Raw genomic sequence first — 138,684 nt, forward strand, 5'->3', positions numbered from 1 at the left:
TTTGTTTGCAGTGCGAGGGATAGAAGCGGGCCCTTGTGCACGTTCGGCAGGTGTCCTAACACTGAGGTATGCCACTATGCCCGATCCTTCAGTTTTTAAAATTAAAGTCTAGGCGGACGTTTCGGGCGATTCCTGTCAAGTATAGGAAGCTCCAGCACTACTGCTTCCCTTTGGCAACGCCATACACATCTAACCCCCCAAAAAAGGAAGCGTCCACTGAGGTTGCCCAACGCGGGAGCTGGTGGCATAGCCTGACACACGCAAGTCCCCAAGTCTGGCGAGCGCGGCTCGGGAACAAGCGCGTGGGGGCCGGAGACCCGGAGTCGAGTGCTCCCCTCCCCAGCATGAGGCAAGCCTCCTCCCACGGCCTCGGGAAGCCCCGATGCCGCAGGCTTCCTCGCTGAGGAGGAGCGGCCGAGGCGCAGTTCCTACACAGCTTCCTCCTGCAGCAGCAGCCAACCGCGCCGCCGCGCTCCACGGGTTCGCCGCGGGCGCCGCGCGGGCCCGGAGGCTGTGGGGGGAAGGCGGGAGGCGCGGTCGCACGCACGCGCGCAGCGGAGGCCCCGCCCCTCGGCCCGCCGGGCGAGTGCCCGGGAGAACCTGTCTCGCGGGGCGGGGAGCAGAGCTTCCTCCTGCGAGGGCTGCGCTGCGCTGCCCGAATTCTCCTTCCGCCGCTGTCTCGGGACTCCGAGGCGAGCCGAGGGGCTAGCGGAAGGGCGCCGGAGCCGCGGCCCGCGCGGGCCATGTCGCTGAGGGGGGAGCCTCTGCAGGCCTCGCCGTCCCCGGCCCTGCAGCCGCCTCCGGGCGCGCCCTCGGGGCAGTCGCTAGCCTCCCTGGCCAGCGCGACCCTCCTCCGCCTTGGGGAGCCGCTGCTGCGGAGGCTCGGCGAGACCTTGGACCGCGCGCCCGAGGGCCGGGGCTGGAGGCGGCTGGCCGAGCTGGCCGGCAGTCGGGGGCGCCTCCGGCTCAGGTGAGCCCGGGCGGGCGTGTGGGCTGGGGCGGAGGGCTGGAGCGCGTCGCCGGGGTGAGGAGAGAGCGCAGGTGGGGACGGCTACCGAGAGCCTCCCCAGAGTCTCCGAGAGCCCGAAACGCCAAGTCCTGGGAATGCGAGGAGTACGGGGTGGGATCCCGGCGCGGAGGCGGAGAGGCCGAAGTGGCCCGGCGGCTGCTGCACCCTCTTCCTGCCCTCCGACCCTGAGCTGAAAGCCACAAGTCGAGGATGACCCGGGAAGATATTGAGAGAATGAAATTCTCTCCGAGTGTAATTCCAGAGAACTTAAAATGCAGAAGAAAGTTATGTGGACCCTGCCCTTGAGGGGCCAAGGAATGTCAGGAGGCAGGTGTGCAGGTGAAGAGGGAGTGAAGCCAAGGACTGGGGTGCAGGGATTCCTGAAGATTTTTGTGCAGAGAAAAGGAAAGAGGGAAAAATTGAATCTAAACTCACCATCTTCCTCCATCAAATCAAGTTACCAGGTTTTCTTCTTGTCTTCGTCATGAGCATAAACTTGATAAGTGAAACTTCCTGATAAGGAAAGGGTCCATGCTATTAATGATATTTGAAGTTTTTGGTCTCAGGACTCCTTTACACTCTTAAGAATTATCCTAGAATGAATGAAGCCCTCTGTTGGGATCCCAGCACCTCCCACCTCCCCCCCCCCCACCGTGTGTGTGTGTGTGTGTGTGTGTGTGTGTGTGTGTGTAAAATATTTTATATATATGACCCAGAGAGCCTTTATGCAGGTTATTGTGTTACATATATATTATATATATTGACATTTACCACATTTGAAATTAAAAGCAAGAAATTTCCAAGACGTTAATTTATTTTAAAAGAACCCATTACATGGTTAACAACATTTTTGCAGAAAAGCAAACTTGTCCAAAATTTTTAAAACATAACTAGCAAAAGTAGCATTGATTTACATTTTGAAAATCTCTAACGTCTTGATTCAATCACAAAAACTGGATTCTTTATGTTTCTTTGTATTCAGTCTGTTGAAATCGGCAGATAACAACAGTGGAAACTTTGGTGTACACTCCTGGAAGAATGAATGAAAAAGTTTAATAAAATCTTAATATTATTATGAAAAAACATTTTCACCTGTGAACCTCCTGAAAGGGTCCAGAAACTGCAACAGGGCTTCTGATACCATACTTATAACCACCACTCTATGCCATTGTTATGACTTTGGCCTGCCTTTGAACTCCTTAGCAGTTTTTTAAACTTCTCAAGTGACCAAACTTCATATTGTTCTATCATTATTTGTACATATCTTTATACAAAGTCACCTCCTGATACTGTTATGCATAGAACTTGTCTTAGACAATAAGTGCTTGTTGAATTGAGAGTCATTCATTTAAACTATTGAGGCCTGCTATTAGCTAAAAGTTCCAGAAGATTAAAAGTTAAATATTTTATTCCTCTTCATGAGGGTTTATCTAGCAATAGACTAGAATTTTGAGACATTCACAGTAACATTAATTGCCATGTTGAATGTAATACTAAAAATGGGGTTTTATTTTTTATTGAGTACAGAGTACCAAACAATGTACTAAGTGTTTACATATATTATCTACTTTAACCCTCCCAACAACCCTGAGTTGCAAAGTTAAGATCGAAGCAAAACTTAATAATGATTTGGGATTATTTCCCATGCAGAAATGAGGTAAGAAATGTAAGCTAAGAAAGTCAAGCAGACATAGGGTGCAAGTTTTTTCTATTCTAGGAAAAACACATTAGGCTTTTAGCTGTACAAAGGAAATGCAAAATACTATTGTCTAAGTCCACAGATTTCTGAATTTCTAGATTCATCATAATGTAAAAAATTGCATCTTGGGAGTGATGTTACATGCCTATAATCCCAGTGACTTGGGAGGCTAAGACAGGAGGATCACAAGTCTAGGCCAGCCTCAGAACTTGGTGAGACCTGTCTCAAAGTTAACAAAATCAAAAAAAAGGGGGGGATGGGTGCTGAGGGCCATTACCAAGTAGGAATGACGCAGCATTTTCCTTGCCAGCGTACCCCATGTTAAATTTGCTGTGACCTTGCATGTGTGTTTGAGTAGATGACCTTGCTCTAAGACCAAGGCGGTTCCAGGATTAGGGTGTATCCTGCAGTTTGAGGAAGTATCCTGCTCCTTGTGTTTAGGGCGTTCCCAGTTTAAGACCTTGGGTTTTAGGGAAGTTGGATGTTGAGGATTATTGCTGCTGGAAATAGGGCGTTCCTGCTACCTGAGCGACCTTTGAGCTCTCGTGAGATTCAGAGAGTATTGATGGGAAGAAAAGCCTCGTGGAGTAGGTGATTGGGGCGGCAGCAGAACGGGGATTGCCCCAGAGCGTGTTTGGAGACCGGTGTGAGTTCGGGAATAAAGAATTGCTGTTTGAATCCACAAAGCTGTGTGGTGGCTCGTGATTCTGTGCCCAGCCAAGACTGCGGCATTTGGTGGCCCGTACGCGGGATGTCTGAATCTTGGGGGTAAGTGAATTTGCTCGCTCCTGAAGGAGAGCAAAAAAAAATGGGTGACGATTTCAAAAAACAATGTGTTCTTGTTTTGATTTATTTTGTTCTTGTTTCAAGTTGCCTGTTCATAGAACTTTCTCAGGCAAACTGGGGAAAATGGTTGACTCAAGGTTTGAAGTTGTTCACCTCCGAGGAAGAGAAATTGTTAGAGAAAGGAGGCACCCCAGTGAGATCAAGAACAGCTAGGACATATGTTGATACAATACAAAAATGTAGCCCATGGCTTTTTAAAGACGAGTTATTAAGTCTATCAATGGGACCATCATGGTATCCTGTAGAAGGATTTTTCTTCAACAAGAAAGAGATGCCTAGTTCTGTTTACTACATTTGTCTAAGATCTTGGTTACAGACATCTAATTAATTTACAAAGCTAAAGTGTTAAAATATCAACCACTAAATATGAAATCAAGTACTCTTTACTTATTAAGTTCTATAAGGTAATATATTTAAACATTATGTGTGTTTTCATAAATTGGTAAATAGAAAAAAGGTTTAATATTGCTTTGGTCTGTGTCTTTGCTAAAACAAGATTACTAAGTCTTAAGATTCTATCAGGCGTAATTTATATACAAAAAGTATAAGAAGTTTCAGTTGGGTTTCAATTACAATACCTTAAAAAACATGAAATTATTTCATCTTATTAAAGTGGAGTAATTTGTCTAAATCAGAAATTTTATAAGGGTTGTTTCAGAATGTGAATTTATAAAAAGGGTTAATGGTTAAAAAAGATATAAAAGGATTCAAGATGTGGAAATATATTTTAATATAAAAGGTTAAAGGAAAAAGAAATGTTTCTAGATGAGATAATCTCTGTGTGGTAAAGTAGAAAGTTGTAAAATGCCATTTAAAAAGATTTTGAGGAAACTAGACTTATTTAAAAGCTTGAGAAAGGAAGAAAGAAGAAAAAAGATATTTGTACATGGCAGATTGAGACAAAGCTTCTTAAAGGAGTAAAAAGCCTTTGGTTGAAGGGCAGCCATGTAAACTAACATTAAGCGATTTAAACAGAATCTAAGCCTCGTTTAAAAGAGTAAAGCTGTAGGTGGTGAAAAAGTACATTTAAAAGTACAGTATAGATGATAATTGGTAGGCTTTAAAAGGTTAAATTGAAGGTGGTCGAGATACCTTCATGGCGGAAAAAAAGTTTGCTTTACTCATCAAACTTATTAAAGCAAAAAGAGGGAGATGAGATAATCTTTGTGTGGTAAAGTAAAAAGTTGTAAAATGTCTAAATAAGTTGCAAAAGGCTTTAAAAGGTTAAATTGAAGGTGGTTAAGATGCATTCATGATGGAGGGAAAAAAACCATGAAAATGGGAAGATAATAAGATAAAAGATATTTAGATAAGAAGATTAAAAATTTGAAGTGGAAAACTTCAAAAATAGAAGTACAGAAAGGTAAAAAAAGAGAGAAGATGTAGAGAGATAAAAGATATAGGAAGATAAAAAAGATGTAGAAAGACAAGAATTTTAAACCCACAAAATAGGAAACTAAAGAAAACTAGGAGAGAAAAAAGCAACTAAGGGTAAATATAAAAACCTTAGAAGAAAACTAGAAGATAGAAATAAGATAGAAAATGGTTGAAAATGTCAAATAAGGAATTTCAGATAGAAAATGCAAGAGGCTAAGACAACTATGGTTTAAAACCACATCAAAAAATTAAAAGGACTAAAGTAATTCTAAAAACTAAGGCAGAATGCTTTTGTATGACTTAAATTTAAAAGGATCTTAGGGGTATATATCCCCCAAAGATAAACTTAAAATAACCCTTTTTACTCTAAACTTTTAAATTTGGATTCATCAGGACTTAGTGCTGCGGAAAGACATATGTACCCGAAAAATGTACATAAGCCTAAGGTACTTTGGAAAGATGTTCTAACCGGACAATGGAAAGGTCCCGATCCAGTTATTGTCTGGAATCGGGGTTCCGTCTGTGTTTTTCCGCAGGGAGAACAGCAGCCGATTTGGATTCCAGAGAGATTAACTAAAGCAATTTCTACAGACCAAAAAGAAGATGATTTGACTCAAATCCATAACAGCTGATATCCAGAGCTCCAGCTTGGCTATTCTTACATCTGTGACAGTGATTAACCAAGGTGTTTTTTTCAATATCTATTTTATTATTGCATTTTTCCCACATCGTAAAGTTCTGTTTTATTTTTTGAGCTCATACAAACCTAGGTTAATGTTTTTCTGATCAGTTTTATTTTTTGACTGTATTTTATTTTTTGATTAGAGTTTTTAAACATTGCAATGGAGATTTCACCTAGGTATAGCTACAAGGCCTTTATTCACTATTGTCTTATGTGTTATATGTTATGTGTGCACTGTTTTGTGTTGTATGTCTGTATGTGTGTATGTCCATATTTCATTTATGAGGAGCGCTCATAAAAAAATGGATCCGAATTTTTTTTTTTATTCACGTGATTTATATGGTTTAATTTAAATTAGGTGAACAGCTGTTAATGATTGTTTTTAAAGGTGGTTAACAGATCTGTTTGTTTACTAATTTAAATTAGGTAAACAGCTGTTAAGGATTGTTTTTTAAGGAGGTTAACAGATCTGTTTGTTTACTTTCACCTTTCCTTTTCATTATATTTAATAATTCTGTTCAGGATAATGTCTCTTTAGCATCATTGCCAGAATTCCCATCTCCATCCCAGTGCCGGTGAAGACTAAGATAAAACCAAACTACAGCTTCTACTCAGCTTCTACAATAGCTATCACAGTAAACTGTTTAAACTGATGCATCAATGAATATAACTCAACAAGTAATGCTCAATCAAGGACTCGATTTACTTTGGGAAGAAATGGACATATTGATAGACTCCTCCGATTTGAACTGCTTGCAGAACTTGCCTGGACTATATATCAGTTGCATGCATTGTGAACTATCGTCTGGTGCAGCGAATTGTGGTACTGCTGGCATATGTTTGCTGATGGTGTCACCAGTGATGCAATTTCCTTGCCAAGCGCACCCCATGTTAATTGTGGTAATGCTGGCATATCTTTGCTGATGGTGTCACCAGTGACGCAATTTTTCCAAAGGAGCCTTCAATTGGCTTGGTGTCATGGCATTTCTGTATCCTCCTCCCTTCTACTAGTGATGGTCTAAAATTTGGGGGCCAACAGAGGTGAGGCAAAGAACCTCACCCCCCCACTGGCACCAAGGCTATTTGGGGGCCAACAGAGGTGAGGCAAGAACCTCACCCCCCCACTGGTGCATAGGCCTTTCCACAAGCATGGCTGAATGCTGGACCGGTAGTCAGTGACAGGTTGGTCTGATTACAGTGGATTCAACCTAAGACAGGAGGCTGACGCCTAAAGGTCAGTTTTCCCATGACGGGTAAGAACCATAAGTTGAATTGGACAACCTACCAGGCACGGTCCTTAAGCCACATTGCTTGTTGTTTAATTAATCAGAAGGGGGGAGATGCTGAGGGCCATTACCAAGTAGGAATGACGCAGCATTTTCCTTGCCAGCGTACCCCATGTTAAATTTGCTGTGACCTTGCATGTGTGTTTGAGTAGATGACCTTGCTCTAAGACCAAGGCGGTTCCAGGATTAGGGTGTATCCTGCAGTTTGAGGAAGTATCCTGCTCCTTGTGTTTAGGGCGTTCCCAGTTTAAGACCTTGGGTTTTAGGGAAGTTGGATGTTGAGGATTATTGCTGCTGGAAATAGGGCGTTCCTGCTACCTGAGCGACCTTTGAGCTCTCGTGAGATTCAGAGAGTATTGATGGGAAGAAAAGCCTCGTGGAGTAGGTGATTGGGGCGGCAGCAGAACGGGGATTGCCCCAGAGCGTGTTTGGAGACCGGTGTGAGTTCGGGAATAAAGAATTGCTGTTTGAATCCACAAAGCTGTGTGGTGGCTCGTGATTCTGTGCCCAGCCAAGACTGCGGCAGATGGGCTGGGGATGTAGCTGAGTGGTAGAGCTGAGAGTACAATCCCCAGTACCCTCCCCCCCCCCCAACACACACACAGCCAAACTGTCTTTGGAGGCAGATCTTCGTGTTGTTCTGACATTAATCAGGAACCTAGTTAGGAAAGAATCTGGGCTTCTTGGAGAGTACTACCACTTGGTGATAAAGGAAGAAAGTCAGTAAGACTTTGCCAGCAAAACGTTTGGCTGCTGGGATCTCAAAGAGTGGATACCTGATCCTGGGTGTTGCATTTTCCTCCCAAGCCTTCAGTCACTAGAGGCTACAAAATGCTGTTAGCTTTGGGAGTTTGGTGAAAGCTTTGAGGCCACTTTTCTGTGGAGTAATATAGAGAGGAGGACCATCGCCTAGCAAGAGGTGACAAGCACGGAAGGGCATGCATTTGTGAAATCTGGGAATTCTGGGTGGGAAGCCTGACAGGACAGGTGAGTTACACCAGTCTTCCAGGATGATGAAGATTAGTTCCATGTAGGTTAATGGAGGTGGGGAGAGTTGGAGAATTTGGGATGTTTAAGGTTGTGTCTATTGAGATCAGAAGAGTTAAGCTGCCATTATAAAAGTTAGCAGGGGAAACTTGGGGCTGGAGAGTGATAGGCAAGGGTCTGGGATAGCTGGTGATTCTCAGTCCATTTAAGACCAAAAAAGCTTATGTTAAAGTGGTTTCATACCATGATGGGAGAAGAGCATCTGTGATGGTAGAAGGTCCTAAAAGTGTCTTTCTCTAGTGTTAGACAAGACTTGTAGTGAGAGAGTCTGATCCGAGTGAACAATGAGTCACAAAAGAATGTGAAGAGTTTTCCTCAGAGTTAACTAGATTCACGGCCCAAATATCTTGAAAGTTGTTTCTTCTCTCTTTACTTTTTTCCTGACTCTGTATCTTTCCTCAAATTAGATAAGAATTTACTTAAGAATATAAATCAATAAACCACAAGAAAAGTCCATTCAGAGCTGTCCAGCAGGAATTAGGAATACTTGTAAATATTTTCACACGGTTGTTGATGACTCAGCATGATTGCTTACTTATGGTTTAGTTTGCCACGACCATGAATGCCCTACATGAAAACCAGCCGTGGTTCCATTCCAAACTGATCTAATATTGGACACTGCTGTATATAGGCACAGAGTCTGAGCGTCTTGCCCATAGTGTAAATTATAAGCTTCAGGGATGGGCAAAAATTTGCGGGGAGGGAGCTCTAAACTGCCTAAATTCTGCTCAGTCAGAAGCTAAGAAATGAGGCTAAAAAATGGGACTGTGGAACACACACCAAGGAAAAACCATCAGTCATTGCATACATGCATGTAAAAGGTGCTCCTTTAGCTACAGAAACCCTGCCTTCGCTCAGCTTATAACAGGAATGAGAATATGTGTAAAAGTTCTAGCCAAAGATTCCCTCCTCTCCATCTCCTGCTCTGAATTTATCGTACATTAGAGCTCAGGCTTTGTATCTCTCTGTTTTGTTTGTTAACCTAGTCTCCTGGTGTTATTCTTCAGTCATATGACTTTATATATCATTAAGTTGATTACTCCCAATATATCTGCTTTGAATCCCCGGGTGTGTGTAGACGTCTATTTGTCATCTCCTCTTGTCTTTTAAACATCTTAAATGTAACATGTCTGAATCTTAACATGTCCCCTCCCACAAACCTTTTTCTCAGTTTTCTGCATCTCTATAAATGACAACTTTATCCTTCCAGTTGCTGGACCAAAAAAAAAAAAAAAAAAAAATCAAGTCATTCCTGATTCTGCTTCTAGATATGTTATTTTTATCTTCAAATCCTCAGTATATATCTGGAATCCAATTTCCACATCTACCATACTGGGCCAAGCTACCATTATTTCTCACCTGGATTATTCCAGTAGCCACTCAACTTCTTCCTCCTTTTGCTTTGCCCCTATTTCTGGTCTGTTCTCAGCATAGAAGATTCTTTAAAAACATTAAATCGTATTTTGTCTATCCTCTCTTCAAAACCCTCTAGTTGCTTTTCTATCTCAGTGTAAAAATGCTATTTAGATACTAGTTAACGCTTGAACCTTACATCCTACAGTTAATCAATCTCTCTCCACCACCACCGCTTTAGTCATACCCCCTGAAAATAGTAGTGTCTTTGTACCTGCTGCTTATTCAGAATGAGGTGGTCTCCACAAATAACTACATGATTTGCTTGTCCACTTTTCAAGTGTTTGCTTAAAAGCCATCCTCTGGATAAGTACTTTACGGATTATAAGATTTGAAATTACCCCATACATCTGTTCCAGTATTTCTTGTCCCCTTGCTTTGTTTTAGTTTTCTCCAAAACATTAGATATATATATCAGGAGATGTGCCGGGCATGGCAGTGCACACCTGTAATCCCAGCAACTCAAGAGGTTGAGGCCAGAGGATCGTGAGTTCTAAACCAGCCTCAGCAAGTTTACAAGGCCCTAAGCAACTTAGCAAGACTCTAACTCAAAAAAAAAGGCAGGGGGAATAGGAGATGTGACAGTGGTTCAGTGCCCCTAGGTTCAATCTCCGGTACCAAAAAGAGAGAGAGGTTTGTGTGTTATCTATCCTCCTCTAAAGTGAAAAAATTCAGGAGGGTAGCAAATATTATTTGTTGCTCTATCCTCAATACCTAGAAAAAATTTACCTAGTTTGGGTGATTAATAAATAAGTTGTCCGGTATAATTTTGATGCTGAGAAATTAAAACTAATTACATAAATAGATAGATAGATAAATTGAATTAATAAATGAAGATTCCAGAGAGTAAATGTACCAAGAGAAGAAGCAGAAGGACCTAAAAGCAATTCTGTGGTTTATACCCCCAAAAATGCCATTATAATATGTTCCATTTGATTTTATAAAAAGCAAAGCCCATTTGTTTCAGTAATAAAGCAGTTTTTAAATGTAATTCAAAAATTCTGAATTAGGGCTCAGGAAGCACACTTACAGGAATATAACTAAGGAAGGAAAGATAAAATTTGAGTATGTTTCATGCATCACCTTAGCTGAAAGCCAGTACCCATGCAGAAAATTAGTACAATGAAGGGAGACTCAGAATCTTGCTTTTCTCTTTGCCTCTGTATAAGAAGAGAAATTGATTACTTCAATTTGGTCTTTTTGGGAAGAAAAGTCAAAGTGTTTCTGTATCAATGTCAACAGTTAAAGCATCAGATTTAATGAGATGACGTCTTAATTTCATGTATTTAGATCCTGGCAAACTTCTCATAAAACAAGTTTATTTAGCATATAGTATTCTTATTTTTAAAAATCTCATTCTACTTATTTAAAAACTTAGTAATCCTGATTCTAAGGATTCCCAGAAGCAGTGTCACATGTACTCTCTTAGCCTCAGCATCCAGAGCTCCAAAAAGGGAATATTTCAAGCCAGATAAATTTTTATATGTACCATTTCTCAGCCTTCAAGATCCCAGGATCGTGACCTCAGTTTCAACACAATTGTTCTTAGTCCTCATTTCATTGCTTTTGGTTCTGCTAGTTGTTGAAACACTAGAAACCGGGGACACAATCGCTACCTTGTTAGATGTGGTTCTCAACATTGCAGGCATTTGTGCTTGCCTTGGTGTGTATGCATGAAAGCAGAATGGACAGATGTAACTTTTAAAGGCCTCCTGAATCAAACTTTGCCCTGAAAACTTTTGTGTTATTGAGGATAAACCTGAGCTTTAGTCTGTAAACTTCCCAGTGAACGGTAATGGTTTCTTATTCTTAGTTGTTTCCCATGAAATGAGAACAAATGGATGTTTGTTACATGGAAAAAAATGTTTTCTTTATAACAAATAATGTACTGAAAACTGCAGCCTATAAATTGTATTTGCTGCTTAGAAAAAGTGTCAAAGACATGGGATGGTATAAAGTAAGTAGTAGTTGAAAGTTTCAGAATTCTCAAAGCACAGGAAATAGGAAGGAAGAATCTCTTGTCCAGAATCTGGCAGATCTCCACTGTCAAGTTATCACTGCCTCCTGAATCCTTATGGAGTCTTTTTCTCCATGTTTTTATTATATATTTGCTTTATATACCAAGTTAATATTATACTTACATATCAAATAGCCAAAATTAAAACATCTATAGGGGGAAAAAGGTTTGGAAAAATGTATTTAATATATATTATATTGAAATGGAAAAAGATTTAAAGTTAAAAAGAACCCTTTATGTTGACATTGGAAGAGATTCAGTGTAAGCAAAACAACCTTTGTATTTTTTTTTAAAGCTAGAAACGCTTTTTTTTTTTTAAAGAGAGTGAGAGAGGAGAGAGAGTGAGAGAGAGAGAGAATTTTTAATATTTATTTTTTAGTTCTCGGCGGACACAACATCTTTGTTGGTATGTGGTGCTGAGGATCGAACCCGGGCCGCACGCATGCCAGGCGAGCGCGCTGCTGCTTGAGCCACATCCCCAGCCCACAACCTTTGTATTAATTGAGTAACATCCCATGTTGAGAAGTATTATATTAAATATAAGCTCATTCATTATGTTGTAAGTTAAAAAAAAAAAAAAAGCCTAGTAGTCCTTATGCTATTTCCATGTTTGTTCCTTGGCTTGACTTGGGTGTTTTAAGTCTTTTCGGATTGCTAACTTTGTAACATTGATTGTTTTATCTAGTGACATTTTTGAGTCATTGGCTTCTCTTTATCTCTAGAGCCCTACTAGCACTATTTGTATTTGCTCATGTGCCATGATTTCAGATATTGTAGTTCCCCAATGGAGAAGGCATATTCCTTACATAAAACAGCAGAATTTAACCTTTTAACACCTTTATTTTGGATCATCTTGTGCTTCATTATCTTCAAAGAAGAAGTTAAAAAGAATTTTTTCTGTTCTTCCTAGTTCTTGTTTTCAAATGAAAGACAAAAATTTCGATCACCATCAAGGCTGAATTTCTCTCACATCCTGCTTCAAGATTTCTCTTGAGCTCTCCTGCCTTAATAACTCTGGGAACTGAGTGAGAGAAGGGAATAAAGAGGAGGAGGAAATTCTAAAGAAGGAGGAGGAAAGAACACTAGCACTGATAATGTAAATAGTTTCCAGCACACACCAACTTGTGATTAATTCCTTATAGTACCTGGAATGGTTCAGCTATTTAGTAGATGTATCATTCTGAAAAGAGGTTGTTGACTTGAATAAATTTGTCATTTTCAGTTGTCTGGACCTGGAGCAGTGTTCTCTTAAGGTGTTGGAGCCTGAAGGAAGCCCAAGCCTGTGTTTACTAAAACTAATGGGTGAAAAAGGTTGCACGGTAGCGGAATTGAGCGACTTCCTACAGGCTATGGAACACACTGAAGTTCTTCAGCTTCTCAGCCCCCCAGGTGGGTTTTCTGGTAGGAATATTATGTAGAAGTTTGTGGAGTAAAATTTAGAGAAAAACATCTCATTTACCAGGTAAATTTCATTAAATTTTTTCTTGTCCCATATCAAAACCAAAAAAGACATAAAAAGCAAATAAGAATGCATGAACATTGATTATAGTTCAAAGAACTGGCTATAGGAGATGTTTCTGAAACAATTGGGAAATTTTTAATGTAGCCTACATATTTGACATTATGGAGTTCATACAATAATATTGTAGTTCTATAGAGGAATATATTCCAAGGAGATGCATGCTAAAATATTTATAGGTAAGATTATAATAATCTTATTATAGATAAGACTGTATTGTCTGTTATAGGTAACAGACACTGAAACAGTTAGCCAAAAAAGTGAACTCACACAATTATTTTTGTATACGTATGTATTTGGATGATAAAGGCAGTAGGACAGATGTTTATTTTGTTTTGATTTTGGTATGGACCGCTTAACTACTGAGTCACATCCCCAACCCTTTTTTAATATTTTATTTAGAGACAGGGTCTTGCTAAGTTGCTGAGGCTGGCTTTGAACTTGCAATCCTCCTGACTCGGCTTCCAGAGCCACTGGGATTACAGACATGTGCCCCTACACCTGCCAGATGTTTAATGTTTTAAGTTTTTTGCCAGCATGATATTTTGAAGTGTAATTAAATAAACCACAATAGTTTTTCCTCAATATGTCAAAATTGAGTGAGGCATCTTACTTCCAAAGTCAAATGAGGAATAGGAAACAGTTCCTCTTCTCTGTAGCTATAGTTAGAGTTAGTCAATTGCAATGGTGTCAGGAAAGACATGTATCAGAGTTGCCTGATGCAACAGTACTGCAGGCTCCCAAGTATCCACTGAAAGCAAAGAGGCCAGCCAGGCTTGGAAGGGCCATAGACTAAGGAATTGATGCTCTCTGTTTTATGTAAATTTCAGGTATGCCACTTCATTATATAACCAACCTGGTTATGATATATTGTTATGTTAAATAAGGACTTAGGGACAGAAGGTATAGCAGTGAACTATGGATTTACATGTACCAGAAACCCCAACTCAAACTGATAGAATAAAGGGAATACATTGCTTGTCCTGACTGAAAAGCCTATTTCTAAGGGACTGGTTGGTTTTTGTCTTTGCTGTTCTTCTCTTGACATAAGCTTCCTTTTAAGACTGTTGCTCCATTAGCCCAAGATGTCTGCTATCCATTCCTAGTCTCATGCATCTTTGTCCCCACATTCCCAGAAAAATCAAAAGATTCACTCTCATTAATTAGTTTTGTATACTTCCCTGTCCCTAAACCTGTCATTGTAGCCAGGGACATGGAATGTGCTGATTTGCCTGGATTAAAGCCAGTAGTGAATTGGGTTGAGTCAGCTTTCCAGGAACCACATGTATCACCAAACAAAATTAGACCTGTTGTATGGAAAACAGAAACAACAGATGCTGGGGATATAACCAAAAAGTCATGAACAAATGAGAAGAAACATGGACTCCCAAGTCATCCCAATTTATTAATGTAGATGGTAAAATAAGCCACCAGTAAATGCTTCCTTTGAGATATGCACAGTTTTAAATGTTTGGCTTTTGTTTCCCACTGCCTCTTCATATCAAGTGTTGCAGGCTAGGAATAACTAGCTGCTAATAGTATGTAACTCTGTCCATCACCAATCAGTAAACTTCTTAAGATACTATTTATTAATTTTTATATGCCCAATGCCTCAAATAGTGAGTACACAGTAGTTGTGAGGATCAAAATCCACCAGATTAGGGCACTAAGTTCTCATACTTTATAGAACAATAAGGCCTCTGAAAACTTAAGAAACTTCTCTTGGAATTTAATAACACTTTTGAATCTCATTTCTATTTTTCAATCATTCTGACCATTGGTTATCAATTCTATAAAATGAGTGGAGTGTTCTGTCTGTCAGAAGAGCAGGAGTGACATGGAGTAATGATGTGTTGAATTGTTTCTAGACAGTGACAGGGACCAAACACATCTCTTAAATTTGTGGTGCAGTCACTGACATTGAAATCTATGGTTCCCAATTAAAGTTTTCGGTATGTGAAACCAGGCTTCACTGAAATTGAGTCATAAGTTTATTGATATGTAATGATCTGCCTGAATTTTTTAAATAATATTTTATATTTTGACCTTTGACAAGCCAGCAACTGGTAAAGTGCCTCCCTAGTAAACATCAGTAATCTTCCTTTTAAAAATCCAGTTTTGCTCTTTGCGCTTTTCTCCAAATAATAAGAGCACTCTCCTGTCAGTGTGCCCTGTTCAGGTTGTTCTGATATGTGGCAAACAGGTTTTTACAAGATCATTCCATAGGGCTATTTTGTAGGAAATAGGAAAACAGTTTTTATATTACCACTTGTATGCTGTTTCTGTGAAGGTTTTTGTTGTATTAACCACATGGTATCAATAAAATTGGTTGTTACTTGAATATTATTTATTTATTTAAAAGGAAATATTTTGGGGATTTAATAAAGCTCAGTAATTTTGGGAAGCAGTAAACTATTGTTAGTTTAATATCTATAGCTCCCCAGTAATCTAAAATTTACACTATAGGTATTATAATAAAGAAATGTAAGATTTATAAAGAAGAATTTTAATATCAATGCTATCAAAAATAAAAACTCTTATAATTATATTAAGAATGCAAGCTCTGAGGTTGGGTTTGTGGCTCAGTGGTAGAGTGCCGCTGCGGCAGTAGAGTGCTTGCCTGGCATGTGTCAGGCACTGGGTTTGATTCTCAGCACCTCATTTAAATGAATGAATAAAATAAAGGTCCATCAACATCAAAAATATTTTTAAAAAGAGAAGATTGCAAGCTCTGATAGAATCACCTCAATTTGTGACTTTGCTCATTCATTAAGTAAACCTTTACTGTATTCCAATACTTTGCTATCTCAGACATCAAGTATTGTGAATTCAGAGCTGAATTAAATAATAGTTTCTACCTATTGAAGGTCATAGTCTAGTAGGGGAGGCAAACATCATAGCCAGGACAACTGTAAAAATAAGTATATGTAAAGTAAGTTTATCTAATCTCTAGTTTTCCTTTTCAGTGTACTATATTCTTGAATCTTAGTAAAAACTAACAAATATTCTAATGTTTTCTCTGTATTTTGTAGTTAATATCATTTCACAGGATGATATTAGTCCTTATTCCACAGAAAGTCTAATGATTTTTCTCTGATAGGGGTCAGATGATTTTTCTCTGATGTTAGGGGCTCTGATAGGGATCTGGTTAGGGTTAATAATATGAATTCTGTCAAAGACGCTGTGAGCCTTAGAACAGGTCTTTGCAAGTCTAAATGCAAGGAGGAGGGGAAATTCTAGGTATATTCTGACAGAAAGAACTTTAGTTTGCTGTATTCCATTCCAATTGTTATGAAACAATAATGTGAAATAACCTTGAGAGATAACTGTAGTATTTGATATGTCTTTTAAGACACTGGCCAAATTTCCTTTATATATTTGATAGCCCAGAAGTAGCTAAAGTTGTGAGTGTTCCTCCATCTCTAGCTGAATAATACCTGTGGTTTGGAGCCAACTTCAGTGGCCGTTTAATGTAAAGTCTTAGGTGAGTGTGAACTCATCCTGAAATTCTTGCTGTCTTTAGGCGTGAACTCATCCTGAAATTCTTGCTGTCTTTAGGCTCTGGCACCTAATACATTTTCTGAAGTCCAGACTAAAGTTCCTCCCTTCTGCTTTCTCTCTCACTGCACTTTTCCACAGCAGGTAGTTGGCCAGCTTCCTCTCAGTCTTGCTTGAACTATATGTTGGAGAAATTGTTCTGTGTTTTTGTGTGGCTGGTATCCATTCCTGGTTTCCAGCACTCATAGTGTTTCTCTATTTTTATTCCTTTGGGAATTGGACAAGGAGGTAATCAAATGTGCTAAAATTGTTTTTAACCAGAGATCTTATTTCAGATCTTTATTGTATTTAAGGGTCAAAGACTCTGATCCCAAAGCAACAATAGTGGCATATATAGTCTTGGAAGATGTAGATAAATTTAGATATGCAATTCAAGATATTTTTGCTTCTTTTATTCTAAGTGAAAACATTTTGAGCACAGACTTATAAGCTCGATCAATTATATTTATGTAGATCATGAAATGATTACCTAAGGAAGTAAGATACTTACCTGCAATTGGTAGAACAGGGGCTGGAAATGTGAGGACATTTAAAGATAATTAACATTGTATATGTGGGTTTCATTAGGATGAATTTCATTAGGATGAATTCATTAGGATGAAACCAGGTAAGTTTCTTACCCTGGTTTTGTGATATTGCTGTTTTTATTTCATTCTTCATATAAAAGATGCTTCATTGAGGATACCTATGACACAGCACATGATTTCAGGAGCATCTTTTCCATTTGCCCCCACCCCTTTCTTTGATTTCATATCACTTTTATTCTTGAATTCTTTGTAGCATACTCATTATGTTTTATATCTATTTTTATTGTCAAATGATATCTCTAAGATAAGTGCAGAGACTACTGAACAGTATTCTTTAGTGTCCAAAATACCTGAACTTCAATTTTATCTTCATACCTCAGTGAAGTGTGAACATTTAATCTTAACCAGCAAATACTTATGTGGAAAATGAGACTTCTGGAAGTTATCGTTTGGCCAAAGTCACAGTTAGTTATTGACAAAGGTAAGATTAAAAACTAGGTCTGCTGAATCAAGTACCATTTTCAAAATGCTAGAAAATTCTAGGTCATTTGAGAAACTTAGTTATGGATTATTACCTCAGGTGCCTCTTTGACCCATGGATTTCAATTTTTTTTTCTTATTACCAAGTTTAAAAGTGTTTAAATGCTATTTCTTATTTATAAGGGTCTTTGCTTGTTTCATGGATCCAGAAAATTGGCAATTATTCCTGAAAAAGAAAATAACAACAAGTGAAAAAAGATAGAGATAGTATGGATGGGAATAAGATTAAAAAATAGAGATGGAAAGGGAGTATTAAGTGAGGTCTGAAAAAATGTGTTTCTGGGTGTGGAGTGTTCAGTCTTGGGCCCTTGCAGCACAACAAGGGATGGATGTGGGAGACTAGATTTAGCCTCATAGATGCAAATTGACATGTAAGAAGGACATTCGTGGGCATGCACTGGTTGTATAAAAGGGGAGATGTTACCTTACAGGAAGAGGAGGGGTGTTTATTCTGGAATGCTGTAGGGTACATTGATAGTTTGCTGTGATAGCTTAGAAATTTTTAGAGTAACTTTGAGAAAACGTTTTAGTTGGAAGCTGATGGTTTTTGTTTTTCTTTTTTTTTTTTTTTTTTTTTTTTTTTTTTGTTCATGGCCTCTGAAAGTAGATGTATTTAAACACATTCAATAGATCTGTTTCTGGAAAGGGTGTTTGTAAATTACATCAATATTTACATGAATTGTGAAAATAACTTAAAGTGAACCTATGATGAATCCTTTTTTCAAACCAAGAATCGTCCTAATTTACCTTTTTTGTAATTCTAGCAATATTTTAAACTTTGTTTTATTGCTTAATATAATATGTGTGTGTGTGTATGTGTGTGTGTATGTTTGTAAAGCACAATCCTTAGTTCCATCATATCTAGTCACATTCTCCCAGGCTTACAGGAAATCAAGTAACTTCTCTTGACTTCTTTGCAGATGTTATCTGAAAATATGCTTGTTTGCCAGGAAACTGTGCATTCACCATTTAAAATAGAACTTTCAGTTGTGTACCTTGCTACATCCTACATAGCATGGTGCCAGATTCTTTCCTTACCTTTGTTCAGCACCTTCTGACTAGTTGGCGCTGCACAGGGGTGGTTAAGGGTTGACCATGGTTCCCTGTCATACAAGGCATCGTGGGAGGAAGGAAATGTGTGTGGTTTAAATGGGAGGTGTTGCAACTTCTTTGCTTTACTACTCACTGGGGCCAGTTTCCAAATCTCATTTTGCGTATAAATTCTCAGTCTTTGAAGCAATAAGTGATAGGGTTTATTTATTTATATATATACACACACATACATATATGTATACATATATCTGTATGTGTATATACATAACAACAAAATATATTTATTTGTTGTTAAAGACTAGACTGTACTAAAATTTTTGGTATAGGGCCAGTTTACAAACTGAATTGGAATCTTCTTTAGAAATCATTTAATTTTGTGTCCCACACAAAGGAAAGATGCCTTTAGAACATCTATGCCATGTGATTCTCTTCCAGTAAAGTCATTTATTCCATTGTAAGACTCTCTAGGAAGAAAGCCTTTTAATTTCTGTAGTTATTGTCTCTTGTCTTTTTATATAATTACAGAGAATACATGCCATGGTAAATTTGTAAGCAGTATTATGGTACAGAGTTGCTTTGCCTAACACTGCCTTCAGTAAGAAAGACTTACTGGGGCAAAAATGAGATTACTGTGGAGAATACATTGACAATCACTGGAGAAAGTACAGATTCACATCCTGGTTCTGCCTTTTTTTACAAGGAAAAAAGAGATAATTTGTGTGATCTTCTGCAAATTACTTCTTTTTATTGCAACATAGATATAATTCATATCTACATTTTATAGTTATTTGGGAGGGTAATGATAAAAATGCTGGTGCATATTAAACAGCCAGTAAATTACTGCTACAATAATTTTTAGTATTCTGCACATTCACTTAACAACTGCATGTTGAACCCCACTGTAGCACTATGTTTGACAGGTGCTGCACTACTCTAGGTGTGGAGTAAACTGGTGATTAAGACAAACATGGTCCTTGCTCTCACAGAGTTTTTATTTTAATAGGTTAGACAGGCAGCAAGAATGGGTATTTCAGGTAATAGGGAACTTGGGGTGGAAAGGTAGCTAATTTAGAGATGTTTCCCAGAGAAGCTGCTAACATTTTAGTAAGAGACCTGAATGATTGAGAAAAGCTCATGTGGGGCTTTGTGAACTGTGGTAAGGAGTTGGAATTTTATTCCAAGTATAGTGGGAGGGCACTCGAGGGTTTTAATTACAGGAGTGATTTTGAATTAATTTATGTTTTAATAGATATTTGGACTGTTGGTTGGAAGTAAGGAAATAAGTGAACAGGCTTATTATCACTCCATAGCTAACAGCAGCTTGGATTAAGATTGAGGCACTTGAGCCAGGTGTGGTGGACACGCCTTTAATCCTAGTGGTTTTCGAGGCTAAGGTAGGAGGAGGTACTTTTTTTTGCCAGCTTTAGCAATTTATCAACGTCCTAAGCAACTCAGCAAGACCCTGTCTCTAAATAAAATAGAAAAAAGGGCTGGGGATGTGGCTCAGAGGTTAAGAGCCCCTAGGTTCAACCCCTGGTACAAAAAAAAAAAAAAAAAAAAAAAGATTGGGGTACTGAAAGATGGTGAGACATGGAAAAGCTTAATGGACAGGGCTTGCATACAGATTGCAAGTGCAGAATGACGAATGAGGAGGAGGCATTCAAGGATGACTGCTCCAAGTTTTAATCCTGAGTAACTGGTCAGATGATGGTAGGCTGCAACCTTTCCCGTTGGAAACCTGCAGGAACTGGTGGGGCAGTCTGATTGTGTCTGGAGGTACTGAGGCCATCCATATTTAAAGCCAGTTTAATCAAAGCTATTTTTTTCAGATTTATTTTTTTCCTTTTCATCATTGTTGTAACTGTCTCCCCTTCTTATCATACCTAAACCTGGAAAATCAGAATATCTACATTTTAAAGTTGTGCTGTAAGACTTCCCAAGTAGATAATGATAAATGTGGAGACATTAAAATGTAGTTTTGTTGGGGCTGGGGACATGGCTCAAGCGGTAGCTCGCTCGCCTGGCATGCGTGCGGCCCAGGTTCGATCCTCAGCACCACATACAAACAAAGATGTTGTGTCCACCGAAAGCTGAAAAATAAATATTTAAAAATAAATAAATAAAATATAGTTTTGTGACTTTCCCACCAATATGTGTCACAGATTTCAGAAAAATTCTGAACTTCATTCATCCTCAATATAAATGATTAATGAAACTGAAGTCTCTCCCCTGTCAAGAGCTTTAATTTTTTTTTCTTTTGAGAAATTGTACTAATTTGCTAAAGACTGTCTAGGATTTCTCCAGATCATCAATTGTACTAGGTATGCAATAAATATTTACTCAAGTTTTGTTTATATTTGGTATCTTTCTGGTATGGTTTCACATTTTACTTTTAAGCAGTTTTTTTAATAAAAGCTTAGTACCTCTGATATATTAAGGTTGCTATTATTTCTAATCTCTCCTCATTACTTGTAATCTTATTTTGTTACTTTGGATTAGTGGGTTGTAGAGGGAAAAAAAAACAGTTTTGAGATCACATTCAGGATAAGTGAGAAAACAAGTAGGATCAGGAAGTTTTAATGATCTTTTCTTCTTCCTGAAAATAAGTTAACCAAGTTTTATGAATTATAATCTTGGCAAATATAAAACTTCCTAACTTTGGAGGTTTTTGTAATGTCAGTTATCTATTGCTGAAAATAGATTACCCCAAAGCTTAGGTTTCATATCAGTGCTAAGTCATAATATGATCATTTCATGACATTTTTATGCTATCATCTTACTTAATCTGTTTTGTTCTACTAAATAGAATGCCACAGACTAGGAAATTACTTTTCCCTTTTTTTTTAACCCAGGATTGAATCCAGGGATGCTTAATCACTGAGCCACATCCCCAGCATTTTTTATTTTTTATTTTGAGACAAATTCTCACTAAGTTGCTTAGGGCCTTGTTGAGTTGCTGAGACTGACCTCAAACTAGTGATCCTCCTGCCTCAGCCTCCTGAGCACTGGGATTACAGGCATGTGCCACCACACCCAGCCAGACTGGGTAATTTCTAAAGAACAAAGTTTACTTTTCCATTTCTAGAGGCTGAAAGTTTAAGATCAAGGCATGGATATGTGATGAGGGCCTTCTTGCTTTAGCTTCACATGACACAAGGTAGAATGGCAAGCATGGCTATTGTGTCTTTACATAGCAGAAAAGCAAGAGAGTGAACTCACTCCTGAGAGCTCTTTTTATAGTGTAGTAATCCATTCGTGAGGATGGAGCCCACATGATCTAAACCCCTCCCACTGGCCCTCCTCCCAACACTGTTGTCTGGAGGACTATTTCCACCACACGAATTTTAGGTGACACATTGAGACCCCACAGCAGACATTTAAATTTAATTCTTATTTTACTAAAAGTGCACCTAACTCAGTTGAAATCCCAGCCATGTGAGCATTTTGGACCAGGTATTTGCATGAACAGGCCCTGAGAACTACAGTATACTGTTGCTTGGCAAGCGTCTGCTATGAAGCGCATCCTGATTTCAGAAGTATTAGAATGTAGGGAAAACATGTCTAAGAATTGAAGAAATGTAATTCTCTTCAAGTCATGTGGAAATAGATTAAATCAATGTCTTTTGCAGGTAAGTTTCTTTCCTCAAGATTCTATAAAATCTACAGCTCACAACCTCATAAACTAATGTAGAAGCAAGTTACTTTTATTTGAATAAACACATTTATGACAAAGATTAATATACAGGTTATTTTCAAAATATTTCCTTTTTGGGTTTCAGACATATACAAGGAGAACCCATCTTTTGTGACTTTATTTACACAACTTTTTTTTTTTCTTAAGGATTAAAGATCACTGTAAACCCAGAATCAAAGGCAGTCTTGGCTGGACAGTTTGTGAAACTGTGTTGCCGGGCAACTGGACATCCTTTTGTACAATACCAATGGTTCAAAATGAATAAAGAGGTAATTTTTTAAGTGTTTTAATTTCTTCAAGAAGAGAAAAAGATTGAAAATTAATTAATATTTTTGTCCTAACTGCAATTTTAGGAATTTGGCTAAGAGTCTGATAGATATTGTTAATATTATTAATGAAGTATTCAAAAATCTTTATTATGGTAACATAATTCCAAAATTGCCAAAACAATGTAAGCAATAATGAAATCAGTTTTCCACTATAAAAATTGTGGGAAATAGGGATTACTCAGGGCAACAGTGTTAGCAAATAGGAACCATCACTGGTACATTTTAACATATCTTCCAATTTCTTTACAACAGATTATATTTCAACCACAATTCTTAGCTAAAAGTCTTTGAAGGCTAGATGAAAAGCTAATACAATGTTAGTATTTGAAAAATTCTACAGAACTATGTTATTTTAGAAGATATAGACCTTCTTCTTTTGCTGGGAATTGAACCCAGGTCTTTGCACATGCTGGGCAAGCACTCTGTCACTGAGCCATACCCCTGGTCCTGTCCATTCTTAAGTAAAATTAAGGTTCACATAGTGGGGCATTTATTCCACTTGTAGAAGGATTAGATGCCTGCACCTCTCAATAAGTAATTTAAAATCACATATTAGAATTATCTTTTCTTGAAATTTTTTGAGCCACCCTGCCATTAGGGATTTCTGTCTAGTTGTCCCATGTATATCCACTTTTGTGGGCTTTTCTGTTTCACTGCCTCTCCTTCACCCACTTTTCTCCAACATTATACCTTGAAACTCCATGCATTTTCTTTTCAACCTGTTCGTCACAGTATCAACATCCTCAAAACTTGATGCCAAGGCTCCATTTGCAAATCTTAACCAAGTAAAAGAGCCATGAGATTATGATTTTTGCTTACATGGGATCACCTTAAACCATAGAAAAAGTTTGTGGTTTTATATCATTTTTTTTATTTCCATCCCTTCATAGGTAAAGTAGAGCAACTATGGAATGTAGTAAAAAGATTACATGTAGGTTTTGGAGCTAGACAGGTCTGTGTTGGAACCCTGACTACTGTTATTCACCACATGAACTCCTACCATCAGGAGTTATAAGAATTAAATATGTGCCTTGGCTGTTGGAACATAGTAGTGAAAAGTATTTTTACCATTTTTTTTCTATTGCAAAGTTGCTTTTATTTGAATAGACACCTTTTGCAAGATAAGTAATAGAAAAACCCTACTGCATTAAGCCTACATTTTTAAGGTTTTTCCTGATTGGAGAAAGGTGTAAGTGTAGTGGTTGTGGAGTACATCTTAGATATGAAGAGCTAAAGTGGATTTTAGAAAAGACTTTTTTGTGTATCCTGTTGGGATGAAACCGAGGACCTCATATGTGCTAAGCAAATGCTCTACCGCTAAGCTACATCCTCAGCCCTGTAGTGGATTTGAAAATTCTAACAAGTCAAGTTTTACCAGACCACTCTTATGTTCCTCGGTCTATTTTAGGAGATATCCACTTAAGTATTTGTGGAGCACCTGTTTTGTGCCAGGTCACATTTGAAGGCATGACAATGGAGCAGTGAAATGCAAGGTCCCTGCCCATTTCGGGGGGAGGGGATGGTAAGCAAATGTGATCATTTCTTTGAGTTCAGAGCTAGGAGAAAATAAGCATGTGGTAAGAAAATAAGCATAAAGTGAGAAGCCACAAAAGGTTTTAAGCAAGATAAGTAGTATGGGAGGATTTATGTTTTTAACACAAAAACATTTGAAGGAAACAAAGAACATCAAGAAGACCAGGTATCTACTGACTGTGCTGGAAAAGAAATAACCCTAGTATGGAGTTGGGTAAAGCAGTAGAGATGGATCCCAGGGTATTTCAGCTTGTATTTTGGATAGAGTTGGTCAGCTGATAGCTAGGATGTGGAACATGAGGAAGAAGGAAGAAAGGTAGAGGATGGTGACTAGGTTTTCCACTTGAGCATCTGGGACATATTTATGCTGAGGTGTTGAGAAGACTGCAATAGATTTAGGGAGAAACATCAAGGATTTGACTTTAGACATGTTAAATTTGAAATGTCTATTATACATCCAAGTGAATCAGCTAGGCAGTTTGGATATCTGGTGATAGATAACATTGAGAGTTCAGTATTAAAGGATGAACCAGTAAAGAAACCAGGAAAAATAAAAAATAAAGTATTTCAAGAAGAAAGGGTGGCCAGCTTCTTCAGTACTTCCTGGAGGAGGCATGTGGAGTCAAGGCAGGTTTGTTTTTTGACTTAAGGTAGAAGGTACTAGAGTGTGTTTGGGAGAGTGATAGAGTAAATGGGAGAAATAGATGCATTGCAGGAGCAAAATCAGAGGGGATGGGATTTTTGGAAAAGAAAAGTGTTTGCTCTGCCTCCAGTGATGGGAACCTGCAAATAGCAAGAGAAGGAGGTTATTCATATGTATACAGGAATCTACAAAGAAGTTACTTGCTAACTGGTTAAATACCTAAATTGCATAGAAACTTCTGTGGAAAATAACAAAGAATTTCTAGAAGAATAAGGGGAGTAGGAAAGTTTTTGATAATCTTTGAGTGGTGCTGAGTCTTTTCCTGTTCTTCATAGCCATAAAACTGGAGAGGGGATTTATAGTAGGTTTACTCTGGTCACCTTCCAAGGAGCAGAAGTTACCCTAGGAGGGAATTTATGGCAGCCTCATTTCCCAGAATTTTCTTCTTTTAGTCAGAAAAGGGACATATGAGAAGACTTTTTTCTGCTTCTGTTTAATCCCAGATGTCTTTCATTTAATACAATCTTCACACTAACTCTTGAGGTGCCAAGTGGGTCTTCACAGGTCTTTAGCCCAAGCAGTCTTTGTTAGAAAGATGCATCTTCCATCTGAACAGGAAGGAAGAGGGCAGTTATAAATAGGCATGGGCACTGATAGGTGGGTTTGTGATTCAGTGGCAGCAAGAGGAAAGAATTTCTCTCTGTATTCAATGCCTGAGAGAAGTAGGATTGCAAGAGATTTGAAAGTTTACTGAATCATCTAATAGGAAAGCAGGCTTAGCAGGGTAACATAAAAGGATTGTCAGGCCATGCTAAGTACAGCCTCTCATCCCAGTAGTTCCATTTTCAGTGAAATGCTCTTGCTCTTGTACTGAGAGTTGAGTTGGTTGGGGTATGGAAAGGAAGAGTTGCAGTCTCCTTGAAATAACCTTGCAAGGGGCTGCTGTAACACAATGAGGCAGCACTTGAGGAAGCCCCTTGGCAGTGTGCCCAAGTTGGGTGGAGTTGATGAATTGCTGGGAGCAGCAAAGGTGAAAGAAACCTTAATACACTGACAGAGCCCAGGCAGAAGAACTCAGGAGACCCTGGATGGCCATCCCTTCCATCACTTACATGCTTTCCATAACCCTTTTCTGCCCAGCTGGATATGGTTTGTTAAAGAAGATTATCCTCTTACAGAATTTTGTAGATGAGGTGAAATAATGTGTCCATGTATTCACAGCTCATTTGGTCTGAACTGAAAGTTATAGCCAGGTCTAATTGTGTTTTCTCCACACCACAGTGATGTTTATCATGTTATATGCTACTTAACTTATAAAGGTTGCAGTTGCAAATCCTTTCAGTACTGAACATTTGAACTGTTTTTATAGAAGAGCAGCTTTTCTATTAGTTTCAGGAAGATATTTGGAGGACATCTCACTCCTTTTAATGATTTTTTTTAAAAAAGGCTCTTGATTTCTATTAACTCAAGTCCCAAATAACTCCAAATGCTATTATTTGGTTTTTTTTTTAATATTTCAGAACTTGGAGGGGGAAAATTACCAAATTTGTATCATGAATTATGTCATATATTTTAAGATGCCTTTTGATGAATATACACTTATATTCCCTTATTCCTTCACAGATTCCATATGGAAATGCATCAGAACTTATTTTTAACACTGTGCATGTAAAAGATGCAGGCTTTTATGTCTGTCGTGTTAATAATAATCTTACCTTTGAATTCAGCCAGTGGTCACAGCTGGATGTTTGTGATGTGACAGAAGTAACAGAAAGCTTCCGGAGTAAGTGACAAAAGAAGTTTAATATTGATTGATGAATTGCCTTAACTCTTTTTACTTTAAAAGAACTTCAAAGTGTCAAAATAGTAACAAAAGCTCACATACATACTTTGTCTAATACATTGTAACTAGTCACTAAGATTTGACCCCATGTGGTTTAATCATCTTTCGTGTGTGTGTGTGTGTGTGTGTGTGTGTGTGTGTGTGTGTGTTCGTGCATATGCACATTTGCATGCTCATGCCATCTTCTAAGATAACACAGAATCTTCTCAGTCTGGTCCCTGTTGCTGAGCTCCTCTACCCTGCAGTTTCCATTACCTATTACTCTGCCTTCATGCACAGCATCTCCATCTCAAGCTTATTTTCTCCCCATTACCTGCCTGTTAACTTTGCTTAATTCAGAGTATTCTAAACTTACTTGTCATAGCACTTGCTTATCCTCAGAACATCCCTTAATGTTTCTGATAATACTACAGTTTTGTGAAACTTAATTTGGCAAATGTTTTTAAAGATTGTAAAAACTGAATAGTGAGCTTGGACTTATGTATTTTTTTAATTATAGGAAAAATGTGTTTTTTATTTTTAACCTAGAGATTTTTTTCTTTTAATTTAAGGAAGTCCGGATAGCTTGTCTGAATCCAGGTTGCAAATTTGTGTTGAACCAAAGTCCCAAAAGCTAATGCTAGGCAGCACATTGGTTTTACAGTGTGTTGCTATTGGAAGCCCTATTCCTCACTACCAGTGGTTCAAAAATGAATCACCATTACCACATGAGACAAAAAAGCTATACATGGTAGGTAGTTGATTTGGGGGGTTTGGGGAAATAAATGGTAGAGTTAAAATGAAAAGTGAACACTAAAACTCATATTCTTCAAGGTGCTTGAATGTTTTCAATATTTTTATTTCAAGTCCCTTTTGATTTAAAATTAATTGGTTCTGCTGACTTTATTTCATTTCATAATAAGGGCTGTATCTATGTTAACCAAAAAATTATATAATCATTACCAACAATGTTTATAATGCTCAAATACAACATCTTGGTTTTGACATTATTTCAACATATTCTAAGGAGACTTGATAAAGTAAATATATTTTAGAACTGAGTAAGAAAGTAAATTGTGGTTGACAGTTTTGCAACATAGAAATTCATATTTTACAAGGCTGTTTTGAAATCATTTTAAGAGGTACATTTTTATAAATGTACAAATTTATATAATTTACTCTTTACTATTATATTTTAGAACTGGAAGAGATCTTAGGGGTAATATATTATTTCATTGCCCTTATTTTATAGATAAATAAAAGGATATCATGAAAGTTAAGTTTAATTAATTGATAAAAGTTACATAATTATAACCCACTGTACTGTATAACCCAGAGCAAGATTCTCCCTGTAATAGGAAATAGAAGCTATTACCAAAAATGTATGTAGAATAAATTAAAAGAAGGGATGATAAGAATAAATTTTCCTTACCAAATATTAAAACTTTACATACAGTGCTAAAATGTATTTAACGTAAATAAGATAACTTTCTCAAATAAAGCTTTATTTTGCTAATGAATAATTTTTAGCTAATTGATATCATAAGCCAAATTAAGACTTACATAGGACATTTATGTATATAATAATATTGCAGTTACAAAACTATGTAAAATTATGTACCTTGGTTATTATGACATATAATGATTTGAGGTTCAGTTTTACTCTAATGAACTTTTAATACTTGCACATTCTAACATTACATTGTAAAATCAAGGATTTCCTCCTAATGTTAGTATAAGAAAGTAAAATATAAAGTGTTGACAAATGTGGTTATAAATTTAGTATCTGATATTTAATCCTGCACTTGGGGAAAACCAATATGTAAGTAAATTATTATTTTAATAATTATTCCTAAATTGTTAACCTCTGAGAGGTAAATAACTACATGTAAATAGAAAGAATAGCCAATTAAAAATGGTATCGGTGTAAGTTCCATAAATATATTCTAATGGAAATGAATGTAACAGTACATTAAAATGTGTTCTAATATTGATATTGATACAGGTGCCCTATGTGGATTTAGAACATCAAGGAACCTACTGGTGTCATGTTTATAATGATCGAGACAGTCAGGATAGCAAGAAGGTAGATGTCATCATAGGTAAGCTGTATTACTCATATAATATAAGCTATATAAACTGAAACATTTATGCAAAAGAAATTCTACATTTTAACCCCATACTATTTAACAGTGTGTTTGATGTCAGGAGTTATATTATTTATATAGAATTTGAGAGAATGCACACTAAATTCATATCTAGAGTCACATGCAAAAAGCAAAATGAATCCAAACAAAAGCCATTTAGGTAATTTTAATTTTCTTGAAAAATTTTAGTTTAAACATTCATGGCAAAAAAACATATTCTTTAAAGCTTTACATACAAAAAAAACTTGATTTGATAGAAAAAGATTTTTTTAAATACTTACTTTTTAGTTCTAGTTGTAAGGTCTTTATTTTACTTTATGTGTTACTGAGGATCAAATCCAATGGCTCATGCATGCTAGGCAAGTACTCTACCTCTTAGCCACAACCCCAGCCCAGAAAAAGATTTTTAATAAAACATTTTAAAAAGTAATCATCACAGACTCATAAAGGAAAACATAATTATTACTTAACAATCCCCACTATGAACAGCTTAATTGGGGAGTTTATGCTATTGAAGCTTACTATGTGTGTGATCCTGTTCTTAGTAGTAGATGATGGTGATGCATGGGTTGGTGTGCCCACATGTTTTTGTGCTATTTATCTCTTTGCTTGATGGCTGCCCTTCATAAGATCATGAAATATAATATATTCAAATTTGTTTTCTCTGAAACAAGGAAGAACAGATGAGGCAGTGGAGTGCACTGAAGGTAGTGTAATTCTTTGGTTCAAGACCAAGGCTCTTGCATGCTGGTTGCTCTGGGGACTGGTGAAGTGCTCTAGCTTACTGAGTGCAGTGATGGAAAAAATACTAGCTCTAAGAAATTATTTTGATTGAAGAATAATGTATGTTAGTCATTGAAGTTTTATGAATTGCCACAGATGCTATTAAACCGAAATTCTGAAATTATTAGTCTTAAGTTGATTTTCTGTTGAATATAACAAAGCTCCTGCAAAACTTGTTTAAATAATGAACATTTGTGATTAATCCTTAATGTTGATTTTTATTATACAAAAATTTATATAATATGTAGCTATATTGTCATGAATATTTGTTTAGATTATTTTGTTAGCCTTTATAAGATGCCCCCCAAATGCAAATGTAGTTACTATAAAAGTTTCAGAACAGGAGATTTGTTGTTTATTACATGTTTTAATCAAATAGTAAATATTCTGAAAATAATACAAGAATTTTTTAAGCTATAAATCTATAGATTATAGTCACCTGTTCCATAATATGTAAAAAATGGAAAATCTATTTCAACACAAACTTCTAATATATTTTAATTAGCCAAACATTGTACTTAAATTGTAATGAGTAAAGAGTAAATATTAAAACTTAGATACCTTCCCTTAGTGTGCTGTCACATTGATTTGTAAAATTATGTCTGTGGATAGCAAAGTATTTTTTCACTTGCTGCCTCTTCAGACTACTACATAATCTTGGGTTCTACTTGGATAAAGTAAGAAAATAATGTTAAATCATGTTTTCTGGTTTTCTTGTCTTTCATATCTCCTGTCTTTCATATCATATCACTTTAAAATACTGTAACTATTGTTTTTATCCTGGTACATGGTAATAAATAAGAATTTTCTCACATAAGGGAGTTCTAATCCATGATCTGTTAACCCTAGGTGAGAGAGCCATGTGAAGATTTACTCATCAAACATCTCTCTAACTCCTTTTTGCCTAATTGCATATTTTCTTTTAAACATCCTAATATTAGATACCTGACCACTGTGAAAATAAATAAAAAGAGAGCACTGTCATTTGGCTTCATGGTGATGCATGTGATTATCACCCTGCCATCCTGCTTCTATACCTGCACAATTTCTCAAGTAATTTTTTTCAGTGGCAAAAAAATACAAAAATTTGTTTTTTTCAGACAGCTCTATTCAGAACACGTAGAGATGAAAGTCTAGTGGTGAAGTTGCTCCAAAAATTTCAGAATGAAAAGTTAGATCCAATTTTTTCTAAAGAGCCTATAAAGATGAGATATTTTATAGTTGGTTAATTGATACATATTGTGAACAGTATCCCATGTTATATCTTTTTTTAACCTACAAAATATAATGTCCTCTATTTCATTTTGTGTATTTTGTTAAAATGTTTGATTAGGACAAGGGGCAGAGGTTGAATAGGTGAAGTCTAGGGGTTTGGGTAGCATGGAATCTGTCCTGTGTTAAAACTGCAGCAGTAATGCACATGTACAGATTTTAAACAATCACTTAGGAGGCCAGAGGAAGGGTCCCCCACAATGGAATGCAGAATATGCCCAAAGCACCTAACTGTATGACAAACAGCCTTGCTAAGAATGTGCTGACATAACTACTGGAAATGAGTGTAGTCTAAGACTGAAGGCAGAAGAAATTTTCCACACCCCACGCACTGCTTCATACCACTCTCAGATTGATTTATGCCACACATAATAATAAAATTTCTGCATAACACTTTATGAATAGTATAACATTTGCAATGTATTGTTAATGTTAGTTTTTTACCTTCATAAAATTTTTTGAAGAATTTTAGAAATAGTGGCTATATTGACATGGACATTTGCTTGGAATATTTTAACTGTTCTTGAGCCGTGGTAAGATGACCCAGAGTGGGTACCACTCTACTTCCCTGAAGCATAATCACTTTTTGAGAAACCATGAGTAACCAGGAGGAAAACGTCAGGTAAAGCCCAGTAAAGGGACATTCTACAAAATACCTGACCAATTTCTCCTCAAGACTGTCACATTCATTGGAAATAAGGAATGTCTGAGCAATTGTTTCCTAAATGGAGTCCTAGAACAAAAAAAAAAGAATATAAAATGGCTCATTAGTCATGACAGATACATCATACTAACCTAAGATGATTAAAAGGTTAAAAGGGGGGGGGGGACTAAGTCAGTGAGTACAGGAACCCTCTTCACTATCTTTCAGTAGTTTTGTAAATTTTATAATGTTCTAAAATTAAAGTTTTGTTAGTTTCAAGAAGTTTACAGTTGCCACAAATAGACCTCTTGTGAGTCCCCCCCCCCATAATTGGCCAGAATATCTAAAACTTTGAACAAATTGAGAATGAATTTATTTAAATTTTCAGTATTTAATGAAAGCAACAGTAGCTTAATAGTCCTAAATGATGTCCACAACAGCATTCTTTCCTATGCAGTATTTGCATGGCTTCTTCATTTAGTTTGAAAAGTTCTAAACTAATAAAACATTATGACATAATTTAAGAACTCAAAAACTACTTCTCTAGTCTGTTTGTGTGAAATTGGCAGATTATTTAAAATAATATATTTTCCCTTATTCTGTTTCAGATGAACTAAATGATTTTGGGCATCCTGGTGAGTAGTACAAACATAAAATGTTTTAGTTTAAATTTTTTTAAATATTTTTTTAATTGTACACAATACCTTTATTTTGTTTATTTATTTTTATGTTGTGCTGAGGATCAAACCCAGGGCCTTGCACATGCTAGGCGAGCACTCTACCGCTGACCCACAACCCCAGCCCCTAGTTTTAAATTTTTAAGTGATTGAATACAGTAAAAACACCATAGATAATTCTTGGTACAGTAATAATAGTAATTTTTTTGTTGAAAGAATATAATTTAGAGTTGAAATTACTTACATGAAGTTGAATTTCATGCAAGTGAAACAAAAATAATGGTAGAAAACTAAGTATTTGAGGCAGCATAAAATACTATTGTATTTTTTATAATTGTGCATTATTCCTTATATCATAAACAAGAGTTAATGGGTAATATGATGATCTTTAATTTGGTAAAAGGGAAGTAGGTTTGAAAGAGTGATAGTGGCTGGAGTGCAACTCAGTGCAACTCATGGCTAGCATGCTTGAAGCCCTACGTTTGATTCACAGCACTACAAAAAAAGTGACAGGCTACATTTCCGAACAGGTCATACTTTAGCCCATGTTATCCATTCTGGAGACAAAGAATGCATCTGAAGTAGCTGGGTAGGTCACCTTCACCTGAGGTGAGATGTGTGTGAATGGGGAAAGCTGGCACTATGCAGGTAGGCTTCTCAGTGACCATTAAGAGACTGACAGATGGCAGGAATATGCAGGCTGTATTAAGAATCTAGGCTGCACACAGGCCTGAGACAGTATGGTCCATTTGAGAAATTACATTTGGGAGGAGCCAAATGGCAGAGGAAGTATGCAGAACTTTTCCAGGGAGCTGCCTAGAGACCAGGAAGCCGGACACTGTACGCTGGCTACAGCATTTCTGTTTTGTTCTATGAGCAAATTTACCAACAGATTTTAAACAAAGAAGTTCTGTGGTCAGATTTACAGTTTTAAAACAATTCTGAAGGCACTGTCACAAATGACACAGGAAAACAAGAGCAAAAACTGAAAAAAATGCAGAATTCCAAGACCCATGGTAAAGCCAAGCAGCACTGAGCCTCCTATCACAGCTACAAGTACTCCACAAGCTGATTTTGTATATAAGAAATTGTACTTAGTACACTAAATGCAGCAACAAAAACATTATCTTTGGTATTAAAAAAAATTCATCCCTTACCATCAAAAAGAAAAAAAAGGAAAGAAGGGAAGAGAGATACTGAGATTGACAAAATGCAAATATCTAATAAACAAATTATGTGTCTTCTTTTCTGTCAAAAAAAAAAAAAAAAAGAATCTAGGCTGCATGAGTATGTCAATATGTAAATCAGTGGAAGTGTAACTGATGTGACTGCAATCTGTATACGGGGTAAAAATGAGAGTTCATAACCCACTTGAATCAAAGTGTGAAATATGATATATCAAGAACTATGTAATGTTTTGAACAACCAATAAAAAAAAAGAATCTAGGCTGATTTTAATTAGAACAGATTTCTGAACAAGATAAAGGAAGACTTTAACTAGGATAAAAGGTCTATCAAAATGTAAAGCAGAGGATGTCAGTATAGCTTATGAGCATTCTAAAAGGTGCAGATAGATTTGTGAGACTGAATAGATTTGAAAGTAAAAGCATGCAGCAATTCATTAAGAAGGGAATTATATAATCTAATGTCTATAGAAAGTCATTATTTCTCATTATTTTAACACACATAATTAGTTTGTGTGTTTTTTGTTTGGAGTTTTTGTTTGTTTGGTTTTTGGTTTTGGCAATGTGAGGAATCAAACCCAGGGCCATGTGCATGCCATGAAAGCACTCTACTACTGAGCTATACCCAAGCTCCTATTTGCTATTTGCTATTAATTAAATGAGGTATTTAATTAATAGTTTAAACTATTTAATTAATAGTTTTCTATTTCATTAATAAAGATCTATCATTCTAAATGCTGTTTGAGCTGTGCTAATTGCCTATTGGCAACCTAGATAAAGCAAAAAAAAAAAAAAAAACACAATTACCAAAATGTATCAGTTTCCTTGCTGTGATATCCTTGAATTCATGTGAAGCCTGAGACTTGCTTCAAACATTCAGAACTGAATACAGTTGAGAACCATCAGATGTTGTTTCACTTGGTCTACATTGAATCCTTCTTCCTAAATTTATTATTTTTTGCCCTTTCATGAACATTGTGAAGTTATTTCATAAAACCTTCTGCTTACATCCATTACTAAACTTCTAAAATTTTCCTGCCCCTCTTCTTCCTTAACTCCCCAAGATTCATAGAGACAAAAAATTTGAGTTTAAAAAGAGGGACACATGGCTGGCCCGTAGCACATGCCTGTAATCCCCATGGCTCAGGAAGCTGAGGCAGAAGGATTGCGAGTTCAAAGCCAGCCTCAACAACTTAGTGAGGCCCTAAGCAACTCAGCAAGACCCTATTTCTAAATAAAATATTATAAGGATTGGGAATGAGGCTTAGTGGTTAAGCACTCCTGGTTTTAATCCCTGGTACAAAAAAAAAAAAAAGTGACGTGGGCAAAATTTGTGTTTGTAATAGGCTCCTGTAGCATTTATATTACTAAATGTGTGAATAGTTACCCTCCCTACAGAAGTGAGCATACAATGGATTGAACTGCATCTTTCCCTCCCTCTCTTCCTGGTGGCTTTCAAGGGTGAGAGGGATTTCATTCTATGTAGAATAACGGTAAGAGTGTAGGATCAAGAATGAGACTCCTTCAGTCAAAATCTAGATTTGCTACTACCAGCTTGACAGCTTTGGGCAAGTGACTGAGTTGAACCTTTTTCTTTATCTGTATGATGGAGTTGATGATAACACATACTTCATGGGGTAAAGTGAGGTCTAATTAAATCTGTTGTGTAGAGAGCAATTATAACAGTGCCAACCAAAGCATCAGTGTTACTGCTGGTACTTATTCTTAACACCACTCCCATTTTCAGATTGTTATTGCTAGTAAAGTATTAAGGATTATTACCCCAGTTTTGTCATTCAATTATCAAATGAACTCCCCTACCTTGATTCCAGTTCCATTCATCCTTATATAGTTTTATTAAAAATTTGAAAGTCTTAAAGGGAAGATCAGTAGTAGAAGATTTTATAGGCAGAATGGAGGGATGGGAAATGGAAGGGTAATACAGAATGAATTCTTTAAAAATCGTGTGTGTGTGTGTGTGTGTGTGTGAATTTCACCTTTATGTATAAGTAAAATAATCAAATATAAATAGATGAATGAAAGGAATAGAGGAAGGACAACAGGGGAGGGATGGGAGGATGGAAAGGAAAAGTGGGGAATCGTGATCTGAAATTGAATTCCATGCATATAAGAATTTGTTGGGATGAACCCAGCTATAACACATAACTCTAAAGCACTAATTTAAAAATCTGAAAATTTTAAAACAGTAAATCAGTTATTAGGAACTAGATGTACTTTTTTTTTCTTTTAAAGTCTTTCTTTGTTTTTGTTATTTTGTTTTGCTTGCAGTTGAACCCAGAGTTAAATTCTTTATATTTTAATTGACATATAATATTTGTACTTATTTATGGAGCACAATGTAATCTGATACATGTATACAGTGTGTAATGATCATATCACGCTATAATTAGCATCTTTATCTCAAATGTTATCAGTCCTGTGTGTAAGGAACCTTCAAATGCTTCTCTAATTATTTCAAAATGTATATGTGTTGTAGACTGCAGTTGCGGGTTTTTTTTTTTTAATTTGTTATATATGACAGCAGAATGCATTACAATTTATATTACACATATAGAGCACAGTTTTTCATATCTCTGGTTGTACACAAAGTAGAGTCACATCATTTGTCTTCAAATATGTACTTAGGGTAATGATGTCCATCTCATTCCACCTTTTCTACCCAAATACCCCCTCTCTCTCCCCTTGCCCATCCAGAGTTCATCCAATTCTCCCACACCCCCACCCAACCACAATATGAATCAGCATCCTTAAATCAGAGAAAACATTCGGCATTTGGGTTTTTGGGGGATTGGCTAACTTTACTTAGCAGTATATTCTCCACCTCCATCCATTTACCTGCAAATGCCATGATTTAATTCTCTTTTAATGCTGAATAATATTCCATTGTGTATATGTACCACATTTTCTTTATCCATTCATCTACTGAAAGGCATCTAGGTTGGTTCTACAGTTTAGCTATTGTGAATTGTGCTGCTATAAATATTGATGTGGCTGTGTCCCTGTAGTATTCTGTTTTTAAGACCTTTGGGTATAGTATGACAGAACTCCTTCACCTCCTCTGTGTTTTGGTGCCCATTGTCTATCTCCCCTCCCCTTTCCAGCCTTTAGTGAATTCTGTTCTACCATATTCTTCATTTTAATGACTTTGCTGATGTTTTCATTCATTACTTTTCTCACATCTTTAGCTCTGAAAATATTTGTATCATAAATAATAACATCTGTTTTGCTTTCTTTATCTTTATATAGATAATAAAGAGCAAACAACTGACCAGCCTTTGGGTGAGTAGAGTTTAAAGTGCATAATCAAATATAATTAACATAATTTAATTCTATTTTATGATGATCATGAAGGGATTTAAGATATTTTAACTTGGTTTTATAAACATTTGAATGTTGAGACCTTTTTTTTTTTTTTCCTGGTACTGGGATTGAACCCAGGGTGCTCTACCACTGAGCCACTTCCCAGCCTTTTTTATTTTTATTTTTACTTTTATTTTGAGACAGGGTCTTGCTAACTTGCCAGAGCTGGCCTTGAACTTGTAATCCACCTGCCTTAGTCTCCCAAGTTGTTGCTAAGATTACAGGTGTAATCCATTTAGGACCAAGCATTTATTTTTAATATTTTTAGAAGAAATTAGAAAAGAAAGAGACTTTAAAAAGATGACAAATTCCATTTCAGGGGTCGGTTTTTGTGGCGTGATTTCTGTGTTTTTCACTATAAGTAATCAAAGAGAAACGTGTGCCTGTTAAATAGATCATAAAAAGGAAGTGCTTAACATGACTTCTTGGTGGGGTAGAAATTAGAAAATCCATAGGGATTGCAGTAAATTTTGGCATTTGATTTCCCATCCTCTCCAGTGGGAACAGAAGAGAATGAAGGGCAAGATATAACTGAACAGTTGCATTTAAAGAATGCTTAGAGAAGAAAATATAAGGGAGAAAACCAAGAAAATTGGAGAATATCCAGGAGATTCATACCATGTAAAAGTTAGCAGATTAACATTTAAAAAGGGTAAAGACAGTCAATATTTTGATTTCAATGGAAGTCAGATAAGGAAATATCTAAAATTCACCACTGGATTTGGTTACTGAAGAAGCCATTTTTACTTTTAGTGAAATGTCAACAGCGCCCACCTAACATGAGTCAGTTACTGAGCTTTTGCTGGCGGTTCAGATGTAGGTAAAATATGTAAATAAAGAATGATTCAGAAGTGAACATATGGGCCGGAGTTGGGGCTCAGTGGTGAGTGCTTGCCTAGCATGTATGAGGCACTGAGTTTGATCCCTGGCACCACATAAAAATAAACAAATAAAATAAAGGTATTGTGTCAGTCTACAACTAAAAACTTTAAAAAGAAAAAAAAAGAAGTGAACATGTGAAAACAAAAACAAATTAGTTTGTTGAGGAAAAATGGCAGTGCAAGATTCATTGGATAGATGTATAATCAATGTTCTTGAAAAGGTGGGAGAAATACAAGGCTTTACATTTGAGAGGTGGGCTCTCCTGAAACTGCAGGTGAGAGGTTACAGGATTCCATCAAAGAGAAGACAATTTATGGAGTAAGTTCATAGAGATATTAGGGATTTGGGCCAAGATGGAAAAAGGAGAAATTGGCTCTAAGTGGAATATTGAAACCTTATTTTGTGGGAGAGAGAGAGGTGATTTAGCAGGAAGGAGAGATTGGTAAAGATGTAGAAGGATTTGTCAGGAAGTTGACATTTTTCAATTGATGATTTTCCTTTCTGAGTAATTCTGCTTAAAGAATTGAGAAAAAGAGTAGAGTAAGATTAAATATAGAACTTGGGCAATAGCAGAGATTTAGGGGCTAAAGAAAATTAAAGCTACCATCTCCAAGAATATGGAAGGAGTCAAACTAAGACTTTAAAAAATTAGGATTTATGGGCTGGGGTTGTGACTCAGTGGTAGAGTGCTCACCTAGCATGCTTGAGGCACTGAGTTCAATCCTCAGCACTGCATAAATATAAAATAAAGATATTATGTCCACTTAAAACTAAAAAATAAATATTTTTTTAAAAAAATTAGGATTTATAATGGTACAAATCAGTTTTGTGACTTCTCTGTAACAATTCAGCTTTTTAGAGAAGGAAGACTGATGGACTAGTTTTCCTGCTCCTTTCTGCAAGCCAGGCACTGAGGTAGAGTTTACTGGGCACATCCAGAAGGAGCAAGTATTTAGAGAAATTAAACAAGGGATAAAGACTACACAAGGAAAGACAGCCTTAAAAAGTTTATAGATGGGCTGGGGATGTAGTTCAGTGAAAGAGTACTTGCCTAGCATGTTCACCCCCAGTAGGGTCCAACCACCAGTACTACCAAGAAAAAGCAGGAGAATATGAGGATCAGGAGACAAAGAGTTTACTGAGTTGAAAGAAAAACTATAGGGGCAAAAATGTTAGCAAATAAGAGGCCACCATGGTTACAGAGAGGAAATACATTGTTTGGGGTTACAGAGGTGCAGCAGCTTAGGTGACAGCAAGGTTCAGGATTTGCTCGTGGAACTGGCAACAGTGAAGGTAAAGCCTTTGGTGCTAAAGAAAACAAGGGACTAGGAATTACTGCATTTTTTAAAAAGCTGCTCTGTTTCATTCATAGTGGTAAGTTGTTGTGCATTGCAGGTCTGTTATCTTTCCTCTAGAACCCTAAGCCTCAGTTCTTAAGAAAATCCTATTTAAATAGTATCCTGAACAAAGCCATGGCTATTCTATCCTTATATATGTATGTAAGTACACAGTATGATAAGGTCCAAATGTAACCGGCTGATAGTTGAAGATGGTTTAGTAGAATATCAAATACACTAATATTAGTGTAATACCAGTAAACTAAGTGTTTTCACTTGGTGAAATGTATAATTATGCCTTGAGACGTAGACACTTTCCTCATGTTTTGTAGATCATAATTTAAAGCTATAAGTGGTTTGTGGGGGTTGGTACTATAGACTGAACCCAAGGTACTTTATATTTTTTTATTTAGAGATAAGTTCTTGCTAAGTTGCTTGTGACCTTGCTATATTGCTAAGGCAAGCCTTGAACTTTTGATCCTCTTGCCTCAGCCTCCTGTCACTGGGATTACAGGCATGAGCCATTGTGCCAGCTAAAACTCTTTAAGTGTTTAATGAAACTTGTTTAGGATTACATAATTTCATAGCTGAGGATCAATACCCAGGAGTATTGATATACCCTGATATACCCAGGAGTTCCACAGCTTCTTTTATGTTGGGTGTCCTTTCTCAAGCTGTACTAATTGAAAGAATAGCAAGATAAACTAAAGATCAGCTTAGCTTTTATCATGAAATTCACCAAATGTTAAATGTCTCATCTATGCTACCCTTTGTGAAGTAAGAGAATAAGCCTTGGCTCCTGAACTCAGGGCATTGCAATCCTAATAAGGGACGCAGATGTTAAGTGAATAATGCAGTACATGATGCATGCTATAACACAAATAGATATGTAATACATGCCATACAAGAAATAGGTAAAGAATTTAGAAATAGTTCAGAAATTGTTCATGGAAGATGGTAATCAAATTTGTCCAAGAAGAACCCAGGGAAGGCTTTACCTAAGAGGCAAAGCCCAGGTGAGAATTTTCAGATAAATAGGAGGATCCCAAGTAGACAAAGTGAGAATAGTATTTGAGGAAGAAGGAATGAAGCATGGTGAGCATGGAGATATGAGACCTGGGTAGGGAATAAGCAGGTCAGTACTGTGGGAAGGCAGAGTCCTAGGAAAGGAATTTACAGATTAGAGTGGTAGTGTAGTCTATTGCTGAATAACAGTATTCGAAAATTTACTATCTTAAAAACAGGAGTTTTATTCTCTCTCATGATTCTGCAGTCCATCTGGGTTCAGCAGATGATTCTTGACTGTTTTCCTTTAGGAACACTCATTGGTGTGCAGTTACTTAGTGATCAGGACCGCAGCATCCAAGATAGCTTTGCTCACGTATTTTAGTGAGGAATGATAGAAGATCCCCTCCTACTGTACCTTCTCCCTCACTGATCTACTGCTTTCTTTACATGGTGGCTGGATCCCAAAAGTAGACACTGTCAGGAACTCTTAAGGCTTGGACTCAGAACTGGTAGCGTGTCACACCACATTCTGTTGCTCAGCAAAAGTCACAGAGCTGCCCAAATTCAGGAGTGAGTCTGTACCACACAAGGGCAAGAATACATGATTCCTTTGAGGATCATCTGTAACTGGAGCTGGAAAGATAATGGGCATGATCTAGAATGAGAATGGCCTTGTTTGTTGGACTGAGGAACTTGGACCTTAGTTTGTAGAACATGGGGGGAGAGTCATTAAAAAGTTTAATGCATCAGAATAATAAGGACTATATATTTAGCCAGTCAGATTGTATGCTGTTACTCAATTTTTGATGCATATGCAAAGATTTTTTTATTGAACAAATATTTAATAGCACTTAATTTGTACCAGTCCCTTTTCTAGGGACTAAGGGATATTAACTCATTTTGAATAAGTAACATAATAATTAGACTTATTAGGTACAAAATTAATCATATAAAACTTTACCAATTTTTGAAGAACACTGCATTAAACTTCAGAAGAGGTCTAGATCATGTAGTTAAAATATCTTTCTGAAATGGTTTCATTTTTCTTTTGTGTAATGAATTAGCATTTTTGTTTATTTTTTTAATCCTATTTTTGGGGGTAGCAGTTCTGGGGATGGAATGCAGGGCCTCATGCATGCTAACATGAGCTCTACCCCTGAGCTACACCCCCAACCCCATGTTTCTTTTTCCACTAAATGGGTTTTGTTCAAAAAGTTGTGGATGGTTCTTACAGTTAATGTTTTCATAAAAAAATTTCTTGCATTTATTTTTTATATGAAAACCCAAACATAAATTGTATAGTTACTGTTTTGAAGGTTTTTCTTTATTCTTCTCCCTTAACTCCTCAAATTCAAATTTTACCATTTTTTTCTCTATCCTTTCTCTGAAGTTTTACTCTTTCTTTCTCTTTCCACAACCAGTTTTCTGGAATAAGTCTTTGTCAACTCTCATTTCAACCATAGCATCTGCTTCTCTGTTCTAAATCCACCCCAGTTCTCCTGCCATCAAGGAACTGCTTCACAAGTAGATGGGGCAAGGTAGGATTTACTTGTATAAATTTTCTTAACATTAATTTGAAGAAAATGCTCTATGGGATTTTAGGAACTGCCTATTAAAAACTATCATTGGGGAAAATTTTGGAAGAGTTATGGACCATTATTGTTGATACATACATTGTAAGGCATATTGTTCTCAAATTGTTGAACCTTGGCATTCTCTAAACTGTACTCTTCTTTCCCAAATATAGTCTGTGTCATTTAATGACAGCAATATGTTCTGAGAAATGCTCTGTTAGGCCATGTAGGTCAATTACTGAATGTGGCCCCAGTACAGTTGAGATATAGTAAACATAAGATGTATGAGACTGCTGTCAGCATAACAAGGCAATTGTACAATGAACTTCTTTTAATGTAAGTAGAAGGTGTACACTCTACAATAACACTGATTAATTTAAAATTTATAAACTAATAGCACAGTCACTTATCATCCTTTTCAAATATGTCCTATAGGTCATTGAATGTCCTATATTTTCATATGACAGGCTGCATAATATATTGTTTACACCTTTTGTCCCCACCCTAGACCCTCAAAGAAAGGTAGTGGTAAAGTCTCTTAAGCCCTAAGCTGGTTGTTTAGAGCAAGTCACACACCTGATTAAGCTAGCTGGTACTTTTAAGGCATTAGGTATAGGTATCTTACACACACACACACACACACACAGAAAAGCCTATTTTTATCAGAACCCACTCTTTAGCAAAGTCTCACAGTACACTGAGCTCACATATCCCTCAAATAGCCTCATGACAGACAGGAAGTATTTTTAAAAGACGTTAGGAGAAGACAATAGTAGCTTTACAGAGCTACTGCAGAAACAAATAATACAGTCCTGCTGGAGTTTCTTCTTTTCTCTGATCTTTTCCCTTACTTGCTCTGATAAGACTTCTTTATGTCTCTTTTTTTTAAGTATTTCTTTTGTTTTTACCTCTTCTGTTCTCAGCAAAACAGGACCTAATTTGATGGGGACTCAATTCTAAATATTCTTTGTTTAATTTGCTCTGAAAGTCTAGTTGAATATTATTTTGTTATAATTCCATAAAAGTATGGGGGCACAGTGGTAGTACCAGGATTGAATTCAGGGACACTCAATCACTGAGTCACATTCCCAGCCCTAATATGTATTTTATTTAGAGTCAGGATCACATTGAGTTGCTTAGCACCTCACTTTTGCGGAGGCTGGCTTTGAATTCATGATCCTCCTACCTCGGCCTCCCAAGCCACTGGGATTATAGGCATGCGCCACTGCTCCTGGCCATAAAAGTGTATTTTAATGTTAGTTACCATTGTATTTCTTTGCAGCTGACAAATGTCCTTTACCTGGTTCTCAAAAGTATTTGTAAGCTTAATTTCAGTTGTTTGTTCATATAGCCTCTTAAGTCCCTTCATGTGTTGATTTCCTACATAAAGCAATAGTACTAAAATGAAATTAGATTATGATAAAATCTTATTTGAAATGAAATGATACAATCTTAAAGCAAAGGTACATTAAAATGATATCATTTCCATAGGTTTTAATTTGTGTATCCTCCTTTAAACCTACAATGCCCCCCCTTTTTTTTACAGCAAAGGACAAAGTTGCTCTTTTGATAGGAAATATGAATTACTGGGAGCACCCCAAACTTAAAGCTCCTTTGGTGGATGTGTATGAATTGACCAACTTACTAAGACAGCTAGATTTCAAAGTTGTTTCATTATTGGATCTTACTGAATATGAGATGCGTAATGCCGTGGATGAATTTTTACTGCTTCTAGACAAAGGAGTATATGGTAAGATATTTATAATCTCTTTATAATTATCTACTATTCTCATTGTACAAGTTAAGAATTGAAAATTAGGGTAAAGGTAAGATAAATACATTATTGAAGAGTTTTATTTTTCTTATAAAAAAAGATAAATTTGATCTTTATTCCATGTATAACTGATAACTTTTTAGCTCAATGTCTTTACTTTTATGTTTCTTATTTCATCAAAACAATATTGTTCGTATTAGACTTATTAGCAGTCTTTTGTGATTTTATTTTTTATTGATTATGAGAGCTACCATATAGTAAAGCTTGGTGATCAAATAGGAAAAGATACTTTCACATATGTAAAATAATAAATATGAAAGGTTGTACCAGAATATACATTGTAGGGGTTTTTTTCCTTCTTTTTCCTAATCATTGCATGGTATTTTGTAGTTTTTTAGTGAGAACCAGATTTTAATATGGAAATGTTGGTGAACAAGGTATATAATTTTTTTGCTTTTTTTCTTTTTTGATGCTGAGGATTGAACCCATAGCCTCACATATGCTAGGCAAGTGCTCTGCCATTGTGCTATACCCCTGGCCTAGTCAGTTTAGAAATTAAAAATCCAGATAGCCAGGCATGATGGTGCCTACCTCTAAACTCAGCAACTTGGGGTGAGGCAGGAGGATCACAAGTTTAAGACTAGCCTGGGCAACATAGCAAGACCCTGTGTCAGATTTTAAAAATAAAAATAATAAGGGCTAGGGATGTAGCTCAGTGGTAAAGTGCCCTTGGTCAATCCCCAGTACTGAGAGAGAGAGCCTATACAGATAGGAAGAAGAGAGCCTATACAGATATGATTCAAATATTAATGGTTTTTCCCATTCTTTTACTTAAATATATTAAGACACTGCATGTCTGATAAAGAATTTTTAAAGCAACAGAATATGTTTTCATTGGTAATTTGTCAATTTATTTATTTTAATATGCACAGCCTCAAACATCAGTAGGCCAGCTGTTGAGCTCATCTGAACTGTATTTCTGAAAATTGTGCTTACTATGATATTGTGCAATAACATTTGACTGCCAGGAAAATAACACTTCCAGGGCTAACCTTAGGCATACAATCAATTTAAAACAAAAAAAAAAGTTTCAATTTTACTTTTATATGTTTCAAGTAATTTTACTTTAATAATTTATGGATTTTGATTTTTTATTTATAATTAGATTGATTAATCAGGCAAGTTGGCAGAATTGCTCATAATTCTCAAAGTAGAATTTTTAATAGAACAAGAAGCATTTCTTTCAAGATTTAGCACACTGAGTATAAGAGATGAGGAAAAGTCTTAAAATCTTATTTAGGCCAGCATGGTGGCATACACCTGTAATCCCAGTAGCTCAGGAGGCTGAGGTAGGAGGATTGCAAGTTCAAAACCAGTCTCAGCAACTTAGTGAGGCCCTAAGCATCTTAGTGACACACTATCTCTAAATAAAATATTAAAAAGGGCTGGGGATGTTGCTCAGTGGTTAAGTACCAAAGGAAAAAAATCTTATTTAAATGACTTTCATTTTCTGAATAATGAGAATTACCACTGTGACACAGCTGAAGTTAACAAGATAACTACTATTTGCAACTTCAGCTATTATGTTCATGTTGTAATAGTATAACTTTGCTAATGAGCATTATAGGATGATAACTGATGGGTGCAACCATCCATTTTTCTTATGAAAATAGGAAAGAATATACTGTACTAAGATGCCCTATTACTGACTTATACTTTCATCTTAGACTCAGGTGGATTGCTTAAGTGTATTCATCTCAGTTTTTAAGGTACCTAAATGGCTTAAGCAGGAAAAGTCTTCAAAACTTCTTTAGAAGCAATGAGATATAAGAAAAAATATTGGTAAATTTAGATTTCTGGATTGGTAAACTATTGAGAGTGAAGGAATTCTCTGAAAAAGTATATACTTGAGTATCTATTCTTACTTTTATTGACAGTGTCACCTTGCTTTTTAAGCCTTTTATTTGGCTAATCAAATCCAAACCTTTAATTGTCCCTGCTAAATAGAGAACCAGAAATATAAAAAGCTGGGGTAAGATTTCAGTTGAGGCCCCACTATAAAAACATCATCTTGGGGTACAGAGTAAAGAGACATGTTTAGGGCAAAATGGTAGCTTAAGGAAGCTAGAACATTTTTAAATCCCACTGATTCATGTCTTAACAGGGTGGCTGCATTTTATTTTGAAGTATTGTGACTATCCAAAACATCAGACACATCTACATTAAATGTAAGTGTGTTAAAGGCCTGAGGGTTTAGGGCATTTCATAAATAAACCTTTCATTTTTGTTTGGACTGTGCCTTTGACTCTGATTGATATCCCCAGATGACTGGTAGTACCTGAGGGGTGGAGAGGAGGTGAAGGTAGAGTCATGGGGATTTCAGCTTGAACAACTTTAGGTTAGAAAAACATAGGGACTCAAGTTTATGCCATTATATTATTATGTTATTTATGGGCTTGTAAAATACAAGTTACAGTAGAACAGAAAATAAGTAATTCAAAACATATGAAACTTATGTTTACAAATGCCTTAAAAATAGAAATAATTGAATGATATTAGGTGTCCTTGAAGTTAAGTAAGATAAAGATTTTTAGTTATACAGATAGCTAAGGTAAAAAGTAGCTGTTTGGCCTATTATCTATCCACCAAATGCTTTAGTATATTCATCACTGGCTGCAGCTTATCTGTGCTTTTGTGGGGAAGAAATAAAAGTGTCTGGTCAAAAGATGGCAGAAGCCTTGTTCAAACTTAAGAGTTTGTCATTCAGTTCTTGACAGCTCAGTGGTTAAGAAGGAGGCCTCAGAGTAAGCTAGCCCAGGCTCAGGCTCTGGCTTTTCTGCTTACAAGCAGTGTAACTACGGTGGTTTACCTTTTCTAAGCCAACAGTGATCTCAAAAAATGATTAGTAATAAATTAATGGGATTGGTAAAGGAAAAGTAAGAGCAAATAATTACTTCCGTGCCTGGCACCTTGAAGTGCTCAAAATATTGCAGCAATGATGACTTCCTGAAAATTTATTAAGGAAATTAATTCAACCTTTATTTTTAGGTTGAGGATTTAGACTAGGCAGCATTCTGCTTTGGGCTTCCATTAGGTTTCTAAGGAGGTGGGGGGAGAGGAGTTTATAAAGTATTAAAATGGTGAGAAACTGGTATACTAACATTTTATACTTTATATTTCCTGAGAATAATGTTAAATAAAAAGTCAGCAGTAAATAATAGAGACAGTATAATACAGCACAGTGATAAACTGGCCTACATTCAAATTCTGATTCTATCACTTTCAGTGGTTTGAATTCAGGTAAGCTTATAAACTTATTATTGTCTGTTTTCACATCTGTAAAGGGGGAATGATAATATAATATTATATACCTTGTCCTGAGGATTATATGAGGTCACATAACTGAAGTGCTGTCCTGGAGCCAGACCTGGCACAGCAAGTTCTCTTGAGTCTCCCAGAGGTGGGGTTGACCTCATCAGAGCACTGTGCTAGGTGGAGTACAGATCCTCTCGGGAGGGAGAGTTTTCTAGAGAAGTGAATATCTCCTCTGTGGTCAGAAATAAATAGCTTTGGCAAATTTTATTCTTGAAAATCATATTCCAGAGAAATAAATACCCTAAAGATCTATTGTGCAGAATTATATCTCTGACTATGTTAGATTCTTTGACATTTTATAGACATCTATATTGTCTTCTGTCCTTGAGCAGTGGGTTAGTTTATTATTACTGGAGATGGAATTTTTAAAATAAATCTCAACTACTTTACATAAAACACTTAATATAATTTGGTTGCAGGCTTTAATAGAAAATGTTTATACTTTTCATGAATCTTCTTGGGAAGAAGATGTATTTTGGTTTAAGTACCTTGATTTCAGCAGTTACAAGGCTGAGCATATGACTGACATAGTAGAATCATACCTAGCTTTCCCCTAGATGAATGGAAACAAACCTTCCCTCTCTTCCCTCCGTAATTTGCTTCTTCTCCCAGACCAAATCTTACTAAAGCTATGCATGTTCAATGATATGATGTGGGTAGCACCCAAGCTTTCTGGTTGATGCTCTCTAATACCCATAGCTAGAATAGCACCACTTCTCCTTAAATCAGACCCTTTACAAAAGGGCTCTATATTTGATTCTGTCTTGATCAGTTTGATATAATGCAGTTCAGTAAGTACTTACTGGATTCCTATCATATCCACAGTCCAGATAAGAAATGTGCTACTGCTGAGAGCAATATAGAGAATAAAGAACAAGATCTATTCTCCCAAGAAAATTGTAGTTCCTTAATATAATGGGACAAAGCACTGTCTGTGGAGTCTATTCACCTATCAGTTGTATAACTTTAAGCAAATCATTTAATCTTTTTAATTTTCTCATCTATGTAGGTAGGAATAATTTATAGATTGTGTTATATGTATTAAAATTAGATTGTATGAAAGTACATGTCACTATGATCATTTTCTATCAGAAAAAATGAAGTGTGTGTACAACTATACAATGTTAGTCAAAGCCAGTGATTTTCAAAGCAGGGAGAGATTGCAGTATGTTAGAAAGATATAAGCAAATGATAACTTGCCCAGGAGTCTGAACTTGAGATGCTCTTTGAGGATGGGTTAAAATATACAGCAATCAAAGAATAAAAGTCATAAAGATTCAAAATAAGCAGTGAAGTCACTGATGGGGAAATAGAGTCATATTTTGAATACTTAGTATCAATTTTACTTTTAAAATGTATAATTTAGTGGGTCAGGCTGTCCCCAAAGTTGTGCACTGGTGATCACCAACTCTCTACTTTCTTTAACCCAAAAAGAAACCCATTAGTAGTCAGTACTTTTCCTCCATACCCTACCTTTTTCTATCTTTATGGACTTGCCTATTCTGAACATTTCATATAAATGCAAATTTAATATATAGTCTTTTATGTCTGCCTTCTTTTACTTAGTGTAAAATTTTTAAGTTTCATCCATATTGTAGCCTGTATCAGACTCTATTATTTTAGGGCTGAATAATATTTCATTATATGAATACACCACATTTTTCCTGTCTGTTCATCAGCAGGTAGGTATTTGGATTGTTTTCACTTTCTGGATATTATGAATAATGCTGCTGTAAGTATTTGGGTACACATTTTTAAGTGGACTTAAGTTTTCAGTTCTCTTGGGTATGTACCTAGGAGTGGAATTGCTGGGTCATATGGTAATTTTTTGTTTACCTTTTTGAAGAATTGTTTAACTTTCTAAACTTCTTACACCATGTTATATTCCCTCCAGAAGTAATTGGATCTCGATTTCTCTACATCTTTACTTGCACTTTTTATTTTCTTTTTACTATAGATAACCTAGTAAGTGTGAAGTGATATCTTATTATGGTTTTGATTTGCATTTTCCTAGTGGCTCATGATGTTGAACATTGCTTGCCTATTCATCTTTTATATATTTCCTAAGCTCCTTCCTTGTGCCAGGAATACACAGATGAATTTAAGACTTCTGTGCACTGAAGGAAATCTTCACCTTTTGAGATAAATGAGCCAGGAAAACAGTCCTGCACCCTTTTCTTTATACAACCTGAGATAAAACTGCAATTCATATTATAAATATATTCTTGTATTAATTAGAATACACTTCATACTGCATCTTGATGTCTTAAATGCAGAATTTAAGTAAAGACTGTTGCCTCAATAATTTAAAATGGAAGTTAACATTGACTGAATTTATATTGGGTGTTTCTTAGAGTTAACATCTATCTCTTTTCTCCCTGCCCCTCTCTCCAGGGTTATTATATTATGCAGGACATGGTTATGAAAACTTTGGAAACAGCTTTATGGTCCCTGTAGATGCTCCAAATCCATATAGGTCTGAAAATTGCCTGTGTGTACAAAATATACTGAAATTGATGCAAGAAAAAGAAACTGGACTCAATGTATTCTTGTTGGATATGTGTAGGAAAAGGTAAAATTTTAATGTTTATTAAGTTACTTTTGTTGTTAAATATCAACCTTGATAAATTAAACCTAAGGCAAACTTGTAAGAAGTCAAGAACCATTTGAATTTTTGAATTTCTGATTATAAATTGAAACTGAAAGAAGAAAACTAGAAAAAATTCCTTGTTTCTCTATGTATATCGAATTATTTTTATTCTATTCCTGTTTGTCAGAGAATAAAAGTGAAATACTAAAAGGCATGGTTATCACACTACAAAGAGTTAACTCTCCAGAATGCCTGAACATGTTTCTGACAGTCACTACAGTTATTCCTTCAGGAATTAAAACAAAACCATTCCCCTAGAGTTAGGACACATCACTAGTTAGCCCTGGATCTGCAAATATTGAAAGGGTAGCTGAAGCAAATGTTTAAAGATTGGGATCCCATTTGCCTGCCACTGCATTGCTAAGGAACAGAACCAATGATTATTGGATTTACTGCTTTTCACTTTCTCAGCATTTACCAATCAAACCCAATGCCCAAGTTTAAATGTACCTCCAGTTTTAAAGCTAACAGAATATGTGACTGTTTGATTTTTTGTGTGTGTAGGAGCCTGAGATTATTTTTGGTAAATAAATATTTACCAAATATTTTGGTAAATAAATTGCTGACTAGATGAAGCAATTTGGAACCTGCAATTTTAAATAATTTATACTAAAATTATATTGTATTTTTCATTATATTATTTATATTCTTTAAAGAATACTGTTCAACTTTTTATATCTGTATCTGTCCTTCTCTCCTTTCTTCCTTTTAAATAGAAATGATTATGATGACACCATTCCAATCTTGGATGCACTAAAAGTCACTGCCAATATTGTGTTTGGATATGCCACGTAAGAAAATTTTATGCTTATGTTGAGATTCCTTTATTTATTCTTTGATGTTTTCTTTTGATTGGAGATTAGAGGCCTAGATGCATAGATATCTAGACATAAATTTGCCTCCTTGATGTTCTTGGTGCAAAGTTTTAAATACCTGACATCAGTACCTAATGTCTTGGTATCTTATTACTAAGCACCAATGCATTTAGTTCCTATTTAAAGATAACTCTTTAATTAGGGATGTCATTGTAGGGGAGGAGGAGAGAGAATGAAGCTCATCACTGTACATGGATACTCCAGGTAGCAAGTATTTGCTTCTTTAAAAACTTCTTTCTTTAATTTCTTATTCAGTGGACATTGACAAAGTATAGTTTTATGTATTTATGGAGTACAAAGTGGAGTGATGGATCAAACAAATTAATGTATTCATCACCTCAAGATATTTACTGTCTAATAGCATTTTGTCCTTTGACCAGCAACTCCCACTCCCCCTACTTGCCAGTCTCCAGGAATCACCATTCTGCCTTCTGCTTCTCTATGTTTGATTTGATTAGCCTCCACATGTAAATAAGAATGTGGCTTTTGGCTTTCTGTGCCTGGTTTATTTCACTTCTTTCTCTTGGTGTTTTTAAGGTGTCAAGGAGCAGAAGCTTTTGAAATCCAGCATTCTGGATTGGCAAATGGAATCTTCATGAAATTTTTAAAAGATAGATTATTAGAAGATAAAAAAATTACTGTGTTACTGGATGAAGTTGCAGAAGGTAAATTTTTTTTTAAAAGAGAGAGTGAGAGAGGGGAGAGAGAGAGAGAGAATTTTTAATATTTATTTTTTAGTTCTCGGCGGACACAACATCTTTGTTGGTATGTGGTGCTGAGGATCGAACCGGGTCGCACGCACGCCAGGCGAGCGCGCTACCGCTTGAGCCACATCCCCAGCCCCAGAAGGTAAAATTTAAAGAAAGAAATCAACTCAGAAAAAGGAGTGGGAGATAAACCTACTCAGATAGATGTTAACTCTAAGAAACACCCAAATGGGATCCAAATGGGATCCAAACCTACTACCAATCCCTATTTGGTGATTATTTTATTCTTACTAGTACCATGTGGATTTGGAATTGACATTTATTTTATAAAACAAATTTTAAATGTAATGTTCATCAGAGCTCCTGCTATTTAATTCCTTTCTTCTCTCCATGCAGTCTTAGCTTCATGGCATTTGTGCAGTATCACTTAGCTGACAGGGCTGACATCAGACACAGTGATAAAGTAATCCTCAGAACTATACCTTGTTTTTGTGCCTGGCGCCTTGATGCTGCCCACTGTACTTGCCTGGAAGAAAGGGGAAAAAAAGGCCAGTGAACAGTCTCTTCTGGGATTAGAGAGAGAATCTTACAGAAATTTTGACACTCTGATAGAAAAAGCCAAGTTCATTCTTTAATTGGTGAACTTAGTATTTTTTGAAGCCTGCTGTAAAGGCTTGATCCTAGAGGTCTAATGCTGTGTCTTCTATATCCTCTTGTCCCCTGCCCTGCCTTCTAGTACAGTACTTGCTGTCTGTGCTCATGTCAGGTCTGAATAAGTATATGTTACATCAGTAGATTACAGTGTTGTGGAAATGTCCTTTTATGATCCAGACCAAAAATAAGGTAATGCTAGTGCAAACTAGCACTCCCTAAAAATGAGTTTCATGGATGTTCCTGAGATGACAGTTTGAGTGTAAGTTATTTCACTAGCAACTGTCAGTCACATTTATTTTCATGTTTTTGTCAATGTAGATATTTTAGTTATACCCCATGACTTAACCACTCTCTTACTTAATGTAGCCTGCCAGGGCTTTGGGTTTTCTCCCCACCCTCCTGCTTTTTTCCAGAGAAGTTCTGCTTTTAATTCATTTACACATTGGGCTTCCCTATAAGTGTCAATTGAAGAAAAGGTTCTTCTGCTTAAAACAAACAAACAAACAAAAAAAGTAAAATATTTGGATTATATTAGTTATTTTTATACTGAGATCCATTAAGGTGCTTCAGAGCCTCTAAAGTGTTTTTAGTCTAATTTCATTTTTAAAGTATATTTTAAGCTCGGTGTACTATTTGGAAGGCTGAAGTAGGGAGGATCACAAACCAGCTTGGACAAAAGGGGCTAGAGATGTAGCTCAGAGGCAGAATATTCTTGGGTTCAATCCCTAGTATCATGAATGAGTGAATATTTCAACAATTTTAAAACAACAGAAAGCACCAGACTGGAGTTGAGGCTTAGTGGTAGATGTTCGCCTAGCACAAATGAGACACTGGGTTTGTTCCTTAGCACCTCATAAAAACAAATAAATAAAGTTATTTTTAAAAGTATTTTTTAGGCAATAAATAAAAGTTTATTTTTTTAGGTATTAACTTTAATTTTTTTAATTTTATCTATATATGACAGCAGAATGCATTACAATTCTTATTATATAGAGCACAATTTTTTATGTCTCTGGTTGTATTCATAGTATATTCACATCAATTCGTTTCTTCATACCTGTACTTTGGATAATAATGATCATCACATTCCACCATCATTAATTACCCCATGCCCCCTCCCTTCCCCTCCCACCTCTCTGTCCTATCTAGAGTTCATCTATTCCTCCCATGCTCCCTCTCCCTATCCCACTATGAATCAGCCTCCTTATATCAAAGAAAACATTCGGCATTTGGTTTTTTGGAATTGACTAACTTCACTTAGCATTATCTTCTCTAACTCCATCCATTTACCTGCAAATGTCATGATTTTATTCTCTTTTATTGCTGAGTAATATTCCATTGTATATATAAGCCACATTTTTTTTTATCCATTCATCTACTGAAGGCTATCTAGGTTGGTTCCACAGTTTAGCTATTGTGAATTGAATTACTATTGTGTTACTATAAACATTGATATGGCTGTGTTCCTATAGTATGCTGTTTTTAAGTCCTTTGGGTATAGACCGATGAGAGGGATAGCTGGGTGGGTCAAATGGTGGTTCCATTCCCAATTTTCCAAGAAATCTGCATACTGCTTTCCATATTGACTGAACCGATTTGCAGTCCCATCAGCAGTGTATGAGTGTACCTTTTTCCCCACATCCTCACCAACATTTATTGTTGTTTGTATGCATAATAGCTGCCATTCTGACTGGAGTGAGATGAAATCTTAGAGTGTTTTTGATTTGCATTTCTCTAATTGCTAGTGATGATGAACATTTTTTCATGTATTTATTGATTGTACATCATCTTCTGAGAAGTGTCTCTTCAGGTTCTTGGCCCACTTATTGATTGGGTTATTTGTTTTTTTGGTGTTTAGCTTTTTGAGTTCTTTATATACCCTAGTGATTAGTGCTCTATCTGTTGTGTGAGGGGTAAAGATTTGCTCCCAAGATGTAGGCTCTCTATTCACCTCACAGACTATTTCTTTTGCTGAGAAGAAGCTTTTTAGTTTGAGTCCATCCCATTTATTGATTCTTGATTTTAATTTGTGTGCCACGGGAGTCTTATTAAGGAAGTTGGGGCCTAATCCCACATGATGGAGATTAGAGCCTCCTTTTTCTTCTATTAGACACAGGGTCTCTTGTTGTATTCCTAAGTCCTTGATCCATTTTGAGTTGAGTTTTGTGCATGGTGAGAGATAGGAGTTTAATTTCATTTTATTGCATATGGATTTCCAATTTCCCAGCACCATTTGTTGAAGAGGCTCTCTTCTCCAATGCATGTTCTTGGCACCTTTGTCTAATATAAAATAATATTGTAGTTTTGTGGATTAGTCTCTGTGTCCTCTATTCTGTACCATTGGTCTACCATTCTAGTTTGGTGCCAATACCAAGTGTTTTCGTTACTATTGCTCTGTAGCATAGTTTAAGGTGTGGTATAGTGATGCCACCTACTTCACTCTTCTTGCTAAGGTTTGCTTTACTATTCTGGGTCTCTATTTTTCCAGATGAATTTCATGATTGCTTTTTCTATTTCTATGAGGAATGTCATTGGAATTTTGATCAGAATTGCATTAAATCTGTATAGTGCTTTTGGAAGTAGGTCATTTTGATAATATTAATTCTGCCTATCCAAGATTCCCAAGTCTTTTGTTTTTGTTTTTGTTTTTGTTTTGTTGTTGTTGTTGTTGTTGTTTGAAGCTATTGAGAATGGGGTAGTTTTCCTCATTTCCTTTTCTGAGGATTTGTCACTGATATACAGAAACGCCTTTGATTTATGGGTGTGATTTTATATCCTTCTACTTTGCTGAATTCATTTACTAGTTCTAGGAGTTTTCTGGTGGAACTTTAGGGCCTTCCAGGTATAGAATCATATCATCAGCCAATAGTGCCATTTTGAGTTCTTCTTTTCCTATGTGTGTCCCTTTAATTTCTTTCATCTAATTGCTCTGGCCAGTGTTTCAAGAACTATGTTAAATAGAAGTGGTGAAAGAGGGTATCCTTGTCTTGTTCCAGTTTAAATAAAGTTATTTTTTAAAGTATTAAAAAAAAAAGTTCCACACTTACCCATATAGGATTATTTACCAAGTTGCCATGACAACAAATGGCATCTTGGTATGTAATGTGATTATTTTTTGATTTCTTATAAACTTCTTAGGAAAGTTTTGCTTTTTGCTGATCTTTTTGAGATCTACCATGTCTCCTTAATTAAAATTGCCAATTTCAGCTATGTACAAGTAAAACAAAATGTGAAATAAATTGCTCGCTGTAATAGTTGTAGCTCCAGAATATAATTTTTTGTACTATTCAGTACAGCCTATTCAATTGATTGAAATAGCAAAATGAATGCTCACTAGTCTAGTTCTTCAGTTTGACTTTCAGATATCTGAAAATGATCTTCATATTTAAACTCCAAGACCTGCTAGAAATAAACACTTATTTAGTCAGGCACAATGGCACAAGCCTATAATCCCAGTGACTTAGGAGACTGAGACAAGACAATCCCAAATTCGGGGACAGCCTGGGCAACTTTGCAAGATCCTGACTAAAAATAGAATAAAACAGGCTGGGGATGTAGCTTAGTGGTAGAGGACTTGCCTAGCATGTGGATTTGATCCCAGCACTACAGAAACAAAACAAAAAAGCTTATTTAATTAATAGTACCAACAAACTTACTTCTGAGGTATGTATTGTGAACAGATGCACAATCTGAATCTAGGACATTTACAGAAATCTACATCTAATTATGTTTCCTCTATCTGTTCCCTGCCACCTTCCATGATAATAATCATTTCTAAATACCACCATTTATCATTTCTTTAGTTTGTTTCTTTTTTTTTTTTTTTGGGGGGGGTGCAGTGTGTGAATTTTTCTTGTAGTGCTAGGGATGGAACCCAGGGTCTCATGCATGCCAGGCAAACATCTCTAACACTGAGCCACATCCCAGCCCTCAGTTTCTTTCTTACATAGTTTTATTGAGTTTCTATATGTTCTGCCAGGGATAGTGGTTCATGCCAGTAATCCCAGCAGCTCAGGAGGCTGAGGCAGGAGGATCGCAAGTTTAAGGCCAGCCTCAGCAACTTAGTGAGACCCTGACTCAAAATAAAAAATAAAAAGGACAAGGAATGTGGCTCAGTGGTTAAGTGCCCCTAGGTTCAGTCCCCAGTACCAAGAAAGGGGCAAAAAAGAGTTTCCATATGTCCCCCAAAATTATGTATATTTTTGTTTTAGGTTGTGTTTAACTTTATAGAAAGATATTACACAATATGTAGTCTCTCAGGACTTGACTAAAAGTTTTTTCAATTAATATTATATTGCCAAGATTGATATTATTACATAACTATAGTTCATTCATTGTGACTTCTGTGTAAAAATTCCACTTTTAAAACATATTAACTTTTCTTTCCACCTACTCTCCTGTTGATGGGCATTTGAGTTACTTCTGCATTTTCCTACTGGGAATAGTGCTGCTGTAACATTCTTGTATATGTCTCCTAGGGTGTGCCTACAAGAGTTTCTTTGGGATATAAATTTAAGATTTAGAATTGCTGGGTCATAATGTAAGCCAATATAGACATAAAATTATCATGACTGCTTTTTTAGAAAAATACTTTCAGCTCTTAGAAACGGGTCCAGTATTTTTGTTTTTGCTTACTGCTACATCACTGGCACCTTAATCTATGTCTGAGTAAGTGCTCAGTAAACATTTTTTGAGTCAGTGGATCATTTTGAGAATATAATCTGATTTATAAGAGAGTTCTTGGCTAAATGTTATAAACATAACAAAAGAATTGCTGGCTTTAAAAATACTACTTACTTTCTTATTTTTTTAGATATGGGTAAATGTCACCTTACCAAAGGCAAACAAGCTCTAGAGATTCGAAGCAGTTTGTCTGAGAAGAGAGCACTCACCGATCCAATTCAGGGCACAGCTCATTCTGCAGAATCTCTAGTGCGCAATCTACAGTGGGCCAAGGCTCATGGTATGGTATATTTCTTGTGAAATCTTTCTATCATAAACTTACTTTAAATTGTTAAGGTTTTTTTTAATCTGATTAAATAGATTTCCTCCCAATTTTATAGTGAAAATTTTTGGCTTAGTGGGCAAATTCAAATGTTTAAATTATAGATATTATACCAACTTATTTAATGTTAAAGATTTCAAAAATTTTAGCCCATTGTTTTTACCATTGGTAAAATTTAACTGAGTATGTTTTATTTTTGTGGTTTTTAAATGAGTTAATTTTATTTGTGTAGTATGTAGTCTTTAGCTTGTCTTATACTGTGACTACTGAAGTGTGTAGCTGTCTAGTCAGGTCTGGGTTCTGACCTGGTTTCTACTACCTGGTAAACATGTTATCTATAACATGAGAGTGAAATCCTACTAGATAGGATTGCTGTGATTGAAAGACATGCGTGGCCCATGAATATTACTGCCATTCTCTCTGTGATACTTTATTGGTTTGGGGTTATAAAAGGGAAAAGGTGAGATAAAAATCCTATCTGTAGCCTAAATTACATTTTGGCAATTATTTTGTAGTTTACCTTTTATGATTTAGTGAAAAAATAAGTTTGAATTATTGACTGTAATAAAGATTTTAGATTTTTCCCTTGAGTTCCAAATATCTATTCTGTGAATCTCTTGCTAGAAATAATTGAAAAATAATTACATTTATTGAATGCCTATAAAGCATATTTCTTTTTATAATAGTTTTAGCAAATTAACATATTAGAACACATTAAAGGGTAAAGTGCTGTAAACATATTATCTTGGCATTCCAGATAATTGCATAGTAATTAAAATTGAATGTCTTTTCTGTAAATAAGTCTGAACAACACAAAGTGACAGTGGTAAAGATCAATAGGAAACAAAACCTTCTATAAAATAAGACTAAAAAGTCAGGTAGAAGGTATTTGTAACAAATTTAATAAGTAGATAGCTTTTTGGGTTTTTTGTTTGTTTGTTTGTTTGTTTAATAGCATAAAATGGTAAGAGAAGGTAGTGCAGTGGCCCACATCTGTAATCCCAGCAGCCGAGGGAGAAGAATCCCAAGTTCAAGGCCAGCCTAGGCAACTTAGCAAGACCTTGTCTTCAAAAAAAAGTGAAAAATGCTCACTGGTAGAGCATTGCCTAACATTCATGAGACCCTGGGTTTCATTCCAGCACCAGAAAAAATTATTGTCATGAAGATTGAGACATCAGTGAAAATATATCTATAATTGTGGATATACTCTTGATTACCACTAAGTAAAGTATATATGCAGATGGGCAAGAATTATACTAAAAGATTTGATATGGTTAGCCAGCAAAAATATGTGTTTAAATAATATTGGTTATATAACATTTTTTAAGCAAAAGAAAAGTCTCTAATTGTATTTTATCCTATACAGAATACTAGCTATTTTATCAGAAAATTTACCAAGCATTCTTTATAAGTTGTCCCTATTGTTCTTTTTCAGAACTTCCAGAAAGTATGTGTCTTAAATTTCAATGTGGTGTTCAGATTCAATTAGGATTTGCAGCTGAGTTTTCCAACGTCATGATAATCTATACAAGTATAGTCCACAAACCACCTGAGATAATAATGTGTGATGCATATGTTACTGATTTCCCACTTGTAAGTCTCTCCTTTTTTATTTTTGTTTTTTATTTAAAATTAGTGATATTAGCTGGGCTTGGTGATACTTACCTATAATCCCAGCAATTCAAAAGACTGAGGCAGGAGGCTAGTATGATCACAAGTTCAAGAACATCCTTGGCAGCTTAGCAAGATGAGACATTGTTTCAAAAAATAAAAAAGGGCTTGGGATGTGTGTCTGTGGAGGAGTACCCCTGATTTCAAACCCCAGTTCTGAGAAGAAAAATAAAAGGGGTATTGTGATGTTAAAGAACTGAACTTTTGAGCTGGAGATGTAGCTCAGTGGTAGAGCACTTGCCTAGCACATGTGAGGAGGCCTTGGGTTCAGTACTCAGCATGCACAAACACACACACACACACACAAAAAAAAAAAAAAAAACTTCTAAACTTTTAAAAACTTAAAAGTTGATGGTAAATATAAGGGAAATGTATTTATTTTTTTTTATTGGTTGTTCACAACATTACAAAGCTCATGACATATCATATTTCATACATTAGATTGAAGTGGGTTATGAACCCCCAATTTTACCCCAAATGCAGATTGCAGAATCACGTCGGTTACACATCCACAATTTTACATAATGCCCTATTAGTAATTATTGTATTCTGCTACCTTTCCTATCCCCTACTATCCCCCCTCCACTCCCCTCCCATCTTCTCTCTCTACCCCATCTACTGTAATTCATTTCTCTCCTTGTTTATTTTCCCATTCCCCTCACAACCTCTTATATGTAATTTTGTATAGCAATGAGGGTCTCCCTTCATTTCCGTGCAATTTCCCTTTTCTCTCCCTTTCCCTCCCATCTCATGTCTCTGTTTAATGTTAATCTTTTCTTCCTGCTCTTCCTCCCTGCTCTGTTCATAGTTGCTCTCATTATATCAAAGAAGACATTTGGTATTTGTTTTTTAGGGATTGGCTAGCTTCACTAAGCATAATCTGCTCTAGTGCCATCCATTTCCCTGCAAATTCTATGATTTTGTCATTTTTTATTGCTGCATAGTACTCCATTGTGTATAGATGCCACATTTTTTTTTATCCATTCATCTATTGAAGGGCATCTGGGTTGGTTCCACAGTCTAGCTATTGTGAATTGTGCTGCTATGAACATCAATGTGGCAGTATCCCTGTAGCATGCTCTTTTAAGGTCTTCAGGGAATAGTCCGAGAAGGGCAATAGCAGGGTCAAATGGTGGTTCCATTCGCATCTTTCCCAGGAATCTCCAAACTGCTTTCCAAATTGGCCGCACCAATTTGCAGTCCCACCAGCAATGTACAAGTGTACCCTTTTCTCCACATCCTCGCCAGCACTTGTTGTTGTTTGACTTCAGAGTGGCTGCCAATCTTACTGGAGTGAGATGGTATCTTAGGGTGGTTTTGATTTGCATTTCTCTGACTGCTAGAGATGGTGAGCATTTTTTCATGTACTTGTTGATTGATTGTATGTCCTCCTCTGAGAAGAGTCTGTTCAGGTCTTTGGCCCATTTGTTGATTGGGTTATTTGTTATCTTATTGTCTAATTTTTTGAGTTCTTTGTATACTCTGGATATTAGGGCTCTATCTGAAGTGTGAGGAGTAAAAATTTGTTCCCAGGATGTAGGCTCCCTATTTACCTCTCTTATTGTTTCTCTTGCTGAGAAAAAACTTTTAAGTTTAATTAAGTCCCATTTGTTGATTCTTGTTATTAACTCTTGTGCTATGGGTGTCCTATTAAGGAATTTGGAGCCCGACCCCACAATATGTAGATCGGAGCCAACTTTTTCTTCTATCAGACACAGAGTCTCTGATTTGATATCAAGCTCCTTGATCCATTTTGAGTTAACTTTTGTGCATGGCGAGAGAAAGGGATTCAGTTTCATTTTGTTGCATATGGATTTCCAGTTTTCCCAACACCATTTGTTGAAGATGCTATCCTTCCTCCATTGCATGCTTTTAGCCCCTTTATCAAATATAAGATAGTTGTAACTTTGTGGATTAGTCTCTGTGTCCTCTATTCTATACCATTGGTCCACCCGCCTGTTTTGGTACCAGTACCATGCTGTTTTTGTCACTATTGCTCTGTAATATAGTTTGAAATCTGGTATCGCTATACCGCCTGATTCACACTTCCTGCTTAGAATTGCTTTTGCTATTCTGGGTCTTTTATTTTTCCATATGAATTTCATGATTGCTTTAACTATTTCTACAAGAAATGCCATTGGGATTTTGATTGGCATTGCATTAAACCTATAGAGAACTTTTGGTAATATCGCCATTTTGATAATGTTAGTTCTGCCTATCCATGAACAGGGTATATTTTTCCATCTTCTAAGATCTTCTTCTACTTCTCTCTTTAGGGTTCTGTAGTTTTCATTGTGTAAATCTTTCACCTCTTTTGTTAGGTTGATTCCCAAGTATTTTTTTTTTTTTGAGGATATTGTGAATGGAGTGTTTTTCCTCGTTTCCGTTTCAGAAGTTTTGTCGCTGATATACAAAAATGCCTTTGATTTATGCATGTTGATTTTATATCCTGCCACTTTGCTGAATTCATTTATTAGTTCTAGTAGTTTCTTTGTAGACCCTTTTGGGTCTTCTAGGTATAGAATCATGTCATCTGCAAATAGTGATAATTTAAGTTCTTCTTTTCCTATTTTTATGCCTTTAATTTCTTTCGTCTAATTGCTCTGGCCAGTGTTTCGAGAACTATATTGAATAGAAGTGGTGATAGAGGGCATCCCTGTCTTGTTCCAGATTTTAGAGGGAATGCCTTTAACTTTTGTCCATTCAGAATGATGCTAGCCTGAGGCTTAGCATAGATAGCTTTTACAATGTCAAGGTAAGTTCCTGTTATCCCTAGTTTTTCTAATGTTTTGGACATAAAGGGATGCTGTACTTTGTCGAATGCTTTCTCTGCGTCTATCGAGATGATCATATGGTTCTTATCTTTAAGTCTATTGATGTGGTGAATAACATTTATTGATTTCCGTATATTGAACCATCCTTGCATCCCAGGGATGAATCCTACTTGATCATGGTGCACAATTTTTTTGATGTGTTTTTGTATTTGATTCGCCAGAATTTTATTGAGGATTTTTGCATCTAGGTTCATTAGAGATATTGGTCTGTAGTTTTCTTTCTTTGAGGTGTCTTTGTCTGGTTTTGGAATCAGGGTGATGTTGGCCTCATAGAATGAATTTGGAAGAGCTCCCTCTTTTTCTATTTCCTGAAATAACTTGAAAAGTATTGGTATTAATTCTTCTTTAAAGGTTTTGTAAAACTCCGCTGTATACCCATCCGGTCCTGGGCTTTTCTGGTTGGTAGTCTTTTGATGGCTTCTTCAATTTCATCCATTGATATTGGTCTGTTCAAATTGTGTGTATCCTCCTGACTCAGTCTGGGCAAATCATATGACTTAAGGAATTTATTGATGTCTTCACTATCTTCTATTTTATTGGAATATAGGTTTTCAAAATAATTTCTAATTGTCTTCTGAATTTCTGTAGCATCTGTTGTGATATTGCCTTTTTCATCCCGTATGTTAGTAATTTGAGTTCTCTCTCTTCTTCTCTTCGTTAGCATGGTTAAAGGTCTGTCGATCTTATTTATTTTTTCGAAGAACCAACTTTTAGTTTTGTTAATTTTTTCAATAGTTTCTTTTGTTTCAATTTCATTGATTTCCGCTCTGATTTTAATTATTTCTTGCCTTCTGCTACATTTGCTGTTGTTTTGCTCTTCCTTTTCTAGGGCTTTGAGATGAAGTGTGAGCTCATTTATTTGTTGTTTTTTTTCTTTTTTTGAGGAATGACCACCAGGTGATGAATTTTCCTCTTAAAACTGCTTTCATTGTGTCCCATAGATTCCGATATGTTGTGTCTGTATTTTCATTTATCTCTAAGAATTTTTTGATTTCCTCCTTTATGTCTTCTGTAACCCATTGATCATTCAGTAACATATTGTTCATTTTCCATGTGATGTAGGATTTTTCCTTCCTTCTTTTATCATTGATTTCCAGTTTCATTCCATTATGATCAGATAAAATGCATGGTATTATCTCCACCCCTTTATATTTACTGAGGGTTGCCCTATGGCATAATATATGGTCTATTTTTGAGAAGGATCCATGTGCTGCTGAGAAAAAAGTATATCCATTTGATGATGGTTGATATATTCTATATATATCAGTTAAGTCTAGGTTATTGATTGTGATATTGAGTTCTATAGTTTCTTTATTCAACTTTTGTTTGGAGGATCTGTCCAATGGTGAGAGAGGTGTGTTGAAGGCACCCATAATCATTGTGTTGTGGTCTATTTGATTCTTGAACTTGAGGAGAATTTGTTTTATGAATGTCGCAGCACCATTATTTGGTGCATAAATATTGATAATTGTTATGTCTTGTTGGTGAATGGTTCCTTTTAACAGTATATAATGTCCTTCTTTATCCCTTTTGATTAACTTAGTCTTGAAGTCGATTTTATTCGATATGAGGATGGCCACCCCTGCTTGCTTACGAGGACCGTGTGCGTGGTATATTTTTTCCCATCCTTTCACCTTCAGCCTGTGTATATCTTTTCCAATCAGATGTGTCTCCTGGAGGCAGCATATTGTTGGATTTGTTTTTTTAATCCATGATACCAGCCTATGTCGCTTTATTGGAGAGTTTAAGCCATTAACATTCAGAGTTACTATTGATATATGGTTTGTACTTCCATCCATGTTTGATTATTTATCCTTTTTTAAAAAAAATTTTAGTTTGTTTCTCCATGATTATCTTTCCCCTCGCCCTCTGTCTTTACTGAGGCACTTCCCACTGATGGTTTTGGTTATTGTTTTTCATTTCTTCCTCGTGTAGTGTTTTGCTCAAAATGCTTTGCAATGCTGGTTTTCTGGCTGCAAATTCTTTTAACTTTTGTTTATCATGAAAGATTTTTATTTCGTTGTCATACCTGAAGCTTAATTTTGCTGGATACAGAATTCTTGGTTGGCATCCATTGTCTTTCAGTGTTTGAAATACATTGTTCCATGACCTTCTTGCTTTCAGCATCTGTGATGAAAAATCCATTGTTAACCTTATTGGTTTACCCCTGAATGTAATCTGTCTCCTTTCTCTTGTAGCTTTTAATATTTTCTCTTTGTTCTGTATATTGGATATCTTCATAACAATGTGTCTTGGCGTTGGTCTATTGTGATTTTGTGTGCTCGGTGTCCTGTATGCATCTTCAATTTGTATATCTGTTTCCTTTTTTATTTCTGGAAAGTTTTCTGTAATTATTTCATTCAGCAGGTTACTCATTCCCTTGGTTTGAATCTCTGTACCTTCTTCTATCCCGATGACTCGTGTAAGTTTGGTTTTTTTATGTTATCCCATAACTCTTGGATGTTTTTCTCGTTATTTTTTACCAGCCTTTCTGAGTTGGCTAGACTGTTTTCAAGATGATATATTTTGTCTTCATTATCTGACGTTCTGGCTTCTACTTGCTCCACTCTGTTAGTGATACTCTCAATTGAGTTTTTAATTTGGTTTATCGTTTCCTTCATTTCTAGAATTATTGTTTGATTGTTTTTTATAATCTCTATCTCCTGATAAAGATGCTTAACTTCTTCTTTTATCTGTTTATGTAATTCATTCTCAATGTGTTCTTTCGCTGCTTGAATTTGCTGTCTTGTATCCTCTTTAAGGTTCCATTCCATCTGTCTAAGGTGTTCCTTGAGTTCTTTATATGACCATTTTTCTGATGACTCTAGGTCCTCCTGAATATTTAGGCTGTCCTGCATTGTTTGTACTCCTTTTCTTCCTTGCTTTTTGAAGCTGCTCATGTTACTTCTTGTTCTGTTTGACTGCTGAGTTACTGTTTTTTTTTTTTTTGGATCCATTGTTTTTTTCTTTGTTGCAGTTTTGCCCATTTTTTTTTTAGAGAGAGAGAGAGAGGAGAGAGAGAGAGAATTTTTAATATTTATTTTTAAGTTCTCGGCGGACACAACATCTTTTGTTGGTATGTGGTGCTGAGGATCGAACCCGGGCCGCACTCATGCCAGGCGAGCGCACTACCACTTGAGCCACATCCCCAGCCCCTGAGTTACTGTTTACTCCTATAAATTTATTTGATCCTTGGGAGGAAAGGTATTAGAAGGGAAGGGAAGAAGTCACTAAAGAGAATGAGAGTAAGCAGGTAGAATTCAAGGAAGGGAGGATAAGATAATTGAAAAGAAATGAAAAGACAAAAGAAGAAAAAAATAGGAAATAAAAAAAGAAAAAAAAATTTTTTAAATAATTTTAAAAAATTAAAATTAGAAGAAAAAAAATTTTAAAAAAATTGTAAAAAAATTTTAAAAAAACAACAAGAAAGAAAAATGAAAATGAAAGAAAAACCCAAATCAAAAAAAAAAAAAGAGAAAAGAAAAAAAGAAAAAAAAACTAAGAAATGCAGTCTTAGAGTTTGATTAACTTCTCTTCTAGTAGGTGGCGCTGTGCCCACCAGGCCAAGTTTCTCTTGTCAATACGCGGGAACCAATCACTGTGCAGCAGCTCCTCCCAGGCTGGGCGAGTCTCCAATCCTGAGTGCCTAGGGCCTCCTCTTGTGTCTAGTCACGTCCCACTTTTCCTCTAGCCAGGCCCCTCTCACGGGTGCTGCTCACCACAATACTGGCTACAAGCCAGGTCTGCTGCTCCCGGAAGCCCTATTTTCATGAACGACTGGGCACACTCTTCCAGTTTGCCATTCCCTCAGACCCTAAGTTTGTAGAGCTTGGGGCTAAGAATCCTCAGCGAATTTTACTTGCCCTCCGGTAGCCACGCCCCCAGTAGCTGGTGCAAGAGACCTCAGCTGTCAGCCCTGGTGGGAGCAGTAGTTCCGCGCCGCGGGTCCCGCGCCACCTCTGATTCCCTCGGTCTGGCTATTGCGCTCACGGGAGAGCTGGGAGGGGCCCTTACAGGAGAGCTGGGAGGGGCCCTTAAGGTTTCCCCTATGTGTGGAGAGGGAAGGCTAGGGAATTACACACCTGTAGCCGCAGGTTTCAATGAAGTTATCTCCTCCACCGCAGTCTTATGACGTCAGTTCTCTGCCATGGTGGTGTCTCTTGCAAATGGCGACAGTTCGTTTCCCTTTGCCGGGCGACCAATGCAACGGGTGGGTCCTTAATGTCTCTCCCAAGCCCCGTTTCAAACCTGTGGCCACTACCTATGAAGGCTTGGTAGGCATTTACCTCCGTAGGATCAGAAGGGCTGACCAGTTGTTTCAGCCAGATGGATTAGTGCTGAGTCACAGCTGTTTGTCTGCGGGAATCAGGCGAACGGGAGCTTGAATTCAGCCAATCCGGGTTCAGTGTGTGTTTTGAGAGGCCCAGACTGTTCGCCCCAGATCCACGTCAGCTCAGCATTGCCTAGTGATCCGTGTGCAAAGTGTATATGAAGTTATTTATTCGTGACCCATGAGCCCGTGACCGTGTCCGTGAATCAGTGAGTCTGTGGCCTGTGCCCTCCCTCTCAGGGAAATGTATTTATATAAGTGTTACTTCTTTGTAGTTTAGAAACATTGATCATGATATTTATTATTTTTGCCAAAATACCTTAAGTTTGTCTAATTTTAAAATGTCTAAAGTTCACTCAGAAAGGATGCCTTTCTCAGACCTTAAAAAGGATGTCAAATGTAGAAGAACAAAATATTTTATTTATACATACACGTACATATATAGAGTGGGGGGATTTTTCTTTTAAAAAACTATTGTTTCCATTGTGTTATTATAACTCATAAAACTTACTTGTAAAGTTATGGTCATATATTGGAAGAATAGAAATCTAATTCTATTCTTTCCAAACATTTATTTCTAGTATTTATTTTTTATTGATCAAAAGAATCTAATAAATAGTACCCCTCTTTCTACATAGGTATGACAAACTGAGTAGTAAGCAAGGACTAAGAGAAACAAGTCCAAAATGTCACTTTTATTATTTATAGAGACTTCATGGAACCTATTGCTTCATGTGACAGCAAATGATTTAGTACGGAATCACTCAGTTAGTTTCAACCGGCCTCCAGTGATAGCAGCACTGCTCAGGTTAGGCCACCCAGTGTTGCTGGGGCGTCCCTCCAGAAAAGCAGAAGGGCAGTATCCTTCACCAGTGGTTGACTCTAAAAAAAGAAAAAGGGAAGGGCTGACTTTAGCTTATTCAGTTATTCTTCTTAAATATTCTAAACATATGATCATAACGAGAAAGAATTCAGGAGCTAATTACTAATGGGGTTCTCTCTACTGAAAAAGAAACTTGAGTAGGATAATAAGTATTTCAAAGAGTAGTAAAGTTAGCACTACCCTTTCAGAGCTAACTTTACTTTTTAAATATATTAGTACAGAATTTACAATTCTATTGTAATCATAGAATATGGTTTTCATTGCTTCTTTAATCCTGGGTAAGGAATCACTCCTTATGTCAAATTCATGAGAGCAATACCTGTCAAGATGTTCTATCATAGACAGTGTGTGACTGATTGATTTCATTAATAACATTCACTGATTCCCCCCCCACCCCACAGGACCTGGATATTGATCCAAAAGATGCAAATAAAGGAACTCCTGAAGAAACTGGCAGCTATTTAGTATCAAAGGATCTTCCCAAGCATTGCCTGTATACAAGACTCAGTTCACTGCAAAAATTAAAGGTTACTACTTTTCCTAATTATAGCTACTAATGAAAAATTATTTGAAACTGAAAAGTCTGTTGGAAAAATCTATACATATGCTGCTTTATTGGTTATTAAATTGAAGTTGAGATAACCGATCTACAGTGGGTCCTCTCAGTGTCCTTATATTCTATCCCTGGTAGTGGCTTGAGGATTTTTGTGTGAGAGTATGTGTGTTTATCATCCATACTCCTGAGAAGTTAGGAAAATACAGCATATTCTACTTTGAGGATTTTTGTGTGAGAGTATGTGTGTTTATCATCCATACTCCTGAGAAGTTAGGAAAATACAGCATATTCTACTTTTAAATATCTTAGCATTTTTGAATCATCATTTCCTTGTTCTATGACTTTCCACAGAATATACAGCAAATTAGTATGGAATTCCTCTTTAATCTTTTTATTAAATTTCTAGTTGATTTGCTAATGAGAAGCTAGCTCTACATAAAGTCATATCCTTAGAAAAGTTGAGTTTTTAACTTACTCATAGCCGCATAACTATGTATTAGCTAAAGTCATCTCTTAAAGGTTTAGGCCATTATCTTGTTCAGTTAAGTATTGAAGGAAGGAAAAGAAGATGACTAATGGCCAGCCTTTTTTGATTTAGGGAAGAGGAAGAGGATGCCTTGAGAATTGGAACCTGGGATAGAGGGCTGAATGGCTTTTTGTTGTATGTATGGGAATTATATCTTAAGATTGATATTTTTAACATTGATAAAATTGTAAACCTCATTTCTTTTCCTTTTCAGGAACATCTAATCTTCACAGTATGTTTGTCTTATCAGTACTCAGGACTGGAAGATACTGTGGAGGAGAAGCAGGAAGTGAACGTCGGGAAGCCTCTCATCGCTAAATTAGACATGCACCGAAGTCTGGGAAGAAAGACTTGCCTTCCTACACGTCTTATGTCTGATGGGCCTTACCATAGCTCCACATCCACCTTGGGGGGAGCAGGGCACTATCATTCATCTCAGGACTCATTCCATGGTGTCTACCATTCACATCTTAGTAATTCAAACAGTGTTATGCCATCAGACAGGTGTCATTGCAGCCGGACTCCTAATGCATTTATTTCAAATTATCATACCCATCATTACTCCTGCCACTTCAGTAGAAGTAATGTGCCAGTCGAGACAACTGATGAAATACCATTCAGTTTCTCTGATAGGCTCATGATTTCTGAAAAGTGACCTTCTTATTAGATGCCTCACATGAAATAGTGCTTTTTAAAAAGTGAGCATTGTGAAAAGACAAATATAATATATATATACAAAGAAAATAAGCAACAATTGTTTCATAGCAGGCTTAGGACTTTATGAGTTGTTGGAATTATATTATTTAACCACAGACTTCCTCTTGCTCTTTTTTCTCTTTTAAGACTTTGTGAAAGTGGTTGGTTGGTTCTGTAAGAATGACGTGTGGGTGTGAGTGTGGGTGTGTGTGTATGTATGTACATGTACATAACAAAAATCTTTTCATTTTGATCACTCTGAGTTAGTAGCAATGGGAATGGAATTGTTGTAGAATAAGTCATTTTATATTTTACACCAGAAGGAATCCTGTTGATCATCAGGCTTAACCTAGTTTTATCAGTGGGAGAAAAAGATTAAAGTCTCTTGTGTAAGTTGGAGCTGGCATCAGAACTGAGACTCCAGAATTCTGTTCCCATGTTTTCTCTACTCCTGCCTTCCTGACAGATTCTGAGACAACTGTTACTTTTGTAGATAGGTTGAAAGACAGGTAGGTAGGTACACATATCTGTATATTATCTTGAGCAATGTATAAACTTCAGTTAATAATCATAGGACCTTGCTGCAAGTGTCAGTTAAGATTGTTTGTAAATAAATCTTATGTAGAAAGGACTGAAATTTCTTGTTCATAATTTCGCAAAACCACGAGAGGTGATGAAATGTTTATCTGTGTTGAAGCTAGACAGCAGAGTTAAGAATAGAGATGTAATTTTGGTAGATGTTTATCTGAATCTTCCAAATGTTGATGACATATATTTTCCTCTTGAATTTTTTTTTGGGGGGGGTGCTGGGGATTGAATCCAGGTATGCTTAACCACTGAGCCACATCTCAGCCCTTTTTATATTTTGAGACAGGATAAGGATCTCACTAAGTTGCTTAGGGCCTCAAGAAGTTGTCAAGGCTGGCTTTGAACTCATGATCCTCCTGCCTTAGCCTCCCAAGCTGCTGGGATTACAGGCATACACCAGTGTGCCTAGTTTCCTTCTTGAACTTAACTGGACTTAAGAGATGATATTCTTATCACTTGTGATTCTGCCTAAAAGCTGGATTGAAATGCAGCTAGAAATAACAAGGGAAAATAGAGAATTAGTAATTTAAAATGGGCTTAAGAGATAATATCCTTATCATTTTGTGTCCTACATAAAAGCAGGTTTAAAAGAAAATTGGCAATAACAAGGGAAAAGATTTAGTAATTTTAAAAGTCACACAGAGACAATTCCAGGCCCAGATAGCTTCACCACTGAATTGTACCAAACATTAAAATCAGCACCCAGTCTTTGCACACTCTTCCCAAAGAAAGGAGAGAACGTTTCCCAAACTCATCCTGTGAGGCCAAAACAAGACAAGGACATTTCAAGAATACTACATACCAATATCCTTTATGAATACAGATGCAAAAATTATTAATAAATTACTAGCAAACAAAATCTACTAGCATATAAAAATATTACATACCATAATCAAGTGGAATTTATGCCAGAAATTCAAGGTTTAACATCTAAACATCATTTAAGCTAATATATAGTCAGCTCTCATTATCACAATTGTTATGCTCCATAAAGTAACCACAACATAGACTGTGGAACCATTGCTCCTAGGAGAATAGGTATGTGTGTGTGTACATATGTGTACACATAGACATATGTATGTCTCACATAGATTCTGTGTTTTCTTCATTCTACAAAAGTAAAACAGATTCGGAAGTGTTCAGTGACATGCCTGAGGCTGTTCCACTAACAGGTGCCAAAGTTGGAATTCAAGTCCTGTCCAGCCTGAGCCAGAGCCTCTAAACTGTTGAACCGCACTGAACTGCTTTCCACCTTCATCCTTTTGTCATCTCCATGAGAACTAAAGCAAGAAGGCAGAGCATCACCTTGTTAGGCCTCATCTGGGAACATGTAGTCTGGGTGACAAATATTTCACTACTCTCTACATGTCTACAGATGACCACAAAATTCCTCAAGAGTTGATTTGGGAATTGTTATGGCTTGGATGTGAGGTATCTCCCAAAAGCTCACATGTGAGCAACAGTGCAAGAAAGATCAGAGGAGAAATGATTAGATTGTAAGAGTCTTAGCCCAATGGGGGATTTAATCCTGATAGGGATTAACTAAGTGGTAACTGAAGTGCAGGGTGTGGCTGGAGGAGGTGGGAATTGGGGTGTAGCTTTGAGTATATATATTTGTATCTGGCAAGTAGATTTTGCTTTCTGATCATGATGTCAGCACTTCCCTCTGCCCTGATGTTCAGCCTCACCTCAGGCCCCAAAGAATGGAGCCAGCCTTCTATGGACTAAGATTTCTGAAACCATGAACCATCAAATAAAACTTTTCTTCCTATATAATTGTGCTGATCAGATGCTTTTAGTCACAACAGTGAAAAAAACTGACTTAAGACAGAAATTTGTTCCAAGAAGTCGAGTTATTGATGTGACTAACCTGACCATGTGGTTCAGAAGCTTTTTGAGCTTTTTAGAATTGGTGGGAGGAATTTGGAGATGTTTAATAGTGCAAGCTGGAAATACTTTAGATTGTTGTAAGCAGAGCTTAATGGCTGATTCTGGTGGGAGCTCAGAAGACCAGAATGCCAATAAGACTGGAGACAATGAAGACAGGGCTCAAGAGGGTTCAGAGGATGACTCTATTGGAATTTGGGGTAGAGGCCATTTGTATTATGTTCTGGCTGAGAAGCTATCTTCATTTTGCCCATGTCCAGAGACTTTCTGTGAGGTTGATTTTAGAAGTGATGGACTTCTTAATCTGGCAGAAGAAATGTCTAGGCAGCATAACCTTCAGGAAGTGGCATAGATATTGCTGGCAACTTTTAGCCAAATTTATTGTGATAATCAGGAGCAGAAAGATTTGGAAAAAGTGAACTTGAAAGTCCTGAGTAAAACTAGAGCTAAGGAAGTTGTGGTTGTTAAAGACTTCACTGCTACTACAGAAATGCTGAAGACTTTGCCTAGAGACCGTAAGAAAGATGGCTTGAGGGCATCTCAGGAGCTGGCAAGACCATACCCATCTCAAGCTCAAGGAAGTAAAAGGTGAAAATTCTCTTGAGAAAAGACCAGTGGAGCACCCTTCTTGCAAAAGGGGGCCTAGGAAGTTTTATCAGTGTCCTCAGCCACCAAGACACTCAGAGACTGCTACCACAAGGGTCCCTGGAGGCTTGGCTACTGCTCAAGATGGCAGCAGAACTTGGCATCCACTATGTGGTGCTGGTTATTCAGGAATGCAGGATGCTGGAGTTAGGGGGTTTATGAGGTTTCTACCAAGATTTCGAAGGAAGGCCAGGCAGGGTTGTAGTCCCTGCAGGCACCCCCTGAAAAGTCAGTGTGGAGATGTGAGGAGGAAGCCAAAGGTGCAGTGGAGACCCCTGAGATTAAGGAAATGCCAGTAATGTGGAAGATCGTCCTAGGAAAGCTGCAGGAATTGAGCAGAGACGAGCCAACATAAAGACCACTTGGGCTTCAACAAACAAGGCCATAGAGATAGAGCTACACATACCCTTTGGAGAGAACTTCAAGATACCATGTGCCCCAGATGCCAGACATGGAGCCACAGATGGATTTCAGTCTTGCTTTAATCCTATCCCTTCCTTCTAATTTTCTAACTGGAAATGTTTACTCTATACCATTATATATTGGATACTTATAAATCGCTTTTAATTTTATAGAAGCTCACAATGCAAGATTGCCTTGAGCCTCATAGAAGACTTTGGACTTGAACTTTGAGCAATCTCAGAACTGTTGACTATGGGGACTCTCAGAAATGGAAAAAATATATATTTTGCATTGTGAGATGGTTGAAAGCTTTTGGGGGCCAGGGGCCGAATGTTATGTTTTGGATGTGATGTGTCCCCCAAAAGTTCACATGTGAGTCAGTGCAAGGAGAAATGATTGGGTCATAAGAGTCTTAACCCAATCAGTGATTTAATCCCCTGATAGGATTAACTGAGTGGTAAATGAAGTAGTAGGGTGTGGCTGGAGGAGATGGGAATTGCGACATGACTTTGGGTATATTTTTGTATCTGGCCGGTGGATTCTTTCTAGTTCTGGATCATGATGTGAGCCCCTTCCCTCTGCCATCCCCAAGGAATGGAGCTGGCCTTCTTTATACAGACTAAGACTTCTGAAATCGTGAGCCCTCAAATAAACTTTTCCTCCTCTATTATTGTGTTGGTCAGATCTTTTTAGTCTCAGCAGTGAAAAAGATGACAAAATGGAGGTTATAAATTTTAGCAAGTTAGTAATGAAGATCCAACCATACCATATTAATAAAGGACAAACCCACATAGATTGTCGTAACAGATGCAGAAAAGCACTAGATAAAATCTAACGTTCTTTCATAATGGTTCATGATGTTTTCAAGTTAAAAACTACAGGTTAAGCATTCCTAATTCTCCAAAATCTGAAACTCTGAGCACTGAAATGATGCCACAAGTAGAAAATTCCACACTTGACCTTACATGACAAACCATAATCAAAATGCAGACACATGGGTCTGGGGCTGTGGCTCAGTGGTAGCGCACTTGCCTAGCATGTATGACGGATTGGGTTCGATTCCCAGCACCACATATAAATAAATAAATAAAGGTCTATCAACAACTTAAAAAATATTTTTAAAAAAATGCAGACACACTACAAATATTACATAAAATTGCCATCAGGTTTTGTGTATAAGGGGTATACATGTCCCAAGATATATATATGTAAATAGTCCAAGAATCTGAAACACTTTTGATCTCAAGTGCTTGGGGTAAGTGATAACCAGTATATGTATTCACAGCTGACATATTCTTGTGCATAGAAAATCATAGGAAATTCATTTTAAAACTGAATTCAAAAAGTTGCAAAAGCAATATACTAAAATCCATTTTGTTTCTATACTAACAATGTTCCAAAAATGAGGTTAAGAAAATTCTATTTATAGTAATATCAAAAAGGATAAAGGCATAAGAAAAAAAGTGGAAAGAAATAAAAGATCTAATGAAGATGGCAATGCTACCCAAAGTGAAAACAATTTTTATCAAAATCCCAGCCACATTACTTGCAGAAACTGACAAGCAACTGATAAAATTAACATGAAATCATAAGGGAAAAAAAATAAGGGACCCAGAAAAGCCCTATCAACTTCAAAAAAGCAAAGTGGGAGGACTTGTCTCACTACTGCGATGCTATAGTCATGGAGACAGTGTAGGTGTGTGAATAAATAGAGCAAAGGGGCAGAACTGAGAGTCCAGAAAGAAATCTTAGATGTTGCTGGTTGGTTCTCAAAGGTATCAATACCACTCAGTAAGGACAGAGGAGTCTTACACTAATGGTGCTGTGACAACTTATAAGTTACAAAATGACCCCTACCTCATGCCACATACAAAACTTGACTCAAAATGGATCGCAGATCTAGATACAGGAACTGAAACTCTTGGGAGGAAATAGCCATTTTGTATTCAAGCTTTAGGTTGACTAGGACTTCATCAAAAATAACTTTTGTGCCTTAAAGTCACCGTTAAGAAAAAGTAAGAAGACAGCCCCAGAACAGGAAGAAAATTTTGAAAAATATCTGGGACTTGGAAAAATATAAGGGACTTAGAAAGAACTCATAATAATAAAATATGTATGTATATGTGCAAGTGCTTGAATGTGATTACATCAGTGCTATCCAGTGAACATTCTGTGATGGTGGAAATGCTTCCTATCTGCACATCCAGTGTGATAGCCTCTAGCCCCCTGTGGTGGCTGTACAACTGCAATATAGCTAGTGTGAGAAACCATATTTTTTTTTAATTATTTTATTGTTGGTTGTTCAAAACATTACATAGTTCTTATTATACCATATTTCACAGATTGATTCAAGTGGGTTATGAACTCCCATTTTTACCCCGTATACAGATTGCTGTGTCACATCAGTTACATTTCCATTGATTTACAAATTGCTTTTCTAGTGACTGATGTATTCTGCTGTCTATCCCATTCTCCACTGTCCTCTCACCCCTCCCCTCCCCTCCCCTCCCCTACTCTCTCTCCATCCCCTCTACTATAAATCGTTTGAGAAACCATATTTTTAAATTTCAGTTTTAGCCATGTATATAGCTAATGTCTGCCATATTAGGACTGCAGTTGTGGAGAACTAGAAGTTATATAGGTTAAAGAACATTTTACCTTTCATGTTTATACCCTACTATTTGCATTTTTAAAACCTATTTATAGCTTTATAATTTTAAAAATAAATGGTACCATTTTTGAATTTTGTCAGCCATGTTTTTATTTTACTTAACTCTCTTAGGCCAGTTGCTTTGAGACTTCATATGAAGCACTTAGGTGGATCTTCAGTAGTTATAGTTTTTGTCAAATTCAAGACATTCAACCAGGTAGCCAGAGCTTAGGTAACTGACATATACATAGGGACAAGTTTAATGAGGATGAAATCTGTTTCCTGTTGCTTGCACGTGTCTCTGATATTTATATACTTTTATTTGTCATGTGATACCAAATACTCAGAATTTATACATTTCTTGTGTACTTCATCCTGTTTCTCAGATGGACACTGACATTCAGACTCAGAGTTTGAGGGGCTGGAGTGTAGATCAGTGGTAGAGTATGTGTTTAACATGCTCAAGCCCTGGGTTCAATCCCAGTATAAAAAAGAAATCAGGTATTTTTAATGTTTGTTGTTGTAAATGGATACAGTACCTTTATTTTATTTATTTATATGTATGTGCTGCTGAGGATTGAACCCCTTGCCTCACACATGCTAGGCACATGCTTTAACACTGAGCCACAGCCCAGACTGAAATCACAGTTTGATATTGTGAATTTTGTCCAGGACTGACTAAAACACAGTGCTGGGGATGGAATCCAAGGCCTCAAGCATGGCTAAAGTGCTCAAGCTACATAAACAGCTCTATTTTTCTTTTTTGGCGCCTTCAGTTATACAACATATTTCCATATTAATAAAGTATAAGTAAAGAAAATATACCCAGAACATGAGAGTGTTGTATAGATGATATTATCTTTTATCCTATTTGATAGCTTTTAAAATACTACAGCATCAAACACAAGTTTGGCTTTAGTAAGGAGTCATCTGAGGTAATTCCAGGCTCTACCATTTAGTCATGTTGTGACTTGAAGTTGGCATTTGTCTTTGCTCCTATTTCCTTATCTATTAAATTGGGGATGATGGTATAAATCAGAGAGCTTATAATACTTTACAGAGCTGGCAGTACTAAAAAAGATCATTTCTATAAAGTGGCAACTTTTTGAGAAGGATGAACATTATTCTTCCAATCTGACATTCTCAAAACCATACCTGTACCAATACAGAATATATTTGCTGTTAAAGTATTTCCTATAAAGTACATTCATAGTTTTGGCATGGTATATCTTCTAAGATACGTTACATTTGAATTTTATTTTCAAAAAACATGCTGATATAACATCACCAGTTGTTAATACTGTATAAAGTACTTTATTATTACTACTTCCACAACTCTGAAAGGTAACTTACTAAAAGATTAACAGTATTTATCTCTAGTGGGATTATTTTTCCTTGTTTGCTTACCTGTATTTTCCGAAGTCTATACATAGCAAAACTATTGTATAGTTTTAAAATATAGACATACAAATGTATAATGTAAATATGATGCTCAAGTTTAATAATTATTTTTAGGACACATTTTTACCTTTTCATTAGGATAATCTTAAAAGTGTACAGTACCTTGTATGTTTTTTAATATCATGAATAATTACAGAGGTGCTTATTACTAATTACACCTGTTACAAAATGAGTAAATATGATCCTACCCATAAATCTGAAGTCATTACATTTTTTTTCATGCTGTTGAGTTTAGGTGATAGCATTTTCATTTGTAAAAATGGTGGTGTAAGCTATTCAGCATCAGGATAGTGGATAGTATCACTTTCTCCATGCTACATACAAACATTTTATAACAGTCTCATTTATCCCTCAATAGCCTTGCAATTATGGATGAAGAAACTGATTGCTGGGATTACCTGTTATCCCAGGATAACTCAAGTGGTAAGTGCAGAGGCAGGATGACTCAAATCTAGACCATAGCCCATTATATTTTCCACAATGCTGCTGCTGCTTGTACAATAATGAAGAAGATATTCAATCATTCTTGAATTGGTACAAAAGTGGTGTGACAGTAAGCGCTCTTATTTAATGGAGTAATAAATATTGTGCCTAAGATATATAACTGAAGTTTGCAAGAAATTGTCCTACTTTGACAACAAAAGTGGCATCTTGAATTAGATAAGGTCAGGTGCTTTATTTGGGTGTTTTCTAACCACAGAAAGAATACAGCCAATGGGGGTTTCTAATAATATCTAAACAGTGTCAATATTTCATTCTTCCATGAAAAAATATTCTTAAATATTGAAAGATCATTTGTAGAAGACACATCTATAAATGTAAAACCATAGGTCATATATTCAAAGAACTTTAAAAGGTCTGTCCTAAAATTGATGTTGCTATATTCTGCTCAATGGAGAAGACTGTTATGATAGGAAAATTTTGTTTTTAAAACATTTTATATATTTTCATCAGCTTTAATTTTGCCACTTCTAACCTTGTATACTATGGTAAATTCAGTATTACAAGAAAGACATCTGTACTGGGGATGACCTCAGGAGTAGAGCTCTTGCCCAGCATGTAAGGACCTGGGTTCATACCCATCACCTCATAAAAAGAAGGAAGACAGCCAATGGGGGGTTCTAATAATTTTATATAATATATAAGAAGGAAGAGGAGAAAAGGAGAAGAGGAGGAGAGGAACAGGAGGACACAAAAGGAAGAAGGAGAAGATGAAAAAGGAGGAGAGGAGAAGCTGAAGAAAGAGGAGGAGGAGAACAAGAAGGAGGAGAAGGAGAAGGAAAAGAAGAGTAAGTAGAAGACTAAGGAGGAGGAGGAGGAGGAGAGAATGAAAGCAAAAGAGGAGGATGAGAAGAAGGAAAAGAAGAGGAAGATAGGAGGAAAAGAAAAAGGAGGAGGAGGAGAAGGTGAAGTATAAGAGGAAGGAAAAGAGGAGAAAGGGAAAAGAGGAGGAAGAAGGAGCAGGAGGAGGAAAAGAAGGGGAAGAGGAAGATGAAGAGGAGAAAAAGAAGAAAAGAAAAAAAGATGAGTAAAAGAGGAAGAGGAGGAAGAGGAGGGGTAGGAGGATGAGGGGTAGGAGGATGAGAGGTAGGAGGATGAAAGGAAGATAAAGAGGTAGGAGGAGGAGGAGAATGAGAAGGAAGAGAAGAAGAAGGAGGAGGAAAGAAAAGAAAGGGGGAAAGGAAAAAAGAGGAAGATGAGGAGGAGAGGAAGAGGAAGGATGAGGAGAAGCAGAAGGAGGAGGAAAAGGAGAAGGAGGGGAAGGGGAAGAGAAAGGAGGAAAAGAAGGAAGAGAGGGAGAAGGAAGAGTAGGAGGAGAGAAAGAGGAAGAAGGAGAAAGCAGAGAAAGAAAGGAGGAGAAGATAGAGGAAGAGAATAGGAGGAGGAGGGGAAGAGGGAAAGAAGGAGGAGGAGGAGAATGAAAAGAAGAAGAGAAGGAGAGTGAGCAGAAAAAGACAGAGGAGAAGGGAGATGCCAATGTCTTGGCTGGGCACAAGATCACGAGCCACCACACAGCTTTGTAGATTCAAACAGCAATTCTTTATTCCCGAACTCACACCGGCCTCTACACACGTTCTGGGGAAATCCAAGTTCTGCTGCCGCCCAATTCACCTACTCCACGAGGCTTTCTTCTCCAATACTTTCTGAATCTCACGAGAACTCAACGGGAACTCAAGCAGCAGGAACGCCCTATTCCCAGCAGCAATAATCTTCAACATCCAACTTCCCTAAAACCCATATTGTCTTAAACCGGGATGCCTTAAACTTGTCTTAAACCGGGAACGCCCTAAACCCAAGGACCAGGATACTTCCTCAAACCTGATCAGCTCTAAACCCGGATCCGCCCTGGTCCTTGAGCAAGGTCACCTTACATGCAATGTCAACAGCAAAATTCCAAGGCAAGTCCATTTAACAAGGGGTACGCTGGCAAGGAAATTTCGATGCGTCATTCCTACTTGGCAATGGCCCTCAGCAGGGAGATAAGAAAAAGAGGAAGGAGGAGGAGGTGGAGAAGAAGAAACAGCAGTGGCAGCAGAGGAGGAAGAAGAATGAAAGGGGGAAAAGAAGAGGAGAAGGTGAAGAAGGAGAGGAGGAGGAGGAGAAGAGAATTAGGGGAGGAGGAGAAGACAAGGAAGATGACAGGAGGAGGAGAAGGTGAAAGGCAAAAAACAAGGTGAAGGAGGCAAAGAAGAGGAGGAATAGTGAGAGGAAGGAAGAGAAGAAAAAGACGACTAAGAAGGAAGAGAAGGAGTAGAAGGAAAAACAAGAGGAGGGGAAAGGGAAGAGAGGAGGAAACGGAGCAGAAGAAGAGAAGAAAGAAAAAGAGGAGGAGGAGAATGAGAAGGAGATGAACGAAAAGGAGAAATAGGCAAAGGACAAGAGGAAGAAGGAAGAGAAAGAGAAGGTGAAAGGGAAGAAGGAGGAGGAGCAGATGAGGAGACAGGAGGAGGGAGGATAAGGAAAAGAATAAAAAGAAAAGGAGGTGGAAAAGGAGGAGAGGAAGTGGGGTGGGAAGAGGAGGAGGAGGAGGAGGAAGACAGGGAGGAGCAGAAGATGAAGAAGTAGAAAAAGGGGAAGAGTAAAAGGAGGGAAAAGGAGGAAGAGGAGAATGAATAGAAAAGAAGGAGGAGGAGGAGATGGAGAAGAAGAAGGAAAAAAGGAAGAGAAGGAGGGGAAGAAAAAAGAAAGGAGAAGGAAAAGTAGGAACAGTTGAAGGAGGAGGTTGAAGAGAGGAGGGGAAGGAGGAGGATGAGAGGAAGAGAAAGGATGAGAATAAGGAGGAGGAGGAGGAGAGAAAGAAGAGGAGGAGGAGGAGGAGAGGAAAAGGAAGAAGAAGGGGGAAGAGGAAAATGAGATGGAGGAGGAGGGGAGAAGAAAAAGAAAAAAAAGTATGAGGAGGAGAAGAAGAAAAGTAGAAGGAGAAAAAGAAGAAGAAAAAGAAGGAGTAAGAGGAGAAAATGAGGAGGGGAAGAGGGAGAGGAAGGAGGAGGAGGAGGAAGAAGAAGAAGAGAAAAGGAAGTAGAAGGAAAAGGAGAACACGTAAAGGAAGAAAATGAGAAGATAAAGAATTAGGAGGAAGAGGAAAGAGAAAGAAGAATAAGAAAAAATTTTAAAAAGAGGAGAAAGAAAAGAGGAGGAGTAGAAAAAGAGGAAGACATAAAAGTCAGAAGGAAGAGGAAGGGGAGGAGAGGTAGAGGAAGGAGGAAAGGAGGAAAAGTAGAAGGAGGAGGAAAGGAGGAGGAGAAAAGAAGGAGGAGAAGGAAGAGGGGAAGAGGAATAGGAAGGAAGAGGGTGAGGAAAAGGAAGAGGATAAGAAAGAGAAAAAGACTAAGTAGAAGAAGACTAAGGAGGAGGATAAGAGGAATAGGAAGCAGAGAAGAGGAGGATGAAATAGAAGAAAAAGAAGGTGGAGAAAGATGGGATAAGGAGAAGAAGGAAGAACAAGAGGAGAAGAGTAAAAGAAAAAAAGGAGGAGAAGGAGTAAAAAGAAGAAGAGGAGGGGAGAGGAGAAGGAAGGAGAAGAGGAAGAAGAGAAAGAGGAAGAAGTAGTAGTAAGAAAAGGAGGAGAAGAAGAAAAAGGAGAAGAAGAGGAAGAGAGAGGGGTAGGAGAAGTTGAAGGTGAAGAAGAAGGAGGAGGAGGAGGAAAGAAGAGAAGGAGGAGGGAAAGAGGGATGGGGGAAAGTAGGAGGAGAAAGAGGAGGTAGAGAAGGAGAAGAAAAGGAATAAAAAGAAGATGAAGGAGGAGGAGGCAGAGTAAGAAGGAGGAGGAAAAGGAAAAGGAGAAGAAGGAAAAGAAGGTGGAGGAGATGGAAAGCAAGAGGAAGAAGGAGGAAGAAAAGAAGGAAAAGGAAGTGGAGAAGAAGAAAATGAAGAAGGAGGAACAGAAAAGGAGGAGGAGGAAGAGGAAAAGGAGAATAAGGAGAGGGAGAAGGAGGAAAGGAGAAAACAGAGAATCCCAAGGGGAAGGAGGTGGAGAAGAGGAGGAGGATTAGGAGAGAAGGAGGAGGAGGAGGATCAGAGGAGGAAGGAGAAGAAGGAAGAGGAGAAGCAGAAAAAGAAAAGAGGAGGAGGGGAGGAATCATAGGAGAAGAAAGAGGAGCAGGATATGGAAGGGGAGGAGGAAAAGAAGAAGAGGAAGAAGGATGAGGAAGAGAAGATGAAGAAGGAGGAGAAGGAGGAGGAAGAGGGGAAAGGAAAAGGAAAGAGGAGGAGAAGAGAGAGAAGGAGGAGGAGGAGCAGGAGGAGGAGGGGAAGAGGAAGAGGTGGGAGGAGGAGAAGGAGGAGAAGACTGGGTGAAACCTCCTGTTAATGCAAGAGTAGATTATGGATGGTATCATTCTATCCTGGTTCCAATGCCCTCATTTGGTAGTAACTTTAGGCAGGTCAGGCTTGGCTGGAGGAGGTGATTGCTGTTGCCATGCCCTAGAAGAGTACATCGTTTCTCTCTAATCTTCACCCTAACCTTCTCTCTCTCTCTCTCTCTCTCTCTCTCTCTCTCTCTACACACACACACACACACACACACACACACACACATTTCTCTTGCTGCCAGACTTGGATTCCTGCAATACTTGACCTCAGCACCCTTTATTCTCTGCCCCACCTTGAGTAAGTGGTTTTGTTCCTCTTCCCACTTTCCCACTTTCCTATCCAGTTGACCTCACCTTGGATCCCAGTGGTTTTCAAAATGTTAGAATAGATCCTCAATGGTGGGTAGGGTTGGGGCTCTAGTCTCCTTGGCAGACCCCACCTTTGTTTGGAGATTCTCCTCCTCTCACACAGCCATAAATGATAGCAGCTGGGTGACTCTCAAGACTATAGTGGAGAGAAGGAAGGGGATGGAGAATTTCCAAACTACGTGGAGAGGGCTAGAATCTTCTAGCCTCCTGTTAAGGAAGGGTTTCTGTGAGCCATTCAGTTTGAGCTGCTCCCAACAGTAAAAGCCATGAGAGCCAGGCATGGTGGACCCAGCATCTTGGGAGACTGAGGCAGGAAGATAGTAAGTTAGAGGCCAGCCTGGGAAACTTAGGGAGACTTCGTCTCAAAATTCAAAGGGTTGGAGGTATGGCTCAGTGGTTGAGAACCCCTGGGTTCAATCCCCAGAACCACCAAAAAGAAAAACATGTGAGCACGTACTGACCAGCAGTTTTAGCTATTGGAGCAAACAGCACCAAACTTGGCTCTCAATCAACCTTGTCATTCAAGATGTGGCTTGCTGGTAGGTACTGTTAAGGCAAGTCTGCATGTGGTACCTTCCTATTGGAGTCAATTGTTGTTGCTAACTAAGTATTAAGTTTCTTAAAATCTGATTTCACACTGTGGTGTCACCTGACTGAGTTTCAAGGTGCACAGAGGCACACTCATCTAAAAGGCAGAGGGAGCTTGTTGGGGAGGGTCAGGTAGGCATTTGCCTGTCCCAGCACAGGGGTCAGTGTGCTGGGACATCCTCTTCCATAAAGCACACCTGCACAGAACACCAAATCAGGCAGAGACACTTCTGTGAGCATGAGAGAAGCAAGGGGGGTAATTACATGAATGGGACAGTTAATGACAGCAGGCTAAGGTGACCGAAACAACCATGTCATTGGCCAGCCTTGTCCATGAACCTAGAATGCTTCCAAACTGAGAGTCCCTGCCTGAAACGGCACCTGCAGGATCCTGCCAATGTCTTCCACCAACGCCCCTTTCTGACTGAAAGCAGGAGTTATCTGTTCAATCAACTCATGGACTTGCCTTGAAAGCTGCTTACCACGTTTCAGGCCTGACCTATGACATGGTCCTTATCATGGTGTGAGTCTCAGGACTGCCCTTTCCTAAGTTTTTGTGTCCTGGACCCTTTTCCACAGTATGTGAGCAACATTGTCACCAAGGCCCAAGCTGTGGCAGGCCAGTGTGGAATGATGAGGGCTACAGAGACCACAAAGATAAATCAGATAGCACTGATTCTCCATGGACTGAAAAGAATGTCACCAAATAACCAGCAGTTCTGTATAGGCACATTCAGCATAGTGGGCTCAACCAACTGAGGATCCAAAACACTCAGGGGAAGTGTTCCAAAAATCAAAACTGAAATCATACACCAAGCACTATGCCCCCACTGACTCCACATGAACCAGGGGATATGCAGGCGCACTGCTGAGACCTCGCAGCTGTGCAGGCCCCTGGTGCTCTCTGACATATGATGTCATTGGTCTCTGGCAGTCCCATCTGTACTGAATATGTGCAGGCATTCTTGTCATATTGCTTGATACAGTGTAACAACTATTTATTTACCATTAACACTGTACTAGGTAATAGAGATGATTTAAAGTATAGGGCAGAGTTAGGCATGGTGGCCCACGCCTCTAATCCCAGTGGCTCAGGAGGCTGAGGCAAGAGGATCATGAGTTCAAAGCCAGTCTCTGCAAAAGCGAGGTGCTAAGCAACTCAGTGAGACTCTGTCTCTAAATAAAATACAAAATAGGGCTGGGGATGTGGCTCAGTGGTTGAGTGCCCCTGAGTTCAATCCCCAGTACCAAAAATAAAAAAGTATAGTGGGGGATGTAGAATATAGACAAATGTATTCAAAGTACAGTGTGCTTCGCTGAGTCCGGTTCCCTGCAGAGGCACATGGCTACACTTCTGCCAGCAAAGCTGCAGGGAGACTCCAGGCCTACAGTCAGAAAAAGGAGGAGAAATGGCGCCACCCTGAAACACCCCCACGTGTGTTTTAAGGTGTTAAGTTTCTTACAATCTGATTTCTCTCTTGTTCTCCTTTCCTCCTCTCTTCCCCTCACAGCCCCAAGCTTTCAAGTTTTCTTTCCCCGCCCCCCAATATCTTATTCTCTTGGCTGCTGGTAGGGAAGGACAGGGCTGAGAGCAAAGAGAAAAAAGGGGGTCATCCAGATGGTTATCCTCCTATTCCCCATCCCACCAAACTACTTTCATTAAAAAGTCTTCAAATAGTTACATCTCTGCTGCTCCAATGGCTAACTGTGGAAAGAACAAGTCTTATATTTGAATCTAACTCTAAAGTCCTAAGAGTGGCACCTACCCCTCTGCTCACCACAAATAATAAAGGACTGTATTTCTATTGTACAGTTCTATTTCTGAGAAATCGAGAAAGGTACAAAGAAGGTAAATCTGGAGATAGAAGGTTGATTCGTGGGGCTAGGGAGGCCTGCTAATGGATTTCTTTTGAGAATGAAGAAAATATCCTAAAATTGTTTTCGGGGATGGCTGTGAGATCTATAGATCTTCCAAGTGTGGACTTCAAGTGTGTGAGTATATGGCAGATGAATTCTCCCTCAGTAAACTTTTTTTTAAAGAATGTAGTTCAAAATTACTGAGGTTGTTTTGTTTTGGAGTTTTTCCAAAATCAATTCATTTCTCAAATGTATCCTCCCTCCTAATTTCAAGAACAGCATAGGAAAAATTATGTGAGAACACACAGCACAGAGGGGGTGGAAGAAAGGGCATTGGAGGAACTCTCTGACTCATGGCTACCATTGCTTTATGGAGCAGGTCTCTCCTTAAAAACTGAGTATCAAGCGGGTGGGGGATGTTAGTTAGCTTTTCATCCCTGTGACAAATACCTGAGAAAAACAACTTAGAGGAGGAAAGATTTATTTTTGGTTCATGGTTTCAGAGGTTTCAGTCTGTTCTCAGCTGGCTCCATGGCTTTGGGCCTCAGGTGAAGCAGAACTTCATGGTGGAAGGGCATGGTGAAGAAACGCTGCTCAGCTCATGGTAGTCAGGAAGCACCTGGGTGGGCACAAGAGAAATACCCTTCCAGAACATGCCCCTCCAGTTAGGGCCCACCTCCTACAGTTTCCATCACCTTCCAACAGTTCATTCAAATTATTAATCCATCTAATGGGTTAATCCACTAATAAGGATAGATCTCATGATCCAACTTCTGAACACTGTTGCAATTAGGGACTGAGTCTTCAGCACATGGGCCTCTGGGGGATATTCAAGATCCAAACCAGAATGGAAAGAGTAAAATGAAAGTGAGAAAGACTGGGTGGTGGCACAGACCTGTAATCCCAGCAACTCGGCAGGTTGAAACAGGAGGATCCCAAGTTCAAAGCCAGCCTCGGCAACTTTGTGAGGTCCTAAGCAACTTAGCAAGAGCCTGTCTCCAAGAAAACATAAAAAGGGCTGAGGATGTGGCTTAGTGGATAAACACCTCTGCATTCAATTTCTGGTACCAAAAAAAGGAGGGAGAGAGAGAGTAGGATCCTCATAGATTCCTCCAGGTTGGTCTTTAGAATTTGTGAAAGGCCCAGGAGGATAGGAACTGGCTCAAGAAGTCATCTTTGTGGTGCCTGTTAACAGAACCCCCCCCTTAAATGAGCTTAACAAAAATGAACTTTCATTAGGATGACTCGGGGATATGTTCCAGATCCAGGGGCAGAGGATACAGACAAGTTCTGGAAGGACCAGAGCCACCAGTGCCAAGGCTCTGCCTCCCCACGATGGTGTTCTCCTTCTCTTTAAATGAAGGTCAGAAAAGGACTGTCCAGGCTCCTACACTTCCTCCGGGTTCCAGAACTGCACCTACAGAGCACCTCAATTCCAAGTTCTTCCATTGGTTTAGTCCAGCCAGACTTACATCTGAATTTAAACTGTTTACAGGTAAGTTTTTTTTTTCCTTTTTGTCACATGTGAAATGACTACTTTCAAATTTCACCTTTTAAAAATGAAATTCAATTAATGGGAACAACACAAACAGAGGCTTTAGAAACCCATAACATTCCCACCAACCAAGAAGAGGCAGGGAGCCCCGCCTGGGAGTAGGAGGGTTCAAACCTGACTCTGCAGCCAACTCACCACCATGGGTCTCAGTTTTCTCACATATCAACACCTTTTCAGCTGTAGGGCTCTAGGTATTTTCTAACATAAAATAAGGTAATGCTAAGCACCTTCCTAAAGAGTTTAGCATGGCCATAAAGCTTAGCACAGACATATAGCCAGAACCAAGTAAATCTACTAATACTATCATCAAACTAAAATTTGAGCCACCCACTAGTGACCTTATTTGGAAATAGGATCTTTGCAGACATAATTAAGTATTTGGCATGACATCATGTTGGATTAGAGTAGGCCCCAAATCCAATGACAAATATCCTCATGGGAGGAAGAAGGCACAGAGAAGGCCACATGGAGATGGAGGCAGGAACTGGCTATGTAACCACAACAAGAGAGTCCTGGCAGCCACAGAGCTGGAAGGATCCAGAAAGCCTTCTCCCCAGAGCCTTTGAAGGGAGCATGGCTCTGCCATTACCTTGACTTCAACCCACTAATAGTGATTTTGGATTTCTGGGCTCTAGAACTATGAGAGAATATATTTCTGCAGGTTTAAGCCACCAAGCTAGTGGTGATTGTTACAACAGCCCAAGGGAGAGTATCCTGAGCTCCTTTATAAAATCCACCTGTTTTCCCAGACTTCCAGTAGATTGGGGACCTTCTGATTGGGTCTCTGGTGCCCCCTACTGGTCAAAAGAAAGAACTGTGTCTTTCTTTGTCCTTTACTTGTGTCCTGCAGGTATTTGGCATCTCAGATGAAATGGGAAAAACAATTCACCATGCACAAAACTCAACTCAAAATGGATCAAGGGCCTAGGAATTAGACCAGAGACCCTGAGCCTAATAGAGGGAAAAGTAGGCTTAAGTCTTCATCGTGTCAAATTAGGCCCGAATTTCCTTAACAAGACACCTAAAGCACAAGAAATAAAATCAAGGATTAATAAATGGGATGGATTCAAACTCAAAAGCTTCTTCTCAGCAAAAGAAACAATCAATGAGATGAACAAAGAGCCTACATTTTGGGACCAAATTTTTGACACATGCACCTCAGATAGAGCACTAATCTCCAGGATATATAAAGAACTCAAAACACTTAACACCAAAATAAATAAATAAATAACCCAACCAATAAACAGGCTAAGGAACTGAACACTCTTCAGAAGATATACAATCAATAAACAAATATATGAAAAAATGTTCAGCATCTCTAGTAATTAGAGAAATGCAAATCAAAACTACTCTAAGATTTCATCTCACACCAGTCAGAATGCAGCTATCAAGAATACAAACAATAAGTGGCAGGGGAGTGGGGAAAAAGGCACATTCAAACATTGCTGATGGGACTGCAAATTGGTGCAACCATTCTAGAAAGCAGTATGGAGATTCCTTAGAAAACTTGGAATGGAACCACCATTTGACCCAGCTATCCCTCTTCTTGGTCTATACCCAAAGGACTTAAAATCAGCATACTATAGTAACACAGCCACATCAATGTTCATAGCAGCTCAATTTACAATAGCTAAACTGTGGAAGCAAACTAGATGCCTTTCAATGGATAAAGAAACTGAAGTATTTATACACAATGGAATATTACTCAGCACTAAAAGAGAATAAAATTATGGCATTTGCAGGTAAATGGATGGCATTGAAGAATCTCATAAGTGAAGTAAGCCAATCCCAAAAAACCAAAGGCCGAATGTTCTCTCTGATAAGTGGATGCTGATCCATAAATGGGCGGGGGAGCATGGGAAAAATGGAGGAACTTTGATTGGACAAGGGGGAGTGAGGGGTGGGGAGGGGGCAGGAAAGATGGTGGAATGTGATGGACTTCCTAGGTACATATGGTGTGACGCTACGTTATGTACAGAGAAATGAAAAGTTGTGCTTCAGTTGTGTACAATGCATCAAAATGCATTCTGCTGTCATAGATACCTAATTAAAATAAATAAATAAATGAAAATGAGAGAACCAAGGGAATATGGTCACAGATCAGGCATAGTGGTGCACACCTGTAATCCTGGGCTACTTAGCAAGGGCTGGGATGTAGCTCAGTGGTAGAGCACCCCTGGGCTCAACCCCAGTACTAAAGAGAAAGCAAGAAAGAAGAAAGAGGGAGAGGGAAAAAAGAGGGAGAAAGAAAAAATATGGTTGTAGGGGGCTGGGGATGTGGCTCAAGCGGTAGCGCGCTCGCCTGGCATGCATGCGGCCCGGGTTCGATCCTCAGCACCACATACCAACAAAGATGGTGTGTCCGCCGAGAACTAAAATATTTAAAAAATTCTCTCTCTCTCTCTCTCTCTCTCTCTCTCTCTCTCTCTCTCTCTCTCTCTCTCTCTCCCCTCACTCTCTCTTAAAAAAAATATGGTTGTAGGGGAGAAAATAATAGGGCATAATTTCACCCTGTCTTGAAAAAATAGTGAATTCTTTAGCACTTTTCCTAAAGTCTCGTGCTCCAGCCTGTGCCTTCTTGTCATTCTTGGAAAATTCCACTCTCTGGTGATGGCCCACCCAACTTCTCTCTCATATCCTTGAATTCCCCCCCCATTAACAGAGATCTCTTCTTATAACTCAACCACACACATCCCACAGATGGTCTGGAAACTGCATAATTCCAGTATCATCAACTCATACTGTCCTCTGTAATCACAAACCCTATCCTTCCAGCCCCAATTCTCAAGTACCCCTTGCGTAAACCTGGACTGCTACCCCATTTATCCTTCTGATTCAGTCCATCTCTCTTGACTTATTCTCTTGCCAAACCTGAATTTGTCTTATTTGTCATATTACTATCACTCTCTCACAAACACCAACAACTCCCTGATGTACTCTCCTATCTCCCATCTCCAGCTCATCCAGTGATGGTTTTCAGTTTTCTTTCTTTCTTTCTTTCTTTTTCTGGTACTGGGAATTGAACTCAGGGTCACTCAACTACTGGGTCACATTCCCAACCTGTTGAGGGCCACAGCCGAGTCGGGATGACGCATGGCATTTTTGCCAGAAGTAGTGGTTGAGAGGTGACGCTAGCGAGCCATTAAGATGATGACTTTTGAGTTCTGGCGGAGTTCCCTTTGAGTTCCGCTTGAGCTCTTGCAGGGATTCCCAGAGAGTTCCCATTGGTTGGGGAAGTGCCGGAGGAGGGATATTTCCGGTTGCTGGTTCCTGGAGAGGCCACGTGGCATTTGGGGGAGTTCCGGGAGCATGGGTGGAGTGTGCTGGTGGAGTTCAGAAATAAAGTTTGTCCCTGCTTCAGTGGCTCGTGATTTGTGCCCAGCCAGACTGCGGCACCAACCCTATTTTGTATTTTATTTAGAGACAGAGTCTCACTGAGTTGCTTAGTGCCTCACTAAGTTACAGATCCTCCTGCCTCAGCTTCCCAAACTGCTGGGATTACAGGCGTGCGCCACCACACCCAACTCGGTTTTCTTTTTACTGGCATAAATCCAGCCCTGACCATCTTCCACAAGCATTTCTCTGTACTCAGACCACTCATCCTTCCCCTCCTGCCCTCCCACTATTGATTGAAAACCTTGCCTCCCTTGTCCTCGGGGAAATGAAGTCATCATTGAAAACTAGAAGCCACCTCTTATGGTTTGGATATGAGGTGTTTCCCAAAAGCTCCTGTGTTAATGAAGAAATGTTTGGAGATGACATGATTGGATCATGAGAGCTGTAGCCTAATTAGTGCATCCTAATCTGAATGGATAGTGACTATAGGCAGGTAGGGCATGGCTGGAGGAGGTGGGTCACTAAAGGAGTACCCCGGAAGGCTGCATCTGCCCTGGGGCCCCTTCCCCTCTCTCTGCTTCTTGTCCAACAGGAGGTGAGCAGCTTTCCTCCACTACATCTTTCCGCCATGACGTTCTGCCTCACCATGAGCCCAGAGCCATGGAGTTGGCCCATCATGTACTGAACCTCTGAAACTATGCGCCAAAATAAACTTTTTCTCCTTTGAGTTATCTTTACCAGGTATTTTGGTCGCAGTGACAAAAAAAGTTGACTAACACACCATCTAAGCCTGATCTTAGTGCATCTACCACCATATTGTTCTTTCTTTCTGCTACAATGGAGGACAAGTCCCTCCTCCTGTCTAACCCCTTCATGTATACTTTAGATCCCATCTCCCTTTCATCTTTCCCAAATTTTGTTTCTTCTGTTATTCCCAATCTTCTTTCCTACATTATCAGTGTCTCTCTTTTTGACGAATTATTTTCACTGACACACAATTCTGTTAGAGCCAACTTCATGGGCATGTGCCTTTTGCATTTTACACAGGGCCCTGTGCTTGGTTCACTCCTACACTGACACTGGTCATTCATTTTTGAACAAGGGACCAGTCCTGCCAGCTACAAAATCTCCCATTTTCCTGTTCTTTCTCCCTGGTTTGTCAAGAGTAGCCAATATGAATCATTTGTACTTCTACTTATGTCTCACTTCATGAATTCACTTCATTTCACTTTATTCTCATTAACTCTGAAGTATTCTGATCCAACACTTTTCTCCTGAAACCATCCTTGCCAAAGTTTCCAATGGCCTTGATTTGCTGAAGTGCAATGAATGCTTTTCTGATGTCATCCCTGAAGCCCTCCTCTTATTCAGCCTCCTAGCACCCTGCTGATGACTTTCTAGAATGTTCTCAATTAGTAATAATACAATCTTTAGTGTATGATTTTGTCTTCTTGAACTAGGCTCTAAGCTCTGTGAGCAAGAAGCGTGCCCTGTGCCTCATGTGTGCCGGCACCTGAGGTAGGGCCAGGCACGTAGAAGGCTCAGTGATGTGTGTTGGGTTAATGAATGAACGAATGTGTAAGAGAATTAAAGATCTTAGTAAGAATTCAAGGGATGAGTAATGTATAAACTCGGTAGGGAAATTTTTAAAGTTAGAAAGATCTAAAGGACCAAGAAAAAAAGGAGAGGCCAAAAAGCTGGATGGCTTGGAAAAGCATTGAGCAGCTGCAAAATAGCGCACATCGGGAAAGCCCAAGGGTCAGCTCTTGTGGTCAGTCGTCCACACTAAAGTTCAAGAACTCTAAGTCAGTGCCTCGAGTTCTAAGTGCTGACTATTGCTGGAACGGTCGTGGGTGTGGGTGGATTGGGTTAACTGGGAGTGAAGGGCACTGGGGTTAAGATCAAGTTGCTGCTCTGAGGTTGCTGGATAGGTTGCTCCTGGGAATATTCCAGCTATCGGATCAACAGAAGTTGGAGTCAAAAGGAAGACATCACCAATATTTTCAACTAATAATAACTGACACTTATAAAGTGCCTGCGACATGCCAAGTACTGTTTTAAGTGCTTTACACATGTTATTTACATGTTAACTGTTCTAGGAATTCTAGGTTATTACTACAGACCCCATTTTAGGGGCAAAGGCATTGAGGCACTCGCCCAGGTCAAACAGCTAGCAGACATACAGTTTTGCTCTAGGATCCAAGCTGTTCCACCAGCTCTTGTTTGAATGACAATGTTGTGATTAATTGTGGAGAAGAAGGCAGAAACTAGACTTCAAGAGCTTTGTATTTCATGCCAACTTGGTCATGACCCTCTTGACCAATATCATGAAGGATGTCAGGTTGGAGCATGGCAGAAACAGATTAATGTTCTGTGCAGATCAGTCAGGCCAGAATGGCCTAGGGGCGGGAGGGCTCTTCAGAGACTCTCTGGATAATTGGGACTGATAGTAGGCAGGCACTAAGAATTGTATTTTGGAAAGGACGTGGAGGTATGTGGCAATGGCAGGACAAACCGGAGACATGGCACACTCTGGAGGAATAAGCAGGAGCCAAAACTGCCTCAGGGAGACAATTGAAGCTCATCTAGCCCAAGGGGGACAGAACACAAACCTGGTGACCTACAAAAACGGCTTTCTGTTTGGCAGCCTGCACCCACAAAAAGGGCAGGCAGGCCGGGGTGACCCACTGAGGTCTCAGCAGGGATGAACTGGCCAAGAACCTGCATGAGGGATCTTCAGGAATTTGGGGTGCCTCTTTCAGGACCGCTGGCTCTCTCCCCTCTCCCAGGCTCTGAGCCTGCTTGCTGTCCTCAAGGCTGTGAGCCAGGATTGCCAGCAGAGGGCAGGACAGGCTTGCATTTGGTCTTGGTCTCCAGCAACAGTCCCTCTGCACCTGCCCAAAGTCCTGAGCCTGCTGGGAGCACCAGGCATTTCTACAGCACACATTTGAGTCAATATGGTGAGGGGGATGGGGTGCAAGAAAGGCCTGAGGAACCCCAAGGACCAAGGTAACTCGCTAAGCAGTTTTGGACTTGGCAGGCCATGAACACACCTGCACAGGGGCCCGCTCCCCACTCCTTTCTATTCCCACCCAGATCTGGGGACCCTAGAGAAATGTTTAGAAGCAGCATTCCTAGGTGGGCGTAGTCGTGTCCTTGGCCATGGGACCTCTTCTGCTTCTGCTTTAAGGAACAGTCAAAGAGACACCATCTGGAGCCCTGCTTGGAGTGGGGATCAGGACACATAAGCAAAAGAATCCAGCATTCTGGGTGGGCTTTGAAACCCACCCACCCAACCAGAAAACAATTAGGACTGAAGGATTGTGGAAAGTAATGTGACTCCAAACTGGGTATCACATCATGAATGAAGGCCCCTATGTCCCTCTCACTCTAATTTTTTTAAGGAATTTTTTTTACTAATGTATTTTATTTTATTTTATTTTTTGTGGTTCTGGGGATCAAACCCAGGGCCTTGCACATTCTAGGCAAGCACCCTACCACTGAGCCATCTCCCTAGCCCTACTATTATTTTAAATTATGGTAATATAAACATAAAATTTACCAACCTTGAAAGGAAAGTGAGGAACCAGGAGACAGGCAAGCAAGAAATGAAAGACCAGGGAGAGACACACACGAGAGTTTACTTGTCAGAGCTGACAAATAAAGGCCATCTCTCCCCAGACAGAGAGAGGCAAAACAGGCTTGGGATCCATGACTTTTATGGGGCAGGCTTAGGGATTAGAGTCCTAATGTGGGAGGTTAAAGGTTGGGTTGGTATGAGGGAGTGGTAAGCCTTTCTCAGAAACGCCCTTGGGCAAGAAAGCCAAATTTTCCTTAAAATGGCTGCTGTCACTTAAAATGACCATCCAGATGCTAAGCAAGGACCTTACAAACCTAACCATTTTAAACTGTACAGTTCCATAGTGTTATGTGCTTTCACACGAGGCTTCATGATTTTTCACATACAGATGAGCTGCAGATAGATACAGTGAACCTCCAAGAAAAGGCAGTGTTTTAGTCAGTTTTTTTTTTCACTACTGTGCCTAAAAAGACCCAACCGGAACAATTGTAGAGGAGGAAAAGTTTATTTGAGGGCTCACAGAGGTCTCAGTACATAGATGACCGGCTCCATTCCTTGGGGCTTTAGGTGAGGCAGGCATTGTGGCAGAAGAGTGTGACAGAGGGAAGCAGCTCACGTGGTATTCAGGAAACAGAGAGAGAGATTCTACTCACCAGATACAAAATGTATACCCCAAAGCCACGCCCCAATTCCCACTTCCTCCAGCTGCACCCTACCATTTCAGTTACCTTTCAAAAATCCCTATGGGGGGATTAATTCACTGATTGAGTTAAGACTCAGCCATTTCTCCTCTGAACCTTCTTGCATTGCCTCACACATGAGCTTTTGGGGAACACCTCACATCCAAAACGTAACAGGCAGAGACTTGGAGAATGACTGCTGGGGGTGGGGGGTGGGGAACATGAGGAATTCCAAGGTGAATGTGAAGCTCTTGCAAGCCACTGTGCACCCTCGAGCTTTCCAGAATACTTCTGGGAGGAGGCTACATCCTCAGTCATGTCTCCCCCACACCCTCCCACCTTTGGCCAGAAAGAACCCTCATCTCATCTGGAAGTATTTGTAAGGACCCCAAAGAGATCCCTGCCCACAGTCAGAAAATAACCAAAGGCTGTCTGAAGGCCTCTGAAATGTCAGGTTGAAAATATCACGTGCAGAGTGAGCCAAAAGGAAGTTCTGAGGAATCATGACCAGGATTTTCTTTTTTCTTTTTTTAGCATTAACAAAATGTAAAACATATATATATATAATTATTCAAAACCCTGATTTTTGCAGACAAAAGTAAAATTAATTCACAAGAACACAGCAATTACACCTCTCCCTCCACCCAAAAAAAAAACCTACACCCCTAAAACCAATCCATGTTGTGAAATTTAAGTTTCAGGGCCTACAACTGAAGGGCTCATCAAGTGCAGCTGTTAAAAAGTCCTACTTTCGGGCTGGGGATGTGGCTCAAGCAGTAGCACGCTCACCTGGCATGTGTGCGGCCCGGGTTCGATCCTCAGCACCACATACCAACAAAGATGTTGTGTCCACCGAGGAACTAAAAAATAAATACTAAAATTCTCTCTCACTCTCTCTTCAAAAAAAAAAAAGTCCTACTTTCCAAAAACACCTGACAGTGAAAGGCACAGAGACTAAGATGATGCCATCCTCACTGTGCAAACAGCTCATGGACTGCGTAGGCTACCACATCCATTGAACTGACCCGCGGCCCTTTAAATTCAAGTTTAAGCAGGACTGCAGACCTGTCCACCCCACCTAAAACCACCATGTAAAACACCCCCCAGGAGACTAATGAGATTCCAAGGTGCATGACAGGCCAGCAGCACGGTATTCTTGAAAGATCTTTTTCAGCTGCTGTGAAGCTTTGCTTTTTTTGCTCTGTGCTGCTGTCATTTCTGCCTATTGTCTCAGTGATTCTGCTGGAGTCCTGGTGGTCACAGCAGACTCCCTGGGCCATGCACAGCAGCCAGGTGTCTGGCCCCAGCAGGAACAGAGCCAGCGCCAGGGACCTGGGCACTCATCCTGCTGGCTGGGCCCAGCAGTGCAGCAGTGTGGCCATGGTGCCCAGCAAGGTGCCATGGCCAGCACAGCGGACCCGGGCATGATCAGAATTTTTAAGTATTAAAATGCATTAGATACATGGCCTCCTATGAGCCGAAAGCTGAGCAAGACAGAACTTGAGCCCCTGATAATAACAACAGCTAATAGGCAGAGCAAGCTTCCTAGGAACCTGCCACAGAGCAAAGTTGTGAACTCACTCGGGTCTTGACCGTGGGGATGCTGATACTCTCCTCATCTCACAAGGAGGAAGTCAAGTCCCAAGGGCTCTCAGACTCACTCACGGTCCTACAGGACCTACAGGTGGAACCTGGATTCAGACCCAGCTCCAGTGACATTGCTAATGACTACACCCTTGCTGATCCTGTGCCGGGTGCCAAGCGCAGCCATGAGCTCAACCCAGACAGTCCCCATCCTGGGAAGGCTCAGGAGCTGCTGGAAGGATAAGTTTACCAACTTCAAAGATTGTTAGTCACACTCTTGGGGAGCCAGAATGGCCCCAAGTGTCCATTTAGACTGGCAAATTCTCTTCCCCCACCCAGTACTTTAAGGAGGGTATCAGTGCTACCAGTGGCAGATGTGCCCACACATTCACCACCACCCACCTCTTCCCCCATGGGCCCTCTGTTTCAGCCCTACTGCAAAAAGTAGTTTCCTAGCAGCAGAGGACCTTAACAATTGGGAATGTCTCAGTACCTAGCGTGTTTCAGGATGTGCCACCTGTGAGGACCTGCTTCTGCCTGGCCTGCCTTCATCCTCACTGAGTTGTCCAGCTCTTTAAGGAGCTTGAGTCTGAGCAAGAGCCCTGGCTGGGGAGCCGGCCCTCAGGAATGGTGTTACTTCTTAATCCAAAAGAGCAGAGAGGAAAAAATCACATCTGAGCTTTTACATGTCAAGCTAGTGGGAGGTGGAAAAGAAGAAGTTTTAAGAACAGTATTTCAGGTGCCCCAGGCAGCTCTTCAGAGCGTGGCTTTAATTAACCTCCCCTTTCTTTATCTATCTGACCTTCTCCCTCAACCTGTGTCCACTGCATTGTCCCTAGGGAAACACTGTGAACAGCTCTTCTATGGGTGACAACCCACATCCATTTATTTATCATCACCTGGCTGTACTTACCACAGAACAGAACACAGCCTCTTACGCCCAGGGCTCAGTGGACCTGAAGCTGAGGCATTTGTGCTCACACTTATTCCTGTTCCCTTTGTTATCTGCTCTTTATTTTTTAGAACCAAGGCCTGCTTTCATTTGTCTGCACAAGTGGGCGATGTCTGAGTGCACTCTGGCACTCAGACATTGGCAACTGGGGGAAAGGTGAGGCCACTCTGCCCACTGTCTCCAGTGGCTATGTTTGCATCTGGCCTTTGGGGTTTGTTTTGTTTTTCGGCATATTGCCGATGCTCACATTAACTGCACGGCTGCATTAGGTGGCTTTGGAATTTCTGCAGCCTCTTACTAGTAAGCAAGGCGTGTGCCTGTTAACCCTCCCGTGTGCTTCCCTGGCTGCCTTAGGATGAAACATGTGCTCACCTCCTGCAAGAAGTCTCCCACTTCTTTCACAGGAGCACTGTGAGCCTCTGGCCAGAGAGTGAAGTATCTCATCCCAGGAATCCATTAAAATTCTTTCTGAGGGGCCAGGCGTGGTGGTACACATCTGCAATCCCAGGAACTAGGGAGGCTGAGGCAGGAGGATTCAAAGCCAGCCTCAGAAACTTGGCAAGGCACTTAGCAATTCAGCGAGACCCTGTCTCAAAATAAAATATCAAAAGGGCTGGGGATGTGGCCCAATGGTTAAGCACCCCTGGGTTCAATCCCCAGTATCAAAAAAATTCTTTCTGCGGCTGGGCTTGTCGCTCAGTGGTAGAGCACTTGCCTAGAATGTGTGAGGCACTGGGTTCGATTCTCAGCACTGCATATAAATAAATAAAATAAAGGTCCTTCGACAACTAAAAAAAACATTTTAAGAAAAAAATTATTTCTGGATTTATCCACAAGGAGCCAGGTTTTGAAAGAACAGGATATGAATTACATGTTTAGAGGGTGTCATCGTCTGGGATTTCCTCCACACATCCCATTGGATCAACTTAAATGTCTACTTCAATTTCTTTAGACCACAGTTTTCCAATCTTAGCACTACTGATTCTTAGTGCCAGATAATTCTTTGCTGTTGGAAGGCTGTCCTGTGAATTATGGGATATTTCAGTAGTCTCCCTGGTCTCTGGCCCCTAGGCGCCAGTAGTATCCCCAGATGTGACAACCTAAAATATCTCTAGACATTTTGATTTGTCCCCTGAAGGGTCAAATCACCCCTGGCTGAGTTTGGCTATGATGGTAGGTAGAAGGCAAGGGTGCCACAAGACATCCTATGATATCTAGGACAGCCTCATGACAAAGACTTATGTGACCCAAAATGTCAGGAGTGCTAGGGCTGAGAAACCTCGCTCTGTTTAGCCAGGCTTCAGTCATTGCTTTGGTTTTTTCAGCTGAACAAATTTCTAACTGATACACCCCTCATCAAGAGTTTCTCCCTGCTGGGCACAGCGGTACACACCTGCAATCCCGCAGCTCAGGAGGCTGAGGCAGGAGGATCTCAGGTTCAAAGCCAGTCTCAGCAACTTAGTGAGGCCCTAAGCAACTCAGCAAGACCCTGTCTCTAAACAAAACAGAAAAAAAGGTCTGGGGATATGGTTCAATGGTTTAGTGGCCCTGGGTTCAATTCTCAGTACTCCCCCAAAGGGAGAGAGAGAGAGAGAGAGAGAGAGAGAGAGAGAGAGAGAGAGAGAGAGAGAGAGAGAGAGAGATTCTCCCTGTAAAAAGTAGAAAAGTCTTAAAGCAAGGCAGAGTGGCATATATCTGTAATCCTAGCTACTGGGAGGCAGAAGCAGGAGGTCAAAACTTGGGTACCTTGATAGGAGACTGTCTCTTAATTAAAAAAAAAAAAAGTATAAAAGTGATGAAGAGGGAAAATGTGCTCATCCTAAACATGTGGACATTCAGAGCTTTGTAGAGACATAGACAGCCCCTTTAAGAGAAATTCAGCGAAAAGGGGAGGCCCCAGGAGGATTGACCCACAGGATGCTCAGCTGGTAACGACATTTAACAACCTCCATGCTGACTCAACCTCTATGCTGACATTCCCCTTTGAGGGCTTCTGTGAAGAGTCTCCTCTTGGAGACTTCAGTGCCACACCCTTAGGGGAGTACACAGCAATAAACCTGTTGCACCCAGACCTCTAAGTGGGTGATCTGTGCTCTTGTGAGGGAGGGCCCAGGGCTCCCCTTTCCTCGGGGACCAGACACACAGACCTGACCACAAGGTAGAAGATTTGTAACTAGAACCTTGTTGGGGGTCCTGGGACACATAGATGCCACCCCCTCTCAACTCTGAGGGGTGAGGCTTCTCCACTGTTGGCAGTGCTGAGGATGGAACCCAGGCCTCCTGCATGCTAGGCTATGCTATGCTCCTCCGCTGGGTGCTAAATACCCTCCACCTCCTTTGATGGGTGCGATTCTGGGATTCCATAAATTTGAAGGCCCTCAGAAGCAGCGTTTTTGTGTGTGGAAAACTCTTACCTGAATCTGGTTCTCTTGGGAGGTAGAAGGATAGGATTCCTTTTTCCAAACCAAAGCCAGAAAAATCTCATCAGAGACAGAAACAACTCAGGCCAGGCAAGGTGACACATGCCTATAATCCCAACAGCTCGGGAGGCTGAGACAGGAGGGTTGCGAGTTCAAAGCCAGCCTCAGCAACAATGAGGCGCTAAGCAACTCAGTGAGACCCTGTCTCTAAATAAAACACAAAATAAAGCTGGGGAGTGGCTCAGTGGTTGAGTGCCCCTGAGTTCAACCCCCCGTACCCCTCCCCCCTCAAAAAAAAAAAAAAAACTCAGTGTGCTTTGGCCACTTTCTATTCTCCGCAGCTACAGTGGCCAATAGTACTGCCCCAGTGGACCTGCACAGCCTGCTGGGTGGAGAGCTGGGCTTCCAGGGTCTTTCTCTGCTTTCTGGAGAAACAAACTTGTGCTGCTTCAGGGTCTCAAGTCTGGAGCTTAGGAGAGTCCCAGAAGAGTCCCAGGAGGGCCCTCCCCTCCCCTGTGGTGGGAAACACATGGAGACACACAGCTCCCATGCACACATCTCAGAACCCTGTGGGAGAAATATTCCCCAGCCTTGGACTTAGGGTGACTGATGTCACAGGAAGATTTCCATATTGCAAAGAATTTCCTCCCCTTGATACTATTCAGTCTCTGTGTCCTGATTTCCCAGTTGAATCATGGCCTTCTGCATGCTAATTCTCAATCCTGTAAATATTACTTTATCTGGGGGGGAAAAGGGGGGGTTTTACCCATGTGATTACATTTAGTCTCCAGATGGGGTGATTTTCCTGGATTATCTGGGTGAACCAATGGCATCACGAGGATCCTTCTGACAGGAATGTGAGAAGAGCCAGACAGACAGAAACGGGAACAAGATGTGATGTAGAGCAGAGACTTCAGGAGAGACGCTCTCTGAAGATGGAGGAAGAGACCACAAGCCAAGGAACACAGGTGCCAAGAGAAGCTGAACTGGTCAAGGAAGCCTTCAGAAAGAACCAGGCCTGCCCGAAACTTGACTTTAGTCCAGGGAAACTGAAATCAGAATTCTGTTCTCCACAACTGTATGCAAATGAGCATGTGTTGTGTTTAGCCAGGAAGTTTGTAGTAATTTGTTACAGCAGCCATTGCACACTAATACACACCGCATGCATATTCATTTTTCACCACATATTGAACAATTTAGGCATAATTGCTGAGCAGCTACTTTGTGCACACACTTCTCAAGGCATAATAAGGAAGGGTAAGAAAAGCAACTGCCATTGCCTGAGCCAGCATCATTTGTTGTGATGAGCACTGTGCTCAGAGATTTTACCTACATGATCTCATTTGATCCAAATGAGAAACTGATGCTCAAATGGCCTCAAATAGCCTGCTCTAGGGCCCACAAGTGATTGGAACCCCAGGTCCAGGCCACACCTTTCCCAAAATACAGACTTCCTGAGGCTCATGAAGAAGCTGCAAACATGGCCCAGCACGGGTGTAGCAATGCCTGCTCACTGCCCTGCTGCTTCCTGGCCCTTTCTGCCCTTCCCTGGCGTAGAAGCTCCTTTTCCTCAACAATCGAGCACAGGTACTGAATGCCCACTATACGCCAGACACAGTGCTGGCCCGCGGGGACTCTAATATGAAAGAGCTTTTGCACAGGGAAGGTCTCCTGTTAGGGCTTAAATCCACTCATACCATCTTCTCGCCTGCTCTCTCTCTTCTGTCTTTAACAGTATAGTGCCCGGGAATTCATACCAACCCCCACCCCATCGACCAGTGACCCAGGACATTGTTCCTGCAAAAGTCCCTCAGCTCCCACACCCCTAAGTGGGTAAACTGTTCTTTTTTACACCAGATTAAGCTTGGGTTGCCCAGGCTGATGCACGTGTCCTTTGTTAAAGATTCCTCCTTCCCTGCCCCATCCCCCCCACCCCACTTCCTTTCTGCTTCCAGAGACACCTCCTGGATAAACCACCTGCATCAAAGCCCCTGCCTCAGGCTCTGCTTTTGAAGAACCACCAACCACGATGCTGCCCACACACGCATCATAATTTGTCCTGAACTGGCTCTGGGACAGAAAGTGTCCTCCTGGCCTTCAGGGTTTGCAAAGAAGAGGTGCCAACCAAAAGTACCTGGGAGTGGGCTCAACACATTGGCTTGAGATGCTGCCCAGGACTGATTCTAAGTCCTTCTAGAACCCTACATGTGGTCAAGATCACACTACGGGCAATGATAAAAGGAGCGGTTTTCATATGTGCTGGGCAAGAACCACGCGTTCTATCATTCAGTTCTCATAATAACTCAGACTCAGAAATGTTCCAAGCGGAGGGCCAGGAAGCAGCAGAGCCAGATCAAATGCAGTTCATCTGAGGGAAAGCCTGGGATCCAAGTCATGGCATTATTCACTCCAAAAGGGCCGGGGCTCTGATGGGGAAGGCAGTTGTTACAGTTCCAGGCTTTTAATAGTCAATTTTCAGCTTAGCATCTTTTTTTAACTGTGCTTCTGACACAGATTCACACCTGTAACCAGTGTGGACCCTGCCCAGCAGCCTCCACCCACGGTGGGTTTTAGACATTGAATCAGACAAAGCCCAAACTAACTGGGTATGTGCAGTACTGCAACAAACTACCTCCAGCTCCGCTTGGAAAAAGCATTGATTATTGATCAAACCTAAGATGATTGATCTTTATGGCTAATGTTCATGTAGTATATATTATAAATGAGGATAACTAAATGCACCGAATTTAGAAGATAGCATTATAGCTTCATTTTAAGTGGCTCTTATGACTTCTAAGTTACACTATGATGAGAAATAGTAGCAAAAAAAAAAAAAAGTCCAAACACATCCTGGGCATTGGCACATCACTTCATTGAACCCCCTTGACCTCCCCAGGAAGGGATGGTAACAGAGACTCCAGAAGTCAATCAGCAGGTGGGACTACAGGGCAGAGGGGGGCTGTGGAGGTTGGTGATTCCAAAGCCCTTGTTTTCCACCATTGAGCTCTTTTGTCACTATTATTTCTAACTGTGGCTATAAAGCGGGCTCTTTTGGTCATTTCCTGACCATCCATCTGAGCCTGTATTTAAATAATCAGTTCTCTTAAGTTGGAAACAGGGGCAGACTCAGAGCACCCACACAGGCCCTGGCCGGGCCCCAAGTAGCCTGCTTCCCATCCTAAGATCTGCAGGACAGGGGGAGCGCCATCTGCTGGGGATGGCACTGCCCTGGAACTGTAAGGGGCAGTGCCACCATCAAGGTCAGGCTGGAGGAGAATGCCAGCTGACACCACATTAGTCTAGTGATCTAAGTAACGTCACCCATGGGGAGGCTTGCCATCACGTCCCCTGATACAGCCCACAGACAAGGCCACATCACTCCAGTGGGACTCTTACACAATGCACAGCCTCTGTCTCATCATGAGAAAACATCAAACTAACTCAAAATGAGCTGTGTCCAGCCTTGGGAAAGGCAAGGCAAGACTGAGAAACTGTCAGAGATCAGAGGACTCCGAGGAGACAGGGCAACGGGATGGGAAGCAGCATTCTTCTGGGAACACAGAGTGACATTCATGGGAGAAGCCAGTAAAGCCCACGTAGAGTCTGCAGTTTAGTAAACAGTCCTGTACCATGTGAATCGCACAGTTTGGATTGTTGTAGTCGGGTTATGTAAGAGATTACCTCTAGTGCAAGCTGAGTGAAAGGCACGTGGGGACCTTCTGTACTATTTTTTCCGTAAGTTTTAAAATATTTCATTACAAAACTTTAAAAAAGAAAAAAAAAAGCCTTTAAAATAGGTGAGAAGAGAAAACAACAGGCTGAAACTAGGCTGTCTAGGAAGGAACATGGCCTCAAGCTCTGCTTCTAACAGATGGGCAGATGATATATTTTAATTTATTTTTTCTTTTTTCCCCCCTAGTACTGGCCATTGACCTCAGGGGCACTTTATTACTGAGCTCTACTCCCACTCCTTTCTATTCTTTTCATTTTGAAATGGGGTCTTGCTAAATTGTGGAGGCTGGCCTTGCACTTGTGATCCTCCTGCCTCTGCCTCCCCAGTAGCTGGGATTACAGGCATGTGCCACCTAGCCAGCTAAACTTTTTCTTAATCTTCTTCTTTTTTTTTTTTTAGGCTTTCTTCTGGAGACTTAGAAAGGTCCTCCACAGACAGTGCTAAGAAACTTGACCCAGCAGGAAGGAGAGGTAACCAACCTAGCCCCCAGTTTACAGGCAGCCCAGGGGAAGAAGGCAGCCAGTGCCAGGAAAGATCTGAGCCTCACAGATCTGAATTGACCCTTAACCCCTCAACCCCAGGCTCCAGAGACCACCCCTCCTCCACAGTCCCACAAGCCCACTGCTGTCCCCCTGCATTCCTAGCCTAAGTCCTGCCTCAGTTGAGACCCTCTTCATACCCATTTTACCCTGATTCCACCTGTGTTCAAGGGTGGGCAAGGAGGCGGAGGATGTTTGCCCTCCAGCTCCTTCCTGTGTCCTGCTAGTCCTTAGTCCCCAGCCATTTGTCGGAGTTTCCGGCCTCCCTTGCCTTGGGATAAATAGGGAGTCTCCCTGTACCTAGGACATAGGGTGCAGGCAGTACTGGGCGGTTTGCAACCTCGTTTTCTGGCTCCGGATTTGGGGGAGGCTCCGGGGAATGGCTTGTGCCCTGCCCTACCTCCGCAGCCATGGTTCTCAGATTAATGGCTGAGCAACGCTCCCTTTCCTGGCCAGGCATTTCCGGGGGATGTTGCAAGGATTCGAGAATGAACATTTGGAAAGAACTCTTTGAACTCCTTCATAAATAAGTCTCCCAGCTGGAAACGCTGATGCCTTGTCGTGAGTCCTTGTAAAAGTCTCAAAGCACTTAAGGCTTAGTGTTTCTCCCCAGTCATGGTTATTAATTGCACGCGTCACTAGGGGCTATCCGGGCCTTTTCACTGCGCCAGGCTACGAGGTCCACTTGTGGTACACATGAGCTGGTCCTGGGGAGCCCTGTGACTGCGTAGATGCAGGGATTCAAAGGTCACCTGGGACCTGGGCTGAGTTACTGGTTGAAAAGCAAATCAGCAGTGTGTGTGCGTGTCCTGGAGGATGAAGTCACCGCAGGTGTCAGGGCTCCCACACACTGGACCTGGCCCAGGGAGGAACTCAATGATATAAATGATGGCATCCCTTAATTATCACAAGTTTGGGTCAGAAAAGCAGAAATAGATATCGATAATGCAAGGTTCTCTGTTTTGGTCATTTATAGCTTAAAAAAAAAAGTACAATTGGGACAGGGGCTAGGATCAGTTCCTAAAATCAAGACTTTTCCTCACCGTTCTCTGCCTCCTGGATTTGGCACTTCCTTTCCAAATGGGCTTAGTGCCACAGCATTCAGGGGCCGAGCACAGGGAGTTCTATTTAGAAGGTGTTCTGAGTATCGTCCCTCTCACCCGGGGCGCCACTGGGAACTGTAAACCACTTCTCAGAAGGGCATTTACGGTTTGGCTCAATTTCTGAGAAAAGGTCAGGAGGCAGAGGAGGACTTACAACTGTGGGGAACAAGAGTAAATAAGTACAGAATAACAATTTCTGTTCTTGAGTTATTGTGGGGGGTGGGGAAAGCTCTGCGAGTAAATTGCCACCAGGTGGCGTTGTTATCCTCTTACACAGCCCAAGGGTGTGTGGCCGCAGATACGGTGTGGAGCCTTGGGTGTGAGCTGTGTGGCATGTACATGTGTGTTTGTGGATACGTGTGCATGTAGCGTGGGGTGTGGGTGTGTGTGTGTGTGTGTGTGTGTGTGTGAGATATGACTGGTGTGACGTGTGTATGTGTGGCTGTGAGGTGTGTCAGATGTCTGCTGTATCTGGCATGTGGTGTCCGTGTGGCCTGTGCTCACGCCTTCATTGGGACTGGGTAGCTTCCCTCCTGTCCCCCGCCACCTCTCATCCTGACCTATGCCCCTCCCCTAGCTGTCATTCCTCTTCTCCATCCCTGGTCAGAAATTAGCAGAAAGGAGCAAGAAAATCCAGCAGAAACCGAGGAACAAGTCAGGTCTGTTTTCCGGATCCGGAGGGAAGGAGCGGGTCCTCCGAACCCAGCCTCCCCTTGTCTGTGTTTTCCAGGAGCCACCTCCCTACCCTCCTCCCGCAGCCCCAGCTTTGTGGTACTCTGCTGCAGTCTGGGAAGATGGCTCATCGCTCTTGCCTTCTTGTGAAAGCAAATGCATTTGAAAAGAGGATTCTGAACAGAGCTGAGACCCGAAGAAGAGTCCTGAACCTGGGGCTTCAGACGCTGTTCCTGTTAGACACTGGGACCCAGAGGAACCGTCCTGTGCCCCTGAGATCACTCTGTGGGAAAACCCACCTCCTCTGTCCTTGCCTAAACCCCATCTCCTCGAAGGCCTCGGCATTCAGTTGTGCCCGAGAACCAGGCGGTGTGGACAGGACTGCACGCCCTAGTGGGAGCTGCAGAACATCGCCCTTCATTGATCTGTTCTCTCTCCACCTGCTTAATAGGCATTAAAAGCCACGCTCTGAAGGGCTGCCTCCAGCAGTTTTCAGACGCATTGACATAATGGACTTGTCTCCACAGGACCAACCCCTGGGGACTCAGGGCAGGCGAACCATTTATAACACGGTCACGTTGCCGGAGAGGCCGGTGGTGCTCTGGAAGCGGCTGTGGTTGGCGCTGATGAGCGGTTGGAGTTCAAATCCAGACTCCACTCTCTACCTGGTTGGATGACCCTGGGCAGATTACTGACCCTGCCTGTCCTTCCACCCCTCTGTCTGCAGATCCAGGTGGACAATCCTTGTGCACTGATTGTGATTCTTGATAATACACTATTTTATCGTGAGTCTTGGTAACATGAGATAATATAGGCATATTCACAAAAGAAAAAGGTCAAGGACAATATTAATATTGCTTACTGTGCAGCAGACACTGTGGTCAGTGCTCAACATACGTAAGTTACTATCATCATTCTTCTTATTATTATCATTGTCACCATTGTTGCTAGTGATTGAACTCAGAGTCTCACACATGCTAAGCACATGCTCTCTGAGCGACAATCCCAGCCCAGCACAGATAATTTACCTTAATCCTCACAATAGATCCTCTTTTACAGAAGTCGAAAATGAAGTCCAAGGAGCATGGAGCGCACTTTCCCTGTGTGAGAAAGAAGCCTGGTGTTTGTTTTTTTAATATTTACTTATTTGTAGGTGAAAACACAGTATCTATTTATTCTTATTTGGTGCTGAGGATCGAACCCAGTGCCTCACACATGCAAGGCAAGCACTTGACCACTGAGCCACAGCCCCAGACCGAGAGGCCGGGTGTTTTAATGAAGCAGATGAGGCAGAGAAGGCCTCGGAGGAGGTGGGTGTGGATTTACTTGCTGTGTCCTACAGGGGCCTGGGCACTGGCCTCCTTCAACAACAAGATGGTGCCTCATGAAACCGGTGGCTGAGTTTCCTCAGTGTGACATGGAATATCAGGACATATTCCAGGCTAAACCAACACTCCCCAAGGAAGTGGCATTGTGGGAATTACTGAAAACAGCGATGTATCCCTCCAGAAGACACTGGTTTTCTTTTTAAGGAACTTAATTAAATCACGTTTGTGAAAGATACTAACATCTTTCCCACTGGGTGTGGTCAGAAAATGGCCTTGACAGAGACTCTGCTTTAGACCTGGAAGCTCAGGTCTTCAAAGACCGAGGCGTCAGGAAGACCAACGCTTGCCTCCGTGCACAACATGGGTTGCTGGCCTCTTAGCCAACCCGTCGACCTTTTCCTGGCCATGAGAACTTTCATTAGGAAAGAGGACGGAGATTTCTGTTCATTTGGGGGATGAGAGGGGAATATGGGGGGTGGGGAAGCTGGGAAGGATGAGCAAGAGGAGGAGGGATGGGGAGAGCACCACAGCCAGGTAAAGACAACGCCCGGGGAGGTGCAGGCCCGAGAGTCGAGTCACCACCGAGAGGGGACTTTAGGGGCAGAAGCCTCTAAGAGGCTTTGCAAACAGAAATGCTAAGAAGGCTGAGGGAGGGCCACCGCTGGGATCAGGGCTGTCAGGGCCTGGTGGCCTCCTCCAAGCTCCATCAAATGGAAGGGCTGCCCTGGTCCTCCTCCGGAGAAGGCAGCCGTTTTCCACGTGTAAACAATGAGCTCACTCAGGCCCACAAGGCCCCTCTCTGGCCTTCCCTTCCCAGGGAGGGGCGGAGGTCCCCAAAGCTCCCCCTCCCCCTCTGGAACCCAGGGCTCCTGGGTGTTGACAGCCACCACCTCTGAGAAGGGAAGGCCCTGGAAAAGCCATCTCCTCCCTTCCTGCCCCTGCTTTTCCCAGCGGGGCCTCCTCACAATGGAGCCAGGCCAGGGCCTGTTGCTGGGGGAACCAGCGCACAGCCCTGCCCAGCCCCCTTCTCTACAGAAATAGCCAAGGGAGAGCAAAGGATTAAATTGCCCTAATCTCCCAGCTTCAGGGGAGGCTGGGCACTGGCCGCTGAGAGCTGGCAGCTCCCCATTGGTCCCGAGGAAGCAGGAGCCAAGGCCTAATTCCATCATCCCTCCAGCCCCATCTCGGCGTCCCTCTCCTCAACCACAAACCCCGCAACTGGGAGGCCAGCAGCTTTACTCCCTTAGCAAAGGGAAGGACAGCAAAGCCGACAGCGTCCGGCTTGGACATCCTGATCTCTCCCAGCAGCACTTGGAATCCAGGAGGACCAGGCCTCCCTCCCCTGGGAGCTGTGATTTTCCCTCGTTGTGACTCTTTGTCTGTGGACGGTGATGGATGAGAGTCAGACCACCTCTACCTGCAGCTGAGGCCCTGCCAAGGTCCACGGAGAGGCTGGTCACCACCCTCCACTGTCCCCCAGCTCCCTGCTGAAGTCTTCATCCAGGCACTCAGGCTTTCCTTCGGCTCAGGGGAAGCTTACATTAATTAAAAACAAAACAAAACTGGGCATGTAGCTCAGTGGTTATAGGCCCTGGGTTCAATTCCCAATAAGAGAAAGAAAGAAACAAACAAACTGTGGGCAGTACGCATACCATTTAGAAAGTTATAAAAATGTGTGCAGAAGAAAATTAGACCCCTGGGGCCGGCAACACTAACATGTCTTTTCACCTAACTTCATGGATTTAATGTACAAAACAGATAATTCAGCAAACCCAGCTCTAAGGCCTCTACTGACTTTCCTTTGTAGCCTAAATGTGAGATGAGCCCCTTACACACAGCGGGGGGGAAAGTGCGAATTGGTGATTTTTTTAAGCATACAATTTGACAATGAGTATCAAGAATACTTTAAATTTTTTACCCTTCAGTTCACATTTCTAGGAACCTATCTTCAAGAATGATCAGATGTACACCAAAAAATAATTTACAGAGACCTTCATTTTGGCATTACTTATAATCGCCAAAATTGTCTTCCTCATTCATGTTGATAAAAAATAAACTAGGGCTGGGGATGTGGCTCAGGCGGTAGCACACTCGTCTGGCATGCGTGCGGCCCGGGTTCGAACCTCAGCACCACATACCAACAAAGATGTTGTGTCCGCCGAGAACTAAGAAATAAATATTGGAAATTCTCTCTCTCTCTCTCTCTCTCTCTCTCTCTCTCTCTTCTCTCACTCTCTCTTTAAAAAATAAATAAATAAATAAATAAATAAATAAATAAATAAATAAATAAACTAGAGGATCAGTTTAATAAATTGTAGTTACTTGGGTGGTAGGATACTCGGTGGTCATTGAACATCACGTTTCAAAGAGTGTGTGATGCCTGTGTTGATCTTCCCTTTCTACAGTCAGATTCTTCTCTAACCCCTTTGGATGCTGCAGGGCCGACTGGTCTCTCCCAGCTCACCACAGCGCAGATGCTCAGTACCAGACATTTAGGCAGTTCATTCATTTTATTCTTGTTCATTACATACTCCTTTCACTTGCTCTCTGGTTTGGACACATGAGTGTGGCACCCTTTCCTGTGTGTGTGTGTGTGTGTGTGTGTGTGTGTGTGTGTGTGTGTGTGTCTGTGTGTGTGTGCACGTGGCTATTGTACATACAAGAGAGAACTCAGGACTGCAAGCTGCCTGGGGCCAGGCTGTGACTTCCAAGCCCTCACTCCTTGTCAGCTCCTCGGTCTTAACATGTCCTCGATTCTGTTCCAATTCCACACAAAGAAAAAGAAAAAAATGTTGAGTACACAAACCTTTCCAAGCTGGCTTTCCTTCCTGCATTTCCAATTTCATGAGAGGTTTTACCCATGCTCCTCGGGGACGCCCAGGTCCAAGTCCTTTTAAATTACTGATCAGAACCTTCCCCTGGGCTTTCCTTGTTGTCGTTTGCTTGTTTGTTTGTTTTTTTTAAGTCTTGCCGTCTGTCTCTTTCTGTTCCCACTTCTGCCACCCCAGGCCCCGTCACTTCCCACCTACCACTTCCCACCTACCGACTCTGGGTCTCTGCTGGGCCAGCTGCTTACAGCCTCTTGTCCCTGCAGAGGATCCTCTATCCAACCTCTTTTTAAGTTCAGCCTATCACTTCTGCTCAAAAGCCATCACTCACCACTTTCAAACGGCCATTACTGAATGAAGTGCCACCTTCTTATCCTAGCAGGTGGGTCCCCCTTAATCTTACCCCAGCCCATCTATCTTCCTGTTTTATACCATGCAGCTTCCTAATTAATGTTCCTAACTCCCGCCAAATTGGTACATGCCCCAACCCCAGGACACATCCTGTATCCTGCGACTTCTCCATTAGGACCCGTGTGATCTTGGATCAGTAACTTAACCTCTTCAGCCTCATCTCCTCATCTACAAAATGGGGATAATGCTGATAAAGCCTTCTTCACAGACTTGCTGTGAGGACAAGGCAGATGCAGAGATGCAGCAACTGTCCCTGATTTGCCTACCATTTACAACTGGGGCCCAGCTTGGCAGGGACAGCTCATCCCTGCTCCCCACAGTCAGAGGAGGGTTGAGAGGGATGGAGGATGCACTCGAGATGGCTTGCTCACAGAGCTGGAAAGTCAGTGCAGGGGCCGGTTGCCCAGCTGGGGCCATGGTCCTGAAGCCTTGGTCATCCACCCCTGGGACTTTCCACAGCTGGGCTCTAAGAAACGAGAAGCAGAGTTGCCACCCTCTTAAAGGTGAGGCCTGTGCCCGTCAAGCTTCTCTCCCATCATGCGCTGTCTGTCAAGGTGGTCAGAGGACAGTCCAGACTTAGAGGAGATGGGAAATAGTCTCCCAGCCTCCCAGAGCGAGGGTCAAGAGTACAGAGGAAGGCAAGAATTGATGGCAGCCCCTTTGAAGACAAGCTGCCATGGAGGGCTTTTGTCATCCCCAATCTTGGCTGATCCAACATGTATTTCACATCGACTGAACTCAGAGCCGAGAGCTTTTATTTGCCAAAAGAATGCTTGAGCCAGGGGTGGAACGTGCCTGGAAACCCAGTGACTCAGGAGGCTGAGGCAAGAGGATCGCAAGTTCAAGGCCAGCCTCCATAACTTAGCAACAGCAACACCCTGTCTCAAAATTTTAAAAAAAAGGAGCAAGGGCAGGGGTGGGGTGGGAATGTAGCTCAGTGATAGAGCACCCCTGGGTTCCTCCCCAGTACTGGAAAAAAAAAAAAAAAAAAGATTGCTTTGCTGCTACAAGTAATGATTTCCATGATTGACTTTCCCCTCTTGCTGTGACTCGTCCGAACATTCCAACCTAACATTACGCTCTTTGAGGGCAAGGCTTCTGTCCACAACATACAATTTTTTATTCCCCCCACAGAGATTTACACATTGTAAACTCCCCATACATATACAGCCCTTGATTTATTTTCTTCTGACAACCCCAGGACAGGGAACGCAGCATAAGAGTTGCTTTTATTGAATTTCGTACAAGGCCAGGCTCAGTGGGCTCCAGGGACACTCGGAGAAACAGTCCTTTGTTCTCCTGCCCTGTCCAGAGCTGGGCCCGGAGCCTTCCAGAAGGGGAAGCTCAGTGAGGAGGCTGCAGACTGGGGAGGGCGTGTTGAGGAAATTCCATTCAAGACCCTCATTTCCGAAACTGCTCTGTGATTAGCCTGGCTTTGTGCTGGCCCCAGTCCAGTGGCAAAGAGAGGCCAGCCCTTAGGTCATAAAAAGCACCGGGAAATACAAATACAGGCCCTTTTACAGCCCCCAACAGGAGGTTAAAGGATTTGCTTTGTTGTTTGTTTATCTCAGACTGAAGCCAATTATCCCAATTACTTAAAAGAAAAAAAAATTTACTAGAGATTGTATTTTAAGTTCATTTCTTCCCCCCAGACAGGCCTCATACATTTTTCTTTTGATTCAGAAAGAACCCTGAATCTCTGGCAGGGAGGGCGGCCTGGGGTCACATGTCAGAGGGCGGGGGGGGGGGGGGGGGGGGGGTCAGGGGCCACCTAATGGCTGCCAAATGGGCTTGCAAGTAGCCATAGATTTGAACTTTGCATTGTTGCTGCAGGCCTGAGGCCTGCACAGGAGGCAGGGCTGGGGAGCAGGCACTGTGGTTCAAAGGCTGCCGCTCTGGTTTCACTTGGCTGAAGGTCTCTGTCCTTGAGCCAGCCCTACACATCCCGGCGGGACTCATGTGCATGGAAGAGGGGAGGTTGGGGCTTGGGGCAAACACTGTGTAACCTAAAGCTGCAAGCCCCACAGACCCTCAGGATTAGTGTCAGAGGTTGAAAGGCCCAGGAGGGTCCAGAGCCAGGATGGGAGGAGCTTGTCCCGGACCAGGCAAGACCCTCATTTCCAGACCAGGATGCTGTGAAGTGCACACCCCACTACAATCCTGACATGAACTTCAAAGTTTCTGTCTCCACGGTGAGAGAAGCACTTCAGGTTGGACCACTTGACCCCACTGCCTGCTTTCCTAAAGTCCCTTCCTCCTCCCTAACTCCTTTCTATAGGTTCCCTGGAATCCAAAATAGCCAATCAGGCCTGAGGAGCAGACCAAGCGCTGCCGCTGCCCTACAAGCCCAGCACAGCTTCCGGAGCCCATGTCCTCCCCCTCCCCCTCCCCCTCCCTTGCTCTAGTTTTCCCTTTTGCTTCCCCGGACTCTCTGGCTGGAAGGCCAACTGCATAGGTGGATTTGCATAGTTATATAACCCAAGTAAGTCTAAAGCTGTCAACCAAATTAAGGATGCCAGCAGGAAGCAAGCACAGAAGAATCCCCGGGTGAGTCTGCCCTGCTTCTGGCTTCTCATGTGACCCAAGGAGAGTGGCCTCATCTCCTTAAGCTTCAGTGTCCTCAGCTACAAGACTCGGAGAGTCACACCGACCTCGCAGAGCTATAACAACTTTTTTGTTTGTTTTTTAACAGTACCAAGGATTGAGCCCGAGGGTCGCTTCAACACCAAGCTTTCCAGCCCTGTTTATTTTCTATTTTGAGACACAGTCTCAATAAGTTGCTGAGTCTGACCTGGAAATTGAGATCCTCCTGTCTCAGCCTCCTGAGACGTTGTGATTACAGGCATGCACTACACACCCAGTGAGTTGTAACAGGTTTAAAATTAAGTTCATGTATCTATGCAGAGCAACTGATGCCCTGCAAAAGCAGATACTGCCCAAATGAACCAAAGAACTCCTCAGAAAAAGTCTGAGACAAAGGACTGGCAGTGCAGGTTGGTGGTAGAGTGCTTGCCTAGTATGTGTGCGGCCCTGGGGTCAATAACCCAGCACCATGTTGGTAATGAAGGGAAAAAAGTCAGTAATTTCCCATCTTCCAAGGGAATTTAGTAATAATGCACATTATTAAGTTTTCTCCCAAGATATTCTAAATTATTCCCTGCAAGGTGAGGGCTTAGGAAACTGATACCTAGCAACCATCCCAGCTGTCTCTGATCACATCTTGCAGGTGGTCCCTGACCACACTTAGAGAAACACTTGTGTAAGACTTTCCTGAGCAAAACAAAAAGAACTGCAATTACTGAATTCAACTCCTTAGGCCGTTCAGTTATTTATTTTTTAAGATCCTAGAGATCAAGCCCAGGGCCCCACACATGCTGGTCAAGATGCTGCAGCTGAGCTACATCTCCAGGTCTTTCTATTTTTTATTTTGAGACAGGATGTCACTGAGTTACCCAGGCTGGCCTCAAACTTGCAATCCTCTTGCCTTCTCCTCCCTGAGTTGCTGGAATTCCAGGCTCGCTTTACAGTTTACTTTTAAGTAGTCAACAATTAATATTGCACAACATCACAAGCTGAGGTTTGGCCGCTCCAAGATGGGCCCAGCCAGGCTTGATTCCAAGCTGGAGCTTGTATCCACGTCTGCTCCATATGTCTGTCATTGTTCTTGGAACGGCAAGTACCCAAGGCTTATTCTCATGTCACAGTTGCTAACATTCTACCAGCCAAGCAAGCCCGTGGCCCTGCCCAGCATCAGTGCGGAGGCAGGGCTGATGTTCGACTTTGTTTCAGAAGCAAATGCTTGTTTCCATAAACAAGAGATCGGCAAAGTATTGCCTAGAGGACAAATCTGGTGTGCAGCCTGTTTTTATATTGTCCACAAGCTATGAAATGGCTTTTATATTTTTTACAGGTTGTAAAGAAAAACAAAGTGATATGCAACAGACATCATACGTGGCTCACAAAAAATTTACTGCCTGGCCCTGAAAGACCAATGTGTCTGCCCCTGCTTGGGCCTCAACTGTCAAGGGGTATTTTTGTACACAGCATGATTGCTGGGGTGGTTTCATGTTTTTGTTTGTTTGTTTCTTCTTTTTTTAAATGAAGGAGAATTTAAAGATGCTTTCCAGCCTTGAAGTAGGAGCTAGTGGAGAAGGGGGAGGGGAAAGATTGAAAACACAAAGGAGAGGGAAGCTAGTTAAAGGGGACTGTTCTGGAAGAAGGGTCCTTGAAGAGGAAGGGGGAGAGGAGGGAAAATACCTTTCTCTGTGTCCATCTTGGGTTCAAGGCTTGTGTCCCTCCAACAAAAGACAGATTAACAAGAGGAAAGCATGCACATTTAATTAAAAGTTTTACACAGCACGGGAGCCTTTATCGGAGTCGTTTTATGCTAGGCTTAATAAAGAGGAAATGGTCGTGGAGAAATATGACAAAGCAGAAAACTGGCTGAGTATGGTGGCCACCCCTGTAATCCCAGCAATTTAGGAGGCTGGGGCAGGAGGATCACAAGTTCAAGGTCAGTCTGTCTCAAAATAAAAAAGAACTGGGGTGGTACCTCAGTGGTAAAGTGCCCTTGGGTCCTATCTCTCACACAGAGCAGGGAGGGGGGAAAAAAGCCAATAGATGTTTTTGTCAACCATTTATGGAAGTTCTGGGCGATGGTAACTGACAGGATGCAACAGTCCCCTCCTGAACGCGTTTGCAGGCACTTGGTCACAGCAACATGAGCACTGATTGGTCCGCTTCCCTTTCACATCTGCCATGGCCCAACCCCTATCCCTCCCTTTTGCCCACCTCTCAGGCTTTAGAGAAGGGACAAGTGTGGAGGTGTGTTTTCTTGGCTGACGTCCTTGGGCAGGGGTCCTGGGGAAGAGCCTGCGGAGACAAAAGGGAGGAATTCATCTGCTCCCAGGAGAGTGTCTGCCTCAGCTGGCTGACACCTGCCTCTCCCTGGGGTTCCTAAATATTCCTTTAATGTGAATGTGCTGACTTTTTAATAAAGTACTGTTGAAAAGAAGCAGAATTTTGGATAATTGGGTGCCAATGTCTCTGCTTGGCACAGAATCACGAGCCACCACAGCTTTGTAGATTCAAACAGCAATTCTTTATTCCCGAACTCACACCGGTCTCCACACACGTTCTGGGGCAATCCCAGTTCTTCTGCCACCCAATTCACCTAGTCCACGAGGCTTTCTTCCCAAAATGCTCTCTGAATCTCACGAGAGCTCAACGGGAGCTCAGGTAGCAGGAACGCCCTATTTCCAGCAGCAATAATCCTCAACATGGAACTTCCCTAAAACCCAAGGTCTTAAACTGGGAACGCCCTTAACCCAAGGAGCGGGATACTTCCTCAAACCTGATCAGCTCTAAACCCGGATCCGCCTTCCTTGAGCAAGGTCACCTTGCATGCAATGTCAACAGCGAAATTCCAAGGCAAGTCATTTAACATGGGGTACACTGGCAAGGAAATTTCGATGCGTCATTCCTACTTGGTAATGGCCCTCAGCATCTCCCCCCTTCTGATTAATTAAACAACAAGCGATGTGGCTTAAGGACCGTGCCTGGTAGGTTGTCCAATTCAACATATGGTTCTTACCCGTCATGGGAAAACTGACCTTTAGGCGTCAGCCTCCTGTCTTAGGTTGAATCCACTGCAATCAGATCAACCCGTCACTGACTACCGGTCCAGCATTCAGCCATGCTTGTGGATAGGCCTATGTAGCCTCTTACAGCAAAGCAGACACAGTCTACGAATGGTATCTGTGACCAACATCATAGAGGACAGCGCATGAATGTTCAGAAACAAGGGACCTTTAGTCCTGTATCTTTTCCTTAAATTGTCCGTCCCTGACTTTATTTTTCACTGATTTTGATGTTTAAAAGGCAGGGAGGAATTGTTCCCATATACACACCCACTCCTCCATAGAGCATTGTTGGGGCGCCAAGACACCTAAATGTTGGAGACTATAACTGCAGCGACCTCTGACACCAGCCCCTTCCTCAGGAGTGAGTTTTTTTGGGGGCGGGGACATTCCACCAGGGATTGGACCCAGGGACACTTAGCCACTGAGCTATATCTGCAACCCTTTTTTTCATTTTATTTAGAGACAGGGTCTCGCTGAGTTGCCCAGGGCCTAAGTTGTTGAGGCTGGCTTTGGACTGTGATCCTCCTGTCTCAGCCTCCTGAGCCGCTGGAATCACATGAATGCGCCTCCCCACCAGGCCTCAGGAGTGGATTTTCCACGCCCACTCCTTTGGCTTTCATCCTATGTTTCTCTGCAACAGCTTGCACCTATTGTCCCCACAAAATAAAGATTCTGGAAGGCAGCAACTCTGTCTCTGTATTGTTCAGCCCAATGGACGGTTGTTTTCGTTTTCCATTGCTGCCAAACAAATTGCCACAAACTTGGCTGTAGAAAGCAGTCCCTGCTGATAAGGTCCTAAGTCCAGGTAGGCTTACCTGGATCCCTGCTCCGGGTCTCACAGGGCTGAAACCCAGCTGTTGTCAGGTCTCTGGAGGATACGTCACTTCCAAGCTCCTTTGGATTAATGGCAAAACTTAGACAGAGGTCTGTTCCCTTGTGGGCTTCACCCAGGGTCGCTCTTGAGGCTGACATGCCATCCCTGCTGTGTTCAGGCCAGGAAGGGGACAACCACCCTTCTCCCGATGTCAATCACTCTGACTTCCCCTTTTGCCATTGGCTATATAAAACTCTTTGCTTTTAATGGATTTGTGATTGAATTAGGTCCACCCAGATAATTTCCCTTTAGATTAATTCTGAATCAACTGATCAGAAACCTTAATGATATCTGCAAAATCCCTTTTTGACACTGAATGGAACATAGTCAGGGTATTCCAGGCCCCGGGAATTAGGACAAGAAGTTGGGGGCAGGACATTGGAGGATTTTTTTCCTATCACAAGGGTCTCAGAATATATGTGAGTGTAAGAGTATGCTGGTATGGGGGGGGCTCTCCAGCCATGCGGTTTCTCTCCAGTCTTCTTGACATGGCAAACCCTGACAAGTCTCCTGCTGGCCACTGTGTCGACCTAACCAGGGGCCATGATCCCCACTGGACACCTCCAATTCACAGGAGAGGGAGCTGGGTCCCTCCAGCTGATCTCCTCTGGCCAGTTCTGGGCTTGTCTAACACTCATGCCCAGCAGCCGCACTGAGACAGAGGTGCCACAGGGATGGTTCATTGTCCTTTGGCTTTAGAAGACACCATTTCTCACAGGGTGCAGAGGGGCTCATCTGTAATCCTAGCAGCTCCGGAGGCTGAGGCAGAAGCATCACAAGTTCAAAGCCAGCCTCAGCAACTTAGCAAGGCCCTAAGCAACTTAGCGAGACACTATCTCAAAATAAAATATGAAAAGGGCTGGGAGTGGTTCCGTGGTTAAGCACCCCTGGGTTCAATCCCTGGCACTAAAAAAAAGACACCATGTCCCAGGCGGGGGGTGTGGCTCATTTGTAGACCACTTGCCTAGCATGCACAAGGCCCTGGACTGATTCAATCCTCAGTCCCCACTCCTTCCCCAAAAGACACCATGTCCCCTTCCTAACCTTATCCCCTGCAGTCTAACCTCTGAACCAGACTTGAGTTCTTGCTCGGCTTTCTATCCACACCTCAGTCCTTCTTAGCTTCTTTGTTTTTTTCTTTGGATTTCTTTTTTGATTTTTTTTTTTTTTTAAGAGAGAGGGAGAGAGAGAATTTTAATATTTATTTTTTTTTAGTTCTCGGTGGACACAACATCTTTGTTGGTATGTGGTGCTGAGGATCGAACCCGGGCCGCACGCATGCCAGGCCAGCGCGCTACCGCTTGAGCCACATCCCCAGCCCTCTTTTTTGATTTTTGACCCTGCTCCCTGCCCATTCCCATGCCCCTGTCTCCATCCCTTCTCTTTCGGCTCCTATATTTTTCTCCTCCACCTGTAGGCATGAGGTCCTACTCCCTAGCACAGATGCTTCTGTTTCTACTCCTCACCACACGTCTCTTTTGCCAACTTTGTGTTCAAGTGCCTGGCTCACAGCAGCCATCAGTACACATCTGTTAATGGAAGAAAAGAGTGAATGAATGCATAGATGGGTTAGTGAACTTGAGTCATCTATGCTTTCTAAATCTCCTCTTTTTCCTGTGATGTCCGTATCCTGGAGCCACCTCTCTAACACAGGGATGGATCATTCATTCATTCTTTTATTACTATTATTATTATTTTAAACAGATACAACACTTTTTTTATACCTTTATTTTATTTATTCATTTTTATGTGGTGCCAGGATCTAACCCATGCCTCACACACGCTAGGTAAGCGTTCTACCTACCACTGAGCCACAACCACAGCCCCATTCATTCGTTCATGTATCCATTCCTGGGAATTTAAAGATAAATATGAAAAGGATAAACATTTTCCCTAGACTGTTAAAGAGTTTGTGCTCAATGGTGGTGGTGGTGGGGGTTCCGGGGCATTTTTTTTTAAGAGAAATCCTGTCTCAAAAGTTAAAAAATTAAAAAGGGCTGGGGCTATAGCTCAATGGTAAAGCGCCCCCAGTTTCAATTCCCAGTACCAAAAAAAAAAAAAAAAAAAAAAAAAATCCAAGAGTACAGCTATAGCCAAATTTAATCTTTCAGACTGGAGTCTGCCAATCCAGAGTGATAGAATTCCTTTCTTTTGTGAAATACAGCATTCTCATTGTTTCCCACTAAAAGAGACACTTAAATTTGCTTCCCACCAGGTTTGAAGCTGGTGCCTAATGTGGCTGAAAATGTATTGAGCCCAGAGAGGAAATCCAATGCCCCAGGGCGACAGGCTGAATGGCCGCCTTGTTTCCAAGGGCATTCTCCTTTGTCTGCCTGGGATCTCAAATGACATGTTTGGACACAAAGCCTCTTAGGTAGAAATTACTACATTTGCCAGCACTCCTAGTTTGGAGCTGGGTTTATTATTTCAAAGTCTTTTTTCACGATTCGACTTTGGTGAGATTTTACAGCTGAGTCAGGACCCTCATTTGAAGATATGTCTTGTTGTGACGGTCACTAGTGTTCCTCCTGCACATCTTTTTTTTTCCCCCCCTTAAGGTTTCCGATTCTGTAAGGTCCGTCCTACGTTGAAATTTCCCAGCCAGTGTTTACTTTTCTCCCTTCGAGGTCATTTCTTAACCTCTCTGAGATATTTATCATGAGGCCTTTAAAACCTTTCTGTGTGAAGAATCTAGAGGAGCCAGCTGGTGGGAAGGCTGAGCCACGGAGGAATCCAGGGGACCTGGGGCAGAGAGGCTGTGTTCCTCATGTCTTCTCAGCTGGTAGATCCAGTGGCTCCGGAGCCCTGGAGACAGATCTGGACCAAGAAGCCCAGGAGCGCAGGAACCCCGAGTCTGTGTTCCCCACTCGCCTGCTGTATTAAGTATTTCTTCTTCTTTTCTGTGTTCCTGAGGCTTTGGCACCGGGGCCTTCCTGACTGTGGAGACACTGCCACAGGGTTAGTCGGTTCCAGGAAATAGCAAACTGCCCACTTCAGAGACACACTAACCGAGGCAAAGCCCGCATTCCACCACCTTCTCTGCCTGGCTCTCTTAGTACAGCAGACAATGTCCCCCATGGTCCTGTTCACCCAGAGCCAGAGGCCAAACAACCAAGACCCCTGCATCCAGTGCCCACAGAACTTCTCACCTACTCAGACTAGCCCATCCTGAGCCTGTCCACTGTGCTTGCCCAGCTTCCCTCACCCTGTGAAAACCATACCAAAGGCTCTCACCCATGCTCTCCCCACCCCACCGCCCTCTGCCTTCAGCCAGCCCCGGGGCTGCTCATATGCTCTGGCTTGCTGTGCTGCCTGTTTCTAGGGAACTGTGTGTATAAAAACCATCTTTTCAGTTGCCTCCTGATCGATTGGTGTCCCCAAACATGAATAATTATAAAGCCTGCATTTTAAAACACCAACTCTGCTCTCAGACCCACTTCCAGAAAGAAACAGGAAGAAGACTAAAAACCTGGTGCCGGGTTCAGTGGTGCATGCCTGTAATCCCAGTAGCTTGGGAGGCTGAGGCAGGAGAATCCCGAGTTCAAAGTTAGCCTCAGCAAAAGTGACACAATAAGCAACTCATGAGGCCCTGTCTCTAAATAAAATACAAATAGGGCTCCGTGGTTAAGTGGCCCTGCGTTCAATCCCCAGTACCAAAAAAAAAAAAAAAAAAAAAAAAGACTAACCCTTGTGACGACCAGTTTGATCTAGAAGACAGATAGGATGCTACAGTTTGGATCTTTAATGTCCCTCAAAGGCCCATATGCTAAAGGCTTGGTACCTAGATACTATTACTGGGAGGACAGGAAACCTCTAAGGGGTAAGGTCTAGTGGGAGGTCTTGAGGTCTCTGCGGGCATGCACTAGAAGGTAATTGTGGATCCTGGCTCCCTCCTCACTATCTTAGATTCCTGGCCACAAGTGATTAGTTTTGCTCTGCCTCACCACAGGCCCAAAGCAACAAGGCCTACAGACCATTGTGATCCAAACTGTAAGCCAAAAACCTGTTCTCTTTATAAGTTGATTATCTCAGGTATTTCATTATAGTGATGGAAAGCTGATTAACACAAAAAAAGAATCTGGGAAGAAGGGTAGACAGCCAGCGTTCCCTGACTGTGGGCATTGTCCAAGTCAACACCAAGGGCTTATGAAGTGGTCGTAGTGTCATCCTCAGCTGCAAATGGGCAACTAGGATTTAGAGAAGTTAAGTAGTTTGTCCAACCACAAAGCTACACGAGTAGGCAGTGGAGCCAAGATGAAAACTGAGTTTTGTTCCGTTAACAGTCAGTGCCAACCCAACTCCAATCTTTTGGTCTCAACTCCTACCGTTTTGTACTTTTTACTTCATATGGGAGATTTTGCTGGGTTCTGTTCCAAAACAGCTATGCTGTCTACCAAATCCCCCCAAAATTTAAGAGAATCATGGTATTGTGCTTCCCTGTACCAGTACTTTGAATCCTGAGTGGTTTTTCCTGACATCTGATATCCTGAGCAACTCAGAGAGACACTGTCTCTAAATAAAATATAAAAAAGGGCTGGGAATGTGGCTCAGTGGTTAAGCACCCCTAAAAGATGGTAAATTTTATTTTCTTTTCTTTTTACTCTGTATTGGGGATTAAACCCAGGAGTGAGTGCTTTACCACAGAGCAATGTCCTCAGTCCTTTTTATTTTTTAATTTTGAGACAGGGTCTTGCTAAATTGCTGAGGCTGGCCTTGAACTTGCAATCCTCCTGCCTCAGCTTCTGGAGTTCCTGGGATTATAGGAGTGTACTACCTTGATGGGCTATGTTCTGTGTATTTTGCTACAATTTTTTAAAAGGGAATTATTTTCAGAAAAGGAAAACAATATATACAATGGCATGAAGACCACATGGTTTTGATGAGAGAGTGTGGGTCTGAGAATGAAAATCAAGTGAGGAGTATATGGTGCAAACAGGTAAGGATTTTAGGCGTGAAGCTTTCGGTGCAGGGCTTTGTGAGACACGCAGCCAAACAAGAGCTCCACCTGAAGCCTGTCCCTGGGCTGCTACTCCAGCCGGAGACCCAAAAGGGGAAGTAACTCTAAGGGACAGCAGATGCTTAGAGTCTGCTGCAGGGACCTCCAAAGGGAGCCTGAGTCAGGAAGGAGGAGGAAGGGCATGGGGAGCTGGGAGGTGCTTACACACACACAGCAGGGAGAAATGGGCAGTGCCTGTGGCTGACTGTTAGTGGGCAGCTGTTTCCAGTTCAGGCATGGATCTCTCCATGGATTTCAGCTCACTCCTAAAGTCTTTCTGGTAATCATCCACAGAGCCATCTTAGTCTAAAGGAAGGAGGAAAAAGAAAATCGATGTGGATTCATTCTTGCAGAGCTTACAGATATTAAAAAGAAAATAAATGAGGGGATTTTTCCCCCAGTTCTGAGGATCAAACCCAGGGCTGTGTGCATGCCAGGTAAGAGCTCGACCACTGAGCTACACCCTCTGCCCTTTTAATGTCTTATTTTGATACAGGGTCTTGCTAAGTTGCTTAGAGACTTGTTAAGTTGGTGAAACTGGCTTTGAACTTGCAATCCTCCTTCCCCAGCTTCCCCAATTGCCGGGATCACAGGTAAGCATCGTGGAGCCCAGTTCTAGGGTTCCCTTGAAGGTCCAGACACTTGCAGGCCTGCCCAGAGAAACTGTTCTCTGATGACAATGGGTCAAGTTTGCCCAGGCAGAGAAAGGGCTTTGGAATTGAAATTAAAAACAAATTCCCCTGTGTGAATATTTGGATATGCCGTTTATTGAGCTAGATTGCTTAATTCTGACTTCATTATTATTATAGCCTTGCCTCCACAACATTTCCTGGCTCATTAAGACCCACAGATCATCCACAAACCACTTTTCAACCTTCTTTAATCATTTTTTTTTTCTCAAAAACCAGGCACAGTGGTGCACGCCTGTAATCCCAGCAGCTAGGGAGGCTGAGACAGGAGGATCGAAAGTTCAAAGCCAGCCTCAGCAACAATGAGGTGCTTGGCAACTCAGTGAGACCCTGTCTCTAAATAAAATACAAAATAGGGCTGGGGATGGGGCTCAGTGGTCGAGTGCCCCCGAGTTCAATCCCTGGTACAAAAAACAAAAACAAAAACACTAGTAAAAAGCTCAATGACCTCACTGGTGTACATGTTTTTCCCCACCACTTCTCACAGTAGACCAGTAGCAAAATGACAAAAAGACAGGATAGGAAGCAGGAAGAACATGTGTAGGTGACATGAGTACCAGAAATATTATAGATTATTGACTGTTGATTCTATTAATTATTGTGTGTGTGTTGGATAAAAAAACTATAAGCAATATGCTCATGATGCAATGTGAACTTCAAAACCTGGGTAACTGCAGAACTTAGACTTAAGTTAGTGAGTAAGAGTCTACACCCTGGGCGCACACCCCACAACTCCCCCCGTTACCAGCTGCAAGCACAACTGAACTGGGACTTAAAAACCCAGACTTTTGGGGACCAGCAGGACTAACAGGACCAAACAGAAAGACAGAGACCTCCACCGCTATTGTCCCCCCTGCACCAGGCCCCTCTGGCCCAGATCAAGTTCCAGCCACCCAAACTTAAAACACATCACAGGTGAGCATCTGGGACCCTTAGGTGTAGACTCAGTTAGGACTTAGAATTAGGATATGTCTGAAGTGTGATGAGCATCAATAAAATAGATTTGATTGAACCTAACTGTGCCTCAGACTGAGTCTGTAGAAACCTCTCCTGACGGGGCTGGGGGTGTGGCTCAGTGGTAGAGGCATCCACGAGGCACTGGGTTTCATCCTCAGCACCACGTAAGTGTAAAATAAAGATACTATGTCCACCTAAAACTTAAGAATAAATATTTGTTTAAAAAATAAACCTCTCATGACAGGGTAATGATTTTTTTGAATTAACTAAAAGTTAATTTTATCAATTTTCATTCTGATGTTCTTCCGGTATCTAGCTAGGAGAAGATGATGAGCATGTCCTTTTGACCAAGGTCATTTTGTGAAAAAGACCGATTTTGAAGACAGTTACACTAATGAGACACTGGCAGCCTTTAGTTAATTAATTTCTACTGGGGAATGAATCTAGGGGCACTTTAGCACTGAGCCACATCCCCAGTTCTTTTTATTTTTTTGAGACAGGGTCTAAAACAATTGCCAGGGCTGGCCCCAAACTTGAGATCCTCCTGCCTCAGCCTCCTGAGTGGCTGGGATTACAGGTGTGTACCATAGCACCTAACCATCAGTAACCTTATTCCGGCTTCTCTCTTTCAATTGTTCTTCCCAAAACATCTTGAACTAATAGGTTCACTTATTTCTTTTCCTTTCTTCTTCTTTTTTTAAATATATTGTTAGTTGTTGTTAGACCTTTATTTTATTTATTTATATGTGGTGCTGAGAATTAAACCCAGTGCCTCACAACATGCCAGGCAAGTGCACTACCGCTGAGTCACAGTCCCAGCCCCCCAGTTTCTTTTTAAGCAAACGTGTCCCTCCATCCTTTGGAATATCATCCATGTTTGCAAGCATTTACTTTCACACCTGCCATCTCAACTTTGTCCTTTACCAATTTACAGGTTTACCGCCCTTCGTCCAATCAGCTCTTGTCTAGAGCACAGCTGTTTTAAGGCAATGTAAGAGGTGGCATTATCTTAACCAGACATCGGCAGAAAACTGAACTGTGGCCCCAAAGGATGACAGAATTCACAGCTAGCTGTCCTGTATGGCAGTTTCTCCACTAAGGGCCACAAATATCCTTTGAGAGTTTTAAAGTTTTTGTGTTTTTCCCCAACACACACACACACACACACACACCACACAAATGTGTCTCATTTTGGTTGTCATCTAAAAAACGGTTGATATCTGTGACTTGGGAATCATCTGGCCAATTACTGTGCAGCTCACATTCTACCACCCTCCTTGGGTGCTCCTGTTTGGTCTTGGATTCTTGGTTGCACTGGTGCTAATGAGCTACTGAGCTCAGGATCCCTAGGGCTTGGAGTTCTTCCTTCCCTCACTAACCCTTCTTGTGGAGTAGATTGCAACTGTTCAAAGTCTGTTCTCTCATGTAACATACATATTTAGAAGGGGGTCTCCCCCATATTGCAGATTTTTCTCTTTTTAATCTTTGGGCAGTTGATTTTTAATGTATGAACTTGTAATGAAAGCAAAAGTGTTTGGAGAAAAGCAATAAACTGGAAATTATGAATGGTGTAATTTACCATAGGAATAGGCCATTTAGAGTAAAGAGCAGAAAACCATATCTAATTAGTGCACAAGCATACTGACAGCAAAGGCAAGATTGGTGTTTAAAGATTAGGTGGAAAATAATAGGGCAAAAAGAGAGTGGAGGGAAAGTCCACAGAAATCAGGTGGAAATGTAAAATCAACCAACTATTGAGCATCTTTCTAAACTGGTTCTCAGCTTTTTTTGTATGCACCCTCCTATCTATCCATATGCATCACAGTTCCCAGAGTGGCATAAGAGATTCCAGAAGTTCTCTTGAATAGAAGGAAGGCAGGTGCCTACCTCCAAGGGAAACCTCTAGAACACTCCTCTAGAGATAAGAAAATACCCACCTTGGCCATATATGGAAAAGTCTTGTTTCTTTTATTGGGTATCATTGGAGAATGAGTTTCTTCACATAAATAAAGTTTCAGCTTCTCCCATTATGGAGAAGCTATTTTCAAAACAAACAAAACAGAAAACAGTAAGTGTTGTTGAGGATGTGAGGAAATTGCTGGTAGGAATGTGAAATGGCACTTTCCACTATGGGAAACAGTAGTTTGTCAAAAGATCAACCAGAGCCGAGCATGGTGGTGCATGCCTATGACCTCAGAGGCTTGGGAGGCTGAGGCAGGAGGATTGCAAATCAGAGTTCAAAGCCAGCCGCAGCAATTTAGCAACTCAGCAAGACCCTATCTCTAAATAAAATACAAAAAAGGGCTGAGGATGTGACTCAGTGGTTAAGTGCCCATGGGTTCGATCCCCAATACCAAAAAAAAAAAAAAAGATTCACCATAGAATTATCATATAATCCAGCAATTCTACTTCTGGGTCTATACTCAATAGAAATTAAACCAGGGATTCAGACACTTGTATATCCGAGTTCATGGATAGCAGCACTATTCACAATGGACAAAAGATGGAACCAACTCCAGTCTCAAGTGCCCGCTGACGGATGAACAAGCTGTGGCATAGATTTAAAATGGATTATCATTCAGCCTTCAAAAGGAAAGAAATTCCGACACACACTGCAACATGGATACACTTAACCTTGAAGATGTTATGCTAAGTGAAATAAGCCAAAGACAAGAATTATAGCAAGGCACCAGAGACCCAGAGTATGCAAATTCATAGAGATAGCAAGTAGAATGGTGAGTGCCAGGGGTGAGTGGTGGGGAGAGTGGGCAGCTGTGGCTTAGTGGGTACAGGGATGGGGGGCTGGGGACATAGCTCAGTTGGTAGAGTGCTTACCTCGCATGCACAAAGCCCTGGGTTCAATCCCCAGCACCACCAAAAAAAAAAAAAAAAAGAGTAGGTACAGAGTTTCTGTTTGTAAAGATGAAAAAGTTCTGTGGGTGGATACTAGTAATAGTTGCACAACCATGGGGATATAATTCATGCCAGAGAACTGTATAAAAATAGCTAAAATGGTCAATTTTACTCTCTATATATACTATGGCGCAATTTTTAAAAATTAAAAATTTTCAGCCTACCCCTTTAAGTGCCAAACCTCAAAAAAATTTTGTTTTAATGGAAATTTTCTCCAATAAATGACACGTACCCCTGCTTTCTTAGAGCAGACCGATTGTCACCTACACATTTCCAGAGGACCAGGACCAGGACCAGGACCAGCCCCAGCGGCAAGGCTGAAAGCAGGGAGGCCTCTGAGGTTGCTGGCTCGCGGTCCCCACAGGGCCTCACACCTGGCTCTCTGTGCTTTGTCACTTTCTAGTTGTCTTCCATCTCGTCCCTGGTGCCCTGCACTCAGCAACTGGGCATTTCCTTGCAATTTTGCTGTTTTATTTTTAAATCTGCCACGAGCTGGGAAGGCAAGAAGCAAGCGTGTGCGGATGGGGGCCACATAGGAATGAAAGGCCTCGAAGAAACGCCTAGGCTGGGGGGCCCTCTCTGCAGGGTGAACAGCCATTGTGACTGTGTAGAGGGCGATGGTCACAAACACAAAGCCCGCTGCACGCCTCCCTGCCTCCCTGCCTCCCTGCCTCCCAGCCTCCCAGCCTCCCTGCCTGCCTCCCTGCCTCCCTGCCTCCCAGCCTCCCTGCCTGCCTCCCAGCCTCCCTGCCTCCCTGCCATATTTCAGAGGAGTTTCCTCATTGGCCAGGGAGCACGCTGAATTGATGATACTCCTTAGTACTTTTTTTGAAGTATGTTTCTGTGGCTGGGGATGTAGTTCAGTGGTACAGTGCTTGCCTAGCATGTGTGAGGGCCTGGATTTGATCCCTAGCACCACAAAAAAAGAAAAAAAAAAAAAACAAGGAAAGAAAAGATGACATTTTAGGAGGGGGAGGTAGCTCAGTGCTTGCCTAGCACACGTGAGGTCCTGAGTTCAATCCCCAGGACGTGGGGGTGGGGGGAGGGGAGGTTACTGTGAAATGACATAACACACATAGAGAAAAGGAGATAAGACACGCGCACCATTCTATGACTAATTATAAAACAAACACTCATGTGAGCATCATCCAGCCAGGACATACATTGTTGCCTGCACACCAGGACCCAACCCCTTGCCTGCATGTGCGCGCGCGCGCACATACACACACACACACGCACACACACACTGTATACATACATTATGTTAAATATAATATGTTATAATCTATTTTCTTCTTCAACACAGCTCACCACTATCTTGAGCTTCAGAATTACCTCTTCCTTTTCTCCTTGGTAGACATGCTAAATAATACAGTTTAGTTTTACTGTCTGAGGACTTTGTGTAGACAGAGCCATGCTGCGTCTAGCTGCTTCTGCTCAATGCTCTGCTTCCCGTTGTCTGAAGCAGTAGTCCCTCTGTTTGATGCCTGGGAGGCAGTCGATTTTATGAACATATGGCAACTCCTCATCCATCCTTTTTTTTTTTTTTCCTGGTACTGGGGGATTGAACCCAGGGGTGCTCTTCCACTGAGCCACATCCCCAGCCCTATTTTGTATTTTATTTAGAGACAGGGTCTCACTGAGTTGCTTGGCATCTCATTTTGCTGAGGCTGGTTTTGAACTTGTGATCCTCCTGCCTCAGCCCGCCTAGCCACTGGGATTACAGGTGTAGCCCACCATGCTGGCTCCTCATCCATTCTTACACTGATGGACATTCGGGTTGCTCCAGGCGTTGCTGGCTATGAGAGGATGCTTCTGTGGTTCCTGGATTCTGTTGGCACTGGTGGGAGGATTGGCTGCTTCCACTACAGATCTGCTTCCTGGTATTAGGTTCCTCTGAGATACCTAGAGAGTGGGGGGGGGGCGGGGGGCTTCAACAGCTCAGCTGGTGCAGCAGAGGACTCAGGTGGATGAATACCTAGAATGGGTTCTGCTTCCACTGGGCTCTCCTGATGGGTTTCCAATCATCGTGTCCCCAGATTTCTAAAGATGAGAGTTATTTACTAATCATCAAGGAAAACTTGCTGAAAATACAAATTCCAGGGCCCCAAACCTAGACCTCATGAATCAGACTTTCCTGGGAAGGTACAGAGCAATGTATTGTTAGCTAGTGCCCTGGGTGATCCCTGGGACCCAGAAAGCTTGCAGACACCGTCTTTCCTATAATCACACTCACATCTGTCTCTTCTGAGGCTGTTTCATTTATTAAACTCTCTTCCAACCACATGCTTCCCGCTGGTACCTACTCTTGTCTACAACATGTGCATATTTTCTGCAACCTTACCTTCCCTGAAAACTACAATTACACCTTGCTTTCTTTATGCCAACCAAGCTTTCTTTAAAATATCTGCATCTGGCAGGATGTGGTGAGACACACCTGTAGTCCCAGCTACTTGGGAGGCTGAGGCAGGAGGATTGCAAGTTCCAGGCCAGCCTGGGTAACACTGTATTGAAATCAACAATAAGTTTAATTCATATTTTTTTTAATTTTTTTCTTATATCTATTTATTTTGGTACTGGGGATTGAATCCAGGGGTGCTCTATGACTGAGCCACAATCCCGATACTTTTTTATTTTTGATTCCGGATCTCACAAAGTTGCCCAAACTGGCCTCTAACCTGGGATCCTCCTGCCTCAGCCTCCCAAGTAGCTGAGTTTATAGGCATGTGCCACTGTGCCCAGCTTCAGTTCATTCATATTTATGAATGTAGAAGTCTTGTCAGCACGCAAAAAAAGTTTAATGGCTATGTTGGGAAAGATTTTGCAGCATGTTCTTGCCTATTGTTGGCATTCCCTTCCCACCTCTACCCACTTCCATGTATTGATCCCAGGGAGGATAACACAGGTGTCAGTAAGGTTGAAATTCCTTGTCCAAGAATTTTTCACTTTTACGTGCCATAGAGAATCCCAAGTATTTAAGAACACAAAATCATCTGTATGCACCTCTATGTTAGCCCTCATCACTATGAATTGCTCTTATTAACAATATCATTATCATTATTGCTTAAAATTTCTTTCCCCCCCCAGTTTGAGCTCCATAAGAGCAGGGACCCTGTGCCTGTTAATCAGTCCACACATGTTTTATTGACGTTTTGCATGGATGCATGGACGGACAGGAAACAGTCGATAGGAGCCACTGTCTTTCTTTCCTCCCTATAGTCAGAATGACAGGTCCATTTCCAGGCCAACCAGAAAGGAGGGGCTGCCTGAAAAATGATATTCTGATCCATTTCACAGTCACCTGCCTCTTGCTTCTGTCTCTTGAACTGTGAGGATGGAAGAAAAGGGGGAGGAGGAGATCATATTGCTTAATAGTTTTCACCTGCTCTTTTTAAAGTAGCATTTGAGAAGATTATTTCTAAAATTCTATTATGTATCTATAAGATCAAGTCCTATAAATATCTTTGCTGAGTCAAATAACAAGAATACTTGTTGTTTTAGGGCTGAGGATGTAGCTCAGTATGTAGCACTTACCTAGCACACATGAGGCCCGGTATTCAATCCTCAGTGGGGATACTTATAATTTTGGTAAATATTTTCAATTTCATTCTTCGTTTTGCTAGCTATTTGTAGCTTTTAAAAATGTTTTGTAAAATATTGGACGGTTTTTACTAAACTGCCCTATGAAAATGAATCATTAACCCAGGTTCAAGAAAAGTTTTAGAGTAGAAAGATGTGATTGCATGTGAGAGACACATACTAGGTCATTATTACTGTACTTGGGCTTAAATTTCAAAAAGAGGTTAGAGATTGCCAAAGTGGATCATTTGTCATTGTTAGGGTTACGGGTGTCTTTCCTGATAGGGATGATTGGCTTCTCAGTTTCTTGTTCTTTCTTGTCATTAAAGAGTTTTGTTCTCAGAAAGGAAACAATCTGTGCTCTTTGATGTGGTTCAGAAAAAAAGAGACCAACACATTCTGAAACTCTTTGTGGAGAAGCATCCAGACCAGAAGCAGCTCTTTAGAAAAAAGGGCTCACAGAGCAGTGGCCCAAATGAGGCGAGTTTTTAGAGAACTTGGAGAGTTTCTGACTCTAGAGGATTTCTCTTATTTAAGAAAACACAAAGCAAATAATGGAAAATGCAGACACAATTTTTTTCTCACTCAGATGGGAATAACTCTCCAACCCAAGTGCATCTTTACTTTGAGGCTACGCCAAGAACTGGAGACAGTAAATCAAGCCCTGAATTAGAAACACTCTTTGTACAAAGGCGTAGACCTCTAGCAGCGGAACAGACACGCTTTTGGAAGTTTCCACGTTTTATACAATTGAAGGTTCTCTCCATATTCACATTCCTCTCTCTGCTCCCTTCTTCAAGCCTTCTTTCTCCTCCTCCTCCCCCTCTGAGAGAGAGGCAGACCCAAAGACAGAAACATGGGGACACAGAGGGAAACAGAACAGATTTTCTTTTGCCTATGACATGTTTTAAAAATAGCTGTCAAGACATGCCGAGAGAAATGGACCATAATAAAATAGATCATTTTCAAGTCGAGTGAATTTTAGGGTATTTCTGTATTTCTTGAAGAAATTCAAGAATTGGACTTGGAATTGTTATCATTTAAAGGTCTTTGATAGAAAGCAAAAGAAATTGACTTATAAATGCTAAGACTCAAAAGGTTATTTCAGTGATACTGAGCAGCTCACAGAATTAAGAGCAGGAACCAAGACAAGCCTGGGAAGCTCAGGGGTAGAGGATTATAAGGAACTTCTAGCTGGGTGCAGAGGCGCATGCCTGTCTCCCATGGACTCAAGGGGCCGAGGTTGGAGGATCTTTAAATTCAAGGTCAATCTGAGCGGCTTAGTGAAATCCTGTCTCAAAACAAAAAGTAAAAAGGGTTGGAGATGTTGCTCAGTAGTGGAGCACTCCTGGGTTCAACTCCCAGTACCAAAAAAATGGTAAAAATAGGAGACTGGGGTATAGCTTGGTGGTGGGTTGCATGCTTAGTATGCTGCATACCTGGGTGCAATTCTGGAAACTGAAAGGAGAATAGTAAACTTTATGTTCTGTATAGTTTATCACCACATCCAAAAAACAAAACATAGTGTAGTAGAGATTCCTGCTGTTCAACAAAGGAAGGTCATAAAGGAGAGGAGAGGTGAAAAGACTTTATTTTCATTCGGGGCGCCTGTCTCAAAGCTCTTCGCATTGGATTGACTTGGCTGATTCCAAGGGTCCTACTTGGTTATTCTTTTATTTACAGAATTAAAAATTCATGAGTTCTCGAGAAACATTTCAAAGCCAGGAAACCACTGCTTTTTCATACCTGTTTACCTGTTACAAATTCAGGCTGGTCCTGGGAACCCCTCCGGCAGGCACACACAGCCCTCCTCACAGGGCTGCTCTGCTGAGCCCAGGGGAAAAAAATAAAAACTTTACGACCAACAGCACTATTTCATTTCCTTTCTAAATGAAACCCACGAGAGGCCACCCATGCAGGCTCGTGCAGATGCGAGCCGGACGGCACCGTCCTGAGCATGTTCAGCGACCAGGAAAGACAAAAACAAATACAATTAAACAAATACAATTCAAACACATACCAACTGCTGGTTTGCATCTTGATAACTCACAACCGATGAGGTGGTAGCTTATCTGTCGTCTTTCATGTGGTTGGTTTCAAAATATTATTTATTATCATCTCCAGACCGTGGCTTTCTGGTTCATTCAGTTGACTTCTCTCCATTATGTGGTCCCTCTTCTGTGCCTCCCACCCCGCAAAGGCCCTCTCCGGTTGTGAAACGGTCCTCTATAACTATTGAGATCCTTTCTAGAAAGTCTTCCTGAATTCCTTCAGATTTCTTCCTCCAGTTAATTGCCATGACTCTACTTTCTATTTTTCTTTCTTTCTTTCTTTCCCTCCCTCCCTCCCTCCCTTCCTTCCTTCCTTCCTTCCTTCCTTCCTTCTTTTGTAGTACTGGGGATTGAACTCAGGGTCATTCCACCACTGAGCTACACTCCCAGCCCTTTTTATTTATTTTCAGTCTTACGAAGTTGCTCAGGTTGGGCTTGAGCTTTCGATCCTCCTGCCTCGGCCTCCTGAGTAACTGGGGTGACAGATGGGTGGCACGGTGACAGCTAATTACTTTCTTTTTCCCTGTGACACATAGTGTTACCACTGTTGACCGGTGACGAGTCCTTGCTTCCCCAATGTTGAAGAGAAGCACTCTGAGGCCAGGTCAGAGGAGAAATTAGAAGTTTATTAAAGGACAGCAGAAAAGACTTCTCCAGGAGGAAGAAGGGGACCCAAGAGGTGGAATCCGTGGAAGTGCGGTTGTCTCCCCTTTTTATAGTTTTCGGTGATGGAAGGTAGGTGGGAAGGCCCGAGGGGTGGGACACAGGTGGGCCAGAGAAGTAATCTGGGCAGGAAGGACTTCATTATCACTTCTTTGAGATGGGCTCTCTTTAAATCTGCTGGGGCTGTTCATTAACATTTCTTTGGGATGGACTTTGGGCCTAGGGCTTTTCTCAGGACTTCATTAACATTCCAAGAGTTTCCTGGGAATTCATTCTCAGCATGGCCTCCATGGCCTCCATTTTAAATCTTACTCGATATTAGACCCGATTTACCTAACTCCACTGACTACCTAATTTTAAATCTGGCTTCAATAGGACTTGGTGGGTATCAATGCATATTTTTCTAAAAGTCACAAATCTGACTCTCATACAAATGCAGAATGAACTTATGTGCCTTGTGTAGGTAACTCATTCCTGGGAGCGCCAGGAGGATGGTAAGACTGGGACAGAGGAGAAATTAATCAACAGAGGTCCACACAGCCAGACAGGAAAAGCATCCTCGAACAGGTGTTCTCAATTCCGGAAAAATCATCGATGGCCCTAGGAGCATTGAGACCCACAACTTTAGGAATCATCTTCATGGGCTGGGGATGGGGCTCAAGTGGTAGCGCGCTCGCCTGGCATGCGTGCGGCCCGCGTTTGATCCTCAGCACCACATACCAACAAAGATGTGTGTCTGCCGAGAACTAAAAAATAAATATTAAAAATTCTCTCTCTCTCTCTCTCTCCCTCCTCTCTCACTCTCTCTTAAAAAAAAAAAAAAAAAGGAATCATCTTCACCACTCTAGAAAATCTAATGGTCAACACTGAACTTCAGAAAACCTGGACCTTGGTTAGAAGTAAACAGCAAAACAGACAAAGCCTCATCTTCTAGAGAACTGGGAGATAGCCCTCAGGTGGGCCTGGTGCTGCACGATGCTGCAGGATGACAGGAAAGAGCATACACCAATCCTTTACCTTATACCCAGACTTTCAGAGACCTTTTCTTGACTGAGTCAATCACCCCATTTTACAAGCGTAAACAGAAGTTTAGAGAGGAGAGTTTACTTGTTCAAGATCACATGACGGGGAAGAAGCTCTGCCTGGCTTTTGCTCGGTGCTTCTCCTAAGGCACATTTCAGAGCCAAAGCTGGGTGACCCAGCATGTGGAGTGAGCAGAGGACATGTCTCACTGTGTGTGCACACGTAGAAATCCAGGGGACAGAAACGCTTGTTCATGGTCCTGATAGTCCAGGACCTAGCAAGACTACCTCTGGACCCCACTGGTGCTGGCAACTAAGTTGCATATAACTCCCTAACTTAGGGGCCATTTATCCAGAGCTCCATGATTCTGTGGTTTACTTCATTGGTAGACTGTAATTTCTTCCAGAGCAGGTAGTGGGCCTCACAGAGGTACCCGGTAAGTATTAGTGGAGTACAGTGGTGGCAGATGTTATTTCCCAGAGATAACCTCCCGAGTATTTATCCCACCTCATGTGCTCTCCCCACAAGGGCACTGATGCCTTTCCTGGGGGTGGAAGGGTAGCCTCCCCCAGCCGTGGTGTCTGCGTGGTGACTGCCCTGACTGATGAAGCACACCAGACATGACGCATGTGACTTCAGAGGCTGGGCAGTCAAAAGGTTACGGTGTCTAGCTCTCCTTCTTTCTCCCTCTCCCAAGGTGCTTGCCCTTTGACCTGAAGCACCATTTTGTGAGGAAGCCCAGGCTACATGGAAAGAATTCATGGGATGTCCGAGCAGCATCCCTGGACCCCCAGCTAATAGCCAGTCATATGCTGAGTGCCACCCCCCCCACATGTGGGGGTGGATGAGGCTTCAGATGATCTCAGCCCAGAGCCTCCAAGTCTCCCGGCAGGGGCCCAAACACTGTGGAACAGAGATTAATTATCCCTGCTCTGCCCTCTCTGTATTCTTAGCCCACAGAAACCAAGGGAGATAATAAATGACTTTTGTTTTATTTTGTTTTAAGCTATTATGTTTTGGAGTTATTTCTTATTCAGTAATAACTAATTAATATACCAACTCGGGCAGGGGCTGAGGCTCAGTGGTAGCATGCTTGCCTGGCATGCGTGAGGCACTGGGTTCAATCCTCAGTACTACATAAAAATAAATAAAGCTATTGTGTTCACCTTCAACCAAAAAATTACATATTTTAAAAATATATGCTAACTATGTGCTGGGAATTGTGGATTACTAATTTTCATTTTTCATCAACAGTTCAAATACAAACTTGTGTAGTTATTTCCCACTTCACCAAGCCATGAAGTCCCCTTTGCTCACAGAGCAGTGAGAAGCTGCATTCCTGTTGGGGAAGGGGGGGGGGTGTCTCCCAGCATCCTTGACTCAGCCAGCCTGTGGTTCCTGCTTGTAACTAGCCCCACAGTAGCTCATGCACAGAGATAAACACGTCAACTCTGAGCAATAGTCCTCAATCGAAAGCCAAGTTTATGTTCTGGAAGTGAAGAGAAATTGGGGATGTCTAAGAAAGTAAAGTTCTTAGTGGGGGGGGGGGGGAGAGAAGGAGGCAAGAAAAGGGGTGGGGGAGTAGCTCAGTGCAGAGTGCTTGCCTTGCATGTGCAAAGCCCTGGGTCCGTCCCCATCTAGTGCACATTGTGAAGCCCTGCGTCAGTGTCTGCACGTACCCCTCTAAATCTCAACGGTCAGCTGTGCCTCTTTATGTTTTCCAAGGCTCTGAGCTCAGAAGTTCCTAGCCTGTGAAGTATGAGATTTTCCCAAGTCCTCTGCCAAAGAACTTCAGTACAAAAATAAATAAATAAGACAGAACAGTGATGAACCAGGCTTTGCAGTCTGCCTCTGAGGAGCTTTTGGCTTCCTGACAAAGTAGGTGATTAAGTAGTTTTCCCAGGGATAGAACTAATGCAGATAAAGTGCACTTTCAGGAATATTCTATGTTTAAGAACATGAGCCCTATAAATTACTATAAAGAACAGCGTTTATTCGTTTGTTTATTGTGGTGGTGCTGGGAATTGAACCCAGGATCTTGCCTGTGCTGGCAAGTGTGCTACCACTGAGCTACATCCTCAGCTCAAGAGCTGCACTTTGAACATTCCTTGATTTATATACAATTTCACTCCTATCGGCTAGAGGCTGTAATCAAAATGGCAGGAAAATGGCAGCCCATATATCATAGTTCTGAAGAGGTCAGAGTCCTGCTTCTGCCCTTTATTGGCACCGTAAATTCTCTGAGCTTCACTTTGCTCATCTGTAAAATGGTGGCAATAATAATAGCCTGCCTCCTAGGGTTGTTCTGAGGATTAAATAAATAGGCCCCTCCATGGAGAGCCCTCAGCACAGAGCCGGCCACACAGTGAGAACGCAGAGGCTGTTTTCATGACCATCCACTCTCCCCCGAGCTTCCTGGACTCTGTTCATCCCTGTGCCTATGGCTTGTCCCCCTGCTGGAGTGGGAACTCTGTGCCAACAGAATCCTCTGTTTACTTGTGTACCTCTGGCCTGAGCGGCTCTCACAGAGTACCTGCTGGATAAATAAATTGCTCATTTTCCATATACTTCTAGATCATTGTATAGATGTACTGCTAATAATAATAATAATAGTAATATCAATAACAATTCTTTGTATGGTTAAAACAAAGAGACAAAGTATGAATTCACAAATCACATGGTTTATTGTCGTACAATTTTTTTTTCTTTTTCATAATGATTAAATTGGAAAGAACAAAAATCTCACAGGAAATACACTTGCTGGACCAAGTACATTAACCACAAAGTGAGTTACAACTTAGAGAACAATTACTGAAGTCTAGCCTCTCAGTTAGGATAGAAGCAGGCTGCTGTGGAGGCAAAGTCTCATAAAGTTTCAAGGCCAAACACTCTGGGAGAGGTTCTTCAGGAGACGTCCTGACCAACCCAGAGGAGATCCATGATGATGTGTAACATTCCTCCAAGTCAGAGGGACACACATTACTTACTTAATTCTCACAACTGTTCTGCGTAGATATTACTGGTTTTCCTATTCTATAGATGAAGAAGTCAGGCTTTCGAGAGAGCATGCATTTCTCCCGAGGCTCATGGTTGCAAACACACAGTCAGGCCTGACTCCAAAGCCTTAAAGTCATTCAGTGTTGTCTCCCTGCCTAAAAGAAAGTTTGTAATTGAGTGTGGTGGCACACCCCCGGAATCCCAGCAACTTGGGAGACTAAGGCTTGGAAATCACTGCTCCAGACAGAGCCTCCACTAATCTTTGTTGGGTGAAGCACAATTCTTGGTGATAGAAATTCCACGTGTTCTGTCTCTGTGTTAACCATGTATTTTATTTTCTGTCTCTTGTAATGTTTTGACATCTGGAGGGGAGGGGATGTTCCAGACCCAGGAATGGACTGCACTTCTGGGGCAGCCAATTCCTGAGGGTAAAAACAAGTTGCCTAGAGCAGGCCCCTCACATGCAAACCAACCCCAAGGCCTATAGCCTCCTGTCCAACTCTTGCACTAAGCCAATGTCACCTTGGCCCTAAATCATTCTGGTGCTAGGTACCCATTGGATCCACCTCTGTAGCCCAAAGCCCACTGGAATAATTTGAACTATCCAAGCCTAAGTCATTTGCTGGGCCCTGCCTTGCCTTTCACTCAGATATCCCAATACACGTTCTACTTCATCCTTCCCCTGGTTCCTGCTTTGGTCTCCAGAACAATCCTTGGTGTCCCTCCTTAACCCTGTGTGGCACAATGTGCCCCTTCTCTTGGAAAGCGTAAGTCATGAAAATCTTTCCATGGTACTAACTTCTCTCTATCATCTCTTGGTCATCTCCATAAATTATAATCTCCTGGGTACCAATCTCTAAGCTCTGGACACCCTCAGTCAATCCAGGAAGAAAGTGACATGGGAGGCCACCCTCAGAACCGAGTCAATGATGCTTTCCACAGCCATTTTTTTCTGTCTTAGTAACATTTTCATAATAACATGCATGAGTTTACCTATTTCAGCTCACCTAAGGAATCTGTAGATTCTAAAACCAGGTATTAAAATCAAACTACACCCATCAAAGTAATTCCCACTATGTTTCTTGGCTCATTCCCCATTTTCTTGGTCCACTCATGTACCCACTGAAGTCCAGAGAACCTCAGGAGCAGAGTGTAAGACAGAGATTCCCAGTTCTCTCTCAGCAATATTTGTTTTTCTCATCTTTCCTAGGAATAAAAATTTTAGTGGAACACATGGCCACCCAGAATTGATATTATATCTGCAGGACTCCCTTGCAAGTAAGCGTGGCTAGGTGACACATCCTGACCCATAGGATGGATGATGTAAAGTCTGTAAGGCTCACAACCCTTTACTTCTCTCCCTGTTCCTTTTCCTATCCTGATGCTTGGAATGCCGGTGTTGCCCACTCGCACCATTAGAACTGTCCCTGAAGACTGCTGGGAGCAGACTGCTTGCTTTTCAATTAGTCTGTCTCATGAAGCAACTGCTATTTGGGGTTTTCTGTCACTCAGAGCCAAGCCAAATCATTACTAATTCAGTGGCAAATGGTATAAGCAAAACACTGAAAGGGGGGCTGGGGTTGTGGCTCAGAGGTAGAGCGCTCGTCTAGCACGCGTGAGGCACTGGGTTCCATCCTCAGCACCACATAAAAATGAAATAAAGATATTGTGTCCACCTACACAATATTTATTTTTAAATAAATATTTAAAAAAACACTGAAAGAAGTAGCACCCTAGTGACAAAATTAATAACTTCCCAACTTAGCTGAGATTGCATCATACTGACAACAAAAGCAATAAGACGACTTGGGTGTCGTTCAATGGCAGAGCACTTGGCTAGAATGCCCAAAGCCTTGCATTCAAGCCCCCAACCCACCTCACCCCACCCCCACCGGAGCCCAGCAAAACAATAATAATGCTAATGGCTTTCTTTATATAGTGCTTTAAAATTTCAACACACTTTCAAATGCATTTTCTCTTTTGATCCTTGTAATAACTACCTGGCCAGAGAAATAAAAGGGCTTTAGTGGTGGCCTCTAAACTAAAAGCCATCCTCTCCTGGCCTGAGGGGCAGAGCCGTTTCTGTTGTAGATCTCCACCTGGCCTGGCTCAATGAGCCAATTAGTGGTGTGGTAGAGGGCCAGGGTTTTACTTGTTAGTGTCGATGAGCTTCTCAAGTTGCTTTCTGTTTCCTTTAAGGTGATGACAAAGTCAAAACTCAGAGGGGCTGAATTAGGTCCCTGCAAAATTCATGTTTTGAAGCCCTACTATTCAAGGTGACTGTTTAGAGATAAGCTTTAAAGAGGTAATTAAAGTTACATGAGGTCATAAGTGTGGAACCCTAAACCAACATGACTTGAGACCATAAAAGAAGAGAAAGAGACCAGGGATGTGTACACACAGAGAGAGAAAAGACCATTGGCCGGGCAAGGAGAGAGGCCTCAGGAAGAACCACACATGCCAACCCGTGTGATCTTGGACCTCCAGCCCCAGAACTGTGGCACATTTCTATTGTGCACAGTTTGTATGGCACAATAGAAACTGAATGATGCCACGGGGAGATGGAGGCCTCCGCTTTCCACCTCCCTACGGGGATCTTTCCGGAGCCCCGTTTGCTTCCTCAGGGCGTCAAGAGAAACCTCCCAACTTCCATGGCCACATCCTGTCACTTAGATGTTGGGGCAGTCAGCACCGCCAAGAGTAGGCCTGGACACAGTAGATGCTTTATCTGACTATTAACCATCAGAGGTGGGTTTATCTGTTTCTTGAGATAGGATGATTGAACCCAAGGCCTTAGACCTGCTAGATGGGCACTCCACCCCTGAGCTCCATCTCCAGCCGTTTTTATTTTTTACTTTGAGACAGGGTCTCACTAAAGTGCCCAGACTGGCTTCAAACTTGCAATCAAGTCTCCCGAGGAGCTGGGATTAAGGTGTCTGCCATCACACCCAGTGGGAAGATTTTATATATGTAAATGGTTATAATCAAGACGGTTTTAAAAGGAAGGAAAAACATCTGAAAGAAAAAGGGAACCAAACATGGAAGGACCCCCAATATAGCACTTCACACCCACCAGGAAGACTATAATTTTTCCTTCTTTGGTACTGGGAATTGAACTCAGGGACTCGACCACTGAGCCGCATCCCCAGCCCTATTTCATATTTTATTCAGAGACAGGGTCTCACGGAGTTACCAAGCACCTTGCTGTTGCTGAGGCTGGCTTTGAACTCACGATCCTCCTGCCTCAGCCTCCAGAGCCACTGGGATTACAGGCATGTGCCACCGTGCCCGATTTAGGATGACTATGATTTTTTAAAAAATGATAAATAACCCGAGTGTTGGTGAAGATGTGCAGAAGCTGAAGCTCTCAGGTGCCGCAGTCAGGCTGGGCACAAATCACGAGCCACTGAAGCAGGAACAAACTTTATTTCTGAACTCCACCAGCATGCTCCATACACGCTCCCGGGAAGTCCTCCCGAACACCACTTGGCTTGTCCAGGAACCAGTAGCTGGAAATATCCTCCGGAAATCCCTCCTCCTGCACTTCCCCAACCAATGGGAACTCTCCGGGAATCCCCGGGAATCCCCACGAGAACTCCAAAGTAGCGTGAGAACTGCAAAGTAGCGGCCGAGTTGGATAGTAATGCCTTGCCTGTCAATCAATACTATTGGCAAAATGCCAGGGGCCATTCTGACTCAGCTGTGGCTCTCAGCACTCAGGCATTGCTAGTGGGAATATAAATACCATGGAATCAGTACGGCAATTCTTCAGGGTTCAATAGATTTACCACAGGACCCAGCAATTTCACTTCTGTATGTACTCAAAAGAGTTCATATCAGATAATTCAAGCAAATATTTGCGCTTGAATGTTCACAGCAGCATTATTCACAGTAGGCAAAGGTGGAAACAACCCAAAGGTGTATCAACTATTTACTGGATAGTCACAATATGGTAGTCATAGCATGGAATATTATTGACCCATGTAGAGGACTAAAGTACTGACATGTTACAATGTGGGTGAAACTTGAAAACGAAGTGAGTGAAAGAAGGCAGATACAAAATATCCCATATTGTATTATTCCATTCATATGAAGTATCCAGAATGGGCAGATACAGAGACAGAAAGCAGATCAGTAGTTGACAGGGTTAGATGAAGGCTGGGCAGGGCTGGGGATGTGGCTCAAGCAGTAGCGCGCTTGCCTGACATGAATGCGGCCTGGGTTCGATCCTCAGCACCACATACAAAGATGTTGTAAAGATGTTGTGTCCACCGAAAACTAAGAAATAAATATTAAAATTCTC

The 138,684-nt window shown here is 40.9% G+C and overlaps 1 protein-coding gene and 1 long non-coding RNA gene across 4 annotated transcripts; one reads left to right on the top strand and one right to left on the bottom strand.

The window, feature by feature from the left end:
• Positions 1-611: 611 nt before the first annotated feature.
• On the top strand, positions 612-68,649 carry MALT1 (MALT1 paracaspase). 3 transcript variants are annotated; one of them, XM_081262631.1, is made up of 17 exons: positions 612-970; positions 12,599-12,765; positions 22,415-22,536; positions 26,396-26,555; positions 27,167-27,345; positions 28,600-28,696; positions 29,416-29,448; positions 32,048-32,074; positions 36,568-36,600; positions 43,029-43,232; positions 49,026-49,203; positions 49,998-50,072; positions 50,694-50,821; positions 56,331-56,480; positions 57,958-58,115; positions 66,642-66,767; positions 67,537-68,649. In XM_081262631.1, exons 1-17 carry the CDS (start codon positions 744-746, stop codon positions 67,975-67,977), a joined length of 2,505 nt encoding a protein of 834 aa, XP_081118757.1. In that variant the 5' UTR covers positions 612-743; the 3' UTR covers positions 67,978-68,649. The 3 variants fall into 3 exon arrangements, 2 of the variants coding, with proteins under 2 accessions (XP_081118757.1, XP_081118758.1); XR_014018192.1 differs by lacking the exon at positions 57,958-58,115 and having other exon boundaries at positions 67,537-67,673; XM_081262632.1 differs by lacking the exon at positions 29,416-29,448.
• On the bottom strand, positions 64,984-107,976 carry LOC308631420. Its single transcript, XR_014018193.1, has 4 exons — positions 107,918-107,976; positions 107,419-107,514; positions 104,459-104,530; positions 64,984-66,239 (listed from the first exon to the last, which is right to left on the bottom strand). It is a non-coding gene; the product is annotated as an uncharacterized lncRNA (long non-coding RNA).
• Between the last annotated feature and the right edge of the window lie 30,708 nt (positions 107,977-138,684).

Source organism: Spermophilus citellus, assembly GCF_964194105.1.
Source record: "Spermophilus citellus genome assembly, chromosome: 12".
NCBI lineage: Eukaryota > Metazoa > Chordata > Mammalia > Rodentia > Sciuridae > Spermophilus > Spermophilus citellus.

What these genes read in the sequence shown, in the direction of transcription:
- MALT1 (XM_081262631.1), top strand. Translation starts at nt 744, where the DNA reads ATGTCGCTGAGGGGGGAGCCTCTGCAGGCCTCGCCGTCCCCGGCCCTG. An exon ending in TCAGCTTCTCAGCCCCCCAG is followed by an intron (nt 12,766 to 22,414) that starts GTGGGTTTTCTG and finishes TTTTTTCTTAAG; the next exon opens with GATTAAAGATCACTGTAAAC. An exon ending in AGTAACAGAAAGCTTCCGGA is followed by an intron (nt 26,556 to 27,166) that starts GTAAGTGACAAA and finishes TTTTAATTTAAG; the next exon opens with GAAGTCCGGATAGCTTGTCT.